This window comes from Astyanax mexicanus, chromosome 20 (genome assembly GCF_023375975.1).
Source record: "Astyanax mexicanus isolate ESR-SI-001 chromosome 20, AstMex3_surface, whole genome shotgun sequence".
NCBI classification, from domain to species: domain Eukaryota; kingdom Metazoa; phylum Chordata; class Actinopteri; order Characiformes; family Acestrorhamphidae; genus Astyanax; species Astyanax mexicanus.
This window is the reverse complement of record NC_064427.1, coordinates 36908843-37031594: the sequence shown is the minus strand read 5'-3', so window position 1 is coordinate 37031594 and position 122752 is coordinate 36908843. Positions and strand designations below refer to the sequence as shown.

The 122752-nt window shown below is 38.3% G+C and overlaps 4 protein-coding genes across 10 annotated transcripts; 2 read left to right on the top strand and 2 right to left on the bottom strand.

Moving 5' to 3' along the window:
* Positions 1 to 4161: 4161 nt before the first annotated feature.
* Positions 4162 to 46880, bottom strand: ugt5d1 (UDP glucuronosyltransferase 5 family, polypeptide D1). Of its 7 annotated transcripts, none has more exons than XM_049468942.1 (4): positions 24790 to 24843; positions 18892 to 20449; positions 11095 to 11125; positions 4162 to 5220 (listed from the first exon to the last, which is right to left on the bottom strand). In XM_049468942.1, the coding sequence occupies exons 1-4, from the start codon at positions 24818 to 24820 to the stop codon at positions 5203 to 5205; spliced, it is 1638 nt and encodes a 545-aa protein (XP_049324899.1). In that variant the 5' UTR covers positions 24821 to 24843; the 3' UTR covers positions 4162 to 5202. The 7 variants fall into 7 exon arrangements, with proteins under 7 accessions (XP_049324899.1, XP_049324904.1, XP_049324902.1 ...); XM_049468947.1 differs by lacking the exons at positions 18892 to 20449; positions 24790 to 24843 and adding exons at positions 14000 to 14081; positions 16144 to 16365 and having other exon boundaries at positions 11095 to 12683; XM_049468945.1 differs by lacking the exons at positions 4162 to 5220; positions 18892 to 20449; positions 24790 to 24843 and adding exons at positions 14000 to 14081; positions 16144 to 16310; positions 46792 to 46880 and having other exon boundaries at positions 10911 to 12683.
* Positions 33883 to 55134, top strand: scaf4a (SR-related CTD-associated factor 4a). The gene is made up of 20 exons (XM_007247250.4): positions 33883 to 34054; positions 42640 to 42723; positions 42884 to 42928; positions 43036 to 43197; positions 43427 to 43565; positions 44670 to 44815; positions 44985 to 45161; positions 45286 to 45377; positions 46815 to 46929; positions 47764 to 47940; positions 48050 to 48126; positions 48236 to 48426; positions 48640 to 48740; positions 48872 to 48985; positions 49270 to 49426; positions 49698 to 49804; positions 52128 to 52290; positions 52660 to 52737; positions 52932 to 53015; positions 53262 to 55134. The coding sequence occupies exons 1-20, from the start codon at positions 34025 to 34027 to the stop codon at positions 54137 to 54139; spliced, it is 3117 nt and encodes a 1038-aa protein (XP_007247312.3). The 5' UTR covers positions 33883 to 34024; the 3' UTR covers positions 54140 to 55134.
* Positions 55135 to 58100: 2966 nt separating this feature from the next.
* Positions 58101 to 65099, top strand: sod1 (superoxide dismutase 1, soluble). The gene is made up of 5 exons (XM_015605332.3): positions 58101 to 58265; positions 60930 to 61026; positions 61184 to 61253; positions 62679 to 62796; positions 64701 to 65099. Exons 1-5 carry the CDS (start codon positions 58197 to 58199, stop codon positions 64806 to 64808), a joined length of 462 nt encoding a protein of 153 aa, XP_015460818.3. The 5' UTR covers positions 58101 to 58196; the 3' UTR covers positions 64809 to 65099.
* Positions 65100 to 67703: 2604 nt separating this feature from the next.
* LOC111195090 (uncharacterized) lies at positions 67704 to 74458 on the bottom strand. Its single transcript, XM_022681432.2, has 8 exons — positions 74355 to 74458; positions 71675 to 72345; positions 71529 to 71574; positions 71308 to 71399; positions 70688 to 70798; positions 70410 to 70513; positions 68738 to 68910; positions 67704 to 68299 (listed from the first exon to the last, which is right to left on the bottom strand). Exons 1-8 carry the CDS (start codon positions 74379 to 74381, stop codon positions 68093 to 68095), a joined length of 1431 nt encoding a protein of 476 aa, XP_022537153.2. The 5' UTR covers positions 74382 to 74458; the 3' UTR covers positions 67704 to 68092.
* Between the last annotated feature and the right edge of the window lie 48294 nt (positions 74459 to 122752).

Genomic DNA, 122752 nt, shown 5'->3' with positions numbered 1-122752 from the left:
CAACAAAAACATTAAAGAATAAAAATATACTATCACCTCCATAAAACACATACAATAAAATTAATGACAAAAGGTACAGTTATTCAAATGCATGTGTCAGGTTTGACCCAGGCAGGGAGACGAGGAGACGGACGCAAGTGCAGGTAAGGGCGTGATTTAATAAATAAATAACAAATAACTAAACAAAATGAATGAGTAAACAAAGAACAAAGAAACAAACCAAAACAAATGAGTGAAACAAAGGAACATAAACCTAAACAAACAATAGATACTTATAAAAATAAACAAACTAAACAGGTCAGGGAAATATATACAAGGGAAAACAACAAGGAGCTAAGCTAGACTAGGGATAAATAAACTATACAGGGCAAAGGGGGAAACAAGGGAATTAAACAGGGAACTAGAGGAAACAAGAAATAAACAAGAAGATATAAATATGGAACAAGGACTAGGGCTAAGGCTAAGGCTAAGGCTAAGGCTAAGGCTAAGGCTAAGGCTATAAATACAAAGAGACACGGAGAGACAAACAACAGGAGAAGGTGCAAAGACAGACGAAGGACAAGTGACAAAGGAAGGCTTTATAACACACAAGGGAAGTGGAAACACCTGGGGCTAGGGGGCGGAGCTACAAATTGACACAGGTGGAAAAGTACTGGGACAGAACACAAGGGCACAGGTCACGTGGAACACACACAGGCATGAGGACAGACAGCATGTTTAAAAAGGTGAGTGTTTAGGGGCTTTTTGAAAGACCCAACAGAACCAGCTGACTGTTGGGAGACATTGCTTGGGAGCAAAAACCTTAAATGCCCGATCCCCACTTTAGGAGTCTTTAGGTGGGAGAGTGGAACAGAGAGCAGATGTTACTGGACCTAAGTTACACGCAGGTAAGTGACAGTGCAGTAGTTCAGCCACATAATTTGGAGCCTGGCCATATAAAACTTTATTTACAAGTATAAGAATTTTAACTAGATGAAATTATGCACATTTTAAAACAATTAAATAATTGCATTTAATTAACATCTCACTGATACGAAAAGAGATCTTCAAATATGAGGAAGTGAAGTTGGAGTACAGTGCTATTTAGGAGTTTCAGTGTAGTTCTCCAGCACAGAGACTCGAGGCTGAAGCAGTATTAGCCTTAGCCGCTAACTATGCTAAGCGCTAGTTCTTTCGCTGTTCAGAGGTGAGTATGTCGAACTGTAGGCTGTGTGTTTACCATGTTAAAACAAGCTATGTGGAAAGAAGCGCTAGCTTATATTACCCTGGCTTACTGGAACACTCAGGGTTCCTCAGTGTAACTCTGATAGGCGCAATTAGCTGCTAACCGCGGCTAGCCTTAGTGGAAATCTGCAAATCTAAGCTTACTGTAAATAAACGGAAGTGCTTCACTTACACAAATAAACAGTTTTCAGAAACCTGTGTAGATTAACATTCAGCTCTCAATTTACTTTAAAATATTTTTTTAAGAGTTACAGTTAGTTTGTTTACTTAACTTAGCTGAACTTTACAGCCACCCAGCGGAAAACATGGGAACACCTCTGTTCCTTACTAGTGTCGCATAAGGCGTCTTATAAACTAGTGTGCCTTGTGTATGAAAATAAAGCAGAAAATAGACGTTCATTGATAGTGCGCCTTATAATCCAGTGTGCCTAATACTCCAAATAAAATACGGTACAATGGATTTACTGGAAACTGAAAGAACTGGCTTAGTGTCAGGAAATCCTTAAAGGAGCTCAAAATAACAATGTTTAACCAAACCCTGAGTAAAGTGTGATTCTCAGTCCACAGATTCTGCTTCACCACCACTGATGATACTTTGTTTCCACGCAGGACGATTGACTAACACATCATTTCTCAAAACACTTTATTTCATGGGAACGTTGTGGTGTGTGACAGTCATGCTACTACTCTTCACATGATGAAACAAGAACACTCCTGTTGGACTGAAATGGTGGGCTTGTAACAATAAAGCTGAGATAAACAGTTCAGGCCTATTTCCTGGCCAGCTTCACACAAGAGCTGACAAAGCAGAAAGCACAGAGCCTCTAAACCACACATATAAACTTTTATCTCAGTTGCATTGCGTGTAGAAACTTAGAAATGCAAATATATTTAGATGTTTTCTTCTTACAGTGCACATTTCATGGCATTTTCTTCTGCAAACTAAAAAGGTCAAAGGTCTTTGCTTTGTTTGACCAGCTGTGAAATTGTTAATCTTTTATTCAGTGAATTCTGAGAGCTGTTGCTGGGAATCAGATGAAATTATGCACATTTTAAAACAATGTATTAAGTTTAACTCCTTGATATGAAAAGAGATGAAAGTAAAAATAGCTTTCCTGGTCCTACTAAATAAATACAGGAATACTGGACCAATTTCCATTCCGATTGTCCATTTTTCCATTCCCAGATTTTTCTAAACAGTAACACATGGTGTTTCATTTGTCAGCTGGATCTCAAAGCATTTTTACCAGATTATCAGATTGTGTTTAACAGGTATAATCTAAATTTTTCCTGTTACATTTGCTCACAGTTTCCCATTTATAAGGAGTAAATTAAACATTCAATATTGACAACTTAAGTTCAGGCTTAACAGAATCCTACAGACTTATTTGTTATTTAAATTCCTGATTTTAATGTGCTATTTCTCACAAATACTGAGGACAAAGGACCCTAAAATTCAGTAACCTTGCTACTCCTGTGGCTTTCAACCTGAGGTACTGCTTCTTTTTGTATTGCAATTCCTTTCAATATATTTTTAAATCAAACATAATATAAGACAGTAGTTGTGTAAATTGTGCAAAAATAAAACATTATATTTAGCTTGAGTATGTTGAATAGTCTGACAAAGCTAGCTGGTGGATTAGCAAACTAGTTACTGTTTTTAGAATTACAGTTTTGTTTATGTAACTTAGCTTAGCTTTACAGGTTTACAGACCTGCTGATATAGAAGGAACACATGGTGACTCCCCGGTTCCAATGTCGCATAAAATGCGCCTTAAAATCCGGTGTGCCTTATGTATGAAAATAGAGCAGAAAATAAATATTATTGCAAGTAAAACATGGTCTTTCAGAATTCAAGACTCATTCTTTAACAAAAAATATTTAAAGATTCATTTGAGTCCAGAAGTTCATATTTTATGTTTATTAAATGTAAAGTGGCATTTCAAGCCTTTTTAGTTTAACTGTTTTTTCAGTGTGTTTTATAGCTCATTAAAATCAGATATTTAGAAATCTCTATTTTTTGTTTGAGGAAAGAACAATTTGAAGAATGTCAACTTTACATCAACACAGGTTACACAAATGAACTTTTTTTTTTAATATTACATTTTTTTTGGATGCACTAGATTTTTTATTATAACTTATTTCTCATCAAATCCCAATTTACCTCAACCCTGACCAGAATTGTACATATCAGAAGATGCAGAGATAAATTAATGTTTGTAATCTATGTTCATCAATTTGTCCAGCAGGGGGAGTCAGCAGGCAGATTTTTGAGCATTTAAAAATACTGGAAAACACTGTTAAACAATTGGTTCCATCCTCACTACACATTAATTAGTGACACTACATGAGTTGTTTATCTCAAGTTAGCTTCAGCCTTGGATACACAACTTAATTTTAAAACGATAGCAGATGGATGTCTCACACTTCCTTTATTTTGGCAATTGAAGAAAAGCCCATTGCTCACTTGATACAACATGCACAAAATTACACTAGCCAATTCTGTCTCCAAGAGTGATGATCCCAAAACCCCAATCCAACTGCTTTGAAATACAGTATGAAGTTTGGACATACCTTAACTGCTCCTTCATAGTCTGTATGATTTCAATAATAATTTACATTGCAATAAAAAAATTAATGAAAAAGTGTTTCCAAACCTGTGACTGGTACTGTATGTTAAAATGAGTTTCTTTCTCATTTTTGTTTGATTGTAAAAAATAATCCAACTCCTATATTTATATTTTTTTACTGTTTAAAAAAATGACATTACTAGCATTTAATACAGAAATTAAATTAAATAAGAAATATTTACATGAAAAGTGAATAGATACGTTTGTGACCCCCTAAAAAAACTGGTTAATTATTATAAACTGGTTTATTTAAAGTGTATTTAAAATGGACCAGTTAGCAGAAAAAGGGAAGAAATGACACTTTGCATGGATTACACAGCAAGGCTTTTATGCACAAACTAAAACATACACAACACAACATTATTTAAGGGAGAAATCTGTCAGGACCCGCAAAATTCTATCAATGAAGCCGTGGAGCTACTTTGAGCTTGTTAATGGTGTAAAAACAGTGATTTCTGTGCATGGGTGTGTTGCGTGGGTAATGTTGCCCCTATCTCTAGTGTCTATTTGTATTCAGGAATATATTGATTTTAATATAAAGTTCAAGAAAGTTCTAGCCTTATGTTTTTTATTCATTATATTTTGACAGTTGCAGGTTTACTACATTTTTGTATATTTTCCAGTACAATAATGATTTTCAGTATCAAACATGAAACATTTTTATGCAATGATTGAATAGAAGTCCTTAATATCAGACACAATTTACAAAAATGCCTGCCTGTTAAGGGAAACATTTTTTTTGTGCTGCTAAAACAAACATAACTATCACTAGATCCCAGCTAGCCATTTGGCTGTTCAGAGGTAAGTATTATCGACCTGTAGCTTGCGCGTTTACCATGTTAAAACAAGCTATGTTAAAAAAAAACACTAGTTAATATTGACCTGGTTTCCCGGAGAACTGAGGGTTCCTCAGTGTAGCGCTGTCGGGTGGCAGTTTTACTCACCCAAATAAACAGTTTTCAGGAGAGAAATCTGTGTAGATTAACATCCAGCGCTGCTTTGACTTGTCTGACTCAATTTAAGGGGAAACATGGCAACACCCATATTCCTAACTAGAGCCACTTAAAATGCACCTTATAATCGGATGCACCTTATAGTGCGAAAAAATATAATTTTGGCCAAAACAAAGCAAAACTTTCAAGTCTCACCTTTTCTATTTCCTATCTTAGCAATAAGCAATCTTTGAAATGTAAATAGATGTACTGTATACTGTGTTCTGACACTGGTGTGATTCAATATTTAGAATTTTCTTCACGATTTTGTTTGTTTAATATTGGACAATGATATAGCAAGGAATATACTTGATACTCATAATGCTGTTAACGCTATACCCTATTCATGCATTCATTCATTGACTTTTCACTTTCACAGAACAAAGGGTAAGTTCAAGTAATGACCCAAAAGAACACCACCAGTGAGAGCTGGATCAGTTAAAACAAGATCATATTGTTCATCTTGTAGTCTCTTCACCAGCTCCTTATCCTCAATGATTTTGCCTATCGTATTACATGAAAGTAAATGTAAATGGGATATTAGGAACAAAAAATCCATCTGCATCTTCAAGAAAGTCAGGGTTGAACTCTGACCTCTCTGGATCTGTATGTGCTTTTCTAAATACTCATCATAAAACTCCTTCAGATCCTCAATGTCATCGTTGACTGGTATAATTGAGTACAGTGAAGGGTCTTCCTTGATAAAAAAGCTGGAACTCTGTCGGATCACAGTGATTTCATGCCCCTTGGAGTGTAGCGCCTCAACCAGCAGCTTCATGTTCACCCAGTGACTGCCATCCAAAGGATAAATCAGGATTTTACTGCTTTCACAGCTCAGAATAAGAACAGAAACGGTGAGAAGAAGTCCAGTGAAGGAGTACTGCTTGTTATACAAAACTGGATTCATTGTGCCTTAAAAATATGAGGGGAAAAAATACAGGTTAGAGTAGAATTTATGAATGCATCTTTCATGAGATGAGAAATATGGACATTCATTTCTTATACAATGTTTAACAATGATAAACTCATTGAAAAAAAAAACATTTTAACAAGTTCATAATTACCCATATGCTTTCTTTTTTAAAATCTTTAAACCTTAACTAACCCGAGCAGCGTGAACAGAGCACAAATCTGAATCTGAGTTCAAATTCCAGTATGCGTCTTAGTTTTATATAGGCAAACAGAGCAGAAATTAATAATTAACTCAAATAAAAGCAAATGTCAAGCATGGAGTATGAATTTCATGCTACAAATTTGTGTATCTTATTGTGTATAAGTCATCTATTTCCACATTAAAATGAATAGAATCAACAATGGTTTCAGTTATCAGTAGTACTTCAAGGATGTATGAAATGTAAATGGTAAATATAAATTATATTAATTGTCCGAAATGCAAGAAATGCTGACTTGTCGCCTTTCTGTCTATGTTATCTTACTTAGTAGGCAATGTAGAGATAAAGGTCTGTGTATCTGAATAAAAAAAAACATATATCCTGACCAGAGATATATAGTAATGAAGTAGAACTACTTCAATACTGTACTTAAGTACTAAAATGCTGTATCTGTATTAATCTCTACTGAAGTATTATTTTATTTTTTTTCTCCTACTTCTACTTTTACTTCACTTCATATTTTTGCATTTCTGATGAGTTTAATACTTTTACTCTGATACATGTTTATGGGCTACATTGCTACTCTTTACAATTATATCATATATAATCATTCTACACCTACATTATCACTAAAGCCAGAGCGTTGGATGCTCTGCACTGTCACCAGGTTTTATTGATGCTCCTCATCACTGCGTGAATCAAGCGATCAAGTTGATCTTACACTAGATCAGAATAATAAAATGTGCTGTTCTGCAGTTGCACTATTTAACCCTTGTGTGGTGTTCGGGTCTGTGGGACCCGTTTTCATTTCTCATCAAATGATACAAAAGAAATATTTTTTCTAACTCAAACTCATTGGCATTGGCTCATTTTTTGTGAAAAACATATATCAAAACACATTTTCGATAAACACACACTGTACCCCCCCCCCCCCCCCCCCCTACACACACACACACATTTATATTACATACAGTATGTTTGGCCAAGGGCTAATAAACATTGCTTCATTTGTAAATTTGAAACTAAACAATTTTCTACTCATATCTTGAGTTTAATTCATTTTCTTTTACATTTTATTAAAAAACTAATAAAAAAGAGTAGCACTTTTTAAAAGAAATGTAACATAAGGAAGGTAAAGGGCACATATTAACCATGTAAGCTGTTTATATTGCTTGCAATTAGGTGAAGCAAGCATGTGTAAAGCATTTTAATGTAGAATTGCTTAATTTTGCTGAATTAAAAACACCACACAAGGGATAGTAACCTGAATAACTGAATTATTGGGACAAATGACATTTAACAGAAGGAAAAAAATATTTATCTATTTAACTGTTTTTCATTTATATTGTATTGCATTCAACTTTTTACCCTTTTTAAACTGTATTAACAGGTATATTATCAGCCAGAGGGAGTTCTGAGCACTGCTAGCTCAGACCAAACTGAGATGATCAATGCTTGGTGATGAAAATTAACGAGTAAGCATTTACCAAGTCCTGCTAGTTCTACAGCAGCATGCATTTTGTTAGACTTGTCTGGAGGGGGGCACTATAGCCCTTCCTAAATGTTCTTCAGCCCCTCCACAAATTAACATTTAGCCCCTGCGAGATATTGTGGGCTATTGTTCTATTTTACGTATTGAATATGTGAAAATCTTTAATCTAATGTGTCTTTCAGTTTGTAACTGTAAAGTTTTTGATTGGCTACAGAATGAGAGGAGATGAGAGATAGAGGGAGGGTGAGGAGAAGCACAGCTACTTCGTGTTGAAATATAATGTTAAAAACATGTTGTTTGAGTTATTGTTAAGTCAAAAGCATTACTTTTCTGAACAGAGAACCTGTAAAAGTGTACTGACCCAACAGACAGTGAGCGATAGGCTCGCTTTACAGCAGTAGTGAGCAGGATGGTCCTGTCTGAGCCCATGAGGCTGTTCCAGCTGGACTTTAATCTTCCAGTGAATGGAACCCAGAGATCCCTTTGTTTACAGGAAGTAAAACGGATGTGATGTAGCGCTGGTGTGTTTTTTATGCAGGAAATCGTATTTCCTCTGCTTACTCTGGAGACTTATTTTAATGACAAAATTTGGTGTAGAAATTGAGGTACATTTATAATAGGGTTTATAATAATCTGTTTTCTTCACCCCTAAAAAAAATACTGACCAGTGTTTTATATAGTTTTGTAGCAGCCCAGACTGAATAATGATAAACTCAAAAACTGATCATTTAGCCAGATTTAGCTCCTGAATCGGTCATTGACAGGGGACTTAGCTGTGCGGTTCTTTGTGTGTTAAGTGTCATGCTAAAGGTTTCCTTTGGTCAGGCTATACTGCAGTCAGTCTTATTTTTGTTCACTTTCTTTTAGAATTGTAAGCTTGTGTTGTGTGTTGGGCTGATTTCCTGTCTTCTGGAATAGCTAAGGCTAACACTAGCATTACATCCATAATTTGTTTTAGTTTAGTGGAGCTAGTACACCAGGCAAGGCAGCAGCAGAAATGTGAGCAGAATATTCCCTGCAGTCCACTTTCTGCTGTACTTCAGTACTATATCAGCAGATGATGATACAGCATATCTAGGTAACGTTACAAGGCTGGATGTCATTGGCGTAATAACCAGGGGGAATATTAGAAATAACAATGATACAGCAGAAAAAACAGAAATTGTTTAAAAATAAACTTTTATTTTGAAAGTGTGCCAAAATCTGCTCCCCCACCATTAAAGCATCCCCTCTTGGGAGCACGTTTCTAAGTAAAGTTAGCTAAAGCAATTATCTCTGCTTTTTTTCTGGAAGACGGTGCGTATGCGCTGCCGAGAGGGGGTGCTTTTAATAGCGCGAGTGCAGATTTAGTCTGAATTCATGACCCCCGCCAAGAAAAGCACCTCCTCTCGGGAGGGGCTGCAAGTGATGTTTTTTTTTCACTAAGTGTAGCTTAGAAAAGTATTTTGGGTATTTTCATTTACTAAGTAAAGCAAAAACCAAGAAAACAGCTGTTGTTCTGCTAACAGACTAGGAGAGTTTGAGTTATCCAGTGATGGGAATAATGGCGTTAAAATAAACGGCATTACTAACATGAACTAAACATGGATGCTGAACAAAAACTTGTGCTTGTCAATCAGTCTTTCAGCCAAGACTAACAAATAATCCCCCTGTTTCTCAGCGAACCAATGAAAATATTGCTTTTTCAAGCTATGCAATAATAAAACAGACTGAGATTTGAGCCCTGGGGCTTCAGCCTTACCTAGCCCATATGTAAATCTGTCTATATTTCCCTGTTTAAAACATGGAAAGGCTGTCTTTTCACATTATTGGTGTGTTTGAGTCTGCTTGCTTCCTTTGGGAGGGCCAGGGTTTCCAGTTACCACTCAGTGCCTAGTTTCTAATCTGTCTAATCAGCCTTTCAAAAATGTAATAAGGTACGCTGAAATCTATAGACATCCATGAAAAAAGATTGTACATTAGGGGTGTAACCGTATGTGTATACAGTTTGATTCAGGCAAACGCACGCAGAATACATGGTACAGGCAGTCTATAGCAGACTTGTGGAATCAATGAACGTAATGCGAATCTAATGTTCACAGGATTGTTGCAGTGCTGTAGCACTGTTGCTTTTAGCAAATTGCTACTGATTTAGCCTGCCCTGAGAAGTTTAGCTCTGAGCGGAGAGTGGAAAAGACACACAGGAGCTAGAGGACCCATCTGCTGATTTTAAAACAACTGGGAATACTGTGGTTCCCTGTGAACTACAGCAGGGCTGGAGAGCGAGTGGTGGACCGAACAATGACGGTGTGTCGGCGATGCACGGCAGTTGTAGGGTATGCTTGTGGAAACACAACTAACATGCTAATGCATATTCGGCGGCATCATCCTGACCTACCAAGAACCAGAACTAATAAAAAAGTAACTTCTACCCAACTACTTATCCCCATTGCTTTTATTCAGCCTCTAGATGTGAAATCAGACAGGTCCAAAACCATTATTGAAGCAAAGCACATTGGTTTTATTTTTCAGTTTGGAGCCTACTGTTAACTTGTATGAACATACAGAGGAGTGTAAAACAAAACATGGTTATAATGAAGTTCTATTGTTATTATGAAGCTAATAAAGGTGAGGTTATAGAATATGCCCAGCCTCTTTATTTTTTCCACCAACCATAACGAAAATGTGGGGGATTATTAACCAGGGGGATTATACCGCAGTGTGAACCAAACCATGAGTTTTCTGTACTGTTACACCCCTATGTCTATAGAGGGACCATTGAGAGCATCCTGAGCAGCTGCATCACTGCCTGGTTTGGGACCTGCACCGTCTCTGACCGCAAGACCCTCCAGCGTATTGTGAGGACAGCTGAGAGGATCATCGGCGTCTCTCTCCCCTCCATCACGGACATTTACACCACCCGCAGCATCCGCAAAGCAACCAGCATTGTGAATGACCCCACCCATCCCTCACACAAACTGTTCTCCCTCCTGCCTTCGGGAAGAAGGTACCGCAGCATCCGGTCCAGCACGACCAGATTCTGCAACAGCTTCTACCCCCAAGCCATCAGACTCCTTAACTGCAGAGACTGAACTGATGGTTTTTCTGTACATGCACACACACTCTTACCCCACTTACCCCAGAAAATGGAAAGCACTAAAAACCCTACTACCTCACTGGACTCTATTGCACACTGTGTAATAGAGTAATTACTACCTCACCTGGTCTTTTTTGCACACTGCAAAATTTGCACATTGTCTTGTTATTTATTATTCTTTGTCTGTATTGTGTTGTATTGTCTGTCTGCACTTTTGTACTGTTGCACTATTGTTCTGTCTACACTGTGTTTATGTGCACCATGGTCCTTGGAGGAAAGTTGTTTCGTTTCACTGTGTACTCTGTATATAGCTGAAATGACAATAAAAAACACTTTGACTTTTTGACTTTGGAAGCCACTATTAAATTGTGATATACTCACTGCTTTTACATGAAAGGTGGGATGTCTTTATTCCAACACTTTCACTCAAGTAGGGACCTTTTACAACACTTCTATTTCTATTGGTCTATTCATTCAGAATTATTTACACAGTGTACAGATCACAATCTGTCACAATTTAGTCAAGAATAACAATGACAAATAAGATAATTCATTCATGTTTAACTTTTCTTTTACAACATGCTCTACAACACACATATCTAATGAACGCTACTATCATGAAAACAGTCACTGCTGCTATACTAAACAGAAACAGAATCACATCCAGTGAATGGTAGGAGTACCACGGCATCCTGTAGGACTTTGTGCGCAGGTGAGGAGCTCCTTTATGCCTAATAACGTACTCAATCCAGAAGACAGCAGTGTCTAGAGGTTCCATAGGCTGGTCCCTGTGTGTTCTGGAGAGTCGCTGCATGTTCATCCGGTAGGATTCATCATTGAGAATCTCCAGTATCATCTGTTCAAAATTGTGTCCATTCAGCTGAGATAACTCCAGTATCTTTGCAGCTCCTTTGGCTTGGATCCTCATGAGGTTATCAAACTGATCAAAGAACAGAGGGATGCCGAGGACGGGAACTCCGTGGTAGATGGCTTCCTGGACTCCATTGGTTCCTCCATGAGCTACAAAAGCTTTGATCTTTGGGTGTCCCAGGAGGTCGTTCTGTGGCATCCAGTCCACGAGCAGAGTGTTGTTTCCCAAGGTGGATGGTTTAGCTCCTAGGTGTCTCCAGATGACTTTTTGTGGAAGTTTTGAGAACACAGCAGCGATTTCCTCTGCTGTGTCAGCTGGAAGACCATCTACCAATGTTCCCAACGTCATGATGATGAAGCCGTGTTCTCCTGAACTCTGCACAAAGGCCTCCAAGTCCTGAGGGAGGGGTTTTGAAGGCTTGCACTGGAACCCACCCATGTAAACCACATTGGGCATGGTGGGTCTGGGGAAATCGAATACAAAGTCGAGTCTCATGAGCCAAATATCGGCCTCCTGGAGAAGACTGACAATGTCACAGTTGTTGTCAATGTACTTACTGCATAGAGCATCATAATGAGGCCCTACAACAAATTTCTGCTGGAAAAGGATAATTGAATAAAAAAGGAAGTTCTTGACTCTTTGAGTGAAGGTCATTTTGTCTGTGAGGCCAGTACCTGGTACAGGTATGTAGGACAAAGGTGATGGTGCAATGGCGAAGTGACCTTCACCACTGGTGATCCAACGAGCATTCAGAACAAAGGGTAAGTTCAAGTAATGAGCCAAAAGAACACCACCAGTGAGAGCTGGATCAGTTAAAACAAGATCATATTTTTCATCTTGTAGTCTCTTCACCAGCTCCTTATCCTCAATGATCATGCTTATCGTATTACATGCCAACAAATGTGCATGAGAGATCATGGAGAAAAAATCCACCTGCATCTTCAAGAAAGTCATGACTGAAGCCTCACCTCTCTGGATTTTGATCATCGTGTTTAAATACTCCTCAAAAAAATCTCCTATATTGTCAATGCCATCTTCGACTATGATAGACGTGAACAGTGAAGGGTCTTCTTTGAGGTAGAAGCTGGAACTGGGTCGCAGCACAGTGATTTCATGCCCCTTGGAGTGTAGCGCCTCAATCAGCACCTTCATGTTCACCCAGTGACTGCCATCCACAGGATAAATCAGGATTTTACTGCTTTCACAGCTCAGAATAAGAACAGAAACACAGAGAAAGAGTCCAGCAAAGGAGTATTGCTTATTCTGCAAAACTGGATACATTTTGCCTTAAGGAAAATGAGAAAAAAAACTACAGGTTAAAATTTTATGTATTTATGGATGTATAGTATCATTTATACATTTGGACACACCTTCTCATTTAGTGTATTTATTTTTTTCCTGCATTGTAAATGAATACTGAAGTCATCCAGTAAAAGTGTTAAACAAACCAAAATATTCTGTGAAGCATTTAGGTGCTCTTATCTGTGGTGCTGTTACCATGCAGTTCTCATCCGGTGCAACAGAGGTTACTCTTGGTCTTCCTTTCCTGGAGTGTTCCTGATGAGAGCCAGTTTCATCATTACGTTTTTGAAGGTTTTTGGGACAGCACTTGAGGATCAATTTTTGTAATGTTTCGGATTAAATAACCTTCATTTTTAAAGTAATTTAATCCTTACTTAGTTTACTTAGTACTTAGTAGTTCTTGCTATAATTAAGCAATAATACACAAAACCGAGCCGTAGAGCAGCACAGCAGTGGCAATATTACACATTACAGCACAAACCACGATTGTATTATTTCGATTATACCACAGTTTTATTATTACTCTTTATTAAAAGATTTAGAGTTAAAGAGGGTTTGAAAATACAATCTATTTGGTTATAAAAACTCTGCGAGTTAAGATAGTTTCATTGCTGCTCTGTTTGTTGCAATGCTGTTTGGTTTGTAAGCGCTGCATCGTTGCTAGGTTGCCTGTATGTAGTAGAGTAATACATGGAGAGCTTCGGTTACAGTGCATTACCGGGTAATAATGTCACTCATAGAATGTCTCAGCCAATCATTGCAAGGTTAGAATTGTGGTATAATATGGATTAGAACATTACTCAAATAGGGCTATTCACTGTATACCTGGAACTCTTGACGAGTTCAGCACAGCTGTTAACTGAAAGCCTGAATTCCAGGTGACTCTACCTCATAAAGCTGACTGAGAAAATCCAGCCAAGATATGCAAAACTGTGATCTAAGCAAGAGGTGCTACTTTGAAGAATCTAAAATATAAAACATATTCTGGTTTGTTTAACACATTTTTTAGTTTATGCTTACTAAATAATTCCACTTGTTTTTCCTCATAGTTTGTATTTACAGAACATTGTATTTTTCCTATACGGTACTGTGATTAACACATATAGAAAACTCTATTAGATTAATATCACTTTATCCAGTACAATATATGTTACTTAGTTACTGCAAATCCTGTTACATACTGTTTTAGCACACGTAAATATTACAAGTCTAATTATAGTTTTAAGAATTAATTCTTAAATATACTGTCAATATATATGAAATTACAATACAATACAGCAGAAAAATGAATTAGAATTACCTTAGGTAAAATCCGACAGCATGAGCAGAGCTCAAAACTAACCCAAGTTCAAATTCCAGCATGCGTTGTCATGTTCTGAGGGCTATGAGAAAAGAGATGAATGATTAACTAAAGCAAATGTCAAGCATGGAATATGAATTTCATGTGGTTCATTCATTTAGCATTAGATGCATCATCAGTAGTGGAACTCAATTGTCTCAGATGAACTACAAGAAATAGGATTCATTCTTGAGCTTAAATCTGTTAGAATGTAATTACAATAAGGATGTTTAACTTTATATTCTGATCAAATTAAACAATAATTGGCCTCTTTGGCCAAAGTTTGTGTACATTTCTCACCTGTCCCTCAGTAGTTTATCGGTTTGGGTTCGCATTGGACAATGTTTGGGTCCGGACCCGGACCACGGTTCGCCTATTAGTGACCTCTGCTCCAGAGCATACTCAGCAGCAGTTTAAAAAGAGGCGGAGTCTGACTTCACGTGTTGGATGAGGCATGTTCAAGTCTTCACCCTCTTTGTGTTGTGGCATCACCAGTGATGTGGGATATACAAGTGTGTAGCAGCTAAATAAGTGGGACGATTGGCCTAGCTAAATTGGGAGAGAATTGGGTGAAAACTATAAATAAATAAAATTATAATGACTCAAAATGTGTTCACATGTCCAACTGAATTAACTTAACTTTCATTAAATAAATGAAATTGTTGAAAATGAGCAGATTTTATTATTCAGGTTATTCTGACCAGTGTAGTTTTGGCAATGCTAAATGTATTGTGGGCCAAAACTGTCCCAGCTGTGGCAGCCTTATTTAAAAACGGTCATGGGATTTTAACTCAGGTCCACATGTGGCTCAAATGCAGCTGAGCATGTGAAATTTGTTTATACTCAGCTATGGTTGAGTTCCTGGATTCATATTCAGCCAAAATCACTGTCGTAATTCCATGGTGGTACGTAAGCCTGGTGAAAGTTTGAGAGTGAGCTAGAGTTGGGCTATGACAGTATTAGATATCTGGGTGCTCAATGTAATGCCCAGTCAGCAAAGAACCACAGTCAGCTACATGCTAACTTTCTCTAAAAGACGGTAGCAAGAAGGCTGGAAAATTAATGAAACCAAATAAGATAAGTGTACATCCAAGGAGAAATAGAGAAAAATGATCCCCTTTACACCTAGCCACCCATTTTAAAAATGATTTAACACACTTTAGGCACATTTAAAAGTAGATAAATTCAATTATATCAACTGGTGTTGTTTTTAAGACTCCTACTTTGAACTCAAATAACTGTAAATGTATCAACAGATTTTTAAACCTTTCATCTTTAGCAATATTCTGACTTTTTCACCTCATTCTAGCATTTTTATGCACATTTCAAAATTCACAAAGACATGGTGGATGGAAAACCATCTAATACCTCAGTTTCGTATGCAGTGTTTTTCTGTACTGCACCATTTCTAAACATAACCCATACGTCTCGCTGTAAAACTGGACCCCTGCCCAGTCTTTCAGTGTTGCCCTCCCCCTGGTGAAGACAAAGCCAAGAGCAATCCAGGAAACCACATGGGGTTGTGTTTATAGAGTCTAACATATACACTCTCCTTCAGTTCTATCAGCATCTTTTCATTATTCATGCCCAGAATCCCCTGCACTAAATCTGGACTGCAGCCTCTGTTTTGAATGTAGACTCACCTTGTCCGTCGAGTCCGTCGAGTGCATATGCCCTCTGCAAATGTTCTTATGTTTGTTTAATAAGCGCAAATAAAAGGAGCTGAGCATATGAATGGTCTAATGTTAAACATTAACTCACGTCTAAAGCATTTTAGGTTATAATGTGTGATGCTTTGAGTCATAGGAAAGTTTGACACTGGTGATGATTATGTGATCTCAAATAATGAGTGCATGCATGCAGTGTGTCTATTTTAATACAGTAGGTAATGCAATATTTGGACAAAAGTATTGGGACACCAGCATTTGTGGTTTATCTGAAATCCTGTTTTTTTTTTAAAAATGACTTCATCATGCTTTTAGTGGAGTGTGGGGATCTGTTTCTATCAAATTTCTTCCAGATTTTGGGCATTGCTGCAAGGATTTGATTGCATTCAGTGACGAGAGCTTTAGTGAGGTTAGGATGTTCCAAGATCATATACTCACCTCATTTAATTTCAGTGCATAGAGTACTGGATGGACCACCGACCTTTATTCCAGAGAACACAGTGAGTGCCACTGCTCCACAGCTCAGTGCTTAAAGCAGGGGTGTCCAAACTTTTTTTGTTGGGGGCCAGAAGGAGAAATATATTTGAAGTCACGGGCCACAGACTCTGTAATAAAACAAATAATGAAATATACCACTTTAAATAATACATGTTCCTGATTACTTTCATCTACACACCATTTTACTTGACTTACGATCTTTATCTTTGACAGTGTTGTGTAAAATAAGATTTTTCAAATTGATGTTTAATTTCATGATGTCTCTTAATATTAAACTCCTTAATTACGGCAACTTTTAGACTCTTTTGCCCTTTTTCTGCGCTACAACTACGCACTCTCTCCGCTTTTAGACTCTTTAGCCCATTTTTCTGTGCTACAACTGTGCACTCTCTCCGCTTTTAAACTCTTTGGCCCCTTTTTCTGCGCTAGAAATGCGCATCCTCTCCGCTTTTGGACTTTTTGGCCATTTTTTTTTTGCTCTACAACTGCGCACTCTCTCCGCTTTTAGACTCTTTGGCACGTTTTTTTGCGCTACAACTGCGCACTCTCTCTGCTTTTAGACTCTTTGGCCCGTTTTGTTTTGCGATACAATTGCGCACCCTCTCCGCTTTGAGACTCTTTGGCCGTTTTTTCTGCGCTAGAATTGCGCACCCTGTTCTTATAACATAAAAAGTAACAGGACTGAGTGCCAGTAACAGGAGTGAGTTCCAGTATGAGTAGGAATGAGTAGAGTCCTCTGGTATATTGATTTATTAGTGTAAAAATATTAGTTAATGTAAACCACTTTTTTCCAATTCTGTTTGGTTCATCATTTATCAATTTGGTTTTATAAACTGCATGATAATAAATTTGTATTAATTTCAGGTTTGGGTCTGCTTTAGAGAGATAAAACGGATGAAAACAGCCTATACATATGTTACATATGAGAACTAAATCTATTGTGCCTGAACAATGACAAGACAATATATACCACTTTATTACTTGTATCTGTCTTTTCCATTTATCCTTTCACCTTCCAAAAGCATCCTTTCTTAGTGAAACACTGGCGCTCTCTGTAGGTTTAAGCTGGAAGTGCATGACTTTATACACAGTCAGGTCAGAATATTATTTATTATCTGTTCTATCTTCTCCACTGAGCATATATGAGCATTTTGTAGAACCAAGTTACTGTCTGCTTCTCTGCACACTTTATGAAAGAATAAAAGCATTTTTTTTTGTATTATGTAGACACAGAGCAGAGATTTGGCACAACAGAAGTTTACAAATACACTTAAAAATATAGCCGCAAGCGGCAATCATCGGGTTCAAGCACCAACTTGCACAATGGTGCCTACTGGAGCATTGAATGGTGATGTGTAAGAAGGTCTAATATGATTGGAGATGCCCTGTCACATTTAGAAATTATCAAGTTTTTCACCTGTTATTAATGTTGAGCAGAGGCCTTTCAACCTGATCAGTGCTTAAATTCACATGTAAATCTAGTGAACTTTGTAGGATATTCATTAAGTGAGTTAGAACTAGTCAAAAGGTGTCTACATGTTATTGGTATTGATCAGGTGGCTTCAACCAGAATGTTCACAAAGTGGTATTCAGATTGACCTTTGAACCTTTGCAGAACAAGCTGAAATGTTTGACCAAACAAGTTTAAGTTAACACAAAGGAGTGAATGTTCTGATATGACATGTAATTACGAAGTTATTATAAATCTAGTTCTGAATTAAATGGCGCTTCATCAAGCACCAACTAGCACAATGGTGCCTACTAGAGCATAGGATGGTGATGTGTAAGAAGGTCTAACACAATTGGAGACATTCTGTCACATTTAAAATGATCAAAAGTCTTTCACCTGTTATTAATGTTGAGAAGAGGCACAAAGGAGTGAATGTTCTGATATGACATGTAATGTCAAGTTATTCTTAATCTAGTTCTGTATTAAATGGCGCTTCATCAGAGGGATATTGTACAGAGGTCTTTAACATTGTGAGATTACAGCAAATACTGCAGAGTTACAGCAATTTAGGTTAGAAATTCCAAGGACGCACAGATTGCTTGATGCCTGGAGAGTATTGTATGTGAAATTTTCACAAATGTTTTTAATGAACATTTACCTAGAGACTCTACAGTGTGCAGCAAGTGAAATGGAGGTGATAGGCCAAATATCCAGAGAGTAGTTTCAATATAGCTATTTTCAAACAATTAGCAATTATGAATGAACAAAGCACTTTTTAAACATAGTTGTATTGAGAAATTTGTCAGAGCCACTGTACTAAATATGGCAAAAACAATTAGATGTCAAAATAGTACAGCATGATTGACATATACTCGTTGCGACATATACTAGCCTGCTTTCTCTGTATCATTGCTGTGGCTTTCTGTGTCTATATACAGTTATGGAAAATTTAAAAATGTCCCTCTGACTGCATGAAAGAAATAAGTTTATTAATATATATTCATATTAATATGGCTGAAAAGAAAATCTCACTCAAAATGATTGTATTGTGTTTCACAGGTGAAATATTGTATGTTTACTCAGGAATTCACCCTTCACTGAATTTCAACTATTATTCTTTGCAGATCTACAACATGCTATGCAGATTCTACAGTACAAAATGCTTTCGCTATGCACAGTTGTTGCACATTCATTCATTTTTCAATTTTCTTTTACAACATTGTCTGCAACACACATACCTAATAAATGCTACAGTCATGAAAACAGTCACTGCTGCTATACTAAACAGAAACAGAATCACGTCCAGTGAATGGTAGGAGTACCACGGCATCCTGTAGGACTTTGTGCGCAGGTGAGGAGCTCCTTTATGCCTAATAACATACTCAATCCAGAAGACAGCAGTGTCTAGAGGTCCCATAGGCTGGTCCCTGTGTAGTCTGGAGAGTCGCTGCATGTTCATCCGGTAGGATTCATCATTGAGAATCTCCAGTATCATCTGTTCAAAAGTTTGTCCATTCAGCTGAGATAACTCCAGAATCTTTGCAGCTCCTTTGGCTTGGATCCTCAAGAGGTTATCAAACTGATCAAAGAACAGAGGGATGCCGAGGACGGGAACTCCGTGGTAGATGGCTTCCTGGACTCCATTGGTTCCTCCATGAGCTATAAAAGCTTTGATCTTTGGGTGTCCCAGGAGGTCGTTCTGTGGCATCCAGTTCACCAGCAGGGTGTTGTTTCCCAAGGTGGATGGTTTAGCTCCTAGGTGTCTCCAGATGACTTTCTGTGGAAGTTTTGAGAACACAGCAGCGATTTCCTCTGCTGTGTCAGCTGGAAGACCATCTACCAATGTTCCCAACGTCATGATGATGAAGCCGTGTTCTCCTGAACTCTGCACAAAGGCCTCCAAGTCCTGAGGGAGGGGCTTTGAGGGCTTGCACTGGAACCCACCCATGTAAACAACATTGGGCATGGTGGGTCTGGGGAAATCAAATACAAAGTCGATTCTCATGAGCCAAATATCGGCCTCCTGGAGAAGACTGACAATGTCACAGTCTTTGTCAAAGTACTTATCACAGAGTTCTTTATAATGAGGCCCCACAACAAATGTATTTTGATATAGAATGATTGCATAGAAAAGGATGTTCTTAAGTCTTTGACCAAATGTCATCTTGTCTGTGAGGCCAGTACCTGGTACTGGTATGTAGGACAGTGGTGATGGTGCAATAGCGAAATGGCCTTCACCACTCATAATCCAACGCACGTTGAGTACCAATGGTAACTTTAAGTAGCTGGCCAAGACAACGCCAACTGTGATAGCTGGATCAGTTAGCACAAGATCATACTGTTCATCTTGTAGTCTCCCAAGCAGCTCCTTATCCTCAATGATTGTACTCACTGTATTGCATGCAATAGCATGTGCATTGGAAACCATGGAGAAGAAATTCATCTGAACCTTCATAAATTCCAAGGTGGAACCTCTCCCTATCTGCATTTCCACCATCTTCTTTAGGTTCTCCTTAATGAAGTCACCCAAACTGTCAATTCCATCCAACACTGTGATTGTCTTGTACAGAGGGGAGTGTTCTGTAATGTACCAGCTGGAACTTGGTCTGATCACGGTGATTTCATGCCCTCTGGAGTGTAGAGCCTCAATCAGCCCCTTCATGTTCACCCAGTGACTGCCATCCACAGGATAAACCAGAACTTTATTACCCTCACAGTTCAGAATGAGGATAGACGTAGCGAGAAGCAATCCAACAATGGATGAATACCTCCTATGCAGAACTGAGTTCATTGTACCTTAAAACGTATGGAAAAAATAAACAGTTTAGAACTGGTTTAATAATTCTGAAATTTCAGCTTGTGTATATATTGTTGCATGTACAAATCGTCCAATGAAAAAAAAAGTTCCTTTCAGCTCATTTTGGAGAGTTTCCATTGGTCTATTCATCAAGACATTTTGGCACAGTGTAAGGGGCTATATTGTGTGTTCATAGTATGTAGTAAATTAAAACTCAACAAAAATAAAGATACTTGTTTTTTTACTGGGCAGTGACAATATAACAAGTAACATTGACCCATAGAAGACATATCCAAAACAATTTGTAAATATTTGTAAAATTAAAACATGAAACCCCAAATCAGAAAAAGCTGTGAAGGTAAGAAAATGCAAATAATAAAGATGTGCAGTATTTCTTGGATTTACTTAGACATTTATTTAATTGCAGACGGCATGAAAACATCCAAACCTGCAATTCAGACCTGCAAACACATTCCATACAAAAGTTGGGACTGTGAAGCATTTACCACTTTGTAATATTGCCATTCTCTATCACAACAGCAGACAAGCCAGTCAAGTTTCCATACCCTCTTTATTAGCAGTCATGCCTTTGTAATGTGTGCAGCATGTGGATTTAAGAAATGTATCGACATCCCTGGAAGAGATGTGGTCTTAAAGGAAGCTTATGTTTCCTCTAGATCTTAATTCATTCTTCTGCATTGATTCTGCATCACAGAAGTATACTGACACAACCACATACTATGACAGATTTAATAGTACATTGTCTGGAACACTGACTCATCTGACAACAATATATTTCCACTTTGTGACGGTCAATTCCAGATTCCTCTGAACCCAAAGAATTCAAAACTGGTTATTATTTTAGGGCCATATTTCCCACCCCTATGCTTAATGCAGTGCAGTGAGGCATCCGATATTACAGGTTTACTTGTTTCTCAGGGGGTCCTGGGGTAATTTTCTCTTTAATGGGGGGGTCCTCTGTGATTTTATTCCTGTCCGGAACGACCATGGACCTGTTTTTCTCAAACAACCTCTGAGAAAAATACAGGCTGAATTATTAACTTTTTTTCGCTAAACTCTGTGGTCCTCAGGTAATTTTAGTCCTGTCCGGACACACATCTCTGAGTTTCGTCACCTCGCATTTAATAAAACAGCTATTTTTCCTAAGGGGCGGAGTTACAAATGATACACAGGTGAGGGCAAGAAACACTGAGGAGCACGGATCACGTGGGAGACACACTCACAGGCACAAGCAGAGACAGGCACAGAAAAAGGTAAATAAACACAGAAACACGAGAACAGACAGGGACCACGTGACAGAACCCACCCCTTAACGCGCAACTCCTGGGGCGCGAAAAAACAAACCCCCAGGAGCCGGTCAGGAGAGGGTGGAAACCGAAAAACAAAACAAAACACAAGACTAGAACAGAGGACACCTGAGAGGAGACTGAACAGAAAACGGGGACTGGACATTACTGGGCAAAGGGACCGGGATGAAAACAGTAAGAGGGACAGAAACAAACACGGTGACAGGGACTGGAACAGAAAAACCACGAGTGACAGAGACTGGAACATAGACAGAGACTGGAACCATGACAGGAAGAGACAAGGGCACAAAAAACATAGATGGGTACCCAGGGCTGGAAAAAGTCTGTGGGGGCAGCCTGGGTACACCACAAGGGGCAAAGTCAGGGGGCCTCGGAGCAGGCCTGGAAAGGCGGGGCCTGGGAGTGGGCGTGGCGGCGGGAGCCACGGGCACAGGAGTAGGTGCGTTTACCGCCGGTCCGCCGGTGAAGTCCGGCGCGGGAAGCGCTGGTCCGCCGGTGAAGTCCGGCGCGGAGAGCGCTGGTCCGCCGGTGAAGTCCGGCGCGGGGAGCGCTGGTCCGCCGGTGAAGTCCGGCGCGGGGAGCGCTGGTCCGCCGGTGAAGTCCGGCGCGGGGAGCGCTGGTCCGCCGGTGAAGTCCGGCGCGGGGAGCGCTGGGTCGCCGCCGAAGTCCGGCTCGGAGAGCGCTCGGTCGCCGCTGCAGTCCGGCTCGGAGAGCGCTGGGTCGCCGCTGCAGTCCGGCTCGGAGAGCGCTGGGTCGCCGCTGCAGTCCGGCTCGGAGAGCGCTGGGTCGCCGCTGCAGTCCGGCTCGGAGAGCGCTGGGTCGCCGCTGCAGTCCGGCTCGGAGAGCGCTGGGTCGCCGCTGCAGTCCGGCTCGGAGAGCGCTGGGTCGCCGCTGCAGTCCGGCTCGGAGAGCGCTGGGTCGCCGCTGCAGTCCGGCTCGGAGAGCGCTGGGTCGCCGCTGCAGTCCGGCTCGGAGAGCGCTGGGTCGCCGCTGCAGTCCGGCTCGGAGAGCGCTGGGTCGCCGGTGAAGATCGGCTCGGAGGGCGCTGGGTCGCCGGTGAATTCCGGCTCGGAGGGCGCTGGGTCGCCGGTGAATTCCGGCTCGGAGGGCGCTGGGTCGCCGGTCAGGAACCAGGGCGGACAGAGGCATGCGGGAGGCAGAACTGCCCCTGGAGGCAACGGCCGACGGGCTGGTGTTGGGAGGTAATCTCCCTCCTCCTCCTCCTCCGAGCTGGACGCAGGTGTGAGGAAGTCTACATAATCCCAGAAATAAGACTCCTCACAACCTGCGTCCCTGCCAACACGGTGCGCCCCCCCAAAAAGTGCTCCCCCCTTGAGAGGGTCCTCCTCAGGCGAGCGGGAGCGCTGAGAATGCCGCTGCCGTCTTTTCCTCCTCCGGCGCCGGCTAGCTGAGGAGTTAAGAGAGGGCTGCTCCTCCAGCACGCCGCGAGAAAGGGAGGAGCGGCGGATCGCCAATCTGGATCCCAGGTAGACGCCACTCGCTGCATCCATTGCTTGGTCGGTTCTTCTGTCAGGGTGCGTGAAGGAAGGACGAGGAGAGCGGATGCAAATGCGAGTGAATTTATTATACAAATAACAAAAGACAAAAATAAACAAATAAACGGAAACTAAACTGAAAACAAGAAACATGAGACACAGAGACGCAACCACAACAGGCTAACAAAGCACAAGAACCGACACGAGGGAAAGGGAGCACGGACTATAAATAGTGTAACACACACGGGAAACAGAGAACACCTGGGGCTAAGGGGCGGAGTTACAAATGATACACAGGTGAGGGCAAGAAACACTGAGGAGCACGGATCACGTGGGAGACACACTCACAGGCACAAGCAGAGACAGGCACAGAAAAAGGTAAATAAACACAGAAACACGAGAACAGACAGGGACCACGTGACATCCAGAGTGATAATCAGCTTAGGGGTTCAAATTCCACATGCTGGACTTTCCTGAACGTGATCCAAGTTAAACAAGTACTTTATTACTTTCCTTCATTATGTAACGTTAAAGATAATATGATTTTTTTTTTTTCATTTAATTTGTTATTTGTTAATGTTTATCCATTACTGAGGCATTTGTCTCTTTGTAGTGGTGCCATTCCTTCTCACAACAGCAGACAGCTGGTGGCCGAACCATCTTCTTCCAAAGCGATGCCTTTGTAAGGTAATTTTAGTCCTGTCCGGACACACATCTCTGAGTTTCGTCACCTCGCATTTAATAAAACAGCTATTTTTCCACTGCTACACACCATAATTACATTGGGCGCGCGTTTCCACGGAGATCCGAGTGGAAATGGAGGAGCTACTGAACGCGATGTCACGTGACCGAGAAAGCCTAAAAACTCACTGGTCCTCCTGTTTTTTTCAATTGCCCGGATGCAAGAGTTTTATCACTGAGTAAAAGTGTGAAATATTTCTGAGAAACTAATCCCATCTAGATAAGGCTTATGGATTGCTACCTTGCCCTTTATGTGCTAAATTTCCTACAGATTCTCTGATTTATTTAATTTTTACACACTCTATAGAGAGAAATCATTACAATCCTTGCAATATTTGATTAACTTTGATTAATGGTGTTTTTCAAACATATAATCAATTTTCTTACACACTTTTTGACAAACTACAGAACCTCTGCCAATCTTTTCTCCACAAAACGTTTTGTTGATACACCTTTTGTACCTTCATTGATCATTACTATAATTCAAACTTTGTTGACATCACCAGTTTGAAATTGCAGAGGAAAATGTGAAATGTATTGGGTTTACATTGTCTGCAGTGACACACAAGCCAAATCCAAAGAAACACTGTGTATACTTTTTGCATTTTTTCTTACTAACCTAACCTTTTTCTGATTTGGGTTTAAATGTGGAGTCTACAAACCGCTAGGTGCAATTGTATGTGCAAATAATGTATTGCTAAAATAGACAATTAAAGTATTCAAAGACGCAGTATGATTCAGTGTAACGATAAAAAAGAAAAGTTAATTTCTTACCTTGGGTAACAGAGAGAGAATAAAACTCCATCTCATGGGCAAGAAATTCCAGTGTCAGGGTGCGTGAAGGAAGGACGAGGAGAGCGGATGCAAATGCGAGTGAATTTATTATACAAATAACAAAAGACAAAAATAAACAAATAAACGGAAACTAAACTGAAAACAAGAAACATGAGACACAGAGACGCAACCACAACAGGCTAACAAAGCACAAGAACCGACACGAGGGAAAGGGAGCACGGACTATAAATAGTGTAACACACACGGGAAACAGAGAACACCTGGGGCTAAGGGGCGGAGTTACAAATGATACACAGGTGAGGGCAAGAAACACTGAGGAGCACGGATCACGTGGGAGACACACTCACAGGCACAAGCAGAGACAGGCACAGAAAAAGGTAAATAAACACAGAAACACGAGAACAGACAGGGACCACGTGACAGAACCCACCCCTTAACGCGCAACTCCTGGGGCGCGAAAAAACAAACCCCCAGGAGCCGGTCAGGAGAGGGTGGAAACCGAAAAACAAAACAAAACACAAGACTAGAACAGAGGACACCTGAGAGGAGACTGAACAGAAAACGGGGACTGGACATTACTGGGCAAAGGGACCGGGATGAAAACAGTAAGAGGGACAGAAACAAACACGGTGACAGGGACTGGAACAGAAAAACCACGAGTGACAGAGACTGGAACATAGACAGAGACTGGAACCATGACAGGAAGAGACAAGGGCACAAAAAACATAGATGGGTACCCAGGGCTGGAAAAAGTCTGTGGGGGCAGCCTGGGTACACCACAAGGGGCAAAGTCAGGGGGCCTCGGAGCAGGCCTGGAAAGGCGGGGCCTGGGAGTGGGCGTGGCGGCGGGAGCCACGGGCACAGGAGTAGGTGCGTTTACCGCCGGTCCGCCGGTGAAGTCCGGCGCGGGAAGCGCTGGTCCGCCGGTGAAGTCCGGCGCGGAGAGCGCTGGTCCGCCGGTGAAGTCCGGCGCGGGGAGCGCTGGTCCGCCGGTGAAGTCCGGCGCGGGGAGCGCTGGTCCGCCGGTGAAGTCCGGCGCGGGGAGCGCTGGTCCGCCGGTGAAGTCCGGCGCGGGGAGCGCTGGGTCGCCGCCGAAGTCCGGCTCGGAGAGCGCTCGGTCGCCGCTGCAGTCCGGCTCGGAGAGCGCTGGGTCGCCGCTGCAGTCCGGCTCGGAGAGCGCTGGGTCGCCGCTGCAGTCCGGCTCGGAGAGCGCTGGGTCGCCGCTGCAGTCCGGCTCGGAGAGCGCTGGGTCGCCGCTGCAGTCCGGCTCGGAGAGCGCTGGGTCGCCGCTGCAGTCCGGCTCGGAGAGCGCTGGGTCGCCGCTGCAGTCCGGCTCGGAGAGCGCTGGGTCGCCGCTGCAGTCCGGCTCGGAGAGCGCTGGGTCGCCGCTGCAGTCCGGCTCGGAGAGCGCTGGGTCGCCGCTGCAGTCCGGCTCGGAGAGCGCTGGGTCGCCGGTGAAGATCGGCTCGGAGGGCGCTGGGTCGCCGGTGAATTCCGGCTCGGAGGGCGCTGGGTCGCCGGTGAATTCCGGCTCGGAGGGCGCTGGGTCGCCGGTCAGGAACCAGGGCGGACAGAGGCATGCGGGAGGCAGAACTGCCCCTGGAGGCAACGGCCGACGGGCTGGTGTTGGGAGGTAATCTCCCTCCTCCTCCTCCTCCGAGCTGGACGCAGGTGTGAGGAAGTCTACATAATCCCAGAAATAAGACTCCTCACAACCTGCGTCCCTGCCAACACGGTGCGCCCCCCCAAAAAGTGCTCCCCCCTTGAGAGGGTCCTCCTCAGGCGAGCGGGAGCGCTGAGAATGCCGCTGCCGTCTTTTCCTCCTCCGGCGCCGGCTAGCTGAGGAGTTAAGAGAGGGCTGCTCCTCCAGCACGCCGCGAGAAAGGGAGGAGCGGCGGATCGCCAATCTGGATCCCAGGTAGACGCCACTCGCTGCATCCATTGCTTGGTCGGTTCTTCTGTCAGGGTGCGTGAAGGAAGGACGAGGAGAGCGGATGCAAATGCGAGTGAATTTATTATACAAATAACAAAAGACAAAAATAAACAAATAAACGGAAACTAAACTGAAAACAAGAAACATGAGACACAGAGACGCAACCACAACAGGCTAACAAAGCACAAGAACCGACACGAGGGAAAGGGAGCACGGACTATAAATAGTGTAACACACACGGGAAACAGAGAACACCTGGGGCTAAGGGGCGGAGTTACAAATGATACACAGGTGAGGGCAAGAAACACTGAGGAGCACGGATCACGTGGGAGACACACTCACAGGCACAAGCAGAGACAGGCACAGAAAAAGGTAAATAAACACAGAAACACGAGAACAGACAGGGACCACGTGACATCCAGAGTGATAATCAGCTTAGGGGTTCAAATTCCACATGCTGGACTTTCCTGAACGTGATCCAAGTTAAACAAGTACTTTATTACTTTCCTTCATTATGTAACGTTAAAGATAATATGATTTTTTTTTTTTCATTTAATTTGTTATTTGTTAATGTTTATCCATTACTGAGGCATTTGTCTCTTTGTAGTGGTGCCATTCCTTCTCACAACAGCAGACAGCTGGTGGCCGAACCATCTTCTTCCAAAGCGATGCCTTTGTAATGTATGCAGCATGTGGTTTTGCATTGTCTTGTCGAACAGTTCCTTGAAAAATATGTTGTTTTAAAGGCCTATGTTGCTTCTAGATCTCAATATACTTTTCTGCATAAGTGCTGCATCACAGTATCACAGTGTTAGGACACAATCTTATACCATAACTGACCCTGAAGTTTAGTATTTTTGTAAATAATAGTCTAGAATGGTTATTTTATAGGATATAAGGATAAGGATGAAAAATACTGATTCTTCTGAACACAATACATTTCCACTGTGTAATGGTCCATACCAGATGTACATAAATCATGAGTGAACAAACTGAATCAAGATCCAAACAAACAGTTAAGTGTGGAAAAATAGCTTCATTAGATAATATATCAAAATCCATGGCATATGTTATAAGATGTTATTTACTTCAGTTCATTTACTTATTTGCTGATCAATATATGTATGGAACAAATTAGGAATGAATTAGGACTTTAATTATTTTAATTATCCCAGAAAACCGCTCTTATTTACCTTTTAATTTTAAATTAATTTAATTTAAATGCCAAATTAAAGGGCCGAGATTGAGATTATGCTATATAACTGGTTGCTGTTTCATGTCAATGTGTGGTTGACAGTGTTTACCTGCTGAGTGTAAAAGGACTGTGTGTGATGTGTGTTGTGATGATTGTAAAACATCCTTAGTGCTAAGTGTAGCTTTATTCATTCTAAAGTCCAGTAATAAATTGTCTGGAGATAGTAAACAGTATCTAGAGCTGTTATATATGATACTAATATGGTCTCTGGAGCTGAATTAGTTAGACTAAAGTCTCCTAAAACTCCACAGAGTGTTTTTTTAGAACAGGCATGATACACAGGAGGTTCATTTGGTTATGATGTAATGTTTTCCTTCTCTGGGTTATGTTTCATATGCAGTTGTTGATTCTCAGAAAATACTTGGGGGCCTTTTTGCTGATTGCATCCAGTTTAAATAGCTGGCAAGTTTTTGTGACTAAAAACAGTGACTTTTATATAGTATTATTTAGAATTGCACTATTTTATAACCACAACATTTCACTGTGAAGTTAGAGTGGAGTGTTGCCAATCTGGAGTGTTGGCTTTTGTCCTTTATGAAGGCAAAGCCATAATAACCCAATTTCAATCTTAAATAAACATTAAATCAACGTTGAATTTGGTGTTGATTTAAAAAAAAGTGAATCAACGTTGAAATGGCAATGTTGTTTCAATGCTGTACGCAGTGTTCTCAAATCTCACGCTTTGAGCGTTCACACGCCACACATGGTATTTCTCACGCTTGCCAATTCATCGGCTGCATATTATAATGTACTCTCCAATGATTGAGCCAATCAGAATATAGATCGCTCTGTTGTTAGGCAGAAATAGTCAAAGAGGGTGGAGTTTCAGCCAGAGTGTCAGACGCGAAGAACTGTCCGATTCGAAAGTTCTGAAACACACGTCTGTGAACAACTGAAGAAGAACTGCGCACCAACCAACCCCAACCCCCTAGAATAAATGAAGAAGAACTGCGCGTGTTGTTTTATCGTGTTTCATCTTTGAAACAACAACAGATACATAACATACTTGAACCATATTTCAATCATATTTCAACCTGATGATCTTATCATGTGCAACAGAGGTAACTTTTGGTCTTGCTTTCCTATGACAGTTCCTGATGAGAGCCAGTTTCATCATAAAGTTTTTGATGGTTGTTGGTTCTTGAATTTCGTTCAGATTTATTATTATTTCTTTACTTCAGTAGTTCTTGTCATGATATGGATTAGAACATTACTTAAATATGTTTTTTCACTGTTATACCTGTAACTCTACCTCTTCACAACTTTACAACTGATGCTCTCAAACATATTAAAAAAGACAAGAAATTCAAGTAATTAACTCTTGATGAGTTCAGCACAGCTGTTAACTGAAAGCCTGAATTCCAGGTGACTCTACCTCATAAAGCTGACTTAGAAAATCCAACCAAGATGTGCAAAATGTGTCATCTAAGCAAGAGGTGCTACTTTGAAGAAAAAAAAAAAGGTTTACCAAATGGTTCCATATGTTTCTCTTTATATTCTGGTTAATTTGTATTAATCTATTAATCTACAATAATATGTATTTAATTCCTAACTCTACTAACCTCTAATTACAGTGGAGTCTTGCCTTTTACAACAAAGTTGGGGCTTAAAAGACCTCTAATATTTTTTACAGTTTCCTGCCATATCATCATATGCTGATGGCATTGGTCCAAACTCACAAATAAGTCATTTGAAAAGTCTGTAAATATAAATGTCAGACAAATGCCATAATAACAAGTAAAAATACCACAAAAATACCACAGTAATGCATCCTAAGTTTTAAAAAATAATAAAAAATTGCTTTATGTGGAAATGGGAAATTTAATACATTTAAAGGTTTTACTCAAAGTTTAGAGTTTGGCTATATGCTGTGCTGTTCAGATGAATGTTAATTAAGTGTGAACAGGCCACATTTATACATTATAAAAGATAAATCTTGAGAGAGAATGTAGAACACTGACTCAGGAACGTGCTCAGGAAAACTCCAGGAGAGCAATGCTTAATTACAGCAGCGTAAGGACTTGAACGAGTTACCATCCCACTTCAAACCGTTATACCTCCATTCTCCACAACACTGTGAAAGCCAATTATCTGAGGAGGAGGAAGATGAGAAAGAGCTGCACTGTCCACATGCAGAGTTTAACGGCAGTGTTTTTTCAGCACAGGGCCTGATGAGACCTTCTGCAGAATAATGTTCTTTCCCTTAAGCAAAGGCTATGCTTGTCAAGAGCATTTTAATTCATTTAAATCTTTTCACTATTTTGCCTCACATATATTAAAGAGTGCCCTGCTGCCCAGGAAAAAAAGTCAGTGAACCATCTGGTTCAGATTAGAGATCTTCTCCAAGTTTTAACCAAACACAGTTGTGCCTGAAAAGTTCCAGCCAGGGGTGATGTCCTGGCAGTTTCTTAGATATGAGAAATTAAAGAATTAAAAAACTCCAGTATCTAAATATTACATGAATAAAAGTGTATTGTGGAATGTGGAGGTTTTAGGCACCTAAAAGTATATTATTTAAAATAATTTATTCTGATAATATGAGAGTTTTTACTTGTAAAACACCAGATCTCATTAAAACAGATCCAATTAAACATAAAGACATTAAACAGTCAGTAAGAAAAATTACAGAAGAACAAGAAAGTAGTTGATTGATCTCACTTGATTTAGGCACTGATTTACCAAAACAGGTTTTGGATGATGACTATAAATAATACTCGACTTCCATTAAGGAGTTGGAAAATAAAATTTATCTCATTTTCTTCCCAATTTGGAAGGCAGCATTACATATGGAGGCAGGGGCTCCAGCTGATGACAAGATTCCCCATAACCCGCCTCTCCATATTGGCCACGCCCCTCCTCTCCTCTCCCCACGCCCTCATGTCAAAAAAGGGTCAAAATAGACTCACAAACAAAACGGAGGAACGCAAAGGAGGGAAAGTGTTGCAAAAAGAAAAAAGGCTCAAAGTGCAAAACACAAAGAAAAAGTGGTGTTGCAAATGATTAAAAAAAAAATATTACAAGTGAAAAAAGGTAACTTATGTTCTCTTCTTTGTTTGCAATATCAGATTTTTTTGCAATTTGTGGAGTTTTTTTTCGTGATAGTTTTATTTTCTCTTCAGCATTAAAGACCCCAATTTGACTCCATACATGTACACTAAAAAGTATATAATCAAAGCAAAAAAAACTTTGACTCTCCAAAACAGCATCTTTAGAGGTGTAAGAAAAAAAGCTTGCTTTCAGAAAAAGTCAGTGAACAATGATTGTAGTCCAGGTCATTTTGAAACATTTCTACTGGCCCATTCATTGTGACACAACATAATCAGGCAAGACCTATTTTTCTGCTTAGTAAAACAATACTATTAGAATGAATAAAAATGGCATTCATGCATGCTGCTTGCCATCAGCAGCCAGAATCTGAGAGAGCACATCTAATTTCTGGGTGGGTGGATGGTGTGGAGTATAAAAACACTGTGTGGAGTAACTCACACTGATGTGGACCTTCAAACCTACAAACACTTTCAAAGCAAATTTTTATACTGGGGCAAGAAAGTAAAACATTGTTTTAACAGCTTCGTTGAAAGACTCTACACTTCTATTCTCCCTACTTTGTTGGCTTAAGAATGAACAGATATATACAAAACATACCTATTTCTATATACATAACATATATATCCTTTAATATGTTTTATATATTATGTGAATATTTATACTATTATCTGAATACCGCTTTCTAACAACCACTGTTCGGCCATTGACTCATTAAAACACCAGGGCTGCTTTCCACTATGTTTATTCTGAAACAGATTTTAAGACACATAAATCTCCAGTCTTAGGGCTCCCTCTGCTGTGCAGTTTGTGTTTTTCATGCCTTAACATTCAGGAGTCTGTGAAGTAAGCTGTAAAATTTCCTAGTAGAAGTTGCACTGAAACTGGACTTATAATATAATATTTTCACATTATATTGAAAGACGACAAAGCTCCCCAAACCATCACTGATTGTGAATCTAGACAGACCTCCAGCAGCATGGTTTTGTGCCTCTCCACTCTTCCTCCAGGCTTTGGGGCCTTGATCCCCAAATAAAAAGCAAAATTTCTAATAGTTAGTGATGGTTTGGAGAGCCATGTCATCTGTTGTTTGTTTTACAGAGATGCCACTTGGCAACGATGGCAAAATGAAGCTTTTTCAGGTCATTTATTGCAAGAGAGCACAAAAGAAGCCAGCACATTCTTTGCAAAATGTACATTCTTTGCATTATTATCACTTTTAGAAAATTTTGCAAAAAAAAAATATTAAAGATTTTGTGTCACGATGACCTTGTGAAAATAATTAGTCTAAACAAAGTTACAGGTACACACAATCCAGCCTGGTCTGCTTATTTATGTGCGTTAGCCAAAAGAAGCAAAAAAAAAACCTTTTTACAATTAATTTCTTTGAAGTTCCAAAGATTGTTTTGAGACCCGATTTGTGAAAATCTGATAAACTATGAGAGTAGCTTAAATTTTCATTTTTAAAGAACTTTAACAAACTGTAGCCATCATTTTTTAACCATTGAGTTGTCCTTAATCAGTCCCTTAGCAAAGTTTTAAAGTTTTGGCAGTCTTTAGACTTTTATGTGAACTAAGCTGCACCAGACATGCCCAAGGTTGGATCAAACCCAATGACCTTGTGGTCCAAAGGCAAGTATTTTATAAAGATGCTATTTAGCACTTACAGCAGCATGGTATTTTTACAAATAATTTAGTGTTGAGAATAAAAATAAACCCAGCACCTACCTTGCACATATTTACCAATTTTGCATTATAAGCATTGTTATTACACATTATTGAAAGAATATTAAATATTTTGGGTTATGATAACCTTTGGTCTCAATTTCATAATCTATAATAAATTTATAGAACCAATTACAGTCAACCAGTTAATGTAAACCACTCCACACTGATTGATTGTTGTACTGCAGCCAATAGATGCAGCAAGCTGCAGCCAGAGATGCAGCAAGCAAAGATTCAACTTAATTGAAGAATTAGGTGTTGAGTAACAGATTTTTTTTTGTTTTAATAGCACAACCTATTGCTTACTTGGCATGAACTATGTGTTTAACAAAACTGCTAAGTTGCATTGGAATACACTCGAGCAAAAGATGCTCCACATATGAGGTGCTAACGCATCCATTTCCCTTTATAAAGCTACGAGTCGACTCTTAAATATGATGTTTTTTGTTGGTGAAGAAGGCAACATTTATCTACGTTTAACATATCAATTGTGTGCATGTGAGGCATTTCAGGGACAGATCCGTTCACATTACACACAGATACAGGTCACTTATATATGTGAATGTAAACCGTCAAGACAAAATATTGTTGTGTCTGTGAGCAATGTGGCTTGTAACGTAAAAATATCCAAAGTGACTCAAATCTGATTTTAAAAAATCGCATTTGGCACGTTTACACAGCCATGAAAAAAATCAGATCTAAGCCACATTGAGCAAAAAATCTGATTTGAGTCGCTTCAGACTGGAAACCATGATGCAGAAAACTTTCCAGAATAAGATTCTAAAATAATTTTCACTCTAGATGTCACAGTTGCTGAGTTTTTCACCCAAACCAAATACTTTGCTCTATAGTTTCAGCATTAGGCCAACTGAGGTCATTCTTTTTGACAGAGTAGTGGGTAAATTACTGTGCCTATATATCATGGATGGTATACTATGGATGACTTACATTTATTGCTCTGCAGCTTTTTTTTTTAAGGAAGAATTATATAATAAGAAAAAAAAATCTGTGTGTGTGTGTGCATTATGTGTGTGTTAAGTGAGTTACCGCAGCAGCGCCTCCCGTTGGATTTGTAGGGAACAGCAGGCGGCTCTCTGTCCCTCTCTCTCCCGGCGTGCACTGCGCGACGCCATACCGCGGTGTTCGGAGGGCTAAGCGGCGGCGGACATGTTGGCGCGGCCTGTGGCGGTGAAATTTCACATTTAGGAGTTTTAAAGGATTTTACAGAAGAAGAAGAACTGCACAGAGGCAGCAGGATGGACGCTGTTAACGCTTTTAACCACGAGGTGAGCCCGCCCTGGGTTTATTAGCGCTTTATACAGGCCTGTGTCACTGATTAACGTTAGCCCTTAGCTGGCTAGCTTGCTAAGCTAACCGCTAGCTGCTGTTAGCGCTGGGGCAGCAGTCTGAGCTGTTTTAGGCCCCAGAGAGCGGAGAGAGGTCTAGCGGATGAGGGAAGCTGGGCTGCGGTGTTTATGGTCCTGTGTGTCGGGTGTTGTGAAGGTGTGGAGGCGCTGTGAGGTGTGAGGAGCCGCGGGCTGGGTGTAGGTTAACCCGGAGCGCTGGCTGTTGTTTTCCTGCACGGAGAATCAGGGAGTAGCAGGGAGGTGGATGGTGGGCAGTAGCTTGGCTAGCTAGGTAAAATCTTTGCAGCTTTCAGGCAGAATTTAGTTTCAGCTTTCACACTGTTTAATTTATCTGCTTCTTCTGTACCGCGTTTACTTCATCAGCTGATCAGGTTGTTAATGTGTTGGTCAGAAATGGCTCTGAGGCGTTTGTTGACGTACGGAGTAGCCTGTGGGAAGCTAACGCTAGCCTCCATTCTGTTAGCATGTTAGCTAGTAGGGGTGGGCAATATGGCCCTAAAATAATATCGCGATATTTCATGGCATTTTTGCGATAACGATACTCTTGGCGATATGACAAAACACAGATTTAAAAAATATATATTTCAAGAATTCTCTACTGCATCAAAAAGAAAATTACATTTTATTATTGCATATGATACGATATGGCACACCCGTAACTAAGATATTAAAAAATACAAGAGTTTTATCAGATTTGTAACAGAAGTCAATGATCCAGAATGTCATGATACTAATAATGAACTCTAAATATCTCCATATATCCAGGATTAAAGTAAAATAAATGATACTGGACAGATATAATCTGACTTTAGTAGATATATAATGGGAAATGATTAATTTTTCTTTTTATAAAACTGCAAAAAAAAGTAGTACCCTGATATAATAATTAGGGGTGGGTGAAATGGCACGATATTTCAGGGCCAAATATCGCTCACGATATTCAAAAATGTCGCCGATATTATCGCGTACGATACGATATGGCACACCCCTATTAGCTAGTAGCAGTAGTAACATAGCAGTCCTGGGCTAATGTTATGTGGAGGGTGTAGGCTGAACTAGCGCCCACCTCATGCTTCATAGGTGTGGAGTGATTCTTTTAATGCTAACTTTAAGTGTTTTATTAGGTTGTCTGTGTGCTATTTAGCTACGTTTAAATGCTGAAAAATAACCCCATGTAATGCTAGCTAACTAATATAGCTAACTGGTTACCTAACTAAGAAAAATACAATGAGCGTTCTTTTAATGTTATAAAAATTTTGCCAGCTAATAATTCTCATCCTGAGTTGAGTGGAGGTAGCTAAGTGAATGATTAGTTATATTGAGGGAACATTTAAAGTCTCTAAATGTAGTAAATATTTCTGCTTTAGTGGACTGGGCGCCTCTTACTAGAGCTGTAAAATATGGCGATATTTTATCTCATTGTGATACATTTCCTTATCGAATTGACAATATGCTCTAATAAGCGTATCGAGAATATATATATATAGTGTAAAAAATCCTGGTAAATTGGCTTTGCAACACATATTTGCATAAAACATTGTACCTAGTATGCATGAAAGAGACATTTAAGAATTTACAGAAGCAATTTGTCTGTCAAAATATTAAGGTAAATATTGTGAAAACGTTTATAAAAATCTTGAATTAATGTTTGTACCATATCGCCCAACTCTGTCAGTGCATGATTACATTCGCCACAGGCTTTTATGTTCCAATTATTATTATCAGAATTATGTCATATCGACAAAAACTAAGAAATACCTCAATATAATATTGCTTGTTTGTGTGGAGGTTTTATTTGAGTAATAAACATCTCCACACAAACACACAATCCAATTTTTTAAAATCAGATTTCGGTCACGTTCATTTGTGGTCCTAAATTGATACGCATCCGATCAATGGACATGCAATATGAATGTAAACGAACAGTCAAATCGAAATTCATGCGTCTTTTTGCTTTTACGCATGCGCCAGGTGCTTCTCTCTTATACCCCACACATCTCTTGGTGTAGCTGTGCAGCTATAGCTGCAAAAACAGCAAAAGCAATCTGCCTCCTTGACCTGAGCATGTACTTCAGAGGAGCTGTTTGCTCTCCACTCAAGCAAAAGATACTCCACATATTAGCTGCTAACGCATCCATTTTATCTTTTTAAATCTACAAGTCGTCTCTCAAACATGATGTTTTTTTGTTCTGGGTGAAGAAGGCAGCGTTTATACAGGTATCAATGTGCGCATGGACGTTTCAGGGACAGATTCGTTTACATTACACACAGATACAGGTCACTTACATTTGTGACTGTGAGCCGCTAAGATATCTATGACGGGACAAACTAAAAAGTTTGACACTTCAGATTATAAATGTTCTTTTAACATACTTAATTTAATATATATTACATATATTTTTGTACTCGCCCATACCGATACCCACTTAGAATAAAGCAATCAGGATCATTTTGTAATAGTTGTGAATGTATAGGACAGTAAGGCAGCAGCTAATTTGTTCAAGCTTGAAATAAATTAAGCAGTTATGCTTAAATATAAAATAGAGATTTGCTTTACTTTAAGGACATATGTTAATTTTCCCAGCATCATTATGTGGTGTCATGGCCACATCAGCCAATTGGATAAACTTTTAAGGAAATACAGGAAGTTTCAAGAAAATATAGGAAGTTCATTTCAGGTGGGAGGGGCTGAGGGAGCAGCTGTGAAACAAGTTTCCTTGGGATACTTTTTTTTTTTACTGTTCCTTTTTTCTTTTTCTTTTTTATTACTGCCTGTAGCCTATGTTGGATATATAAACTCTTTGAATTCAAGGTTGATGAATGTCCACTTCGGGGTCAGCAGGAACTGGGGAAATGAGCGGGGTCTTAGCAGCGGTGTGGGGAGGTAACGATCTCCACAGCTTCTCACTGGTGCTAAGTACGATTTGTGGAGCTACTTAAGTTTACGTGTTGTACCATCTCTTGTGTTGTGGATATGGGTCTAAACATATATAAAATTTGGATTTGAGTGATGAAGTTGTCTGTTCGTTAGCAGAGCAGTGTGCACTAGGTATCGAATGTTGGTATCTCAGTCTTTTTGGCAAGTGCGAAACCATTAGCATGGTATCTGTCCCAATACTGATACCAGTGTCTGTATTCATGCATCTTTGGTACTGTTACTAAACATGCTAAGCTGTCAATACAAGTAGCAGTATCTGAAATCACAGAAAGCTAGTCCACTCTTGAAACATCATTGGGCCAAAAACAGTAGTACACATAAAGCAGGAGTTGACGTGAAAACATAACAGCTGGTCATGTTATGAATGGACCAATTAAACTACATTTCTAAACTCTCTTGCACCAGTTTGCTTTAAAACAAATTCATCTAGCAACCTTATATTTAAAGCATGCTAATTGTACGCTTGACTTGTGTTTGTGACAGAGTGCTGGTTCGGCACAGTGTTACTTTGGGGGAGCAACAAAATACCACTTGCCAGAGATGTATGATGCTACATAAGCCAAATAGGTCATATTTGCGCAAACACCTGAGGAGAAATATCATAAATTACAGTCCAAAACTTTGTTACAGATACAAAATTAAATTTTCTTGTCTTCCTGTTTTTTTTGTCAAGGTGGCTGTCTTGCCCCAAGATTGTGCTGCGGGAAGCCCTGTTATAGCTATCCTTTTCCAACCTTTTTGGCCCAGAGTGGGCTTTATAATGAGCGGTGTGTTGTATCTGTTTTAAGCAGAGACTGTAAAAAAAGATGGACGCCGTGTCTCCGTTCCCATTCATTCAGTGAAAATGAAGCCAAAATCTTCCTCCATGTTGGCGATCCTGACACCCGATTCTGCACAGTAGAGACCAGAGGAGGGAGAAAAACTGTGTTGACAGCCTACTCATTTAAATAACCCCGCCCCTGAGGGCTGCCTCGCGGTCACAGACTGCAGAGCGGGGCGGAGCGGAGCTGACGTTCTGCTATTTGTCCCGCCCATAACCAGCCCTTTTACAATAACCACACCTTTTTTGAATAGAGCTGAATAACCTTCTAAAAACAAATTCTGTGGGGATATAAAAATTAAATTAAAAATTAAAATTAATATAAGCAGAGGTTACACTAGCTGCTGCATTTAAATAATGGAGGTAGAATTACAGTATATTGGAAAAAGACGTGATTGAAAGTTGTCTGTTTTGCCATTGAAACCTATGGGGATGGGTGGAGTTACACAGCTTTCTGAAACCGAACAGCAGGGGGCGCCCGACCTGTGGTGGCTTCACTTTTGACAGACGATGCTCTGTCCAGCTATATACAGTCTATGGTTTTAAGGCTTTTATGAGAGTCATTATATATATGAATGCCTTCTGAGTAGCTAAAGTGAGAAGAGTAGGGGGAGCCCAGGATAAAGATAAGCAGGATAAAAATTTGTAAATACAGCAATTTCTGTAAATTGTTCTGCAGTTACTGTTATAGTAAATGTATGGATAAATTATTTGGTTTGAGAGCAAAAAAAGGAAGCCTGGGCCCTTTGTTGCACAGGGTAAATCATTCTCTCCTACATCACCACCCTAGCTAGCATGAAGTAAATACAAAGAGCAAACCTTCGGAGAGTAGAGCAGGTCTTTTCTGTACTAGTTGGAAGAACGTTTGCATACTGCATTCATTTCAGTGACTGGTCATGTATGCAGTGGCTGAAGCACAGTGACCTTTCGGGTAATAAAAGAAGACAATTTTAATGGTCTTTCAAATAATTCGTCTTATGTCTTACCCCTTTCTTTAGTGTTAAAGAGCTAATGAACTAAGAAAATGTGTTTGTTTGCTTAAGTTGAGCTGCTAGTAAGGTTTGCATCTCAACACAAACCATTTGAGAACTCTTTCTCTCATATGTTTAGCAAGAGGGTAAATACAGAAAAAGGTTCCGTGCTCTGGAATAGTGCATTTTTCCGAGCACTTTGACATAAAGCTGTGTTAAACTTCTGTTTAGCTTAAACTTGCAGGGTACACTAGGGGTGTGCCATATCGTATCGTATGCAATAATATCGCCATCATTTTTGAATATCGTGAACTGTTTTTAGCAAAAGGAAAGTTCACTCTTCTTATTTCCCATTATATATCCAGTAGAGACAGATTATATCTGTCCAGTATCACTTATTTTACTTTTATCCTGGATATATATATATATATATTAGAGCTGGGCGATATGGGAAAAAATCTTATCACGATATAGTTTTCCATATCAGTCGATATCGATATGTATCACGATATAAATCAAATCACTTTGTGTCACACTTAAAGGTTTGTTTTTATTAGTGAGAGAATAAGGGAGTGATGGAAGTTTTATCACAATATTTTTTTCTGTATCTCCATAATTATTAGGGCTGGCCCGAATAGCATTTTTTGAGCTCCGGATATTTGGCAGTAATTGGTAGCGAATATTCCAATATTAGTTTTTAAAAAAAACAAATTAATCATGAACGCGAGCCAGAACCCGAGCTTGAACGTCAGCCTGACTCAGGCGCTGCATGAACTCGGGCTTTTTTCCAATTTTTTCCAATTTTCCATGACTGAAAAAAAAACTTGGGCTATAAGCTCAATATTAAATATTTCGTTTGTTTAGAAATTATTTTATATTCTTAAACCATGTTAAATTATATTAGATTAGTAGGGCTGGCCCGAATAGCGTTTTTTGAGCTCAGAATATTGGGCACTGATTGGCAGCCAATATTGGAATATTTGTTTTTAAAAAGACGGATTAAAAACTGATTAAAGTAAAACAAAAATTGCAACTCGGCCCCTTTAATTCACCACAAAGTTTTCCAAGACCCAGCCGGAAAAAAAAAGATTTCCCACCTTTTCCTCAGCTGGGTCGGGCTCAAAAAATGATTTGTGATAGGCTGTTTTTTGGTTTGTTTGTTTAAGCACTTAGGCTTTTGTACTGCTGCAGTGCAATATTTAGATTTTATATTCTGAAATTCGTTAGGTTTTATTTCTTTTAGCATTTTGAACTTTTTTTCCAATTTCAAATTTATTTTTTTCTGTTCGTTATGTTCTATCGGTCCTTGCGTTTTTTGTAGTTGAAGTTGAATTTAATATTGAAGTTCAATATTTCTAATTTATATTTTGAAATTCGTTAGATTATATTTATTATTGTATTTTGAGCTCACTTTAGTTGGTTATTTTCCAAATTCATATCTATTTTTCTGTTATTATTAAATGTTATTAGCTTATTAGCTTAGCTTGTCATTTAGCATACAGAACTTCTCACGGATTTTTAATGAATGTTGATTTATTAATTTAAAAGCTGTACCTTATTAAAAGTATTTTAAGCCAGACAGACACTGTGTGATTTTTTAATGAGTTTATCTGCACTTTTAAATGGTTTGTCCTGTAGGAAACGCACACGATTTGTATGCTGACACTGTTGTCTGACTGAGGAGCTGCTTTCCGTCAAATGCAGCCTGTAGGCAGGAAAAAATCCAGCCAGAACCGACCATATCATGAGCCAGTTTTAAAGCCAGTAATTTAGTAGAGCATTAAACTACAAATCTGAGATGTACCTGCTGTACTTCTTAATCTCTGCCCCCAAAACGGTCCATTAACTTGCTTGACAGACGCGTCAAATCCCCCGCGAGCACGCGCGGCGCACAGCGCACCGATTAATTCATGCATTGAGCTTTAAACGCGCAGCTGAGCTGTAATTGGGGAAATATCACAAAAATCACAGTGTGATTTGTTACATTAAAAAAAAGACCATTTTCTTCCGCCTAATCTGAGAGGAAAGCGGTGTTCTCGACCGGCCCGAGTTCATGCAGCGCCTGAGTCAGGCTGGCGTTCAAGCTCGGGTTCGGCCTCGCGTTCAGGCAGATAATCTAAATGATAAATGATTTTGTGTTTTTGCACTTGGGCCATAAGCTCAATATTAAAAAGTTCGTTTGTTTAGAAATTATTTTATATCCTTAAACCATGTTAAATTATATTAGATTAGAGGAAAGTCATTTAGACATCATTCTTAAGGTGTTTTTGTCCTGTTACCGCTCCGCAAAAAAACCTCTTCCTTTAATCCGCGCCCCACATACACATTTTTGCAGCACCTGCCCCGAGGTCCTAATATAAATTGAATTAATTACATTTAGTGCTTAAAATTTACTTAAAATTTATTTAAAACGTGCTGAACAGTGCGGCCGTTTATTCCCAAAGTACAAACACTATGGTTGTTTGCGTGTGTCGGGCCATACTCCACTATTCTTTAGGGTTTTTTGTTGCATGCATGAGAATAACTATTACAATTTTCTTAACTATTTATTAATTTGCTCCAGCGTCTTCTGGATTGATTACACGTTGTGTTTTCGTTGTTTGCCGCGCCACTTAGACGGAAATGGAAATGAATGTTTATCGAATTCTATTGCACAGGCTTATCATCGTCATCGAGGGAAAAATTATCGCGAAACAAATCGATATCGTTATATCGCCCAGCACTAATATATATATATATTTGGAGTGTATTATTAGTGTCATGACATACTGGATCATTGACTTCTGTTACAAATCTGATAAAATTGTATTTTTTTCAGTTAGGGGTGTGCCATATCATATTGTATGCAATAATAAAATAGAATTTTAATTTTGTTGTAGTAGTGTATTCTTGATATAATGTTTTTAATTTGGTTTCTTATCTTATCGGCAAAAGTATTGTTATCGTGAAAATTCCAAGAAATATCGTGATATTATTTTAGGGCCATATCGCCCACCCCTAGAGTACACCTATTAGGTGGGTCAGATCAAGCTCTGACCACATTCTTAATACAAACCAACCAGTTAAATTGAGACTGATTGAAGACAATCTTCCTCACAAGGGTTTTGGCTTGTTTGTTTTAGTACCCATCCAAGTGTGGCTAATGTATTCACACCTGGTGAAATGAATCAAACCAAGGATGAAAAAGAGCCAGGATCCAAGTTATCCTGGTTAAATAGTTTAGGTGAGAAAAAGCCCTATGTTTATATGGTGCCCGGAAGAGTCTCTAAGCTTGCTGAACCTTTTTACTCCATGGTTCAGGTGGGAGGAGAGGAGAAAATTACATTTTTGGGTTGATACTCTTGGTGCTTGGGTAAATGAAATTAAATTACATATGATTAATTTTGTTTAATATAACAAATATAATTTGAGTATGAAAAGATGAAAATGAAGTTTTATTTTTCAGGTTTGCTGTAGGTACTGTAAAAAAAAAAAAAAAAAACGTTTAAGATTTCTCTGTAGATAGTAATGCCACATCAGCCAATTGGACTTATAAGGAAATACAGGAAGTTTCAAGGAAATACAGGATTTATATATTGTATTAATTTTATTGAACAGGAATTTTGTTTAATTTAATTAAAATAATCTAAGGGTATGAAATGAAGATAGTCTTATTTTTTAAGTTTACTCTACCTACTGTAAAAACTTTAGCATAACAGATTGTTTTGTTGACAGCAGTATGTCACATTTAAAATGTAATTGTTTACCAGTACTAAATACGATATTTACATTGCAGTTGTTCTCCCTGATGGACTCCAAGCCACCTATCTCCAGAGCAAAAATGATCTCCATTACAAAGTCTGCAATAAAAGCCATTAAAGTAAGTATTATGTCCTCATTTTTCAGATTTATTTTTATGTTGCTGACACATTGTAATCAAGTTAGCTAATATTTGTAGGCAGGTTGTGAATGATAACATTTGTTCTTTGTGATGAGTGAGTTTATATTGATTCAAAATACTGTTTGTGTTCGTTTTGCAGTTATACAAGCATGTCGTCCTAATTGTTGAAAAATTTATCAAGAAGGTAAGCACATATTACCATTTTAGAAAATGTTCTAGATAGTTCTTGATTGTTTTATTGAAGTATGTTACCCGCAGTACTTAAATGACTCTTTCTTTTCTCTCTTACAGTGTAAACCAGAGTACAAAGTCCCAGGGCTCTATGTGGTCGACTCCATTGTGCGACAGTCGCGTCATCAGTTTGGTGCAGACAAGGATGTGTTTGGTCCCAGATTCACGAAGAACATCACTGGAACGTTTGAGAACCTCTGCTTGTGCCCCACAGAGGACAGGGTAAGGATAATCTCGCCCACTCTTAGACTTTATCTCTAGCTTGACTGCTTGTTATAATAGAAGACCTGTCCTCTAACTTCTCACATATTGTTTGATTTGTGGAGAATTTCTAATAAAAAAAATAAAAGCTGGCTAATTTTATACGCTTTCAACAAATGTGAACATTATTATTGAATTATTAGTTCTCTCTTCCACATTTTTTTTTAAATATTACATTTTTTGCTTTCAGAGTAAAATTGTGCGTGTCCTGAACCTGTGGCAGAAGAATGGGGTGTTTAAGATTGAGGTGATTCAGCCACTCTTGGACATGGCTGCAGGCTCCAGCAGCTCAGGTGGAGGTTCAGCTCTGGACAATGGTCCAGATATGGGTAAGTTAGAAAGTCTACTAAAATCCAAGCTGAAAGTCACAAGCTTTTACTTTTCTTCTGCTCCACTGTTTCTGTTGGGTGAACAGAAGAATTTCCACATTTTATGCTTGAACCAGTAACATAGCACCTCCTGGTATCTACCAAAATTCTGTGATTTTCCTGTCGGATGCTCTTGCCAGCAGAACTACCTTTATTTCAATAGAAGTTTCGTCTCATTATTTAGACACTTTGCTTATTTTATTCACACCCTTAAGTATAATAAAATTATTATAATCTAGTAAATCTATTTAGGTGCTTACAACTACTACATAATTGCTATGTTAATGAATGTTTTTCACCTACGAACAACCACTACAAAAAAACAGCATTACCAATAAAATAATGCACGCCTCTTGTCCAGTTGAAAAAAATTTAAAAGTAAAAGTTTGTGATCAAGGGCACCAAGGGCATTTTAAATTTTCAGAAAATGTATAGGTTTTGTGCAGATGGACATTTTGATTATGGGGCAGTAAGCTGTTGAGCTTGAATAAATAAAGTGCAATGCAGGAAAAGGAGTGTTATTTTTGATTGCTTGTAATTGCAAAGTTAGTCAGGTTAAAAAAATAATCCCATTGTTTTGCTTTTATGTATTGTGCATTATAAGATTGTCATGGTCCTCTAATCAGTGTTTCTCCCACCAGAAGCTGCTTTGCTCCAGTATTTAAGAATGACCTGTTCATTGAAAAATTCTAGATGCCTTTGGCCAGGCATCTAGCTTTTGTCATGTTTTATTAACATGTGATGAGAATTGGCCACTGGGGTGCGCTGTTTATTTAAAAAAAAAAAGTCACATCTAGTACATATTTTAACTTCTGGATGTAAAGTAGGTAAAACATACTGGAGTAATATGACCCTAATAACTATAACAATCATTACTCCTAACAGGTAGAGAAACTGAACCCCTTAATTTCAGCATGCAGCTGTTTATTTAACAACAGTAGTTTGCAATATTTCTTTTTTTACTGGCTGAAATGTGTTTTTTTTTTTTTTTTTTAAGTCAAAGTCAACATGATTTTTTTTAATTATTATTTAAATCTAATAAAATAACAAGTCTTTGCTTTCTAGCTACATCCCCTCCATCGCCCGCCAAGGAAGTAGAGAGCCAGCCAGTAGTGTCTGCTAACTCTGTGCAAGCATCCATGCCACAACTGCAGAACTCTGATGCTTTTGCTGCAGTAGCTCAACTGTTCCAGTCCTCGCAAGGCCAGCAGGTAATATAGACCGTCATCATCACGAGGAATACCTAAAGATGACTTTGTAGTTTACATTATAAAAATGAAAAAGAGTCTTGTCTGTGGGAGTAATTGCTAATTTTTCACTTTTAGCATGCTCCCCTAAACTGACTGAGCAATATCTCACCAACATATATTCTTATTGTAGCTTCAGCAGATGCTGCAGACATTCCAGCAGCCAGGGAAGCCGCAATCTCCTGCACTGGAGAACAATATGACTGTCAACTTCCAAATGCCGACACCAGTTATGCAGCCTGTTCCTGGGCTGCCCCCAGGCCTCCCTCATGCCCCACTGCCTGTAGAAAAGAAAGCCACTTTCGACAAGGTCAGCTTTCACCATAAACTAAATATAAAAATATTGAATCATTAATATTTACTAATATATTTTTAGTAATAAAAAAATCAAATTAATAATTAATATTGCTTGTTAAATTGCTTTTATTTTTCAGAAACTTCTTGACCGCTTTGATTATGACGATGAGCCAGAAGGTGGAGACGACGGCAAGAAGGACGAGGCTCCCTCCATTCAGCCTGCTGCTTTGTATGTCAACTGTTCCTCCATAAGCTATTTTATCACAGGAAATAACCTGGAGAAGGAAGATTTGTTTAAGATATACTGCTAAAATAAACGCTGTGGTTATTTTAATTTTATTTAACCTTTATTTAACCAGGAGGTCCCTTAAGATTAAAATCTCTTTTTCAAGGGAGACCCAGCCAAGACGACACTTCATTTTTTTAGTTACAAAAAGAAATGCATTTAGGAGTAGCAATTGCCTGTTTCCATCACCAAATTCTTTAACAAAGTTTACTCAAGGAAACCACCTCATTAAGCTTTAATTTGTTTTGAAATAGTGCTGTGCGATATGACGATATATATCTATCGTTTCTACAGTATTTTCATCAATTATTCATGCACGTCTGTGTGTTCACTATTTCGTTTTGCTCTTTTATAATTTGTTAGATTATATTTCTTTTAGCATTTTGAGCTTAGTTTAGTTGGTTATTTTCCTATTATTTTTTCTGTTTTTATTAAATGTTATTAGCTTATTAGTTTCTAGCTTGTTGCTGCCTTCTTTTTTATTTAGCATACAGAACGTCTCACTGGTCTTTTCAATGAATGTTGATTTATTCATTTAATAGCTGTATCTAACTATTTTAAGCCAGACAGACACTGTGTGATTTTTTTTTTAATCAGGTGCGGAGAGCTCATCAGCATGTTTGAATGGTTTGTCCTGTAGGAAAACGCACGCGATTTGTATGCTGACATTTAAAAGCGTGGATGAGCTGTAAATTTTGGATCAGCACAAAACGAACAAAATAACAAAAACTGAAAGTGAAATTTCTCCTTAACTGAAACTAATAAAAACGGGAATTAAAAGAAAAAACTAAAACTAACTGAAATTACTGATTGAAACCCTCATTTTGGTGTTTGTTAATTTATTTATAAGAAAATATAATAAGTATGTAAGCAATGATATTATTTTGTCATATTTTTCGAAGAATAACTGAAACGTACTCAAATGTGGTATATAATGATATATATCATTATCGTAATATAAAAAAATTCCATAATGTGATATATGATTTTCCCATATCGTCCAGCACTATTTTGAAGGTTTATAATTTTACTATTACTATTAGACTATTACTATTTACTATTAGAGCTTTATAAATTAAAAAAATATAGCAATGTTGCTGTTTCCTCATGCTTAAAAAAGGCCAAAAGATTGTATCATAAAGTACATAAGAATGTGTTTTAAACAATGAATTGGATATAAAGCACAGTATTTATTTAGGAACTGTGATCCAATGTATATAACCTGCGAAGTAAAGAGGAGTCAGCATGCATATAAACAATGTCCCCATAATCTGATACACTTAAAAATGTAAGCTTGTGTTTCCCATGCTGCCAAATTCAGGCAGGTGCAATTACAATAATAAAAACCCAGTCTTACCTTTAATTTCTTTGTGTCCACAGTGGTTTTCCTGAAGGCCTTCATCAGCCTCAGCAGGTATCAGCACCCTTCCCTCCACAAGCCAGTCAGATGCAGCACTTTCAGCAGCATATGATGGGTGTGACTCCAGATCAGCAGGTACGCTTTGTTCTGTTTGTTACTCGTCACAAAGAATTGAAAGTTGTTAGCGTCTGTTAGCTGTGATGTATTGAGGCAAACCTTCCACAAGGTCTTCTACTAGTAAAAAAACACCAAAGGACACCAAAAAAGACTGTAACAATAACCTGTGAAACATCACAAATAATCTCAAGAAGCCCACTGTAAAAGAAATCAGTCTGTGATGCAGGCTAGATATATACAGCTCTGGAAAAAAAATGAGACCACTTCAGTTTCTGAATCAGTTTTCAATTTTGCTATTTATAGGTTTATGTTTGAGTAAAATTAACATTGTTTTATTCTATAAACTACAGACAACATTTCTCCAAAATTCCAAATAAAAAAATTGTCATTAAGAGCATTTTTTTGCAGAAAATGAGAAATGGCTGAAATAACAAAAAAAGATGCAGAGCTTTCAGACCCCAAATAATGCAAAGAACACAAGTTCATATTCAGAAATCAATATTTGATTAAATAGCCTTGGTTTTAATTACAATTTAAAGCATCTTGGCATGTTCTCCTCCACCAGTCTTACACACTGCCTTTGGATAACTTTTATGCCTTTACTCCTGGTGCAAAAATTCAAGCAGTTCAGTTTGGTGGTTTGATGGCTTTTGATGGCATCCATCTTTCTTTTTATTATATTCCAGAGGTTTTCAATTTGGTAAAATTAATGAATTCATCTTTTTTTAAGTGGTCTCTGATTTTTTTTTCCAGAGCTGTATATACATAAGTACTTATAAAATCTTAAATGATTCTTATCTGCTGTGATGTAATAGCAATGTGCTAATTTGCCTTTATTTTGCCTTGTTTCAGGTTCTACCTCCAAATGGTCAGCTCCAAAATTTCAACCGCATGCGCCCGCAGCTATATCCAGGGATGATACCTCCAGTAGGGCAGCTGCCTACTGCAGTTCCTCACGGGTTCCCTGGAGCCTTTCCTCCTCCGAATGATGCCTTTTCTCAGTTCACAGCTGTGCAGCAGCACCATCAGGTAAAACTCGAATTTACATGGATGTGCATTAAATAACATATCTAGAATTTCTAGAAAAGGTTGTGTGTTGATATGTGTTAAATTTGAAGCTTATTTGTTTTTCTCACAGGAGGCCTCTATGGATTTAGATCCATCCTCAAGACACCACGCAGATGGCAGGAGGTCTAGGTCTCGCTCAGGCTCAAGGTGTGAGGTCATATTTCTAAAAGACTCCAAAGAGAGCTTTGTTTAAAGTGTTAGGAGGCAGTTAGCTATGTATGACATGATAACAGTCTCCCTCACATTTGTTCCTCAGATCTCCAAAGAGGAGGCGATCGCGGTCAAACTCTCGATCCAGACGCTCACGACACCGACGTTCAAGATCTCGATCGAGGGAAAGGCGACGTCATTCACCTCGCTCTCGATCTCAGGAGAGGAGGGAGAGAGATAAAGAGCGAGAACGCAGACAAAAAGGCCTGCCGCTCATTAAACCTGATACACTAAGCGGTGAGCAACAACCCTTTTTTCTTAACTGTGGCTATCAACTTAAAGCTACAACTGCCTGTAAATGCTAGATTGAGGGTTTGTTGAGCTAGTGTAGTATTCGAATTGGTAAAATTGTTTTTGTAGAGAACTTTTAATGATTATTAAACGAATAAATGTACCATCATTCAGCTTTTGCTTATATGAATGCTCTTTCTCTCACTTCCTCACACACAGTGTGCAGCACTACTCTGTGGGTGGGACAGCTGGACAAGAGGACCCAGCAGCAGGATGTGGCTTGTCTATTAGAGGAGTTTGGCCAGATAGAATCTATAAATGTAAGATTAAGCACATATATACCCATCCCCAAAGGCAGGGTGATTGTAGTAATACTTGTATTATATATATTTGTAATGTTATAAATAGTAAAAGTGGGTAAATATAATTTATTTTTTCCTTTGTTTTGTAGATGATTCCTCCGCGTGGTTGTGCCTATATTGTTATGGTTCATCGACAGGATGCCTTTCGAGCTCTACAGAAGCTCAGCAGAGGCACTTACAAAGTCAACCAAAAAGCCATTAAGGTATTACATTTGTGACTACTTGGAGAAATGCAAATAATCATCACGACTTCAATCATTTAACCCATCTGCTCTAGTTTTATTAATGAAATATTCCAAGCAGTGTGCCTTCTGTATGTTTCACTTAGATCAGTGTGTTTGAATCTGCATTTCTTTAAATTTATAGACTGACTAATTGATATATTGGTATTCTTGCATAGATTAAGCATTTCAGTCTAATTTAATTCAGACAAATATAACAGTTACTGTTTTCTTCAGTTAATGATTACTTTCAACCATTTCCACAGATTGCCTGGGCTTTGAACAAAGGCATAAAGTCAGAGTTCAAGCAGTACTGGGATGTGGAGCTAGGTGTCACCTATATTCCATGGTCCAAACTCAAAGTGGAGGACCTGGAAGACTTCAAAGAAGGGGGTGTACTGGACACAGATACACTTTGCCCAGGTAGGAGCCTTCTCCTTTTTCTTTTATAGACACACATTTTGTTCTAGGTGACCCATTCACTTATTTCTTCACCAGTCCTGCTTTATTACTTTTATTATTTGTATTTTTTGTCTCCTTTTTATTCTTGTTAGAAAAGTCAATTTAATATGTAAAAACAATGAAAGTGGAACAATTTAATGGGGTGGATCATTTTTTTTAGGGATAGTAAAACAATTCTGTTTTTATTTGTGTCTGCCTTCCTTGTGAGAATAGTTTGCTTTTGTTTCTTCAGTATGGAAGGGTGCTCATGGGGAAATGGAGAACACTGACGAGGCATCCCAGAACGGCAGGGCTGACATAGGGCTGGTGAACGAGAGTCCAGCTCCGGTCCCTGTGCAGGTAATTCAAGATACATAAAAGGTTTACATTTCCACGTCGGTGTGACATTTCCATAAAACAAGTCATTTGTCCAATAATGACCCTTTATGTGGTTGAAAATTAGTTCTGCTGTTTCTGTGGCTCTAGCCACTTCTCTGTGGTGTTCTGCAGTTTAAACCGCAAAGGTGAGAATGTGGGGGTGGGAACACTTTGCTCAGTGGACCAATCACAGCTTCTACTGTCTGTGTCATGTAGTTACATGTCTGGGGAGGTGCATGTAGACTATGGCGTTGGGTTCAGGCTCAGTGAAGTATAAATAGGCCTTTAAGGAAAAGGGAATTTTCACTATATTGCAAAATGGTTCCACTGGTTGCAGAGAAGGCTCCGATTGGCTGCTTTCTGCCATGCCTTACCAAGTCCCAATTCCACACATTCATTATCATATATACAGTCACAATTATTAAATTCTAATTGTGAATATATTTCTAAGTGCTTATTTCTGGATGTTCTAGACATCATGACTCTGCCGAGTGCTGAAGAGCACTGCACGTTTAACTGTTCGCACACTGTTTCCAAAATAAGGTGAATACATAAAGGTTTGAGCTGTTTGTGCTGTTTTCTGGTAAACATCCAACAGTTTTAAAGACTGTCCAACACCATGAAGTTGTGTATCAGTAAATGGTTCCTTTTAAAAAGCTTTATTATCTGCAGTTGTGTTTGTAGTGTAATAAGCTCTGTTTACCTATGTGTTTTGTAGAAAGTGCTGTAGGCACAAATAAACCACAGGGTAAAACATAACTCCTGGTTTATTTGGTTGCTTCATGTTGTATAGCAGGTTTAGGACCATCTCATATTTCTGTAGCAACAGCACCTGTTACTACTTAATTATGTTTTTTCCTTGATTTTACCAAATTGAAAACCTCTGGAATATAATCAAAAGGACGATGGATGATCACAAGCCATCAAATCAAACTGAACAGCTTGAATTTTTTGCATAAAGGCATAAAGTTATCCAAAAGCAGTGTGTAAGACTGGTGGAGGAGAATGTGCCAAAATGCAAAAACTTTAGTTAAAAAAACAGGATTATTCCACCAAATTATTGGTTTCTGAACTCTTAAAACTTTATGAATATGAGCTTGTTTCCTTTGCATTATTTGAGATCTGAAAGCTCTACATCTTTTTTGGCATTTCAGGCATTTCTCATTCTTCAAATAAATGCTCTAAATGACAATATTTTTATTTGCAATTTGAGAGAAATGGCCGAATTTTTAGAAAAGTTCATTTTACTCAAACATATATCTATATATAGCAAAATCAGAGAAACTGATTCAGAAACTGAAGTGGTCTCTTATTTTTTTCCCCAGAGCTGTATATGTCAGGATTCTCCATTTTTGTCATAAACATAGCCTCAAGGATTTTAATGAATATACACAATTCTCATAATTCGCTGAAAGTGTATCAGCAATCTTATGTAAATAAAATATTGCAATTTGCACAAAAAAGGTGCTGTTCTACTTTGTTTTACAGCTTTTTTTAATGAATCATATTTATGCAAGTATTTTTTATATTTATTTTTTAAAGATCAAGTATTAAGGTAGTTGTAATATTTGCTGAAATTACAATTTACTGTTTGAGTCTCTTGGAAATATGTGAATTTCTCTAGGTTCTGTTATATTCTGTGGGCACTGTTTAATGATCCTGTAATCTGAGAAGAATGTTTTAATTTTATCACTATTTGTGCCGTCAGGTTTTGTATAGAGCTATAAAATGTAATTAGACGTTTTGGTTAATATCTCAGGATGACGAATCCGTGCTTGTCTCTTTCTGCCTGGACTGGAATGCTTTGGTTGATCTGTAAACATTTTTATAGAAAGCAAAAACATCTTGACATTTTTGGTCTGAATATTATGAAACTCTTCTTTTCTATTATTTTTTCTTTGCTTGTTTAGAACACAATGTTAGTTAGGAAACAGAGATCATGGGATTTGTCATCACCACAGTAGGGCATTATAAGTGAATCCTCACTTGTTTGTGTTCACCATTTTAAATGGATTCCTGTTGGTTGTAAATTGATTTGTTTGTGAAAACACTCAAGTCTGTGTCCTACCTCGCCAGTGCTGCCATGCATGAAGTTAAAGCTTATCGGGTTCATTTTTCATGGTGCCAGTCTCTGTTTGGACTTAGGATGATTCCAAGAATGTTGGTAAAGGGAAACGTTTAAGGACGCACCTCCTCAGAAACTAAAACAATCTAGTACAGAATTCATTTCCCCACCCCTTGACCCCCGCCTTTCAAGACTCTTGTTTGATTACACTTTTTAATACTCTTTTTCGTTTCTATTCAGGCTCCTCCTCTTCAGCAAGTAGGGGCTCCTGGTGCAACTGGTGTTCCTCCCCCAGTTTTCCCATCACCCATGAATATGCTTCCGCACTCTTTTCCACCTGGGGTTCCACCTCCTCCCAGTCCATTTATGAGGCCTGGATTTAACCCCATGCAGATGCCTCCAGGTTTGATAACTAATTTTAAATCTAATCTTTTTAAAACTACTCTTTGCTAAAGGAGAATTTAATTTTCGCAGAATTTCTGCATAATTTAACCGATGTGATGTAAACAAAATGATTCAGAGTGGTTTAGTGTGAAACTTGCCAGGTCAGAATTGTTTACAGTGGTAATAATAAGAATAAGTGTCTGAAGCATGAATGCATGTCCATAGTGTATGACTAAAATAAGCAGAAACTGAAAAAGTGGAGTTTGACTTTTTTTTAAGTAGTAAAATGTGTGATTTTTTATACATTTAAGAACAATTAAATGGTGACAAACTAATTGATTACAGTTGCCAAGTGTACTCATTAGGTAATTATCTATCTGTTTTTTAGGATTCCTCCCTCCTGGCGCTGTGCCTGCCATGGCCTCTGCTGGTCCTCCTACGCCAGGCAGCATGGGCATGCCATCAGGTCAGTCCAGTCACGAGTGGATCTTTTGATTGTGTATTTTTGAGTATCTGAATTACATGCATTACATATTACATTATATTTAGTTAGGTCTGTTAGTTAGTATTAAGACACTTGCAGTAGTTTTCCAGCAGCAGTAGATTATTAGATTATTATTATTATTATTATTCAAACTTTCTTGTGTCTTTCTACTGCAGTTGGCGGCTCAGGAGAGGAACAGCCTAATGATCCAGGCTCCAGGATGAACAGGGAAGGAGCTGAAGGATTCAGTGCCATGCAAGGTAGGTGTCTAGTAGTACTGGTAGAATTGTGTCTGGATAGGGGGTGGGCGATATGGCTCTAAAATAAAATAGACTACTTTTAGGACAAAAAATCTCTATCACGATATGTTTTTTTAATATAACGATATTTTTTGTTACGATATATTGTATACAATATAATATTGCCCACCCCTAGTCTGGATGCCTGTATTTATGGCCATATTAAAACGTTATTAAAATGTTTATTAACTTTTTTTGTTCTGACAGGGATGAACATGCAGAGTCCACCAGGGCTCTTGGGTTCAAGACCAGGTATGATGCCTCTCCAACGTCCCCCAGGGATGCCCCCTCCACACCTTCAGCGTTTCCCCATGGCTCCACGGCCAGGCATGCCCCCCATGCCTCCACAGATGATGGCTCCCAGGGGCCCTCCTCAGATGATGCATCATCGAGAGCCTCCACCAAGTGGATTTGGCATGCATCCCCCTCCACATGTCATGCGAGGCCCTTTTCCTCACCCAGGGCCTCCGTTCATGAGGCCTACTGGCCCCAGAGGACCAGACGGACCTGAAGATCCTGAGGGACGGCCCTTCAGGGGTGAGCATTCCGGGCCGGCCCGGGAGCGAGACAGGGATCAGGAATGGTTTGGTGGACGCAGGTCGTTTGGCGAGGGCCGTGGAGGGGACAAGTTGGAAGGGCGGGAACGCTTCGGGAGCTGGAACGAGGAGGCAGAGCAGAGGGGTGGGTGGGACAGGACACGGGAGCGCAGAGACTGGAGAAGGAGTCCGGACGGAGAGAGGGAACAAGGACGAGAGCAAGGTAGGGAGGGTGAGGAGCGACCCAAACGCAGAGACAGGGAATCGGGAACGCGAGAGCGAAGTACCCGCTGGGACAAGGATGACAGACTTGACAGACTGGCTAATATGGGCACTCAGTCCAACGCAGGCAGTCAACCCAACGGACATGAGGCGCTCGGAGACTCTAGCAGCTCGGAGCAGTCTAGAGACTCTGCTAAAGAACTTACTCAAGCCAAGGCAGAAGCTCCGCCCCCTCCCACCGAAGTGACTGCAGAACCACAGCCCTCTGAACCGGCAGCAGAAACTCAGAACCAACCTGCAGAACAAACAAAGACAGACGAATCATAGGCTACGCTTATCCCCTGGACTGCAATGCCCATATGATATTTGTTCTTTTTGTTTTCTTACTTGACAAGATGCACATGTTTGTGTGAACATTTGCCTAAACACCATTTAGAATGGTAATGGAAAGACATGAGTATCAAGCATCACATGGGTTCAAACCTGAAAATAAAGGCCAGATATTTAAGGTAGAAGAACATCGGGTAAAAGCCATGTAGATAGTATGTTTATTTTACATCCATGTCCTGGCTAATCTTGGACACTACAGGCTAAAGAGGTGAAACGATGCAGAAACAACTTGATTTATATGGTTTGTGGTCCTATAGAAATAAATTATATGCCTTGTCCCCCTTCTAAAATGTCAAAATCAATGATCCTGTAATTGACTTTTAAGAGTCTGGCTAACATGGAGCACTGCTCTGTAATCAGTGTTCCATTGTGGAGCTTGAATGTTGCTTTAAACCAGTGTTTCCCAGTCCTGATCCTGGACCACCCTTGCACTGCTCTATTTGTTTTTTTTTTCTGCTCACACACATTTGTAGATTAATAAACAACTTGTTTATTGGTTAACAAGTTAAATCAGAGGGGTAGGACCCAAGGAAAATACAAAAAATATTCAGTGCAGATATACTCTAAGTCTAGAGTGTGCACCAGTCATTCTAAAAAGGTAAATTAAAAAAAAGAAAGAAAAAGAAACACATGGGGGTAAAAATTTAAGAAGGAAATAATCTGCTGTAAATATGCTTCCACTACTCAAATGACCTTTGTAGATTTGGAGGTAAGGTGTGTTTTTGAAGTATTCCCCATGAACATGGAGAAGATAGGAAACCTTGACTAAAATAAGAGACAAAGACCCTTTTGCTGTAATGTTTTTAACTTGCCATGTTTACATCGTGCGAAAATGAGATGTTTGTATAATTTTTAAGTTTGTGGAGATGTGAACTTGTTTAATATTTCAGCAATAGGGATTTGGTTTTAATAAACTATTTTCATACCAAAATGAACAAACTGACTAAGCACTTGTTTTTTCAGATGCTTTAGTTTTAAGGTTCTTTAACTGAATGATTTCCTCATCTGAATTTTTCATTTTGTGTGGACTGTATGTTCTCTGGCGATGTGTAAATTTGATTTACTACATGCATATTACGAAACTTATTTTCTTACATTGTGACATACTTTTGAATTATTTACATTACATTTTTAGAGTATTCAGAAATTTTGACAAACAGTAAATGAAAGTGATGATTTTTTAAATCTTTTTTTCCACAGATGAGTCAATTTTCATATATTTTTGTTCCTGAAAAATAAGTAATTGCATGAGTTTGAACCACCACCTAGCATATTCTGTGTTGTTTGTCTTCATAGCAAATTTGTGTTGAGTAGGATGGGGTTATAGTGACCTTCAGTAGATGTATTTGTCGTGCAAATGTTTCACCAGCACAAATTCTTTCCTTTTATTTACTTGTGCTATATTAGAAGGCAGTAAATGAGTGCCTGTTGTTATTAACAGAAATTATACGTAAAGGCAGACCATTAACAGTGCACTTGATACAAAACTAAACTTATTAGTTATTAAATGATGTAAACTATGTTCATCCAAATGCTGCAGTATTTCACAAAGCGAGCATTGACAGGCTGACCCCCCCCCCCCCCCCCTCCCCCCCTTTTTAACCTCTGCAGCAGTGCTGGCAGAACTTGTATGTCTCTTTTCAAAAGCCAACCTCTGGATATTACGCTGAACATGTGAACTCAACTTCTTTGGTCGACACTTGAGTCGATCCTCTCCAGTTAAACTGCTCTATGGTTTTAGCCACCAAGCTGCAATTTAAATTTCAAAGCGTTGGCAATCTTATTATTTCCCAGGCCATTCTCATAGTTCTTTGTCATGAGGTGCCATGTTGAACTTCCAGTAACCAGTATGAGAGAGTGTGACGGTGATTAAAACCTAAATTTAACACTCCCGCTCTCCATTCACACCTGACACCTTGTGAAACTAACTTCTCACATGACATTGGGATAGAAAATGGTTCATTGGAAACAATTTGGTCAGTTTCACTTGTACTCACTTTTGTTGCCGGCGCTTTAGATATTAGTTGCTGTGTGTTGAGTTATTTTGACTACTTGACACTCACTTGTCAGATACTGTAACTCTTAAGGAGAAGACAAATCTTCATAACTGAAGGTCAGTGTAAAAAGATTTTTTATTTCAGGTAATTTTGGAGAATTTGAATTGGTCTTTATATCATGACCGTGTGACTCAGTGAAAAGATTAAAAAAAAAGTAAATACAACAAGTAGAGAAAAAAAATGGAGATCCTAAGTTTTTGTTTGACAGCAACAATGTGAATATAAATGAGGGAAGTGATGACTTTTAAAGGTAATAATAAGAGGAAATGCTAACTGATGAAAAAGGGAACAAGTTTAACCACTATTCCGTTGTTGGGTAGAATCAGTCAGTTTATAGAGAGCCTGCTCACGTCTTGTATCACCTGTTATATCAGAAATGACAGCAGAATACCCATGAGTGAGTCTAAATTGTTGAAAGGGTGTGAATTAAGTTAATTGGCTAAAATCAGCTTAAAATAATAACCAATCACAATTTTGAAAATTAATCAGGTTTTAAGCAGTAAAGGTGTTAGCATTACAGCTACTGTGGTTAGTGAGCTGAAGCTGGAGATACAGCCTGAATAGCAAGTTTAAAAGGTTTATAACTGCCGTTTAAAAGCATTAAAAATAATAAAATAACACCTGCAGTGCTGAAACATTTGATATTGCTCTCTAAAGTAGCTAATGGTAATGCTAACATTACATTCATGTAATGTTTTGGATTAGCCAGTCTAGCACACACAGCAGAAACTGGTTAATCTGGTCTTGTTAAAACTGTAAGCAGTCTACTTTCTGCTGTACGTCAGACCTATATCAGATCTTTATCATTTTCACACTAATTATTTATTTGTTTTGAATAAAATTTGTCAAAAAATCGATCGATATTTGCTTTTATTGTTTTTTTTTTACAGCTAAGATGTGATATATTAACAAATTCCTAATAAGGAAATCATGCTATGCCAAGTAAAATTATCTAGACTTCTGAACCTCTAAAAACTCTTTAATAGTAAGTTATTACACCAAATGTTTATTTAAGACAGTTTAACCAGAGTTTAGAGAAGATTCTGGATCTGAAAATTACATATTAAAATAGTGGACAAATACATGCAGAGTTTTGTACAAATAATAGTTACTTAAGACAAGGGATTTGTTCAGGTCCGTTCATAATTAAAAAAAGAGTGAAATCTGCACTGCATTTATTTTGTTGTAGTCAGGTTGTATTTATCAGTGTTGTTAATGGAAAATAATTAATCCTAAATTTGTTTGTAAAGCTGCACTGACTTTGGACTTGATATAACACAGTGGACCAACACTAGCAGAAGACTACGACTCTTCAAACCATCAGATGTGGGTTTCACTTTTAAGCAGGACTTGGCACATGGCCCACACTGCCAAAACCAAAGGGTTTGTATAATATTCTAATTATAATCATTTGAGACACTAATTAAGCCATAATAATCAACAATAAAAGAACGCTTAAAATATATAATTCTGTGTGTAATACATCTATATAATAAATGAGTTTCACATTTTTAACTAATTACTGAAATAAAGTAACTTTTCAATGATATTCTAATTTTTGGAGATACACATGTATTATGTATTTATTCATTCGTTTATTTGCTCATTGTTCTTTTTACAGAATGTATGTTATTTATGTTATTTTAATATATAATTATGCCTTCCCTAAAAAAATCTGATTTAAAATAATAATTTTTTTATCAGATTATATGAGCTAGCAGTCGACGCGCTATCTTTTCGCTTGAGCTTCTAGCCAATCATCATCACCGGTCTAATTTATGCCTGGCCTCTTAGCCAATCAGCTGCCCCGCTGCGATCCGCGGTTGTGATTGGCTGGAGAGAAGTACGTCGCTTCTCGCCTTATCAAACAGCGCTGGGCGGTGAGTCGGGTTTTTGAGCTCAGTTCAGAGGGTCAGTTCTACAGAGCTCTGATAAACATGGTGCATAAGGCTGTGTGTGTGCTGAAGGGGACCGGAGAGGTGACCGGAACGGTGTTCTTTGAGCAGGTAGATGAATAATTGCGGTGTTTTACACTTTTCTGTGCAGGAGTGCGCGAGCTGGCTGTGCTAGCTAACCTGCTGAGTTGCTGTGTCAACTCGGCGCGAGCCCGCAGACTCCGAGCGGTGTGCACTGCTTCAGCTGGGTTACTAGCTAATGCTAACTAACATGTTAGATAATACCCGGGTCTTTAGTGCTTTAGAGCGCGTCCTGCAGGTTTTTTAATCACCAAACCTGATTTGTTGACGTTTTTAGCTCATATAAGGACAGTATCCGGTGTTCTGTCGAGTTATGCTACCATGTCAAAACCGCGCTACCTTAGTGTAAGTTATATTTAACTGGAAAAAATACAAAAAAAGAACAATTTTAGAGAACGTTCCCAGCAGATCTCTCAGTAAGTTAGATGCGGGTTAGTATATTTGAACAGAATAAATCACTGTATCATGTTAAAGTTATGTCAATGAGAGGTCTTTACAAACTGCTTTTGTATTTTCTTTTTCAATAATAGTAAATTGTATTTATTATTATTGTCGATTTAATTTTGCGCTTTTGTGCAATGCTAGCGAGGCCAGATTGTTTACCGCACAAAAAATTATTCATTATAAAGAAAAAACAGAAGAAATAATTAAATGGTGTAGGTCAGCGCATGCGCAGTGCCTTTAGGAAGCATATCTCGATGGGTAGCATAACTTGACAGAACACCGGTGTAGCTCTGCTCCTCCTCCGCTAGCGAGCCCCGTGGTTAGCAGCTATGCTGTGTGGTTTGCTAAGTGTTTTGTAACGAGCGCAGCGGCATTTCATACAGACCTTGCTAATCCTGCTGCACCTTTCTGTGTGTTAATGCAAGCTAAATCTCCTGCTCCATAAATCTCACTTTAGTCACAAACACGGGAAAACTATGGTTTATATATTTAGTTCTAGTTAAATCAACTAGGTTAGGTTACAGTTTATGCTCCTCGTCATTAAACATAGCACTGCTAATTACCTAACGTTACATGTATCATAGTATTAGCTCGACTAACTACTGTTGGATAAGTGTAGTAATAAGTAATAGCTGTGTGGGGAAAAGGCATAATCACCAGATCAGAGTTTAAACTGGGTAAAAGGGAGTTAACCTCTGCACGGCCGCAGACCCAAGTCCAAACTTCTTGCTGAGTCATTTGCATCGTGCGGTTAATTCATCCAAAAAAACGAGTTTGCAAGTTGAACATGCACAAACTAAACAGCCTAGAGCTGGAGCATTGCGTATAACTCGTTTTATTAAATAATATCACGGTATTTCGTGGTATTTTTTTTATTCTCGATAACGATACAAAATAAAAATACAAGAATTCTATCAAATCTCATTGTCATTGTACTATTTATGCACTCCAGATATCTCCATATATCCAGGACTAAAGTAAATTAAATGATACTGGACAGATATTATCTGTCTCTAGTAGATACATATAATGAACAATGAGAACAGTGTGAATGTTTCTTTAAAAGTACTACCCTAATGTGATAAGAGGTGGGTGATACGGCACGATATTTCCAGGTATAATAACGTTTACGATATTCAAAAATGTTGGCGATATAATTGTGAATGATACAATATGACACACCCCTACTCTTTATAATTGTTTAACTGATATATATATATATATATATATATATATATATATATATATATATATATATATATATTAAGGGTGGATTATCTAACTATATAGGAGCTAGTATTCATCTTCTATCTATCAATAAAACCATGTCACAGTTGTAGCTACAAAGCTGTGAGTAGTTAACATTAGCTTAGTTAGGTTATCAATTTAGAGACTTTAAAATGTGCCCTCAGTTTAACAATTTATAAAATAGTTTTTAATGAATTTAAACAATGCACTTTTCTATATTTCACAATAAATTCTGTCATTCATTTTAACAGACTATACTTTGATATGTATATCGGGGATATCATCTATATATATATATATATATATATATATATATATATATATATATATATATATATATATATATATATATATATATATATAAAATGTGTGTTTTTTTTTTTTTTAAGTATATACATATAGTGCAGATAAGATAAAGTCAGATAAGTTATGATTATGGTAGATTGTGACCAGTATTATTGCACAAGGACTAACAGTGAATAAATAGCAAATGAATAGTAGATGAAAGGTGAGAAATATTGCACAGTAAACATATTGCACAAATGGTGATAAAGAGAACATGGTACACATGGTGAATTTGCACATTGCACACAATACAGCTATACTGAGCAAGTAGTTTTCATGTAGTAATAAAATAGTAAACGAGTGTTTACTGAGAGCATGGTGTGTTGTACAGTCTGATGGTGTGTGGGAGGAAGGACTTGCAGTATTTCTCCTTCACACACTGCTGGTGCATGGGTTTGGGACAGGTTCTTTAGCATGTACTAAAACTTAGACCTCAATCTCCTGTCTCTCACCACCTCCACTGGATCCAGAGGACCCCAGGACAGAGCTGGGCTTGCTAGTTTGGTATTGCACAGTCCTGCAAGGTCACTTTTGCATATGCATGCCAAAAGATGTACAGTACTGTGCCATCCTGTACATTTCTGTTCCTAGAGGTAGCAAATGTGTAACAAAACGTGTGTTTGTTAGAGACTGACAGTAAGTGCTCTGGTGTTTCAGGGTGATGGTGCTCCAGTAAAGGTTTCAGGTGAGATCACTGGCCTCACTCCTGGCCTGCACGGATTTCACGTCCATGCTTTTGGAGATAACACAAATGGTGAGTTTTTTTTTTTTACCCTCTGATGTATTAAAAGCTTAATTACAATTACTGAGATGTTTAATAATACTTTCACTTCAAAATCAGATCATGTCACTGTGATGTGTTGCTTGAAGTATGCTCACAAACAGTAATGACCGTGCTGTTTTACTGTTAGGTTGCATCAGTGCTGGGCCACACTATAACCCATACAACAAAACCCATGGTGGACCTACTGATGAAATCAGGTATGTGTACTTTGTATTTACCCACAGAAAGCCTACTTTCTTTGTACTGCTCTTCATGATTATACAGTGCCAATTGTTGCACATGTCCTGACTTGCATACCGACACACTGTAAAATCTGCACTTGGTTTCAGTGTAACAAACTAATTTAAAATGCAAGTCAGATAAACACTTCTGCACTTATGCACAGTCATATGACTGCTTCAGACACTACTTTGTTTGAAAAAGTAACTAATCTTTTCTAAGCTAGGATTGTAACATAAATGATAGGGGTGATTTGATTTGGATGTGGTTGATTCTAAATCGGTTCACAAATGCCCAAAATCGATTCAGACCATCGTGTTTTTGCATTTTGATCTCCTAGTGCTCTTGTGCAAGTCTATGTTCTAAAGTAAGTGTATTTGCAGCAAAATTGGCTCTATTAAGTATGGCTATAGGGAGGGCTGAATACTTTTGTATGTCACACTAGGGGTGGGCGATATGGCTCTAAAATAATATCACGATATTTCAGGGTATTTTTGCGATAACGATATACTTGGTGATATAGGAAAACTAAAATAATTCGGTAATTTCAGGAATATAGTATAATAGTATAACAGTATAATCATTATGTGGCAAAATAAATAATATAGCATAAAATAATATAATGCAGCAAAAATATTGCAGAATATTTAGTGCATGCATATAAACTGCAAACTAAAACAATTATACAATAAATACACCTAAAGCTTCACAGTGAATAATAGACTACTTTTAAGACAGAACAGCCCTGTTATCACGATATGGATTTTTAATATCATGATATTTCTGTGTCACGATATATTGTATACAATATAATATTGCCCACCCCTACGTCACACTTGTCAGATATTTATTTGGTTAAAATTTTTAAAACTCATGCATAATTATTGTTCTGCTTGAAAGTTTGCTGCTTTTGGGTTTATTTTAACATTACCCAAACAACATTAACCCTAAAAGCCCCACCAAAAAAAAACTGAAGTGGTGATTTAATTTTGGAGGAACTGTTTTGAACGGTCTACACAGATTGTTCTATGATCAACTAGTCTAAAAGATAACAATAGCGGATTGATACAACCAACTTTTCAGCAAGCTAACAACGTATTGCAGGACTAGAAGCTGCTATGCTATGTGGCTTCTGTATAAACCATTGCAGTTCAATTAGAAATTACAGCTCATCAAATTATTTATTGGTAACTAAATATTTATTATCACAAAAGGAAAATCAATGTATTTAATTCTAGCGTCATGTCACAGGGCTGTTAATTGACATTTAATACTGCATCTATGCATTCAAATACTGAGCAGTTAAAAAAAAAAAGTTGATAAACTATAGCTTCTATAGCACATATGTAAATGATTGCAACTGCATTTGGATCGGTGCTCTAATTTTCCCTACTTTCCCACAGACATGTTGGAGATCTGGGTAATGTGACAGCTGGGGCTGATGGTGTTGCCAAAATAAACATTGAGGATAAAATGTTGTCTCTGTCAGGGCCACACTCAATCGTTGGAAGGACCATGGTGGTGAGTAAACTAAACATGGCACTTTCATTTTCTCTTTTACAAGACAGTAACACTGTCACTTATTCCAGTGTGTCTCTGGACTAACCAAGCTAACATGAAAACCACCGTCAGTGAGGTGTCGTCCTGCATCCTGTCATAGTATAGATCAGGGGTGTCCAAACTTTTTTTGTTGGGGGCCAGATGGAGAAATATATTTGAAGTCACGGGCCACAGACTCTATAATAAAACATATAATGAAATATACCACTTTAAATAATACATTTTCCTGATTACTTTCATTTACACACCATTTTTTACTTGACTTACTATCTTTATCTTTGACAGTGTTGTGTAAACTAAGATTTTTCAAATTGATGTTTTATTTCATGATGTCTCTTAATATTAAACGCCTTAATTACAGCAACTTTTAGACTCTTTGGCCCGTTTTTCTGCGCTAGAAATGCGCACTCTCTCCGCTTTTAGACTCTTTGGCCTGTTTTTTCTGCGCTAGAAATGCGCACTCTCTCCCCTTTTAGACTCTTTGATCCGTTTCTGACACCTAGCTTTCAAACTGTGAATCTCACATTAGAAAAACCTGCTTAACAGCGGGCCAACTTTCATTCTATTTCTAAAATACCTCGTGGGCCGCTCCAAAAAAGGAAACGGGCCGCAAATGGCCCGCGGGCCGTAATTTGGACACCCCTGGTATAGTGAATAGTGAGTTTAGCTCAGTTTTTATAATTAATTTACAGTATCTGATTAAAGTAAGTACACCCCTCACAATTTGTGTACATTTTTAACATTTTTTTAAAATATATTTTCATGGGATAACGCTGAAGATATGACACTTAAAAATACAATGTATAGTAGTCAGTGCAAAGCTTGTCAGTGTAAAATTGCTGGGCTCTCAAAATCACTACATTAATGTCTAAACAGCTGGCAATAGAAGTGACTACATACCTAACATAGGTATGGTGTTTTTTTTTTTTTTTTTGGTACTAAATGTTCAACATGGCAACTCATGTATACTATTCTGTAGAAAAACTGTTGACATTTAATTTCAACAGCAAAACAAACACACCCCTCCCTTTAGTGCTCCTTCTTAAACTCTACGCCCAAATGTATTCACATTGTGGGTTAGCATGTTTTGCTAGTACCTTTTGCTGCTGCAAAGTAAACCATCTGAGATTATCTAGCACAAGCATTTATAAATGAGCTAAAAGAATACTGGCCTATTTCTGGGCAACCGCCAAAGTAAGTCAGCATTTACCCACCTATAACGCAGAAAAAAAGCAAACGGCTTTCTGTGTTTGGAAGCCACTGTTTCTTTTTAGATGAAATGATATTTGTTACAATGGCCCAAACAGAGTCCAGACCTAAGTCCCAAGTATCTGTGGCAAGACAAAGAATGTTCATAGAAGCTCTCAATCAAACCTGGCTGAGCTTGAGCTGTTTTGTAAAGATGAATGGGTAAAAATCTCAGTCTCTAGACGTGAAAAGCTGGTTTAGAAAAGCTGATTAGGCATGTGGCACCATAAGTCCATGCTTTTTTGCTGCAGAGATTCTTATTATTTTGGCAGTACTAATCCACAGGCACTAGACATCAAGTTTCTGTGACAACAAGCACATCTGTGTCAGCAAAAAAGATTAAATGCATTTAATAGGAGGGGTGTCCATAGACATTTGGACTTTGAAGACATGCATTTGCACACACATGCAGGCACTTATTTAGCACTATTGAAAGATGTATTGTATCCAGCGTAGCTAGTGTTGCTATAATGATTTAACCTAAAACAGGTTGTGAGTCTTGTGCAAAGATCAGGAACTTCAGGATTGAAGTAAATATTTCCTGAGTTATTTAATGGACTGATGATTGTCATGTTGGAAACGGCCCCTCTGTTAATGGAATGTTTCATATGTTCCAGATCCATGAGAAAGAGGATGACCTGGGAAAAGGCGGCGATGAAGAAAGTCTCAAAACTGGGAACGCCGGTGCTCGCTTGGCCTGCGGTGTGATCGGCATCGCCCAGTGAAGCAGACCCTCCACTGACGCCTGCCCGCCCCATTATAGCACTGGAACAAATCTGAGCTCTCTGTGACCAATTTCAGCTGCCCCGACTAGCACTAAATTTGTTAAAGTTGAAGAGTTTATTTTTACAGAGTAAAGAAGGTGAATAGCGTACTCGTGCCCTAGCTGAATATCTATTTCAGAGTTAGCATTTGCGCTTATCAGACAGTTTGATTTGTACTCCTGTGACAGCAGCGAAGTGCTGTTTCTGTTCACTATATTCCCATTTCTCCAATCAATAAATGTTTGATGGGTACCACAGGATATGATTGTGTTTTGATTATAGTTTCCTGCTTTATGAGCAGTTTCCACACTTCACTTTTGTATAGCCTATAGACCTATTCCATTTGGTGTAAAAAAGGGTATATGTCCCCTATACTTTCATTTGAAGCCAATGCAAAACAATTTGTTCCAAGTAATTTGGAAGCATTTCTCTTGGTTAATAATTAGAGAACAACTTCACAGATTCACATATTAAATTGTGATTAGATTTTGATTGCTTTTGTATTTAAACAAACCAGGAATAAAAACAATAATTAATCCGTAGTAAACAGGAAAAGGTCTAAGGGTATTTTTTGAAGCTAATTTAGGACGCCAGCATACAAGTAAATATGAAACATCTCCTCAATCAATTGTATATCACCGATTGATCTGCACAGTAGTGGAATTTGTTCTGTCAAGGAAATATTTTCAGCGGGCGCTTCGTTGCCTGTTAAAGAAATCATATCACCAAACATATTTAATATAATGCAGGACCATTTTAGATGAATATTCATGAGCGTAGGAAGTGACGTAGCTGTTCCTAGGACACTTCCGTTTTGCGATAAACAGCGTTCAAAACAGTTTATTATTACCTTGTTTAAATTGTCTGCGGAAGATAAAATCAAAGATGCTACTAAAGTTTTGGGTCGGCTGGGAGGTGCCACCTTAACGCCTAAAGCTGGAATTTGTTCAATGCAGAGGACCTAGACAAATTCCAACTGCTGCGAGATGTTCAGAACGTCTGCGGTTGCCAAATCACTACAAGAAATTTGAGGAGCTCAAGGCTGATCTTGTTGTCTGTCTTCTGTCTGTGGACACTGGCTTTGGCCTTGTCTAAACAGGTAAGTATAATTTAAGGTACCATTTATTGCGAACTGTTTTTTTTGTCTCTTTGCAGTTGTACATTCTGTCAAACTCCTTTTCCTAAAACAATGTTGCAGAAGCACCCATTTTTTTTCCCCCCTTAGTACAACATAACCAATGTTTGATAAATCCAAAGCTGTCTTTATTTTTAAATTCAGCCAATAGTAAAAATACATTAAAGGGATAGTTCGGTATTTTTGACATGAGTCTGTATGGCATCATCATAACCAGTGTCGTGCATCCACACTGACTTACCCCCCACAGCGTCCTGTGAGCCGAGTTCTTGTCCAGTTTAGGTCAAAGCGAAAGTAGTCCGGCATGTTTGCTGGGGTCAGGAAAATAACTCCTTTTTCTTCCCAAAGCAGTACGTGTTCAAAAGAGTGATTTATTTACATCACAAAAAACTAACCCTGCAAAAGTCACGCCTCGTAAATCACTTGGGTCCTACTTTCTCTCATTTCGTATCAGTGCGCGTCATTCTGACAGCGAGCTGCGCACGCGTCAACTTGTTCTGTGTTTTGGCAGTGCTTAGCAGCTGTGTTCAGACTAGCAACGCAAACGAGCTAACTTTAGGGAGAAGTCTATTGGCTTTTATAAGCTTTGTAAACATATATATATATATATATATATATATATATATATATATATATATATATAGCTAGGTGTGTGTGTGTGTGTGTTAAAATGGTGCGGACTTGTGACTATCCAGGCTGTAGCAACAAAGATGTGGCTGATTCTCCGCAGAGTTTTCATTGTTTTCCTGTGACTGATGTTGCTCCGAGGAAACTTTGGGTACTAGCGCTGGGCATCCATGTGGACACAAAAGTGGAAAAAATAAAAAAGCTTCGTGTTTGCAGTGCGCACTTCAGCGATGATGACTTTTTATCCACATGTCCTGGACAACGACAGATGAAGAAACGGATTCTGAAGAAATCTGCTGTCCCTGCACCCCAGGTAAATAAAACTGTAGCCTACCAATATTCTCTACAGCATTCGCTCATAGCGTAAAAAAAGTTCTCAACACACCAGCATTCAGGAGTGCAGGGAAGTCACTGTTGTTTGTGATGCAAGCAGCTGCCCCGCTGACATCCTCATCAATGGATAGGTCTTGCATCTCGGGCATAACTAAGTCCCACTCGTGGCAACAGTAGCATTCCACCTCGGTCTGCATTATTTCGCACTTGAAACAAGTGCACCAGGATTTGTCGGCCACCCTGGGTATCGCAGCTCCAGCAGTGGCTCCAGTTTCATCTTCCACCACTTCTCTGTCCACCCTCTCTCTTTCTGCCCGATCTAATTCCATTTGGCGAAGTTCAACATCTGTATACTCGGGTTCATAAAGATATCCCCGTGGCTCTGAGCGGTGATCAATGTTTTCCTCGTCACTCTCGTAGTCACACATGTTCTCGAGGCGAGAAGTAAACAAAGCGACCCAAACACGTAGGCTAGCTGTCGGGTTGCAGCGCTGCGCGCATTGATATGGAACGAGAGAAAGTAGGACCCAAGTGATTTACGAGGCGTGACTTTTGCAGGGTTAGTTTTTTGTGATGTAAATAAATCACTCTTTTGAACACGTACTGCTTTGGGAAGAAAAAGGAGTTATTTTCCTGACCCCAGCAAACATGCCGGACTACTTTCGCTTTGACCTAAACTGGACAAGAACTCGGCTCACAGGACGCTGTGGGGGGTAAGTCAGTGTGGATGCACGACACTGGTTATGATGATGCCATACAGACTCATGTCAAAAATACCGAACTATCCCTTTAATACACAAAAATAATTTGAAAAATCCAAAGCTGTTAAAAAGCTCCTAAAATTAAAGCTTGAAAGCTCTGCCTCTATGAGCGGGAGGTCGCAGGTTCAAGCTGCCGGCACTCAGAGGGAGCAAAATTGCCACTGCTCCCTCCAGGTGGGGAGATGGCGCTCTCCCCCTGCCCTTTGGCTGCTCGCGTCACAGGTTCACTGGTTCCAGACCAGCAAGATTGTGGGGCCAGAATGGATCCGGCTTTTCTGGCCAAGAACCTGTGATTTTTGCGGTGGACACGCAAAGAACCGTTCGGGAACCTGGCACCAGCACCGGCACCACGTCGGTGGAAAAGTGCCCCAAAAGAGCTTCTAAAAGCATCACCCTGTGCCAAAAATGTGTTTACGACATGTTAAATACAGGCACCTTGCTGGCATGTCTGGGTCACTCTGTTCAATGAGGCTCTGAACCATCTGTATTTGTTCTTTGGTCAAATGCGACTCAATTTCAGGAACCACAATCTCTCCATCCATTTCACCGTCGTGGTTTGTGGCAATGTCCCAGTCAATGTCAGGCTCCTCCAGATCCTAGCACAAAAGACAGAACAGAGTACTAAGTATTGTATTAAAGCCAATTTCTAATTGGACTCTTGAACATATACACTGCATTTGTGACAGAATTATCATATAGTAAAACATTTGAGTGATAAACTTTAATAAATGCAGAATGGAAAACAATGAAAATGGTTGAATCCTTTGTTTTCAAAAGACATTTTTTCTCATAATGACACTAATATGTACCTGGAACACGACTGTGATTTATGTTACAGGCATCCGCTTCAAGTCTAATGCAACATAAATGATTAACTGCATTTGTGTATGTGTGTGTGAAGTATATGCAATTTTTCAAGTACGAATAAACTTAACATACATTTGGCCACATGCTCTTATTATCAGTACTTAAATTATGACCGTTAAAACAGGACCAATGAGTCTTAAATGAAAAAAAAGAAGAAATAATAATACCTCAACATTTTCTGGCTGATCAATACTGATTTCCTTGATACCACAGTGCCACAACTGCTCAGGGGTCATGTTGCTTTCTGTCCGAATTGGGTGATTGTTCCAACCATCAACGAAACTCTCAAGGTCTTTCTTTAGTTTTGGTAGAAACACAGCATGGACAATGAAGAGGTCTTCTGTTGAGTACACACGAGGTAGTGGTTAAGCTTTCACAAGTAATGTTTACAGACACAATGTTTAATTCAAGCAAATCAAGTCATTGCATAGGTCTTAACCATGACAGGTAGACAAATGTATTTTTGCATCAATTGCCAGACCAAATGTGTCCATTGGTTTAAAAAAAAAAAACACTGCACCCATCAGCATGCTTAGGCTTACATTATAATTACATTTAAAGGGGACATGAAACACTTCAAGTATTTAGTAGAATTCACATGATGTCATTTTCTTAAGTAAGCGCAGCGCCATCTCGTCCCAGCGCTGAAAGTGACGTCACGAGATTTTTTTCCCGAACGCCTCACTAACATAAACTACAAGTCTACAGTAACTTAGTTCCTCAATAGATAATAAAATCCAAACCAAAAATCAATGCAAAGCGAGGGGCACATTTTTGTATTGCCCCTGTGTGTAGTAATACTGGGTATAGTATACTTTTATAGGGTGAAGAATGTTTTAATTTTTCCTCTGAACTACTGGGATTTACAGACCGTTTGACTGGAGGTAACTTACCGAAAGTCTAGATAAGCTGACAATTAAAAGATAACATAGCTAGCATTAGCTACTTATCTAGCTATCGTACCATAGCTAGCCAAAGCTAGCTAACTAACTAACGCTAACTTGATGAAGCTAAGTACCCAGTAAGCCTTCTAATTTCCAAACTGAACGGTTTATCAACCAAACAGCGACTTGGTGTTTAAATATCCACTTAAATCATGTATGTTTCATTCAGTCTTAAGGAACTCTGGACTTTTGTTAAATGTTAAATAGTTAAATGTATATAAACCAGCTGGTTAACTGGAAAGCAGTACCTGCTGTGGTCGCGCTGCAGGGTTTCTGCACGGCTCCACGTAGAGAGAGAATAAACACTCCCAAAACCCCTCGCTCTCAGAAAAGCATCTAAAAAGTTCTGCTCAGGTTTCTGCAGGAAAGATCTCTGAGTAAATGCTCCACGTTAGCCTAGTTCAGCTTCATCTTCATCCATAATCTCCACAAACAATAAGCTCTTTTACGCTAGTTATGTACCTGGACTCTTCTACCAACCAACCTCATGACGTCACCAGTGCTGCACGGGCAACATGGCGGCACCCTAGCTCAAACGTAACAAAAATAAATATATTATAATTTAGTGTGTAAACATTTTATATAAAAAATTCCCCCCCAAATAAATTCCATTGTATTTAATCCCTTAGAAAACTTGCACAAACTGAAATGTTTCATATCCTCTTTAATGCATGAAGAAAGGCTAACATACACAGCTCAGCCATCATTAACACCACCCTATTTCTACAACCATCATTAAATGAGCACTTTGTTTTTCTAGAATATCAGACTGTATTCTGTTTCTCTGTTTATGTTTTTTATCCTTTCACCATGCTCTTTAGGATAAAGAAGTAGGCCAAAAGAAATACAACTACTAAAATATTGAAATTGTGCTATAGGCACAGTGGTTCCCAACCTGAGGAGCAAACATCAAGAAGCTGTTCCCTCTCCAGACTCTGAAGAATGTTGTAGTACTTCGAGGTCACGCAGGTTTTGACATCAAGCCACAAGTGTTCAATCCTAAGAATAATAAATTAGTAAATCATTTTTAAGTCACATCTAATGAGCACAGTTAATTATGACAGTTATGCCAACGTTTCTCAAATTAATGCATAGACATCTGTGTTTAAGCCAAACAAAAGGTGAGAAAAGCAAGTAATTTTTCAAAAATAGGCCTAGTAACCTACAACAAACCTTTGGTTATGAACGCTTTTGCCAGACATAAAGCTTCCCCTGTCGGTTCCACGAACGTTAAACATAAATCTTGCGATTTCAACGTTTTCAACACCGTGGTCAGCTCTGACCCTGTAAGGCACAAACACACACAGATTGGGACGCACAAAAGTATATTAATACATTAAAATCCAGATGCTATAACTAGTAAGAGTAAGACACTACATTGAATTAATATTGTTTGTATTTTTCAGCATAGTATTTCTACTATGCGCTTCTAAAATTTCCAAATAATCTGTATTTAAACCTTAAAAGTCATGATAATTACATTATTAACTTATTGTACATGACCTCTATCTTTTAATGACCCAAATATTTATTTATGTAGCAAGGTGAATTCATTAACATTAATGTGCTGGTATGCTGACTGTTTTAAAACACAGGTTTTATTTGATCAGAATAGTTAATATTCATATTCCAATAGTAAATTCTGAACATTCATAATAATAATAATAATAATAATAATAATAATAATAATAATAATAATTATTATTATTATTATTGCTCTCAAAAGAGTAGTCAGTGACAATCTTCATTTGCAATTGCACTAATCATGTCTATTCAACATGCAAAAAGTTTACCTTGATGGTATGCCATGCTTTTCTGTTGCCTCTTTGAAGGCCGCGAATGCAGTTGATGCCAGATTGTTGGTAGCAACACTCAGACACATCACCTGTAATGTAAAATTAAGATATGTGGCCCTTTTAAGTAAAAGAAGATACTGTAATTTGTATATGTATAGGTTACTGTATTCTGTACATTTTTTAAGAAGTGAAAGACAAAACAGCATGAAATTACTCACTTTTCTGGAAAACCCATCCACTGCGCCAAACAGTACAATGTTGTACCTAGTGAGTAGTACAATAAATAAATGCAAAATCACTAACTGTACAAGTACAATGACTTTTATGAGGCTTATAATTTTTTTTGTTAGTTAAATGCACTAACCTGATTAGGTTGTGGTTTGTGTCCACATGCCAAAGTGAAAGAGGACCTCTCACAGAATAAGTCCTGCGTACAACGCAGCCTAATTCAGCAAGTGTTGAGATGATTCCCAGAGAATCCACACGGTGCAATGATGCAGCCACTCTCCTCCACTGAACATGGACTCCCTGTGATCGCATCCTCTCCTTGACCATCTGGTAGCCAGCCATCGGCATTTCATTTTTCACATCCTGTACCATCCTGTCCAGTTCCTCATCACTCATATTGCTGTACCGTCTAGCGGACAGGCCAAACTCCCGCATCCGTCTAAACAGAGTACTCATTGAGACTCCCCTCATCTTTGCAAGGCAGGGCACAGGCAAGTCAGTTTCTAGGAGCTCCTCCAAGCTCTCTCTCTCAATGTCTAACTTGGGACGCCCCATCTGTCCAGGTATTCTCTCAACATATCTATTTCTTTCACTGATGCATTCGATGTTTATGGTTACAAACCTAAAAAGGTCCCGTAGAGCCTGCAACATCTCTGTGGGCATATCAATGTGTCTGGAGAGTGCATTACACAGATACAACTCCTGCCTACATGTAAATTCCAAGTAATCTAAATCGATAGGTTCTCTTGTGAGCCCAATTTTTAATTTGGAGCGAAGCCTTGAGAGCAGATGTTGTCTCAGGGTGTCCTGTAAAGACAGAGAAAAAACGATTTAAGGAAAACGCTATGTAAATGTAAAAAATTATTCATAAACATTTATTTAGGGGCTACCAGTTTTTTACTTAAAAAAAAGGTAACTATTGTTAATGTAGATTAACTATATGTTATATATACACTAATGTGGTAAAAATATTTTTTTCTTAAACCTGTTTAGAGGAAAACACTGTTAGTAATATACAGTATAGTCATACTTGTTTTGGATTTAAAAATAAGGGAAATTTTCCATCACCCGCTTCGAGCCGCCCACCAACTCAACCGAGGTTCAGAATCCCTTACCTTTCAAGACAGGTTTACTATTAATCTAAAAAAAAAAAAAACACCTGTGAACCACTTACAAACTACAATTAGATTATCAGAATCTGATAGGTCTATCTTTGTTGACACTGAAATATTGTGGACATTCCTACATATCTTCTTATATTACAGTTTAAGTAAAACCCTTTTCTAGATATTTACATGTATATTTACATATAGTATCATAAGCTTTAACAAAAAGGACCAGATATATTCCATAAGTAAATTTTAGTCCTAAGGGGCCTACACAATTAATAATTTCATTAATACTTTTTTCTATTGATCAGTCCAGTCCTGATCAATTCAGTTACTTTCAGTCCTCTTCACATTTTCTCTCCAGATAAGATTTAACGTCAGCTGCTCCGACTAGCTCTCACAGCGAGGGGGGCGGGGCTTTCCTACTTTGCGCTCCGCAAAACAAGGAACCTGATTGGCTGTTTCACCTGAAAGGCGGGACTTTCTCCTTGAACCGGCAGTACGATTGGTTAAGAGACACACAGGGGCCAGTGACCTGTCGCCTCAATAATAAAGTTTTTTTTTATTATTCTAATATAATACGGGACATTTACGGGAAAATACTAATACGGAGGACGGTGGGAAAGAGGAGTAAAATACGGTAGTTTCCCGGCCAAAACGGGAGACTTGATAGGTATGTGTAGTACATAGAAAATGTAACGTTAGTTTTATTGTTGGCCAAAACGATTATTAGATTTTACAAAAATAGCGCTTGCATGGACTATTATGAAACAAATCTATATAACGTTACATTCTTTATTGTAATATTAATTATCCATTAATCTTTAGCGTGCCAAATAGCACCTCAGCATAATGGTACAACAAAAAAAAGTTAATATAAAATAATAAATACTAATAAATCACGTACACAATAAACAGCTCTTGCCTCGCAAGTTAGGTAACGCTAACAAGCCTAATTAACTAAGTTAGCTTTTCCACTGCAGTCAAACGGTTCTGAGCACAGAGGGTAAATATTTGGGTGCCTTTTCCACACAGAGATGGTTCAGCGCGGAACGCTTACAAATCAAATCAAATTTATTTGTATAGCGCATTTTACAACTGGTGTTGGCACAAAGCAGCTTTACAGAAACATGATTACAGGACAAAGAATCAGGCAAAACATTAAACATACAAAATACATAATACAGAACCCCCATTAAACGCGGAGGCGAGGAAAAACTCCCTCAGAGCTGCAGGAGGAGGAAGAAACCTTGGGAGGACCAAGACTTACATTTTAGGGGGGGGGATCATCCTACCACTGGTCAAATGGCTTTTAAATTAAAATTTCAAAAAAATCAAACCAGGCTGACACCATTATTTCCCAGCACGTTTGCTTAACCGTACCTGGGGCAACATTTGTCCGAACCGAAGCGCTGTAAACGCGGCTCAGCGTCGTGGAACGACCCGCTGTCCGGGCTTGTCTACGACCCGGTCGCCGGCACTGTTACCGCGAACGGAAGACCCAGCGCTAGCATTGCTAACGGGGATAGCACTAGGTATCTAACGTTAGCTAGCTAACTAACCCATATCTTTCAAATAACCAGCTTCAAGACAAAAAAAAGGAACAAAAATGTCAGCAGAAACGTGTAACCCCAGATTATTACTATTATTATTATTATTTATTTATTATATAAACCCAAAAGTTTTTAGCATAGCTAGCTAACTCACCTGGTGTCGCTCTTCCTCGCCCTCCATCGTTGCTCTGTGAAGCTGGTTGGTGGTAGTGGGCGGTCCGTCACGAACCCGGGAGATAGCAGCCAATAGCGTTCGCTGAGGGAAGGAACCCCGGCCCCGCCCCCAAACTGGCAAAACCACCCCTTTCAAAACTCGAGCACGATCTCCTGCATAAATGCTGCATAAATGTAAATATAATCAATACAACTTTGTGTCTGAGAGTTATTTAACTTAAAAAAAAAACAGGGGTTTTCATCTTGTAGGTAATGTATTTATTTTTAATTTGATTTGAATGGCTAATGTATTGTTTTATTAATTTAATTAAATTCTAAATAATTAACAATAATAAATTAAGTGGCTATAAAAATTGTATAATTTAAATGATTCATTTATTTAATTAATAATTTAAATAGTGTTTTCAGATTCATGAACTAAGTTTATATTTGGTTTGAAAAGATTTATTATTTCAAATGGTCCAAAAGTGACTTGTTTGACTACAACTACAAAATATCTATAAATCTAAATAAAAAAAGCTGAAAAAATATTATGAACTTTGTTACATAAGCATTTTAGAGATTTTTTTATTCTACTTTCTAAAATAAAAATAAATTTTATTTTAGAAGGAATTTTATTTTATACCTCAGCCCTGCAGTGCCTCTGAATAAAGAAATCATGAACTCTGTATTCAGTTTCAGAAGTGTTGAATCAAGCTTGCATAGCAATCACACTACTGAATACAATACAGTTAACTGCATTTCTCTGTAGCAAGAACTAGCCAGGTAAATAACAAAACACTTCTGTTTGGGGGGCTTTTATGTACAGGTTTCCCTCCAAAATACCTGGAAGTGACATCACACCGCTTCTGGTGTGTATTGTTTTTTTTCCTCCAATCATGTCCGTTCAGTGGTACTTTTATAGACTTATTCTGATTTACTCTGATTCCCGTTCCACCTTGCTGCAGTTACATACATCCGCTTGTAGATGGCAGTGCAAATAATAATATTAAAATATATATTAGTGCCTATTGTATGCATACTGCTTGCTGACTGTCCGGTGAACTGCAGATAGCAGGCCGTCACCAGGAGGGGGCAGCATTGCCCAGCTTTGTTTCTCCGTGTTCCTCTCTCTCTCTCTCTCTCTCTCTCTCTCTCTCTCTCTCTCTCTCTCTCTCTCTCTCTCTCTCTCTCTCTCTCTCTCTCTCTCTATTTCTATGTTTATTTGTTGGTAAAGAGGCAAAATGACACATATATATGATATATATATATATATAGACACATATATATGATACATATACATATTGCTGTTAAAATATTAAAGCACCTGATAGATTGGGACAATAAACCTTATTTATAGCGTTGGCATTTTTGTGATTACCTGTTCTGACCACTAGGTGGCGAACATTTCACATTTTTCTTGGATGGTCTATATATATATATATATATGCACACAGTTCCAAGAAAATGTATGTGAACCCTTTGGGATTATACTTGGATTTCTGCATAAATTGGTCATTAAATGTGTTCTGATCTTCATCTAAGTCACAACAATAGACAAACACAGTCTTCTTAAACTAATAACACACAATAATTATATGTTTGCATGGTTTTATTTAACATTCACAGTGAACCTTTGGATTCAATAAATGGGTACCACTTTAAAATAAGACTACCTTTATAAAGGGTTTATGAATGGTTTATTAATCAAATTTAAGGTTATTAATTGCGTTGCAAATACCTAAAAAACATTAACAAGCAGTTAATAAATATATATAACAACACAAATAGAAATGTCAACAGTAAACAACTGTCAAACTTCAGATCTTCCTAAATATTGATCTTACTTTGTGTTTTCAATAAACCTGTAATATTAGTATATTTGTAAGTATGCTTAACTATTTACTATAAATTAAATGACTAAGTTGAATTAAATGACTAAGCAAACAACGGATCACTGTTGCCTTTCCAATTGATGTGTTGTAACTGTTAATCAATGATTTTTAAAGCATTTACAATCATAATTAATAAACTAATTTATATACCATTTATAAACGCTTTATAAGAGTAGTCTTATTTTAAAGTGGTACCAATAACTGGTTGACCCTCCTTTGGCAGCAAAAACCTTAAACAAACGTTTCCTGTAGTTGCAGATCACACTTGCACTACGGTCAGGAGGAATTTTCCAATAAAATCAAGCAAACATATCATTTTTTGTGTGGTATTAGTTTAAGCAGACTGTGTTTGTCTATTGTTGTGACACAGATGAAGATCAGAACACATTTAATGACCAATTTATGCAGAAATCCAAGTACAATCCCAAAGGGTTCACACACTTTTTCTTGTTAATATACATAAAGAGCATATTGCCTGTGCATTACTTAACCATGTGTTTCATTGTTTCTGACTCCAGTTTTACTTTCTGTACTTTTTGTATGGTAAAAACACTCACTGGATTAGTGAGAAAGCTCTCCAGATGGCAGCGGTTTGTCTTTCCTTTTCCCCTCTGCTGAAAACGAGTATCCTTTACTAACAAATTGAAGTCATCAGTTTTCCAATGAATATGATTTGAAGTGGGTGGCTGTGTTCTTGACATCTGACTTTATATTTGATACTGCTATTAAACAGCTGCGCCCACCGCTAGCCAGCTCGCACAGATGGCTATAGTGTATTGCTGCTGAAATTACATGCTCCAAAACCCTTCTCTTTCTTTTCTTTTCACGCTCACGTGAAGAAACTTGGCATTTTCAGCTTCCTCTTCACCGGAAATAAGGATCCTATGTTTTTTTTAGGGGCCGAGCCCCAAGGGACAGTAACCTTCAGCTCATGGGGGTGTACTGGGGGGTGACTTGTTGCCTTTTAAACCAGCAAGGCATCAATTCCCAGGTGGTAAAATGATAGATCTGCTAAATATGGAGAAATAGGATTCAAAGATAGCAGTAATCAATATGGAAAACCACTGAAAACACCAGCGATCCAGAAGCAGATATTGTCTTTATCATCATTATTACATTATATAAGATGCTGAGATAGCAGCCAGGAGGCACAGAAGCAGTGAAAGAATCGTGAATATTGTCTTGACAATATATATGCATTGTTCTGTGATCCGTTTTCCATCGCTTTCCCAGAAGCCATATGGTTTAGAGGCCAGAAACGTACTGAAGAATCACAATCATGGTCTTCAAATGGACAAATTTCCTGAGGCTCACACAGCCGGTGGAGCGTGATGATTCAAAAAGCCGATATAAATAGTCTCAGCAAGGCAGGCTATGAATAATAAAGAAACCAACCCATAGATGCAGGAAAGCAGGAGCTCACAGAGTGGAAACTGAAAAAAAAAAAACAATCTCAAGCCCTGAACAAAAGCATAGCTGAAAGTGCATTTAGAATCTATAGAATCTACTCCACCGGACCCTGAATTAACTGGTTAAATTTGAAGCAGTCTTAGCTGTGGGGGGCATAAAGGTGCTTTCACACCTACTATCTTTGGTCTGAACCAAAATAACAAGTGTGAAAGATGCCATGAACCACAGTCCAGACCAATGGACCAAAATTTGGTTTGACCAAAACAGATCTCATGGTGCTAGTGCAGACATTTATGGTATTTTCACACCAGGACTATTTGGTCCAGGTTAAACAAGCTCTGGTTAATTTGTACCCTTGGAGTGGTACCTTTCAGCAGGTGTGAAAATAGTATTTGCACTGAGGTGTGGACCAAAACCGAGACCCAACAAAGTTTTTTTTTGTTTTTTTGTTTTTTACAAAACAAACTCCGGAGCTGTTCATTTGTGTTGAGAACGTGACCTAGTCTCAAAACTTCACATATTTGAGCAAAACAGCTGTTCAGGTGCAGTTTAACCTGGTTAATTACCCAGATAATTACCATAGCTATTACACTAAAGGCAGTATATGTAGTGCTCGCCTCTTATACCTTTGCAATGCTGCTTACTTGAACATCTGTGCCACACATCCCATTGAAAACAGTGCATTTTAAAGTGCAGCGCGTGTTTTTTTGGGGTGTATTTTGGAGCATTTAGGTTTATTCCTGTATGAAAACAAATCAAACCCAGAGAGAAAACACTCTCATTAACTGATTCGAACCAAAGAAGACAACTACAGGTGCAAAAACACCCTTAAATTGTTTGGTTTGGTTTGAACCAGAATAGCAGGTGTGAAAGGTGTCGCAAACCACGGTCCAGATCATATTTTGGTCTGATCTACAGTGGTGGTCTGAACCATGGTTTTATTGGATAATTTTCAGTGTGAAAAAACTTGTTTGGATGGTTTTGACTGTCTGACGAATAACATAAAGTTCAGGCAGGCTGTCACCACCTATTAAACAATAGAAAAAGAACTGGTACATGCATGTTACACAGTAGTATAAGCTCCACAGATTTTGCTGATGATTCCTATATCACAAAACACAAAATCTTAGCAAGTTAAATTATCTAATTGGATGGCAGTAAATATTTTTGTCTCTTCTTTTACATATAATCATGCGAATCAGCCTTACTTAGAATTGTAACTTATTTTAAGTCATTTAAGCTCAAAATAAGCACAAAACAACAGTCAAGTTTTCTGACTGCTATGTACAAATTTAGTAAAAAAAAAACAGTGATTTTTGCTTGATTTAAGTCTTATCTCACTCAACGTGAGGCTTTGTGATTTCTCATTTTTAAGAAATATTGCTATTCTTAAAATTTGATTACCTTAATGGACATTGAGTGGTCCAGCGGTCTAAAGAGCTGCCACTATGATCGTGAGATTGCTGGTTTGAATCCCTGTAATACAGCTTGCCATCATTTGCCGGAGCCCTGAAAGAGCACAGTTGGTCTTGCTCTCTCTGGGTGGGTACAGTAGATGGCGCTCTTTCCTTTCATCATCTCTCGGCTGATGTCAGTCAGCACAAGGCGTCTGTGAGCTGATGTATAGGAACTGCTTTCCTGCGAGCGCGCTGTGATGCTAGAATAGAGGCTGTGTCTGACTTCACATGTGTCGGAGGAGGCATGTGCTAGTCTTCACCCTCCTGGCGTGTTGGTACTATGGGGGATATACAGCTGACTAGCAGCTGACTAGCAGCTGAATAGGTGGGACAGTTGGCCTAGCTAAATGAGTAGAAAATGGTAAAAATCTGAAAGGTTTTGCTTAAAATAAGCATATATGTCTTAAATTACATTTATTTTGTCTAGTTTTGCCAGTTTATTGTAGTATGGCATTCCCAAGCCATTGCCTGACGTAACACTTTAAAATCAATTAACATATTGATATCCCTTTGATTTTGGCATGTCAGTATCTCCTACAATATTAACTACAATAACTTTTAAATATCCACTAAAGTGAGCGAAGATCTTTACCTGGAAAAGAACCATTCAAGCTTTCAAATCTGAATCGTGAGGGTCTACGTATATAGAATCACTAACTTTACTAAAGAACCTGTGTAATCTTTACCCAACATTACTGATAAAATGAATCAAATATGGGACCCATTTTAAAGTTTATCTTAGTAGTTCCCATCCCTTCAAGATCTCTAATAACAAAAACCTCCTGTGTTTCCCAAAACCCCTCTCAGGTTGTTACTCTTTGTTAATATCAGAGACTGTAAAAAAAGATGGACGTCGTGTCGCCGTTCCCATTCATTCAGTGAAAATGAAGCCAAAATCTTCCTCCATGTTGGCGATCCTGACACCAGATTCTGTGCAGTAGAGACCAGAGGACGGAGAAAAACTGTGTTGAGACAGCCTACTCATTTAAATAACCCCGCCCCTGAGGGCTGCCTCGAGGTCACAGGCTGCAGAGCGGAGCGGAGCGGAGCTGACGATCTGTTATTGGTCCCGCCCATAAGCAGCCCTTTTACAATAACCACACCTTTTTAGAATAGAGCTGAATAACGTTTTAAAAAACGAATTCTGTGGGGATATAAAAATTTGACAATATAAGCAGAGGTTACACTAGCTGTTACATTTATATAATGGAGGTAGAATTACAGTATATTAGAAAAAAACGTGATTGAAAGTTGTTCTGTTTTGCCATTGAAACCTATGGGGATGGGTGGAGTTACACAGCTTTCTGAAACCGAACAGCAGGGGGCGTCCGACCTGTGGTGGCTTCACTTTTGAGAGACGATGCTCTGTCCAGCTATATACAGTCTATTAATATGTAGGCTGGGTTTGTGCTGGTCCGTTTGCTTTCTTTCTTCCTCGTCTGTTAAACAGTGATTACCTTCTCCTGACAGGGGGTGGACTGAGCCTTTATTACAGCAGCAGTAGCACAGCTCAGATCCCCTGGAGCGCTGCGGGGGACTGGAGTTGTGTGGAAAGATCAACTCTCAGCTTACATAATGCCTCCCCCTCTGTGATTCAGAGAACTTTAGATGACATCATGTCAAAAACACACTGGCAAAATGAGTTTATGTTTAACCCACTTTATTCCACACATCAGAGGGGTATTCTGTAATGGAATGAAGGCTGAAAATGATGTTCAGGATCTAGATATTGGACTTATTAAAATAATAAATAGCAATAGTTGAGTATTTAGTTGTCCAGTGTAGTTAGTATAGTATAGTGTTATCATTGTAAATAAAAACAACTGCATGTATACAGCTACAGCAGTAACCTGCTAAAAAACTCCAGATCAAGACCCGCTTCTGCTGGTAGCTGTTTTTTTATGGATGGTCTAAGATGGCCTTTGATGGTCAGGATGGTTGAAAAGCTGGTAATCCAGGTTAAAACATAGACTATACTGGTAAACAAGCAGGCTAACCAACTCTTGAGGGCCACAGTATACATTTTGCATTTGATTCTAGTCACACTGGTCATCCAGCATGGTTACACCAGTCAAACAGCTTGGTCATACTGGTTGGTTAAACATGCTAGACCAGTTAAACCAATAAACAAAAGCCCCAATACCCCATGCTGATCAATCGCTAAGCTGGTCAACCATCTTAATCAGCATGACCAACTTAAGCAGGGGCCTAAAAAGGGGTACATTTAGAGGGGTGTATCAATGCGTTCTGCTCACGATTAGATTCACGATTCTGGACTCACAATGCTGGATTCACAATTGAAATTATTAAAGATATTTTGAACTAATTTTGAAAGTATAAACAATGCATATACGTGTTTAAACAAATTGTTGCCAACTGTGCATTGTATAAATGCTCTTTTTATGAATATTTGTATAAATACTATGTATTATCTCATAAGTGCTGTTTTAAACTTAAACAAACTACTGTCTGTTTAATTTGTCAAGTAATCACCTTTTTTGTTTTTTTTAAGCCATCTTGAATGCAAAGTATCATATGTAAATATATTAATTTGACCATGTTTTGATTAAAATGTAATCAATCTCTTCTATTGTGAGGATTTTTTAAAAATCATTTTACTGAGAAGCAAATGTATAAGTACTTAATGTTTTTTTTTATGTAAATTGCTATTAAGTGTGCCAATATTTTAATATTTTTTGTTTATTTATTACAATTTACTTTTTTTGTATTAATATTTCCCTTTGTATTAAACTCTTGAATTGCCCCAATAACCAAAGTTGCCAGGTCTATGGTTTTTCAGCCAAACTGGGATTGTTTTAAAGTCGAGGACAAGGGGTGTGTTTTTTGTGGGCTACTATTAGTTCCATCGCAGACACCAAAAAGCTTTAATAGAAAACCATTCAAAGTGAAATCAAATTTATTTGTATAGCGATTTTGACAACTGTTGTCACAAAGCAGCTTTAATAAAAAAGTAAAAATGTACAGTGTTTTGAACAAATATGGCAGCTATAGATGTTGGGCTAGTTTAAGCTTCTGACAGGGCAGAATATTTTTTGCCAGGCAACCCCAGCTGCAGCTTGTCGGATTTTAGTGCTGCCAATATATCTATCTATCTATCTATCTATCTATCTATCTATCTATCTATCTATCTATCTAATGGAAATCTGTACCTACTACTGTCTGAAAATTTTATTTAAGACATTGAAACCTCCTTTCACAAAAACTGTAATACTTTAGAAATAAAAGTAGTCAAAATAAATGAATGCTCAATATTATTTGCATATAGCAAAATAATAACATGACATCCCTGTCAAACATAAGCCTATATAACTATTACCAATAAAAATAACTTTAAATTACAACAGAGGCAGAGCTTCTTATTCTTTGTGAACAAATTTAACAGATTAAAACAAGTGTTTCAACTAGGATTTAGAATACAATAAGCCTTTATATACATAAAAGCAACAAGATTTTCCCGTCAAATAAACAAACCTACAGGCTTTATCAACTATGAATAACTTAGTTACAACATAAGCTATAAAAGTGCTTCAGTCAGTATAAGAAACATATTGTATGTAGTGGAGTTGCTTGAAGTGGTGGAACAGATTAGATGTATTAACATTACCGCTGCACTCTCCGGCACAATTTGCAGCAAAGCGGCAAGGGAGCGGACCCGCGGGCGAGCGAGCGGACCCGCGAGCGTTCCCGCGGCCGGCCTCGAGGACCCGCGAGCGGACCCGCGGCTGGCCTCGAGGATCCGGGGCCGACCGAATCGAGTCTACCTTAGCCTTGGATCCGCTCGTCCCGGCTCCGTTTGGCTCCAGCGCGAGACATATGTGCTGCGTAGCGAAGCGGACCCGAGCCTAGCCATTTTAACCTAGCCTTGCCTAGCCTAGCCTATTTGGCTACGTGCCTGTGTGGTTACGTCATCACGCACTGACGTAGCCCAGCTACGGGGGCTGAATGTGTTGAGCTCTGCGGCGAGCTGACGCCAGTAAAAAACGCCTGTCCGTGATTCTAATACATATCGATATACCACAAAACTGATATCACCGTTATTGAAACATTTCTTATCGCGATAAATACCAATATCGAATTATTGTCCAGGCCTATGCCGATATGTTTAAATGTATTATGATCTGATGTACAGTGAGTATGGGTGTTGTCTTGTCCGTTATCTGGTGTGTTTACAATATAGTCCGCTCCATCACATATTAACTCTGTCAATTATAGTCGACTAATCGTTGCAGCCCCAGTTCAGCAGCTCAAAGCCTGCTGAAAAAAAGCACTCTTTGGAAAACGGCAGTCAACAGTATCAAAACCTACAAAGCTCTACAGGTGTCTGCAGGTGACCCTTTTGAATGTGGTTGGTTGTACCTGACAGATGCATAATTGCATTCAAATATGCAGTTCACTCAATGCAATGTTCCCCGCCCTCAAAAAACTGATCCCCGCCCTTCCAGAGTATTCCTACTCTCAGGTTCACACAGACCTCCTCCTGCAGTCTGAGAATGTTTTTGAGCCAATGTTAGATGTCTAGGTCACAGAGGTGAGATGCCATGCATGACCACCAAGACCTGAGCCAGGGGTCGGTCAGCGCTGTCCTACAGACGGCTGGACCTCCGTGCATTGACCTTTCACCCGTGGCATGTGCACCATTTCACCCAGAGGCTTTGAATAGATGGCATGAGCGTGTGTGAGGGCATTCAGCTGAGAAATCCGGTCTGGAACTTTTACTGTCTGAAAGCTTTTTCTTTTTTCTCCTCCTCTCAGTGAGCTGTTTATAGCGTTCACAGCGAATGGAACTGCGGCTGCACTGAGCCGTAAGAAGTCTCGCGTGCTGATTAGAGATCAGCTCCCCCACTCTACACATGACTGCGCTTGTTTGGAGACAAGTAGCAGAGAATGATCTCATTAGATCCTTTTTCTTGTGTTTGTTTTTCTCTTTTTTTCTTTTTTTGTATGGTTTGAAAATAGCAGCTGTATACAGTTTGGGAAATCTGGTGATTTCATGACCATTGGACCACTATTCCAGCTAACAGAGAACGTTATAAGAAAGGTTCCAGTAAGATTAGCTTGTAACATTAGAGAAATAATGTATAAGGAACATTCTGACAATGCATGACACACTCTACTCACAGTAGACATTAGTTTACTTTTTCCACTATTTGCTACTATGTGCAATAAAACTGTTTACTTATTACTGCTCTAATGCTCTACTAGTTGCAATAGCTAATAATAATCACTTATTTACTACAGCTCTGGAAAAAAATACGAGACCATTTCTTTGATTTTACCAAATTAAAAATCTCTAGAATATAATCAAGAGGAAGATGAATGATCACAAGCCATCAAACCACCAAACTGAACTGCTTGAATTTTTGCACCAGGAGTAAAGCAGCATAAAGTTATTCAAAAGCAGTGTGTAAGACTGGTGGAGGAGAACATGATGCCAAGATGCATAAAAACTGTGATTAAAAAACAGGGTTATTCCACCAAATATTGATTTCTGAACTCTTAAAACCTTATGAATATAAACTTGTTTTTTCTTTGCATTATTTGAGGTCTGAAAACTGTTTATAGAATAAAACAACAATGTTCATTTTACACAACGATTTAGGACATGTCAATGTGTCTTCGCTATTGTAACGATGGGAAGAGTATGCCTAGGGTGGCCCAAAATGCGCAAAAGGCATGTACTAATTCATAATGTACTTAATTAATCATGGGTGTGTTTTGGGTGTACCGTGAAATAACTAGGGTTATTTCATGTTAGTTATCTAGCTACTAAGACGAACTACTAGCGACTTTTTTCATTTATGTTGTAAAGAAAATGTCCATAATGTGAAACTACACATTAAACTATGGTAATATAGTGGTTATCCTAATTTTTAACAAGAAAAATACTTATATTTGTGTGTTTCTTTGGCCACTTGTGCCGCCATCTTGCCAGTGATTCTCAATCAGTGTTGGGCACGTTACTAACGGAGTTACTCCACTATAAAAGTAATTAGTTACCAGTAAAAGTAACTATTGTGTTACTTTTTATTATTCACCCTTCAAAAAAAGGAAATCAATTATGCATTTACTATTATTATTAGAAAAATAACAAACGAAAATGAGCCCAAAATGTTGACAAAAATATAATCTAACGAATTAAAAAAAAAAACTAAACGAAATTCTCCACAGAACCAAAGAAAATTACTAAAACTTGTAATACTGAAAAAAACGGAAAAACGCGTCTGGGGATGAAATTAAACAAACCAAGCCACACTCAAAGGAAATATGTATATATAAACAAAACAAAATAATGGACAAAAACAACAATCTAATGACAGTTAAATGTTATTAATATAACAGCTTCACCAAAAGAGAATGTTGTACAACTCCGCTGTACAACAGCGCTTATAAATAAATTAAACACGAAAATGAGGGTATTCTATCAGTAATTTCAGTTCGTTTTAGTTACTTTTATAAACACAAAATACAGTTCGAGATAGTTATGTTTTTTTCCTTTTAATTACCGTTTTTATTAGATTCAGTTAACACAAATGTTTTTCACTTTCAGTTTTCGCTATTTCGTTCGCTTTAGTGAACAATAATAATTGGTTATTTAGCAACATTGTGATTATCACACCAGAGCTTTATATAAAATAAAAATAGGAGCCCGATTTTGGGACGGTCTTTGGGTCAGGTCGGGTTCAGGCAGAGAATCTAAGCTCTGAAAGAGAAAGCAGCAGCACCACAAAAACCGGAGCAGCTAAAAAGAGCTTAACTTCCTTAATTCGGAACTTGGGCTGTCCAGGGCAATCACTGAATTGATTAGAGCAGCAAATCGTCACAATTGTGCCTCACTTCACCACGCCAAACCAGGCACAGCGGCCAGAAGCTCAAGTTCACCGAAGGAGGGGTTAACCAGGGCAAAGCGAAGTTAAAAAAAAAAAAAGTTAATAGAGCGGCTAAAGTAACGTGCAGTAACGGGGTGTCGGAAATGGTAACGGCGTTATAGTTACAGTCAGAGTAATTAGTTAGATTACTCGTTACTGAAAAAAAGTAACGGCGTTAGTAATGGCCTTTTAACGCCGTTACTCCCAACACTGTTCTCAATGCCTACAATGTTTGGAGTCTGTCTTTGAAAAATCTCAGTTTGAACGTTCACACCTGAATACGTTGTGAGGTATTATCTTGTGAGTGAAGCTGAGATATTAAGAGATATTACGGAGGTCGGATATTGAGTACCAAATAAACATTGGGACATTCCATTTTTAACATTGTTCTTTGATTTAAAACTAAAAGGAAATGTTGTAGAAGTTATTACCACCCACAGTGGACAGCGCAGTGAGTGGGTGGTAATGATCGAGACCAGTGTTGTCTGAACAACAGAAATCACAGCCATTAAATGCAGGAGACCCCACACACATATCCTGCATGTACAGCTTCCATAGAACATGGCAAAACTCATGAAAAAGGGATATGATGCTAGTTCTTATGCCATGACATTTGACATGATGTGTTATATGCCATATGCCCTACATCTGTCTGCACGTGTGTGTGTGTGTGTGCTTATTTGATTTGAACTATGAAAGGCAGGTCAAGTGGAATTGGCAACATCTGGTCTTGATGTTGGCTTCATTAGATTAGGATTCTATTTGAAGTAAAGGAAGTCAGGAAAAGGATCTGAAGCTGAGCGTGTTCTGAGTACATCACTGGTGGAAAGTAATCTAAAGTTGAACAATGAAACAATGGACATGTTTTGCGTGAAAATTTCAGCGTTTCAAGTAGGGGTGAGCGATATGGCTCTAAAATAATATCACGATATTTCAGGGTATTTTTGTGCTAACGATATACTTGGCGATATAGGAAAATTTAAATAATTTATTCATTTCAGGAATATAGTATAAGAGTATAACAGTATAATCATAATGTGGCAAAATAAATAATATAGCATAAAATAATATAATGCAGCAAATAATATTGCAGAATATTTAGTGCATGCATATAAACTGCAAACTAATACTTATATTATACAATAAATACATCTAAAGCTTCACAGTAAATAATAGACTACTTTTAAGACAGAACAGCCCTATTATCACGATATGGATTTTTTAATATCACGATATTTCTGTGTCACGATATATTGTATACGATATAATATTGCCCACCCCTAGTTTAAAGGCTTGTTTATTATATGGTTTGAATGAGTAGTGCTGAGTCCTGGGCAGTATACCGGTTCATACGATATATATATATATATCGTATATATACCGCCATACCACTAGAGGCACTGCGGAGCACTGTGTAGAAGCACACTGTGTAGAACAGCTCTACCAAACAAGCACACTGGAATAGCTCACCAGATAACACTAGCCAGTTAGCATAACAAGCTAACTCAGTAAAAGCTCAGCTCTGTGGAGCCAATTTATACTCTTGCGTCAAACCTGCGGCGTAGCCTACGGATGTACTTTATCCCACAGACAAGAATCTTGAAAAATACTGTGATATACATTTTTGGTCATACCACCCAGCACTAACGGAGCCCAATTCTTTTCTTGAGATGAGTTGGAGAGTTGGAGTTACTAACACTTCTATTGCCAAATGCCATCAAATTCTTACAGCTTTCATTGGACAGTATAACCCGTTTCTACAGCTAAAGCAGGGTAAACTTTAAAATACAGGGTTGTGAAAAGTATTTGCTCCCTCTCAAAGATTTGAGTCAACACCCTGTTTTTAAATGATAATTTAATTTATTAAAAGAAAAAAGCAATCCAAACCAACATGGCCCAATGTAAAAAGATATGGTATCCAGAGGTGCGTTCCAAGGCAATTATCATTCTGATAATTTCAGAAAAAGAGCATCTTAATGAAAGTCAAACATGGTGGTGGTAGTGTGATGGTCTGGTTTGCTGCTTTGCAGCTTCAGGATCAGGTTTCATAAAGAACCATCTATAAAAGGTTTTCCACCAGACTGCAGAACCTACCATGCAGAGCATCTCATACTATACATAAACCACACATAGCAGTAAAGAACCTTTGAAGAACCCTTTTTTAAAGAATGTAGAACTCTTTGGGCGACGGCTGTGACTAGAGGATTTGGCCTTTGACCCCAGAAGGATTTAGCAAACTCTCAGACAGGAACTGAACCTTGGTGCAACCTGACCCCAGCCAATCAATCAGTCACTGAACTAGCTATAGAAATCAGTAGTGCTCGGTTACGTCTGTAGAAAATAATCCTGAAGCTGTTCACTTTTCTTAAAAACAGTCAAAATACAGCTCTGGAAAAATGAAGAGACTACTTCAGTTTCTCAGTTTCTGAATCAGTTTTTCTAATTTTGCTATATATATATATATATATATATATATATATATATATATATATATATATATATGTGTGTGTGTGTGTGTGTGTGTGTGTGTGTGTTGGTGTGTGTATAATATGAACTTATATATAAGTAAAATGAACATTGTTGTTTTATTCTATAAACTACAGACAACATTTCATCCCAATTCCAACTAAAAATATTGTCATTTAGAGCATTTATTTACAGAAAATGAGAAATGGCTGAAATAACAAAAATACAAAGATGCAGAGCTTTCAGACCTCAAATAAAGCAAACAAGTTCATATTATAAAGTTAGAGTATAGAAATCAATATTTGGTGGAATAACCCTGTTTTTTTAATGCCAGTATTCATGCATCTAGGCATGTTCTCCTCCACTCTCCTCCAGTCTTACACACTGCTTTTGGATATCTTTATGCCACTCCTGGTGCAAAAATTAAAGCAGTTCAGTTTGGTTTGATGGCTTGTGATCATCCATCTTCCTCTTGATTATATTTTCAATTTGGTAAAATCAAAGAAACAAAATGAATGATTAGTTCAAGTGCAACTTAAACATGCTAGATATAAACGTTTTTTTTTTTTTGCTGTAGTATACTCTTGAAATTAATAAAAAAAATCACTGTTTTGTCATATTGCCAAAATTATTTTTATCCTGTCAGTGTGGCCATATAGTAAATTTCAGCATTGTAAAAACAGACCTGCTAGCAGATGGATGTCCTGAGAGGTGCTGTATTTAGTTTAAAGTCATCCCTGTACACACAGCTTGGTTATAAACCTTAACAGAGATTCCAAGTGCACTTGCCAAATGTACATGACTCTGAGACGCTGGTTTTATAGGGCATTCCTTCCACGGCTCTAACAGGAAGTGAGAGTTTTTAAAGGCCTGTCAGTCGTATTAAAAAAGATAATGGGTTCAGCGAGCACTTGGGTCAGCTGTCAGTGAGACTGTCGCTTTCTGAATGTGTCTCTCAGTAGTGTTGTCCCATTCATGTCCTGCAAGACTGGCAGAGCAGTTGTCCTACTAAGAGCACATTTGAATAGCAGTTATTTAAATCCTGATCGTCAGACACTGGCGGCAATGGAAATGACCGGCTCACTGTAGGAGGAACTGACCCAGGGAGAAAATAGCACAAATCATGACCTGCTGAGCCAGGGGAGGAACCTTCAGGATGGACATTTTGTTCATTTTTAATAAATCCCGCTGTTTTAAGGTGCTGTTCCTGTCAAAAACCTGCATCTGTAACTGCAGGAGTCTGTATTTTATCTCTACACATTAATAATAGCTATTATTCTGTGTGTAGAGAATTTTCTGCTTTTCCCATAATGTATTCCAAGACACTTTTAATGATGTAAAGGTTTGGACTTTTGGGTGGTTAAGCCGTTTTTCTAAAAACACCAGCAGCTTCATTAGTGCACAGAACTCCCTTTCCTTATCCAAGTATATTATTTAAAATCTAATCTCATAATTAAATGTATCTTGGTTTCTGAGTTTTTCACATTAGTCAGGGCAAGCCTCCGATCAGAAATTCACTGTTGTATAGACCCCTATTCATTTATTTATTGTTTTATTTCCATCCTGCTTTCCTCCCATTGACTCCCATTCATTTTCCTCCCATACCAAATTTCAGTCTGCCTTTCACATGATTTTTGCCAACACATTTACATCAATCAGATATCAAAAATCTGTGCTAGCTGCATTCTGGTGTTCTGAGTTCAATAACTAGGGATTTAAGTGAACTATAGCCATAATTTACATATCATATCAATCCCCAGAACATACTAATCTAACCAGCGTAGTGCAAGCCATCTGTTATTAAACATCAGCATTAAATTCAGCTTGGAAAACAGTTAGCATTGCCAGTTAGCTGAGAAGCTAATTCACCATTTTGTTCTTTATAATAAAAAACCCAGGGCAGATAATATAAATAAATACATGTATACTAAAATCATTGACTGTGTTGACTAAAATAATAACTTTTAATCAAAATATGGACAAATATCTAAATTCTGAGTCCTATAATTATATATTGTAATTTTTAGGTGAATAAAAGTGAATCTATAACATTTGTCTGGTGTTGTGAGAGATATACAGTATGTACAGCATCTGTTAATGTTTATTACAGAGAGATTTTAAGTTATTTATTCATTCATTCATTTATTTGCTCCTCAGCTAAAAAGCAACTAAATTGTACAGTTTAAAATAAATTCATTTTGATTAATTTTCCACAGAGCATGTAATAAATAAATGTGTATTTTTAATTTGCCTGACAGCACTATTAAAACCAAAAAATATGAAATGTGACAAAAAATGATAAAAAAACGAAAAACAGAAACAAATTTAAATGAATTTGCCAAAAAATAAAACTAATTTCATCTGGCTCTTAAATTAGCTCAAGTGTTCACGTGGTTTTCTGAATGATCTCCTGCACCTATACCATCAGCAGACCAGCTGACCTGATGTGTGTTTGAGAGATCCTACATTTGGGTGTGAAGTGATCTGCTGCTTTTTGGCGTACCATGGGGGATGGCCCCCAATATTCCTGTTTTACACAAGGCTTTTCCACTTCTATGCTCTTATGCATTGCAGAACCTGACATTTCTCAACTTATCTCTTCCTATTAAAAAAATGGTCATTGTGGCCAAAATTTGCCCCCCCCCCCCAAAAGATGTGGTTTCAGTCTGGATATACTAAGCCATGGACCTATTCATCAGTGTGAAATCACATTTCTAAAAGGTTCTAATTTAGAGTACAGGAACAAGTGTTGTGCTCAAATTCAACTTCCATTATGTACAGGCACATCACACAGCCTCACGGGTACAGACGGTTATGTTGGTGGTTTCTGTATCCACTGTAACTGTAGAATAAACCTTATTTATAATCAGAAATAATAAAATAATAGCAATCCCAGGTCAATCTGTTACACTCCTTCTGCTAAATGATACACAAGCCCACAAAGGTGAGTCAAATTCTGGCTTAAAGGTAGAATTTGGCACAACTCGCAGAACTGACGGCATTCTGTAGATCAATAATTGTAACGTTGAGGGAGACGCAGTCCATGTCAGTAATAACTAAAAGTTCCATCACACTGAATACGATTCCTGTAGCTTTTCTACTGCTGCTGATGTACTTCTGGTTGTGGCTAAATTTGCTTGAGTGATGCACTCTTGAGAGGGTTATCTGGTTAGTGTTTAAAATCTTTACTCCACAAGGTGTGTTAGTTTTACTTGTTTTACTATTTATACAAATATATAAATTTGAGCCTGTGCCAGGTTTAATGACGCACCTGCCCCATAATTCCATCTACTTGATCAAGAAACTGAAAATCGCAAGCATGCTTAGATATTTAAGAAAACGTATGATGGGCCTGGATATCTCATGGCTGGCTGTACATGTGTATATTCTGAACTAGGGTGAAAAGGTAGTGTGTTTTGTACTAAATAACATTTTGATAAGTTGAGAGTCCCAGACTATTAATCTCTATAATTCCCTCGCTCCCACCAGTTCCCTCAGTGTGTTGATAAGTGTGTTTTTTTAGACAGTTGCCCCAGTATGAAGGGTCTTTGTTGTGTATTTTAGTAGTCTTTCTGTGCCTCTGTGAGCACCGAGTGACAACCTTGACAAATTAAGATAGTTCCTAATTTCGCTTGGTCAGTACTGTGTGTGTGTAAGTGTGTGTGTGCGTGTGTGTGTTCATTATCAGTGTGGTGCTGGGTGGCATGCTGGCGGGACCCCGGTGGCACCGGGACTGTCCTCCCCTGAACCCCGGCTGTTATTTCTGTAATTGCTTTTCATTATCGGGCTCTGGTGGAAGCGGTGTGTGTCTCGGAGCTCGTCAGACCTGGCCAGTAATTAGTGTCAGTAATTGGAATGGGGATGTGTTAGGAGGGAAATGAACACCTGGAGGCATTATTGCTCTGTGATTTACTGAGCGCCGAGGTGATTTGGAAGTTTGTGTTTCTGCGTGTTTTTCAGGATTGTAAAGCGCAATAATTGATTTTATTTATTTATTTTACAGAATGATTTGGATTGACTAAATGAACATATGGACCAATCAGAGCTTGTGCATTTTCTGCCCGAGCCCTAGCCGTGCAGAGCAGCTTTAATTTAGCTGTGCAAAGGTTTAATGTTAGCCGTGTGGACTGTGCAGAGCTTTAATTTTAAAATTAAAGAAGGAATAAAAGTAGAACTTGATAACCTCCATTATAGCATTAAACTGTGTGGATGTGAGCTTGAATAACAGCTTTGGGTGACAGCTAGGTTACTATTAGGAGCATATATATATATATATATATATATATATATATATATATATATATATATATATATATATTACTTAGGTGATAATAATAATAATAATATATAACAGTAGTGGCAATAAAACAAGCTTTCCTGTTCTCAGTAAGTAATAAAGTGACTTGTAATCTAACTTTGTCACGTCCTTGTCCTGTTCCTTGTCAGCCTCATAGTACATTTTTCTCCATATCTCTCCTTGTCTCCACCCATGTTTTCAGTGCTCCAACTTGTGTTATTTTGTAGCTCCGCCCCTTCATTACTTGTCTCCGGGTGTTTCCTGTTTCCTGTTCCCTCCATGTGTATTTAAGCCCGTGTGTTTAAGTGTTTGATGTCAAGATGTCAGTCAGGTTGCTGTTTCTTTGTTTTCTGTCTGTAGTTGATTTCATGTTTATTTTAGTAGTCCTGTCTAGTTTAGTTTTGGTTTATTGTTTGTTTTCTCGTTATTAAATTACGCTTTGTTTACATCCGCCTTGCGTCCTCCTTGCTGCAATTCCTGACAAACTTTGTTACTTTTAAATAACATAAAAAAATTAAGTAATCCATAAAGTAACTAAGTTACTTTTTAAATGAGTAATCAGTTACTGGATTACTTTTTTAAGGTAACTATGCCATCACTGCTCAGCAGTAGAATTAACTTCAGTGACATCTTGACTGAAACTGGCGAAATGTGTAATCAAACAATGTGTGTCCGCTCCTAGAAATGTTCACCACTGTTTTCTCCTGTTCTTAACTCTGATTTTAAAGCAGGCCACATAGAGAGATGTATTTGTCAGTTTTTTCTTTTTTTACTTCGCAAAGTTTCTTGGACTGTTTACGTCTTAAGCTTAACGTGTGAATAATTCACGAGAACATCTTGCGCTTTCTGTGCATTACACTATGGGGAGCGGAAAAAAAAGAGGAACAGGAAGTCTGGGATTTACAGGACGTCTTTTGAGCCTGGCTGTGTTTTTGAATATGCGCTTGTCCTTATTTTTGGCAGTTTCCTGTGGGGACAAAGGCATCTTTTTCAGTGATGCATGGCCTATTTTTAGGCCCGTCTGCCTGCGCTGTATTTTAATGATGCTTAATAAAAGATTACGTAGGCCCGATGGTGGATTTGTTGCAAAGTAGCCTTGAAAAAAACTCACTTGACTTTCAAGTGAGTTTTTATTTTCTATCCAGTTTTGAGTCTTCTATATTAAAATGACCTACATTAAAAATTAGATAACATTATACACTGACAATGGCAAAATTCACGGGATAGCAGTATGTACAATTGTTTGTGATGTTTTACCTCAGGGGACAGCTTGGGAATGCCCAAATGTGTATTATAAAGGGTGAGGTCCAATGTTAATTTTAACAGGTGATTTTGATTTAGTTTTAGGCTTTTAAATAAAATGTATAATAGTATTTGTAACTTTTTTGTTTAGTTAGTTATTGTTATGAATTTTATTGTAGTTTTAGTTGATAAAAACAAAATAATTTTAGTCTCGTTTTAGCTGAATAAGTTTTAGTTAAGTTAAAGTACAGCTCTGGAGAAAAAAAAGAGAGCATTTAAAAATGATGAGTTTCTTTGATTTTACCAAATTGAAAACCTCTGGAATATAATCAAGAGGTAGATGGATGACCACAAGCCATCAAACCACCAAACTGAACTGCTTAAATTTTTGCACCAGGAGTGGCATACAGTTATCCAAAAACAGTGTGTGCTTTTGCATACCTCATGCGACTCTGTTTGTGGCGTGCTTGCAGAAATGGCTTCTTTCGCATCACTCTCCCATACAGCTTCTCCTTGTGTAAAGTGCGCTGTATTGTTGACCGATGCACAGTGACACCATCTGCAGCAAGATGATGCTGCAGCTCTTTGGAGGTGGTCTGTGGATTGTCCTTGACTGTTCTCACCATTCTTCTTCTCTGCCTTTCTGATATTTTTCTTGGCCTGCCACTTCTGGGCTTAACAAGAACTGTCCATGTGGTCTTCCATTTCCTTACTATGTTCCTCACAGTGGAAACTGACAGGTTAAATCTCTGAAACAACTTTTTGTATCCTTCCCCTGAACAACTATGTTGAACAATCTTTGTTTTTAGATCATTTGAGAGTTGTTTTGATGAGCCCATGATGCCACTCTTCAGAGGAGATTTGAATAGGAGAACAACTTGCAATTGGCCACCTTAAATACCTTTTCTCATGATTGGATACACCTGGCTATGAAGTTCAAAGCTCAATGAGGTTACCAAACCAATTTTGTGCTTCAGTAAGTCAGTAAAAAGTAGTTAGTAGTCAAATCAATAAAATGATAAGGGTGCCCATACTTTTGCACCGGTCAAATTTTGGTTTAATGCATATTGCACATTTTCTGTTAGTACAATAAACCTCATTTCAATCCTGAAATATTACTGCGTCCATCAGTTATTAGATATATCAAACTGAAATGGCTGTTGCAAACACCCAAATATTTATAACTAAAAATGATTAAGAATAATAGGGGTGCCCAAACTTTTTCATATGACTGTATTTATGGGCTGTGGATCAGTTTAAAGCGTTTGGTGTCAGGAATCATATTCTTCTATGAACCGTTTATATGGCTCCTTTACTGTGACATCACAATAAAAAAAACCTGCATAGAACCACCCTGGCACCACCTCTCACTCGTCAACCCCCACCCACTAAATCAGCTATTTCAGTCAACCTCAGACTGTACACAGCAGGACTTTCCAGCAGGCTTTGTTTGACTGAGGGATCTATACCTACTGTCTGTACTACTGTCAGTAGATGACGGATGTTATTCAGTCAGTAGATGATGTTAGTACTTTTAAATAATGAGTTTTGTGCTAGTTCATCTCAGTTAAGGATGAACTAGTTGTTTTTGTTTTGTCATTTAGCACAAGCTAACACTGATATGTGGTAAATGTTTAGAGTATATTTGGAATGGAGTTATGTTTTCTACGATAGCGCAGCTAAACTTATCCCAAAAATTGTTTTTATTTCAAGAAGTGGGAGAGCCACATCATCGTCACTCTGTGTGAATCAGCTGTGTGGCAGAGGGTCTGGGTGAGGGGCTTGGGGAGTCATAAGGATGCTCTGTTGGTGGTTGAATGCAGGCATTAGTTGTAAGTATATTATAGCATGTTTTGGTGGTTATAGGTCATGTGTGTGTAAAAGTGTTTAGTTACTGATATAAAAGCTCCAATAAAAGCAGCAGGGGTCTGCTAAGGCTACAGCTCCCAGTGCAATTACCCCGCCTGCGCTTCTGCCGCATGCACCCTTGATCTTGACCCCTCTTGACCTCAGTCGGCTACCCACCGTCTGGCGTGGAGGACAGTGAAGGGCAGTAACATTAGTACAGATGTGTTTCTGTAGAATGTCTTTGGATTTTGTTTTGAGACCAGTTTTGTGTTCTTTTAAAGATTAGATGGTTCTTGCGAAAAAAGAGGCCGGACCTAGATCAGCTTTTTAAACTCAATCAGGCTGTAAGAGAAGATGCTGACTTCACCATGTTTGTGTTTGTTAGTGAGGGAAAGAGAGAAAGAGAGAGAGAGAGAGAGAGAGAGAGAGAGAGACCCTGCCTGCCGCTCTGTGGGTGGTAAAAGTACAGCTCCTCTATCTGTAGAGGGATTATTCTCTCCTCTGTCCTTTGGGAGGAGGCTTCAGTCTGGCTGAGTGGAATTTCAACCTTCTGATGTCTTAATCCCCCACCACCACACACACCCTCGATTGCCCCCTCCTCAACCCTTCCTCCCACCCCCTCATTTCTGCTACCCTCATCAAAATTATGCTTAAGTGCTTCTTGAAGACTAAGTAGAAGTTAGCATTTTGTGTGTGTGTGTGAGAGAGAGAGGGAATGAAATATAGAGAATGTTTAATATTAACAGATAAAAACTTTAGCTTTAAAACAGTAGTATATTAACAATTTGCAATTTGACTGGTGCTGCTAATGGTGCTGATAGAAGAGCTACTGCGAACACAGAGATATCAGAATAGCAAACTCAGTCTTTATCTGCATATTCATGTATTGTTAAACCAAAAAAAAAAAAAAAAACAGAATAAGAGCTGAAAATAGAATCCTCAATTTATCCATTCTAAAAAGAGACTGCACCACAATGCATGTTTTAAAAGGTACTTTTTAGCATGCTCAGTGCAATAGAACTTATGGACAGTATAAGCTTTTTTGTACAAAAGTGCCCTGGTGATACAGAATAATACTGCTTAATCCCGTGTAAAAGTGGGCGGGGAGAAAAGATAGTTACTTTAAAACATTTGTAATGTAAAGTAATGGAGATCCTAATGGGTGGTCCAGGACCAGAATGTAAAAATCCACCCCAGGGATGCGTTGGCTGAATCACAGCAAAACCATCCAGACAGTTTGAAAAAAAAAAACCAGGGTGAATTTTGACTTTTAACTACTGTAAACAGAACTGTTAATTGTTCTTTGCTTGGGGGTGTTCCAGAGACAAATTCTAATTATTTGTTCCTTAGCTCAGAATTACTGGGCAGATCATATAACCCTGATGTGTTATTTGCACAAATAACACAAGAACAAACTTGCGGTCGCGAGCCAAGGCTGACGAGGCCTAAACAAGTCTTTTCCTGATCGACACGTTTTTCTGAATATTTTCTTTTACTAGCTGCTGCAGACAATGGAGGATGAGGAAGAGTTCAGAACTCAGAGAGACCTATATTATTTCACAAAGTACAGAAAAGTGAAATTTAGCAAATATTTAGCACTATATTTTTAAGTATAACCCACAAAACATTTTGGTAATTTTTACAATGACTTTCAGGATCTACAGGCTTAGTGCAGAATTCTTTCAATCTAATATTGAAATCACATTCAATTTTTTTTATTAAACTTAATCTCCTTCTAGGTGCATTATTCTATTTTGCCAGTGAATGTATTAATATTTTTAAAGGAGACATATTATACCTCTTTTTGCACAAGTTAGAATAGGTCTATGGGCTATACAAAACATGTTCATGATGATTTTTGCACAAAATCTCTCTCACATAAAGAGATCTCACAGCTCTATTTTTACCTGTTTCAGTCCCTTTCAGAATGAGCATTTAAGGGCTCTGTCACATTTATTTGAATAAGCTGTTGCTGGCCACAGCATGTTTACCATGCTTGCTACACATTAGTGTTTTCTTGTGCTAAATGCTAAATGGCAAAACACAAACAAGCTAGTTCAAGCTTAAGCGAGTCTCTGCTGACTTGCCACAGAGAGTAGATATAGATTCCTCCATCAGACGAAGTCTGCTGACTAATCCTGCTGTGTACTGTCCGAGTTTCTCAACCAAAAGGACCAAAATGCCATTTCTACAACTGATCTAGTAGGGGTTGATGGGTGAGGGTGGTAGGTTTTCTTATTATAAAATCACAATAAGAGAGCATCAAACGGCTTAAATACGCAAAAGATTCCTGACACCAAACTCTTTCAATTGATTCACAGGAAATGGATGAATAGATGGATTTTTTTTTGTGCTTGGAGTGCTTATAGGAGCAGTCGAGACGCAAAAGGTGAAGTTTAAATAATATATCCCCTTTAAAAAACAGTTTTGTGCTTTTTCACATGCCTGTAGGTTTTGTGTCGAGACACCATTGTATTACAAGACACTGCTTTAACGAGATGCCACTGTATTTTTATCGTAAGTTGGAGTCTGCACATCGCTGCTTTGACCTGGAAATAAGTGTTTCCCACTCTGGGCTGAGAGAGTGGAGGAGAGACAGCGGGGGGATGGAGAGAAAGATGGGCAGCAGAGAGAGAGAGAGGCAGAAGGGAAAATGAAACAAGCCAAAGAGAACATGGTAGGAAGGATAGAGCAACAGAGAGAGAGAGAGAGAGAGAGAGAGAGAGCACGAGATGCCAGCGGCAGCCATCGGCAGTGTTGGCACGTCAGCCCCCATTTACACGCTCTATATCTCTGGGCACTGCTGTCTGCGTCTTGCTTTGTGCTCCATCGTTTATGGGCTGCAGACAATGGAATAGAGTTAGAGTGCAATATTCCAGGAACGTTGATGAATGCCAGCTCAAAAAAACGTGACCTGCACATCCTGCTGTCTCTCACTTTACCAGTAATAACAGTAGCTTCACCATAAATCATCCCTGTGCAGACTGTGCACCTAAATCATCACACACCTAGCTTATTTTGTCCGGTTCAGTATCGTGTGATGTTGATGCAAAAAGAGTAATAAAGAAGTAGATCCATATGTGAATATTCATTGCAGAGAAAGGTAATATCTCTTTCAAAATGTAAATCTAAAAATCTGACTCTCATATCCCCATTTGTCTTGTCTGCAATATTTACTACAATATTGTTAAAGGTGCTGTATACAATTTCAATTCAATGCACTTTTTGTAAAATTCAACAGATGTTCATGGACAGGGATTGGTGAAAAAAATGTGTGAACATGAATTTAGGGGGGGGTAGAGTTTATAAAGGACCACAGAAGGGAGGGCTGTAGGGATGACCCCGAGTCTAAGTCATTTCATACTGAAACCAAGTCCCAATCTGATTCTTTGGCAATGCAGTAAAAAAAGAAAGAACACATCTAAGTTATCCCTTAAGGATTTTTTTGAATCAATCTTTAATTATTATTATTTAAACAATGGAATCAAAACAATTTTAAAATTACAATTGTTTTTAATCACAAACCATAAACCAAATATCCATATGAACAATTTCCATTTAAATGTGCATTTTTTTTTATTAAACTAACTAAAAAATGTCTATAAAAATCAAATATCAAACATAAATACCAGACAGAGTACACTGAGGCAATTCAGTTTTAGAAAATGTAGTTTAAAAATTGTAGTTTAAAATGTGAGGTGATGCATTGTCCTGTAAAATAATGCCAAAGTAGATTACCGGTAATATTACAACTCTGATATTTGTTCCTTTGTTCTGATTTACCAGAGGGAAATATGTTAATTGTACTGTCCAGAGCTGTCTATGTAACAAACACTGGAGTTACATTTTGTAAATATGACAGATGACATGACTCTCCAAACCATCACTGATCATCAGTAAATTTTACATTTTATTTGTAAATCAAGGGAACAGAGTCTGGAGGAAGAGTGGAGAGACACACAGTCCAAACTGCTCGAGGTCTAGTGTGACGTTTCCACCAATCAGTGATGGTTTGGAGAGACATGTCATCTGCTGGTGTTGATCCACTGTGTTCTATATATATATATCAGGTCCAAAGTCAGTTCAGTGTTTTCCTGGACCTATTGTCAAGAATGTACTTTTAGGCAATGCCTGTGTATTCTGTGTCATGTAGGTCTGCTTCAGATAAGTGCAATGTCAGGCCTTTGTCTTTAGGGTCATCTTCTGCTTGTCAAGATTTGCACCTTGAAAGAGGTACTTGAGAACCACACTACACACACACACAAACACACACACACACAAACCTGACCTTGCCACAAAAGCTTGTCTCTTAGAATACAAAATACAAACCTTCTGTTTAGAACACAAAATGCACAATAAACCTTAAAAGAAAGCAATAACTTGATATTACCTAAAAACCTTATATTGTGCCCAAGTTAGCTAGTACACAGCTATAGTACCTATACCTTATATATTCTTCAGATTCCACAAGCTCCTTGCCGACTGCCATTGGTACACTGTGTAGCTTGTTTTTGGTATCGTAATGATGGGAAAAGTACATTTTGCACGACTCAAAATGAGCAAAAGGCATGCACCATTTCTCTTAAGTAATCATGAGTGTGTTTTGTGTGTAATGTGAAATAAACCAGCATGTCATTTGCCTCATATTCACTTTAAGAACAGGTGTGCTCTGACGGATTGCTGTTTTAACAGTGCTGTTCTTTTCAGCAGAGGAACGTTTTATGGTTGACTGTTGTCTAGGTTTATTTTAGTCAGTGGTGCCCCTATGTTTTCCATTGCCAATATATAAATATGCCAGCAATTTACCTGTGCATTTCGAGACCACCACGTCCATTGGCGTAGATTTATTCATAAGCTCTGGCGTTATTTAAATGATGCAGGTGCAAGGCAATGAGAACAGACTGTTTGCAGGATATCAATGAGCTTCATGACATAGGCTTTGAGAGTATATGGGCCTTGCGTTAGAGGCGTATTAGTTTTAACAAAATCAGTAGGAGATAGCAGATCATTAGAAGACTTGAGGAACACATTCTGTTGGATCACGCCAGCAGATTGCTTTATGATTCATAATTAATTTCTTGGCCTGGCTATTAGCAGGAGATGATGTGCGGAGTGTCTCGTAGGCTGTTGGGCTGGTTTTGATGCTGATGTGGAGTAAAGAGTCCGGGGGCGGCAGGAGGCGGCTTCCAACAACGCGTTTCTACAGAGAGCAAAGCTGGAGCTTATCAAACATGACACTCTACATGCTCTGGGCATATTTACCCCTCTCTGTGGCTTCTGTTTCTCCTCAGGTCTGCAGAGAGTGTGTGTGTGTGTGTGTGTGTTTGTTCTTGTACATTATTAGGACAGAAATGTCAGGATCAACAAAATGATGCTGACCTTGTGAGACACTTTTTTATATGAAATGCTAAAGCTAGTGTTAGGGTAAATTCTAAGTCCATGTGGTAGAATGAAGATTCTGCTTTTTAATTGTGAAGTCAGTATTAAATGTGCTTTGTTTTTGGAGCAACATTTTTATCTGCTTCTTGGGAAAAAAATGCTAGCAAAGTAGATTTTCTATAGGTAGAATGATAATTATATTTGTTGTACATTAAGTTAAAAACACGTAGAATGTATTGATTTGGTCTTTTCTTTGCAACGTTAAAGGGTAAAGGTCACAAAAATTAAGACTTTAGAAAATGTTCAGGTTCAACTTTTAAGCTAGAACCTCTTATTTACCATCATTTTGATATCTCAAGAATAAAACATTGCATTCTGACTACATATAGAATAGTGTTGCACAGTATATCATTTTAGCATCAATATTGCAATGCATACATGCACAATTGTCAGGGCCGGGCAGAGATGAGACAAGCGTAGATACAATAAAAAGACTTCATTAAAAAGGATTAATCTAAACTTGTGGTCAACAACAGGCAAGATCAGTAACAAAAGGCGGTAAATTTACTAAGAATGGTGAAACAGTCCAGGTAACATGACAGGGCAGTAAAGGTGGGCAAAGCAAAAACATGGTCAAATATACAAAAACAGTCATATATATATATATATATAAACAGACTATGGTGACGTACCATACAGTTCAAATAATAAAATACTGGCTGAAGCTCTCAGCTGAAAAGAGCTGCCAGTGCTTAAACTATGTTACCTTCATATGTAATGATACATCCTTTTTTATTAATAATTTCATTCTAATTTTTATCCCATTTACTCCCCAACACACCAGGAAGGTGAAGACTGGCACATGCCTCCTCTGATACATGTGAAGTCAGCCAGAGCCTCTTTTCGAGATACTACCGATGCAGCATTGCCGAGAAGCATCACAGCGCACTCAGAGGAAAGCGCAGCGACTGGATTCCGAAACACCAAGCCCACAGACGCCTTGCGCTGATCGACATCACCCTAAGAGTGATGTGGATAGAGAGAGCGCCATCTACCCACCCAGAGAGAGCAAGACCTGGCAGTTGATAACCTAGTGATCTAACAGTCCCTGACAACCAATAAATTCAACATGGCCTGTTTTTGAAGGTTAGCTTCTATAAATGGGTAAAACTGCAGTGCTAAGTATGACGCACCATCCCAAATAATACAATACCTCCTTTACAGTGACCATTTTGGGTCCTGCCTATTGAAGAACAGTGTGAAAAGAGGATACTGAAGTATGTAGAGATACAGAGACAGGATTACAGTTTGTAATTAGTAGGGGTGTCACGATTTCAATATTTTATCTAAATCGATCGAAACTATGTCAGGGTCTCGAGGTCATGATCACACTATAGCCGACGCCGCGGACATTGTGACTGCTCAAAGAGCAGCCCTTTCTCCAAAGAATGTGGACATTCTGATCTTCTTAAAGAAAAACTTGAAAATATGAAAAAAGCTGTTGTTTTGTCTAGCCTGAAATATGTTAATAATTTTGGTACCTTAAGGAGCATCTTTCTCTCAGATAAAGTTAATAATATATCTTTATTAAAGAAAAAAACTTGTCATTCTCAGGGGCCGAGTCTTATTTTTCATGTTTAACTGTTATAGTAGGATAGAGTTCAGTTTGTTAAGGCTCTAATTGTTCTATTATTTTGTACATGATTGTTCCTGTATTTTTTTTAATTATTTTTTTTGTTATGTTGCACATTGCTGTTTTAATAGCGCACACTGCTGCTACCAAAAAAAGCCACTAGATTGCATTACATATATATCTTAATTAAATTATTTAAATTTGACCATTAGTGCCTAATGTGGTGTATTACAGATCACTTACAGTATCACTTTGCATCACTTATATCAAGCCCACCTTTTTAAATAAGATATTGTAAATTTGATTTGAATCAAACCAATGACTGGCCATAGATTAATCTAAAACTGGCATAGGCGTCTCTGCTGTAAAAAAAAGAAAATCGAGAATCGAATCGTGACCCTAAAAACGGAAACTAAACCGAATCGATGATTTAGAGAATTGTGACACCCCTAGTAATTATAGAAATACAAAGTGTCCTATATGGTAAGTGGTGATGATCAATCAAGGAAGTGGCTTTAATATTGTGCCTGTTTAGTGTGCATTGATATGAATGATCCTAGGTCCTAATACTATATGAAAACAATTATTAGTTGAGTGTGTGTGTGTGTGTGTGTGTGTGTGTGTGTGTGTGTGTGTGTGTGTAAACGCTACTAGCCCCAGGAGATGACTGCCTGCATGTAGTATTACAATCATCCAGACTTCGGATAAACACACAACCTAAGGCAATTCATCCGAAACCAAGGAAGAGCTTTTCTCACAGCGTGTTGTTTGAGCTGAAATATGCACCACACAGCATAATCCCTCTCATATTCCCTCTTCTGTCCCGACAATAATACAACACAGATGCTAGGGGAAGCCACACAAGCAGCACAGGCACCCTCGTATCTCCTAAATTTCCACTGACACAAGCAGTGAGTCATTACCAAAGCTGAGAGGTCACTCCGTAAAGATCTCCGAGCTGCACATGTCCCGCAGTGATATGCCACAACAGGACATTAAAAGCTATTAAAGGCTATTGACCTCTTTCTGTAGTTTCTGTTTGACTGAAGCTCAGTTTACTTGTTAAAAGGTCAGTTCCAATGCTGATCTTAAGGCTTATAGCCACTATTTAACTTGGATTATCTGATTTTTTTTCATACAATAATAATGGACAGAGGTTTAGTGTAAGATGCACTTTGTAATTCATTTGACTCCTAGCTGTCCCACTTCTCCTGTGACCTACGGGACTTTCACACATATTGAACCTTCCCAGGAGTGGCCAGCTGACTGACTGAATGATTCCAAAAAGGCATGGACAACTCATCCAGGAGGTCACAAAAGAGAACCCAAAACAAAATTTGAAGAACTGCACGTCTTGCTTGCCTTAGTAAAGGTCAGGGTAATTAATTTGCAACCTTACTGAAGCTCAGTGATTACCTGTTCAGCAAATAAAAATGTATCAAACTGTTTGGGACTGGGAGAATGACAGTAGTCAGTCAGATTCAGCAGTTAATGCTTAAACTCGGCATGCTTATGGTATTATAAGTTACTACAGAAAATATCATTCTTAATGGTCCTTTAAGTAGTTATATAATGTTTTCTTTTATTTCTCCCCTATGGTACATATGCATGTTATACATAAAATAGGCTAAGAGGGTTCTCTGCTTTGTTCAGAATGCAGTGAAAAGGCTTAATTTATCCAGTGTAACTTATCACTTATTATCACTAATCTTTTTTGGCTTCCTGATAGATAACTCTGCTTCATGATGGCTGAAGTTTCATATTTTGCCGGCTGCAGGAATTACAAACCTGGCTGGCTGGCTACTGTCAGCAACTAGTGGGAGGGGCCTCTACAGGAGTGGCAGTTGATTGGTTTGCTTGCCCTGTTGCAGCTTGCCTGACCTCAAATACATTTTTTTTAAAATGTTTTTTCATTATTCTAAAATGTTTTACATTGTAAAACATATGCAATTATTTAGTCAACAAAAAAACTGAATATGTTTTATATTTTATATTTTTCAAAGTAGCACCTTTGGCTTAGATGACAGATTTACTTTACACATCTTGGTTGGATTTTCTCGGTCAGCTTTATGAGGTAGAATCACCTGGAATTCAGGCTTTCAGTTAACAGCTGTGCTGAACTTATCAAGAGTTAATTACCTGAATTTCTTGTCTTTTAATGTGTTTGAGAGCATCAGTTGTAAAGTAGTGAAGAGGTAGAGTTGGTATACAGTGAATAGTGAATATTTGAATAATGTTCTAATCCAGGTTATGGCAATAAATACTCAACCAAGTAAAGAAAAAAAGCATTGTTTGGTCCTGTTCCAGCATACAGTAAATATGTCAGAGTGTATTGGTTTGAAATATAGCCCAAAACTAGGAGTTGTCTTAATGAAAATCTAAAAAAAAAAGCAATTATTGGTCAATACTGATATAATTCCTGTATTATCATGCATCCCTTTTTTCTCTGGCCCACATCATATCTATGTTTTACCACATACAGTACAGTATATTCATATCGGAATGCTTATATTAATAACAGCATGGTGTAATAATTGTAAATTGTGTGTATGCGTGTGTATCAGAAAACAAGAAGGTTGTCAACTGTGACCTAATGGGTGTGTTAACTGTTCTCTGTTTATAGTTCACGACATGATTGCCTTTGTAAGAGGAACGAGTTCACTGCAAGAAAGGGGAACGCCTTTCAGTTACAGAAAAGCGGAACCAGGAGGAAATTATACACACATACTGTTCTCACGTAGATCTGCCTATATATGTACAGTATACGGGACATTCCAGGATTTTGGTACATTTCCTGTCCCACCACTTAAATTTCAAATGTACATATCCAAAATATCTAAATGACTATTTTTTTGTGAACTATGTACTTGTTATGAGACAAACTGTAAAATTTGGTGGAAAAATAAGCTCCTTAGATATTATTCAAAAGACCGAATACCTTTGGACCACCTCAAAAAATGGCCGTTTTCTCTTGTCCCACACATTGGGTGACCAACTCCTTTGGCAAATTTAACAATTAAAATAAGCTCTAAATAAATGACTTCCTCTTGTACATTGTTGATATGCATCTCCTTTACTTATGAAAACAACTTCTTTGGTCTACATTGTTTTGCATGTTACAGTTTTTATGCTATTAAGTCGTGTCCCACAACATGCGCTCAACCCTGTTACCATAAGGAATTTTACCTGCAGAGAAAGAGTTAAAAATATTTGTCTACTGGCACAAAGGAAGTGACATCACAAGGACATTTTCTGCCCGCATGGCAAGACCAAGAGTAAGTGCTCTAACAATTTTTAAAGTTTTTTTTCCAAATATGTTTGTCCAAGTTGTGTGTGTCACTCAGTGAACGCAACCCTGTTACTCATATTGTAAGACTTATATTGAGTAGAGTCAAAATTTACTTTATATTCTTATATAACCATGTTTGTTCTTGATCTTGTTTACATAGCTAAATTTTACAGTTAGCATCTGTTCCTGCGGTAAACCACAACTTAGCCTAGATTTGCAACCCTGTTACTCGTAACCCTGTTACTGTAAGTTACCAAATATATTGCATAATCTAATTGAAAAAAAACTGCTTTGATACCTGAGCTTGACGAATTAAACTTTTTGATAGTCTATTTCCTGTATTTAATAAATATATGAATAAAATGATCAAATTGAAGATCAAATTTTCAGAAGTGACCACCCCTGAAATATAACAAAATCCTGGAATGTCCCATACAGTAAATGTAGGTGCATGGATGATGGTAAGAGTATTTATTCCTGAAGAGTTTACTGGTATAGAAGTATTAGAATTATCACTCAGTTATTCCAGGCTGGTCAGGAGTCAGCAGCGGACAGATGGCACATCATCTCAACCCGTGCAGATTACTCAACACGTCAATTATTACTCACAATTTTAGAGAAGCTCCAGAATGAGTAAGCAGGTGGGAACATAATACTGAAAGCTGGGCAGTGTCAGTGAACAGATGCTGTAATCACTGTCTAATTCAGTTCAGAACTAAACTTTAAACTATCATGCAAGAGCCTGCAGTACTTAACTTACTGTAACTTAAATAACTGCTTGGAAGCACTCTTTTAATTAACATAAGGTGTATCAGGGGAGCATAAGGGGTTAACAAGTTAACTTACCTATTTCTTCTTATGTAATAATTAATATACATTCCTGAGCAATGAGTCATAAGATTAATATTGATACAGCTTAATCCACATCCAAGGACCTGATTGGGTAACGAATTATGGGCATCTATTGTTAGTTCAGTTGTGTAAGCGAGTTGCTGTCTCTGAGGCAAAGGCAGTGAGAGTGTGATGGCCCCAGTTAAAATCCTAACCAGATTCACCTCCTGTGCTTTTCTGGAGATTATGAAGTGTAGTGGGTCTCTGTGTGGATTCTGGATGTAACTGATCACATCTGCTTCCTCTGTGCAGGGCTGAGATAGCAGTATGGAGACTCAGACTCAGCATAATGAAATGCTGTCACCATTATCACCACATCATCTTCACCAACCAACACAGCGGCCGTACCGACACCATTATCACTGTGGAGGTAGGAGTTCATCATGTATTTCCAGCACATTGCTATTATAGAGAGGCAGTGCTATCCATTACTATCCATTTACCAGCTTACCTGTGACCTGTATTCACACACAGTGCAGGTAGTAATGGGTTTTGTGCTTAGTTACAGTTTAACAACATACATTTCCCATCTGTGTTAACAGTATTGAAACTACTGTATATAAGTTAATATATGGTGAATTGTACCGCATTCTCAGCATTGGTGTTATTAAAATGTGACTAAATCTAAAAGCTAAACCTTAGATCTAAATACTTCAGTTATGATTAACCCTTGTGTGGTGTTCGGGTCTGTGGGACCCGTTTTCATTTTTCATCAAATGATACTAAAAATATATTTTTTCTAACTCAAACTCATCGGCATTGGCTCATTTTTTGTGAAAACATATATCAAAACACATTTTCGATAAACACACACTGTACACCCCCCCCCCCCCCCCCCCCACACACACATTTATATTACATACAGTATGTTTGGCCAAAGGCTAATAAACATTGCTTCATTTGTAAATTTGAAACTAAACAAATTTTCTACTCATATCTTGAGTTTAATTCATTTTCTTTTACATTTTATTAAAAAACTAATAAAAAAAGAGTAGCACTTTTTGAAAGAAATGTAACATAAGAAAGGTAAAGGGCAAATATTAACCATGTAAGCTGTTTATATTGCTTGCAATTTAGGTGAAGCAAGCATGTGTAAAGCATTTTAATGTAGAATTGCTTAATTTTGGTGAATTAAATACAAGTAACAAAGTAAACGAGTAACAAAAATATGAACACCACACAAGGGTTAATCAATTTGCTAAGTCATGTGTGAAATTATTATTATTATTATTAAAGTTTTTCCTAAACAATAATTTCCCACCAATGGAAATTGACTAATACTAACACTAACTGATTATTGGGAGAAACCCCTCTCTGCTCACATAAACACTTTAATAGATTAACTGATTAGGAATACTAATCTACAAACACTGTTTATACAGAATACAGAACAGACCTACTGTTTTGCACAGTGTATAACTAAATGTGGCTTATTGTGACCTTTTTCAAATTAGAAAATAGTATAAATAGTTAATTGACTCAAGGAATTACAAGGAATACCAGTGCATAAAGGGCAAAGATGCAAGTCTAAGCCAAACACCTGGAATCTTGAATCCCTCAGATGACACTGCATCAAGGATCATAATTCAGATGTAGCTGATAGAACCCAATTTGCAAGGGATTACTTTGTCAAATACTACAATATGGAGTTATATTTGTAAAGGCCACTATACTAGCTCTATGATAACCATGTCCAGAAATAGCGTTGACTTTTCTGGGCTCTGAGAGATCTGATTTAGACCATCATACAGTGAATACATGTATATTGGTCAGACAAATCAGTATTTTATGAAATCTATAATCTATTGCCTTTTTTCCAGAAAAAAAATCTGGTTATCGACTTCGCACCACTCTGACAGCCGCTCCACTTTGTCACTGTATGCCAGCTTACCCTCCCTGCGGTCAGAGTGGTGCGAAGTCAGTAACCTGCTCCTCAATCCCCAAAAAACAAGGAACTGGTTATTGACTTCAGAAAGTAAAAATGGATATTCAGCCACTTATTATTGGTGAAATCGGTGTGGAGAGAATATCAGTGTTCAGGTTTCTGGGCATTGAGCTGAAAGATGACCTGACCTGGAGTGCAAACACCAGACAGCAGCTAAAGAAGGCACAGCAGAGACTGTATTTTCTGAGAATCCTCAGAAAGAACCATCTCCCCAAAAATCTACTACTTGCCTTCTATCACAGCTCTATAGAAAGTATGGGTTTTTCGAGACACTAATATCACGAGACGAGACAAGACACGATATTGGGTTCACGAGACGAGATTTAAAAATGAAATTTTAAAGAAAATGCCAAAAATTGGCTTGAAAACTATTTTTATATTTTTTTAACTAGTTTTATTTGACAAAATCATATAACGCACACTTAACAGACTGGTTTCTCTCACACATTGATTCTATGAGAAATAGAAATAAGAATAAAAAATAAAAATAAAACTTTTCTAGGTCTTATATAGTGCAAACAATAAGTGCAAACCACAACCAGTCATATTAAGACTATGGTTTGTGTTTTTTTCTCCTAAATCTCTTGTAATTTAACTATGCAGAACCATAACCAGTCATATTAAGACTATGCTTGAAGTGAAACAGAGACAGAACATGTTTTTAAATACAGTACAGAGCTAAGGGATTAGTACAGCTGTCTATGAAACAGTCACGTGTAGGATTTACTCACAGTATTTATATATGGTTTGTGTCTTGTTGGTCACTCTGTTACCGTTTATTGTTTCCACTGGAGCCAAAATGCAGCCAGACATACAACTTAAAAGTAGCAGAAGCATCTTCTATACAAATACCTGAATTTTCTGCTCTCACTGCTCAGCCGCCACATTCTATCGCTATCGCTACTGGGTTGCCAGATCCCTCTTAAAAAGTCCACACTTAACTGTTTTTTTTCCCCCCGCGAGACAGGTTCAAGCCTGACGAGAAATATTGTCACGTTTTAGTCTCGCGATATCTCGTGCCACGAGATCTCGTCACACCCCTAATAGAAAGCACCCTTACGTACAGACTGTGTGTGTGTGGTACAGAAGCTGCTCATCAGGTCATCGGAGAAAACAATTGACAGTACCCTCCCTGCTCTGGATTAAATTTACACCTCCCAATGCCTCAAAAAAAACAAACATCGCACAGGATTCGATTTGAGAAAAAAAACCTTGAATTTCAAACTTTTGCAAACTTTAGGCTTTTGAAACTCTATATTAACAAATAAAAAGTTGAGCAGACAAAATATTCAGTCTTGTGTTCATACTGTCCGCAAGCATATAAGTAAGAAAAAAGTAAATTTATGAAACATAGCATTTTTGCATTTGCATTTTCCGTACTGACCCAACTTTTTGTATTTGGGCTTAGATACTACAGTTAAACTTCACTTTAAAAAAAATATATATATATCTAAGCGATTGTGTACATACAAAACAAGGACAATGTATGTTACATAACTGTGTAGTTTAGTTTTTATTCTGTTTATGTTGTGCTTTGTATCTTTCTTTGCAATGCTGATTTCTACACTGAGCTCTACTCATTGAGTCAAAATGAAGACTCTGTAGACCTCATGACCTTGTGCGTATGTGTGTGAGTGTGTGTGTCTGAGTGTGTATGAGTGCTATTTGCCTGTGTGTATCTTCTTTCATCTGTTTTTGCCTGAGAGCGATGATCGTTCTGTTCAGGGTTTCTCTACATCCTTCTACACAGCACCGTCTGTTACTGGGTCACTCTTCAAGGGGCCTTACCTTGAGCAGAAATCGCTGGCATCAAAGCCTTCATGGAGAGGTCTGTTCCGTCCCTGCCCTGCTTGTTCTTCAGCACACGTACACAAATAGCAGCGCTGCTCGTAACCAACGTAAGTCTGATCTGATCCTGAAGATGACTCACAGTGACACACGCAGACACGCAGTATTGAAAATAAAGACCTGTCCTCACATGAATCAGTGCATCACTCGCTCTCTGCTCCTCAGCTGCCCGTCACCTGATGTTGGCCTACATCCAGAATACTCTTTAATACTCTCAGTGGAGATAAGCACACAGAAGTGTTAAGCGTCCATCAGCTTCTCAAGTGTCAGTTTAATTATAACAGACCTCTCTTCGTGCCTGGGGGAGGCTAAACGATATTTAAATAGCTGTAGTGAGCTGTCATTAAACCAGGCTGGAGTGTATTACAGAGTATTAACTAAACTCCATCTCTCTCATCTGCATTGCAGTAATTCTCATTTTCAGAACTCTCCGACTCCAAAAATGATCCGTCCTACTTTCCATAATCTTCTGTGTGTTATTAGTAAGCTGTCAGTGTGTACACAGTGAGGATCGTCTGTTGGACATGATGTTGTGTATTAAACTGCTTCATATTTCAGTATTTAAAAAAAAAACCAGGAACTTTCATCAAGCTGATCATTTACAATATATTGCCTGTTATACGACAGTTCGTTCCAACCCTGCAAAGTGATTGGCTCAGAGGCTTTCTGTAAGTACCATTATCAGCCGTTAATGCACTGTAACCGAAGCTCTCCATGTATTACTCCACCGCATACAGGTAACCTAGCAACAATGCAGCGCTTACAAACCAAACACCTCAGCTACAAACAGAGCAGCAATGGAACTATTTTAACTTGCAGAGTGTTTATAAACAAACAGATGCTATTTTCTCGTCCTCTTTAACTCAAAATCTTTCTTTAAACAGCGATAATGGAACTGTGGTATATTCTCAATAATACACTCGAGGTTCGTGCTATAACCGCAGCACAGCAGTGCCAATATTACATGTTATAGCATGAACCTGCAGACAGGCTAAAATCTAAAGAAATAAAAACAAAGATATTAGAAAAAATATATAAACACAAAATATATATAATTGTGTTTATAAAAATATGAACACAATTAAAGAAATAGAGGACTAAAATAACACCAAAATGATAAAAAAATAAAAGTAAATGATGGAACTAAAATAAATAATAATAATAAGTTTAAAAGTATACAAAAAAGGAAAAAAAAGAAAACAATGAAAGAAAAAGGTAAACAGCCAAAAGCTAAAACCAGTAATAAAAAAATAAAAGGATGAAATAAATAAAATAAATAAAATGACTAAAAGGTAAAGCATAAAATTAGATAAATAAATATAAAAACGCAAAATAAATAAAAAGGTAATAGAAAAAAAACTCAACTAAAGCAGTTACAGGCGGTCTGAAGGTGCCTGGAGACTAATAGTTTTAAATTAATGTGTTAGGCACCAAAACAATTGATTTTTACACTGTTGGCATAGCATACGGTAACTGTGTTGGCTGAGCTGCGTCAGTTGCATCCAAGAAATCACTCTGAATATCAGCAGCATTTCTAGCCTGTAAACTAAAGGTTTCCTGCTGTTCTCTCAGTGTGGCATTTGCTATGTAATATCAGACAGGGCCGAGCACGCTTTAGTTGAGTGTGTTTGTGTCTTTTTTTCTCTTTACTGGAACAGAGAGGGTCAGACCTTGTCTTTCTCTGCATCATTTCAGCGTTTGGCTTAATTTGCTCCCTGGACTTCTGAGTTCTGAGGGCTTTGATGTAAATTGGATAGTAAGAGCACTAAAAACACAAGCTGGGCTCACTGCCTAATGATGCACCAACGGCCTGGATTCATAAATGATGTACACCTCTCTATCTTTCTTGCTCTTTCTATCTCTCTCCTTACTTCTATCTATTTATTTATATCACTCTTTTCATTTGGATGGTAAGATAATATCCAATCATTATATCAGTGACTCAAATGATCCGTGTTTTTCAATATACTTTTTTATTATTATTTGACATTATTGTTAAATAATAATTATACCTCTTCTTACATATCTTAAAATAGATCTATAGGTTGTAAAAGACATCTTTATGAAGTCATTTGCACAAAATCACTCTTATATAAAGAAATCTCATCAGCTCTATTCTTGCCAGTTTCAGTCCCTTTTAGAACAAGCCGTTTAAGGGCTCTGTCACTTTTATGCAAATAAGCATTTGTTGGCAACATCATGTTTACGCTGAGTGTTTACCACAAGTTAGTATTAGTATTATAGTATTGTGTTAAATGGCAAAACACAAACAAGCTAGTTCATGCTTAACTGCAATAAAAGCACAAAATTTATTCGTTAAAAGTACTTACATCTCCCTCATCTGCTGACTTGCCACAGATGGTGACAGTACATTACAGATTCCTCAGTCAGACAAAGTCTTCTGTCTAATCCTGCTGTGAACGGTCGGAAGTCCTCAACCAAAATAACTTAAATGGTGGATTTTCAAAAAGCAAGACTCCTTTTTTAATCCACGCCTGTCCGCTCCCGCTTGTTTTAGTCCCATTACTGCCCACTCTCACCAAAAATCGATTATTTTAATCCCACATCCACCACATACACATTTTCCTGCCGGCAGCCCTAATATGAATTGTATTAATTCAATTAAGTCCTTGAAATGTACTTATGTATTTATTAAAACAGTAATATAGCACTGGACAGCGCTGTCACATTTCTAACCACAGTTCAAACACATGCCGTCAGGTGAATTGGAGATGATGAAATTGTCCCATCGGTGTGTGTGTGGAGGTCCATTCTTCACTTTTATCAGTAATATATTGAGGTTTTTTTTTGCTTGTTGCATTTGCTTTTAACTTGAAACTGCTGTCTTTTTTTCTTTGCAGCTTTCCTTGAGTGCCTGTCATGCATCTGTTTATCTCATGAAGTTTGTTTAAAAATGACATTTCTTTTAGTTGTTCTCAGTGCGGAATGCATTGATCAAGATTTAAGCCTTGATTGCAACCAGAACAAGAATCTTGTAGTAAAGGTGAATTTAGGCCTGTACACTGAATGAAGGGATTGATTTATAAATACAAAATATATAAAAATATATAAAATGTAATTAAATTAAATGAATATATATATATATGCATTATTATTATTATTATTATTATTATTATTATTATTATTATTATTATTATTATTATTTCATATAATTATAATCTTAGTAATGATAATAACTACTATAATAAAGCACAAGCTAACAATTATGTGAAGAAAATGCTCAGCATATACATGACGTGGCCAGCAACAGTTTATTTGCATAAAAGTGACCGAGCCCTCGAACGGCTCCTTCTGAAAGGGACTGGAGTTCTAAGATCTCTTTATGTGAGAGTAATTTTGTGCAAAGAACTTCATGAACATGTTTTGTATAACCCATAGACATATTCTGACTTATAAAAATAGGTATAAAATACAGCGCTGCAAAAAAATTAGACCACTCAAAAATGATGAGTTTCTTTGATTTTACCAAATTGAAAACCTCTGGAATATAACCAAGAGGAAGATGGATGATCAGAAGCCATCAAACCACCAAACTGAACTGCTTGAATTTTCGCACCAGGAGTAAAGCAGCATAAAGTTATTCAAAAGCAGTGTGTAAGACTGGTGGAGGAGAACATGATGCCAAAACTGTGATTAAAAACCAGGGTTATTCCACCAAATATTGATTTCTAAACTCTTAAAACTTTATGAATATGAACTTTTTTGTTGTCTTTGCATTATTTGAGGTTTGAAAGAACTGCATCTTTTTTGTTATTTCAGCCATTTCTTCTTTTCTGCAAATGAAGAAATGGCTGAAAAAAATGCTCTAAATGACAATATTTTATTTGGAATTTGGGAGAAATGTTGTCTGTAGTTTATAGAATAAAACAACAATGTTCATTTTACTCAAACATAAACCTATAAATAGCAAAATCAGAGAAACTGATTCAGAAACTGAAGTCTCTTAATTTTTTTCAGAGCTGTATATTATCCTCTTTAATAAACAGTAATGTTAATTACATCCCTCACTCTCAATACACAACAAGCCACACCAAACCCGTACCAATGCTGTACCAGCCCCCCCCTCTATGAGTCTGCTCCTTCATTGTTACACCTTTTCTTTCTCATTATGGCTCCCTGTTGGGGAGGGGGTCTAAAGAAGCGAGGGGTTTTTCTGCGCTGAATCTTCTTGCCCCACATTCGCTGCTCACTGTCAGGAATGATAATGCAATAATACACCCTCATTACTATGGATATGGCTGGTTAGAGCGTGTCTGTCAGGTTTACAGGATTTAAGTGGGGGGTTGTGTAATGCGTCTCATTCGTTTATTCCATGAGAAAAGTAATGGATTCATCAGTCTTATAAGAGATGCTTGCGGTGCAGTCACTTTCTTCAGCACACTTTAATTTGTAGGACATTTATAAAGTGCTTGGAGAACATTGCGTTTAATCATCTTCAGGTTATATATGTTATATATCATTGTCCTCAACCTGTGGTTATATACAGGGGTTGGACAATGAAACTGAAACACCTGGTTTTAGAGCACAATAATTGATTGTGGTGACGGACAGTTCTGGTGGAAACAGGAGAGTTGAGGTGCACATTGAATTCTGCGTGATTTGATCAGCCGTGGTTTTATGTTTTTTCGGATACAATCCGGGTTAGCACCCGAACATCCCTTTCAGACAGCTTCCTCTTACAGCGTCCACAGTTAATCCTGTTGGATGTGGTTGGTTCTTCTTGGTGGTATGCTGACATTACCCTGGATACCGTGGCTCTTGATGCATCACAAAGACTTGCTGTCTTGGTCACAGATACTCCTGCAAGACGTGCACCAACAATTTGTCCTCTTTTGAACTCTGGTATGTCACCCATAATGTTGTGTGCATTGCAATATTTAGAGCAGAACTGTGCTCAAAACCTGATAATTGAACCTTCACACTCTGCTCTTACTGGTGCAATAATGTGCAATTAATGAAGATTGGCCACCAGGCTGCTCCAATTTAGCCATGAAACCTAAAATCCCACACTAAAACGATGACAGGTGTTTCAGTTTCATTGTCCTACCCCTGTATGTTGGTAATGTTATTAGAGGTTTATCTAGAACACAATTTTGATATTTTCGACAAAAATGTTGAAATGGGAAAAATAGGAAAAAAGTATAATTAAATTATGCAGAAATCGGTCTGTACTTATTAATTATGTTATGTTATTTTGAAACCACTAATTTGTACATATTTACTACTTGTTTGTAATTAAAATGATATACATTTGCACTAAATTTATACTGAGTATACTTATCATATGTTATTTTCACCACTATTTAATACAATTTAAGTATATTTGCGAAGCTGTCCAACAGAACATTAAAAACATAGAAAAAGTGTGATTAACGTATACATTTATTACAACATTCATTTTTAAGAAGTGTATATAAACTGGTAAAAAAGGCAAGATATCTCATTGCTTCAGCATCAGTTAGGAAAGGAAATTTAGGAAAATAAAAAAGTTCACGTCAGCGCCGGAACTAGGAATGATGATAAAGTATATGTTTTAAGTATATTTTAACTTTAACATATAAAAGTTTAAAAGTTTAATTAGTATTAGCTGCACAAAAATAATGTTTTGCTATCAAATTAGACTAAAATACAGTTTTATTCCAGAAATATAGGCTCTTAGGACACTTATTTTAAAGTGTTACTTGTATTTCTTTAACTGTTGATCTCTTGGGTTTTTCAGCACAACAGGCTCATGAAAACTGAGAAGCTGAACACTTGTAGCACGTAGCCTGGCCTGATGAATCATGATTGGTGCTAAAATACACAGATGGTAGGGTCAGAACTTGGTGGCAACAGTCACCGTACCCAACCTGCCATGTGTCAGCAAAATTAGAGTTACAGCGTACATCTGTATGAGAAAAAACAGCACAAGGTGTAGTTTTGTGCAACACTGTACAATATTTGAGTAAATGTCCTTTAGCAACCCTTATGAATAGGAAGTTTATGTAAGAGCACTAAACACAAATTCAAATTAGTTAAAGATCACTAAAAATCTCGCCATGTCAAATATAATCTAATATTCAAAACATATATATTTAAAGAAATGCACTTTTAAATGTGCTTTAGTACAACACACTTTTGCTTGGTGTGCATATTTAATTTCCCCTTGCTATTAGATAAAGTATAAAAATTAAACTTGGTCCTTTGCGACAAACATGCAAATATATGGGTACATTAGTTTTTTTTTTTATTGTAGCGTCCTATTGTTGCTAAATTAGTTTAAAATGTATGTCATTTGAAGCAGAGATGTTAGTGTACAATGATAAATGAGTTTCGAACCTAAAATTGAGATAAGAATTTTAACCTGGTCCATGCTTCTCTCTGGTCTGGCTGTAGAAACCTTTGGCTGGGATTCCTGCCGTCTTGTTTTCAACCAATTGAGTGTTGTCATATGGCCATTAAATGGAACGGGAAGTGTCCCCATATGAAGCCAAAGGGTGAACGTTTAAAACAATTAAGTATTATGATGCAAAGAACCAAAAATGGCTGTCTGGCTACTGTCAGCAACTAGTGGGAGGGGCCTCTTGAGGGGGATTATGATAACAGTGGTGTTGTACTTTCCTGTATTGACCATCACAGAATTTAAAGGGGAGCTCACACATTTTTTCATTGCATTCAATTCATAACCAATCATTGTCTTGGGGCAATCAAACTCAGGGTCCTAGGCAACTGATTGGTTTGCTTGCCTTGTTGCAACGGTCCTGGTTGTGCTAAAGTCTGACTCCCCTTTGTGTGGAGGCACATCATGCAGCAGTATGGATAAAAACGCTTACATCGTGAACTCATGCACTACGGTAACAGTAGATTATCCCTTATTATTTAACAGAAATAAAAGGAATGCCGAGGAGCACACAAGTGTTCACACAAATGGGATTCAGATTCTGACAGAGGGCAATAGAAACAGCAGGCAAAGCAACTCACCAAACTCGTAACTATGATTCTGCAAACCAATTAATATGTCAATACACCCACCAGCCACTTTATTAGGTACACCTGTCCAACTGCTCATTAACGCAAATGTCGAATCAGCCAATCACATGGCAGCAACTCAATGCATTGAGGCATTTGGACATGGCCAGGACAACCTGCTGCAGTTTGAACCATCAGAGCATCAGAATGAGGAAGAAAGATGATTTAAGAGATTTTAAATGTGGCATGGTTGTTGGTACAGACGGGCTGGTCTGAGTATTTCAGAAACTAGATAGATGGATGGATGGATGGATGGATGGATGGATGGATGGATGGATGGATAGATAGATAGATAGATAGATAGATAGATAGATAGATAGATAGATAGATAGATAGATAGAAGGCTATAAAAACCTAACTATACAAGGTAAGGATCTATCTGTAAACAGAGCAGTGCAGTAGATGTTGCTAATGGTCATTAAATAATAAAATAATTAAAAGAGTAAAGTGCAATGTGCAATGACATTGATTACAAAAGTGACTGATGTGACGTAGAAATATAATATAAATATGCAAACTTTAGAAGACAGTTCTAAAAAGAGAATGTGAAAATGTGAATACCCAATCATGAGTAAAGTGTACTTGAATGTAAGTGAGGTGGGGGAAGTGTTAATGAAATAATTAAGTGGTTGAATAATGTCCATGTGGTGTGACTGGGTTAAACTCAGTCAGCAGCAGCATCCCGTCCCCGATGGGAGGAGTTAAAGAGTCTGATGGCTCTTGGAATGAAGGATTTTCTGAGTCTGTCTGTTGTGCAGCTCTGTGACAGCAGTCTGCCACTGAAACTGCTGATCTACTGGGATTTTCACGCACAACCATCTCTAGGATTTACAGAAAATGATCTGAAAAAGAGAAAATATCCAGTGATTAGCAGTTCTGTGGGCGCAAATGTCTTGTTGATGCCAGAGGAGGTCAGAGGAGAATGGCCAGACTGGTTCGAGCTGATAGAACGGCAACAGTAACTCAAATAATTCCTCTTTACAACTGAGGTCTGCAGAAGAAGATCATCTCTGAACATCAGCACAACACGTCCAACCTTGAGGCGGATAGGCTACAGCAGCAGAAGAATCACACCGGTCAGCTAAGAACAGGAAACTGAGGCTACAATTTGCACAGGCTCACCAAAATTGGACAATATAAGATTGTAAAAACGTAAAAACTGGTCTTATGAGTCTCTGATGAGTCTGCTGCAACATTTGGATGGTAGGGTCAGAATTGGTTGCATCAACAACATGAAAGCTATGATGGATCTATCCTGCCTTGTATCAACGGTTCAGGCTTGTGGTGGTGTAATGGTGTGAGGATTATTTCCTGGCACACTTTGGGCCCATTAGTACCAACTGAGCATCGTGTCGACGCCACAGCCTACCTGAGTATTGTTGCTGACCATGTCCTCCATCCCTTTATGACCACAGTGTACCTGTATCTTTCAGCAGAATGCTCCATGTCATAAAGCGCGAATCATCTCAGACTGGTTTCTTAAACACGACAATGAGAGAGTTCACTGTACTGGAATGACCTCCACAATCACCAGATCTCAATCCATTAGAGCAGCTTTGGGATGTGGTGGAATGAGAGATTCGCATCATGGATGTGCAGCAGATAAATCTGCAGTAACTGCGTGATGCTATCATGTCAATATGGACCAGAATCTCTGAGGAATGTATCCAGTACCTTGTTGAATCTGTGCCACGAAGGATTAATGCAGTTCTGAAGCCAAAAGGTGGTCCAACACGGTACTAGCAAGGTGTACATAGCTGATGATGACAGGATGTAGAAATGTTTTTGGTAACACTTTACTTGGATGGTCCATTTGATGGCTTCTTTGATGCTCAACTGACATTTAACTAACATTCAACTACATATAATAATAAATGCAAATGAACTAAAAGGTGAAAGTAAATGATTCTCTATTGAATATAACCCTACATTCAACTCTAACCCAAACGCTTATCTTAATATTTTAGGATTGGGTTTAGGGTTAAAATTTAAGCTTAGGTTAAGGTTACGGTAAGGGTTAGGTGTAGGGTTAGATTTTAGGGTTGATTAAGGGTTAAGGTTAGGGTTAGGTGTAGGGTTAGATTTTATGGTTGATTAAGGGTTAGGGTTAGGTGTAGGTTTTGATTTTAGGGTTGAATAAGGGTTAAGGTTAGGGTTGGGTGTAGGGTTAGATTTTATGGTTGATTAAGGGTTAAGGTTAGGGTTAGGTGTAGGGTTAGATTTTATGGTTGATTAAGGGTTAAGGTTAGGGTTAGGTGTAGGTTTTGATTTTAGGGTTGAATAAGGGTTAAGGTTAGGGTTAGGTGTAGGGTTTGATTTCATGGTTGATTAAGGGTTAAGGTTAGGGTTAGGTGTTGGGTTAGGTTCTATTTTGAATCATTTACATTCAACATAGGGTTAAGTTACATTTATTGGACATTCAATTCAGTGTTAGTTGAATGTCAGTTGAGCATCAACAAGGCCATAAAATGGACCATCCAAGTAAAGTGTCACCAAGTTTTTTAGTCTGCTCTCTAAACTGCAGTGTGAAACCAAATCTAACAAAAAAAAAATATATAGACAAATATATACCTACCGTCTTCAACATAGCTCTTATTTTTCTTACATTCTTCAGGAGGTCACAGCTATTTTAGAACAGTCAGTGATGAGGCTTTTTGCTCTGCATATAAATGACCCACAATGTCATGTGTTGCTGCTGCCAAAGACTTTAAGGAAGTGCCTTGTGCATGCCGTTCCTGTTGCTCTTCGTAATTAACACTTTATTTAATTGTTTGTCTTTGTTCTTTGTGTTGTCCCTGTGAGAGCTCATGAATAATAGGCCCTCATTCACCTCCAGCGCGGTCACGTCTCCTTGCCTTTGGTCTAGCAGGTGATGCGTCCCCAAAATAAATATGCATGCCGCGGTCCAGGTGGCCTCTGGCTGTGGGCTGGCTGAGGTGACCTTGCTGGAGGCAGAGAAAGTGAGGGAGCGTAGCTGTAAAACTCGTTTCTACCTGCCTCTCTCTCTCTCTCTTTCTCTCTGTGTGTCTCTCCACTCTTTGTGTGTGTGTCTTTCTTTCTTTCTTTCTTTCTTTCTTTTTTCTTTCTCTCTTTCTCTTCTTTGGTCTACCTGTCTGCATTGAATTGACCTGATTCACATGTGTTCATATCTTCTGCATCTACCTGTCCTCCTGTCTGTGTGTGTTTTGAAGGCTCACTGTGCTGTAATGCTCTCTAGCTCGTGGTAATTGGGACGTTGATGGGTGCGGACACTCGGATTCCAGCCTAATTGAGAGGCCACGGCACGTTTGCCTTTGATCATGAGTCTTGCGGCCTGTGGGGGTCTCATCTCTGGGCGTATGTGTGTACGGACGGGGGTTTCCATCCGCCTGTCTGACTGTTGGACTTTCTGTTTGTATGATAACTTTGGCCTGTGTTGGAACTATGCAGTGCTTTCTATATTTCTGCATGAATATGAACTAAAACATCATAAGATTTTCTAAATTCCTAAAAGTATATAAAGAGAACCTAGTTAAACAAATGAGACAAAAATATTGTACTTGTTCATTTATGTTTTTGACAAAAAAGGTCCAATATTTAATATTTATGACTGGCAAAGCAAGCAATAACTTCAACGAAACATTAGAACACCAGAAACTGTAAATCAATCCTGCACAATGGCTTGGAGGAATTTTAGCCCGTTTCTACAGAACAGCTTCAACTCTGGGATATTGGTAGGTTTCCTCACATTAAATACTCGCTTCAGGTTTTTCCAAAGTTCAGGACTTTGGCTTGGCCATTCCAAAACATTAACTTTATTCTTCTCAAACCATCCTGTGGTAAAACGTCTTGTGTGTTTAGGGTCGTTGTCTTGCTGCATGACCCAACTTCTCTTGAGATTCAGTTCATGGACAGATGTCCTGATATTTTCCTTGAATTTCTCTGATTATAATCCAAAATTTGTGGTTTCATCTTTTATGGCAAGTCCTGGTCCAGATGCAGCAATGCAGGCCCAAAGCCTGATACTACCACCCAGAGACTGTAATAAAGATGGACGCTGTGTCGCCGTTCCCATTCATTCAATATAAATGAAGCCAAAATCTTCCTCCATGTTGGCGATCCTGAAACCTGAGTCTGAACCTTAGAAACCACCTAGCAACTGCTTGGCAACACCATAGCAACCGGCCATGAATCAGCACTGCAATCACACCTGTAGTTTCTGCATGAACTATGAGAATTATGATCATGATATAGAGGTTCCAAATTGACATTTTACAATATATTGCAATATTTGAAAAATGTTATTTTTTAAATAAAAAACACACTATCATATGAATAAAATCTGATTAAAATAAACTGTCATAACAGTCTGATCTGAAGACACTGGTAAAACTATGGTAGATGTTTTTATTATGCATTATTTGCGTGTAAACTATGATCTAAGACAATATTTGCAGGATGTTTTAATAGTTTGATGTATCTTTATTTGCCTAAGAATTATATAGTATTTACAGGATACAGCCACACATGCCCACATGCCACAGACCAGTGTGAAGACTAAGCTCACACAGATACTTCGGTCTGTCATCAAATTGAGCCGAGTAATCCAGCTCAGAAAAAACAGTTATCAAGCATTGCAGCTAAACCTAGCAGAGGCTGGCTGCTGTATTTGTTAGCACTGCAGCTATAACCCGGCTGTTAGCAACCTGAACCTCTGTCTTATGGAAGAACATCCCTGACCCGCACAGGCCTGGAATATAGAAGTAATCAGAAGGCACTCTGTGTTACCAGAGTCCCCAGCAGAAAATCTATCAAACTTATGTTTAATCCAGTATCAGATTTAGATTGTTGGCGAGATGGATCTGTTTACACTGCTGTAACACGTATCCCGCATGTGTCTCAGA

Coding starts and splice junctions, on each gene's coding strand:
- LOC111195090 (XM_022681432.2), bottom strand. CDS start 74,381: ATGGAGGGCGAGGAAGAGCGACACCAG. Junction 71,400..71,528: donor TGGATGGGTTTTCCAGAAAA/GTGAGTAATTTC, acceptor TTTACATTACAG/GTGATGTGTCTGAGTGTTGC. Junction 70,514..70,687: donor AAAAGCGTTCATAACCAAAG/GTTTGTTGTAGG, acceptor TATTATTCTTAG/GATTGAACACTTGTGGCTTG.
- ugt5d1 (XM_049468942.1), bottom strand. CDS start 24,820: ATGGAGTTTTATTCTCTCTCTGTTACCCAAG. Junction 20,450..24,789: donor TTCTCTCTCTGTTACCCAAG/GTAAGAAATTAA, acceptor ATACGTTTTAAG/GTACAATGAACTCAGTTCTG. Junction 11,126..18,891: donor ATGACTGTAGCATTTATTAG/GTATGTGTGTTG, acceptor AGCGTTCATTAG/ATATGTGTGTTGTAGAGCAT.
- sod1 (XM_015605332.3), top strand. CDS start 58,197: ATGGTGCATAAGGCTGTGTGTGTGCTGAAGGGGACCGGAGAGGTGACC. Junction 58,266..60,929: donor GAACGGTGTTCTTTGAGCAG/GTAGATGAATAA, acceptor CTGGTGTTTCAG/GGTGATGGTGCTCCAGTAAA. Junction 62,797..64,700: donor TCGTTGGAAGGACCATGGTG/GTGAGTAAACTA, acceptor CATATGTTCCAG/ATCCATGAGAAAGAGGATGA.
- scaf4a (XM_007247250.4), top strand. CDS start 34,025: ATGGACGCTGTTAACGCTTTTAACCACGAG. Junction 49,427..49,697: donor CACAGATACACTTTGCCCAG/GTAGGAGCCTTC, acceptor TTGTTTCTTCAG/TATGGAAGGGTGCTCATGGG. Junction 52,291..52,659: donor CCCCATGCAGATGCCTCCAG/GTTTGATAACTA, acceptor TCTGTTTTTTAG/GATTCCTCCCTCCTGGCGCT.